The 144,179-nt window shown below is 39.3% G+C and overlaps 2 protein-coding genes across 3 annotated transcripts; one reads left to right on the plus strand and one right to left on the minus strand.

Annotated features, from left to right (window-relative positions):
- The first annotated feature begins 23,989 nt into the window (after positions 1–23,989).
- On the plus strand, positions 23,990–44,673 carry LOC130541611 (uncharacterized). 2 transcript variants are annotated; one of them, XR_008955694.2, is made up of 4 exons: positions 23,990–26,031; positions 38,064–38,173; positions 40,401–40,751; positions 41,751–44,673. XR_008955694.2 is itself a non-coding variant. In XM_057302580.2 (3 exons), the coding sequence occupies exons 1-3, from the start codon at positions 25,727–25,729 to the stop codon at positions 40,469–40,471; spliced, it is 486 nt and encodes a 161-aa protein (XP_057158563.1). In that variant the 5' UTR covers positions 23,990–25,726; the 3' UTR covers positions 40,472–44,673. The 2 variants fall into 2 exon arrangements, 1 of the variants encoding a protein (XP_057158563.1); XM_057302580.2 differs by having other exon boundaries at positions 40,401–44,673.
- Positions 44,674–61,934: 17,261 nt separating this feature from the next.
- Positions 61,935–92,873, minus strand: HDAC2 (histone deacetylase 2). The gene is made up of 14 exons (XM_008975768.4): positions 92,257–92,873; positions 81,312–81,424; positions 79,869–79,986; positions 77,828–77,902; positions 77,222–77,360; positions 74,486–74,627; positions 70,368–70,460; positions 70,179–70,287; positions 67,229–67,369; positions 66,583–66,691; positions 65,500–65,630; positions 64,571–64,726; positions 62,926–62,983; positions 61,935–62,306 (listed from the first exon to the last, which is right to left on the minus strand). Exons 1-14 carry the CDS (start codon positions 92,585–92,587, stop codon positions 62,276–62,278), a joined length of 1,746 nt encoding a protein of 581 aa, XP_008974016.3. The 5' UTR covers positions 92,588–92,873; the 3' UTR covers positions 61,935–62,275.
- Between the last annotated feature and the right edge of the window lie 51,306 nt (positions 92,874–144,179).

Consider the following 144,179-nt stretch of genomic DNA (forward strand, 5'->3'; position numbering starts at 1 on the left):
TTCTAGTGATCATATTTTATAAACCCAAATTAAAGCAGATGGCTTAGCAATAGCCCCTACATTTTGGTAATTTGTTGATGTATTTATATGAAAAGACAAAATAATATGTAACATATAACAATATATTGGTTCTATGTCAGAAAACTCAGGAACCACAGTTTCTGTAGCCATTATAGCAGTAACTTTTAGAATGACAAATAACAATGAGGCAAAAAATTAAATACTTCCAAACATGCTTAAAATACAACAATTTTGAGTTAGACTGTAAACTTCTTGAGAGAAGAGACCATTTATGAACTCCGTGTGTTTCAATACTCCTTTTGCACAATTATTCCCTTCATCACTACCAATATTTAGGACAGTATGGGCCAATAGTAAGAGATAAATAATACTTCTTGTTTAAATTCTTGGTTGGTGATTTTATCTATCTCTTTTGGGGAGGTGCATTCCAGCTAGAATAACTTTATTTTTTTATCCCCCAGAAGGATGGGTGTATTCTTTCTTGTTCTACTGCTAGTTTAAAGAACAGGCGACTTCCCTGCTCAGATTCCAAATTCCTTAGGAAAACAAGAAGCGACAATAAAACCACACCAGTAACTTCCACTCACATGTCAGTTTTAAAACAACTTGGGAAAGGTCAGTCTATTTGACTTCCTTCTATTGTTGAATTTACCCAGTTCCTGATTATATTACAGTCTGGTGGTGATTTTTAAAGGATATTCCTTTATCTGTTTCGGTTTTCTAAGCGACATAAATTAACCAGGAGCTTTCTTTTCACACTGAATACTGTTTATCTTGGGAAAAGATTAGCTGTGATTTAAAATTTTTTTAAAAAACCTGTTCTCTTTAGCTCTCGCCTTTGCAAGCACACCGATAGCACTGGAGTGGGAACCCGTTGAAGAGATAGGTAGAAGGGAGCCAAGGAAAGCTCACCAGTGACACGAAGAGGTCACTGGTGTGTACTGTATCTCAATTTCACTGCCAAGGACACTCCTTAGTGGATTAAGCACTAAATTTAGACTTACTGAAATTATAGTCTTAGCCTTCAAACTAGGATTTCAGTTTGTTTTGATTTCTATTATCTCAAAGTTATTAGGTTTGTCCCAATTATCTGAAAATACACATTTATACTATGCAGTGGCTGAGTATAATGTGTAGAAAATTGTTCCTTAGGAAGTCTTTTTAGTCTATCTTATGAACAATTCAGAATAATATATTATTTTTATATTTATCATTTTATTGATTGTTATTTTACTTTTCAGTTACCAATGCTAGTCTAGATTTTCTATGGTTTTCTATATAATCTCTATATAATCTCCATATTTTTAGTACATTACATTTTTTTACCTTTATTATTATTTTTTTTATCTCCCACTTGGCTTGGCTGCTTTAGTACATTTTTAAATGCTGCACAGACAATATCTGATAGTTAAAGTAGAATTCAATGTTTTCTTTTTTTTTTAACTTTTAACTTCTGGGGTACAAGTGCAGTTTTGTTACATAGGTAAACTTGTATCCTGGGGGTTTTGTTGTTGAGATTATTTCATCACCCAGGTATTAAGCATAGTACCCGTTAGCTATTTTTCCTGATCCTTTTCCTCCTCCCTCTCTCCACCCTTTCAAAGGCCCATGTGTCTTGTTGCCCTCTGTGTGTCCATGTGTTCTCATCATTTAGCTCCCACTTATAAGTGAGAATATGTGGTATTTGGTTTACTGTTCCTGCATTAGTTTGCTGTGAATAATGGCCTTTGGCTCCATCCCTGTCTCTGCAAAAGGATACGAACTCCTTCTTTTTTATGGCCATATAGTATTCCTTGGTGTATATATACCATATTTTCAACATGAAAAAGGGGTTGAATATCAAAATCATCATTTGAAAAAAGAAATCCACAAAACTGGGTGGGAGTGGTCTGGATTGTGCTGGATAAGGAGATGTGTTTAGAGCATAACTTACTTTCTTTCTTTGTTTCTTTATCTCTCTTTCTCTTTCTTTCTATTTTTTTTTTTTTAGACAGAGTCTCTGCTTGCTCTGTCACCCAGTTTGGAGTGCAGTGGCACGATCGTGGATAACTGCAGCCTCGACCTCCCAGGCTGAAGCAGTCCTACCACCTCAGCCTGCCAAGTAACTGGGATTACAGGTGCACACCCCCATTCCTGGCTTTCTTTTTTTTTCTGGTATAGATGAGGTGTTGCTATGTTCCCCAGGTGGTCTCAAACTCCTAGGCACAAGTGATCTTCCCGCCTTAGCCTCCCAAATTGTTGGGATTACAGATGTCAGCTGCTACGCCAGGCCTAGAGCATAAATTCTCAGATTAGTTGAATGTGTTTCATGGGTAAACCTGCTTTTAGACTTCAATAATACTACTTACCAGAAGAATGTTCCAGAGGCAATTTAGTATATGTTGGTCATCAGTGTTTAGGAATTGGGTAACCAAACCAGCAAGCTTAATGTAACGGACAAGGAGTGCAGAGCAATGGTTATGAGCACACATTCTGCTTTGGGGAATTTGCGCAACGTGACCTTGGGCAATTTACCTAGCCTCTCTCTGCCTCAAGTTCCTCACCTGTAAAAGGAGGATAACAGAACTACCTCTTAAGATTGCTGTGAGGATTCATGAGGTAATAATATATGTATCACACGATATTGTGAACATTAATCCTGGCACATAGTAAACACTCAGACATCAACGTGAATACTCTGCCCAGTTTTTAAGTGGGTGTAGACTCCAGATGAACCATAAAACTGGTGGAAGTTTTAAAATAATGCCCATTTCTAGAGGTGGAAAAAAATAGGAAGATCAAAGAGCCCTGGCCTCTATGAAGGGATTGTGAAAGAGGAGAGAGATAATTAAGCATTTGGTTTGTACCAAGGAGGAAACACGTTTAATTTATAGCAGGAAAGGCTTAGTTTCAAGTTGGTAGACTTCCTGGCACATTGCGCTGTAAGATACTATTGAGCTGAAAATTGCAAAGAAAGGAGAACTTACTCAATGTCAGTCAAGATGGCATTAGTAAACTTGGAAGCTTCCCTGCATCTTTTTTGGATATGAAGTATAATGATTTGACATAAATATACTACTGCCTAAAACAAAAGAGCTGGATTCTACCACTATTAGAGTCACTTAACAGGGAGAATCACTTCACCCTGGGTCTCCTGTTAGCAATTCAGTAACTAAGTTCCCTTGGTTGAGTTCCAAGACCAGTAATTCTTATAAGGAGGTTCACTCTAGAGCAAATAGTGTTTATGGTGATGTTTAAGCCTTACCCATATTCAATTTGAGTTACAATGGAAAGTAAAAGTATTTGACATCTAATAATCCATTTACATTTGTTAGTGATCTCAATTTAAATCACCGTGCCTATGGCCTGACAGATGAGTTACTAGATTTTGATTTTCCTGAGGTTTATAATGTTTTAAAACTCATTAACATTTTAAATATTTACTATCTCATTTTATTACATAAAGCAGCACACAAACAAACTGAAAATTATTTCTAAACCAAATTTAATCCAGAACAGTTATTAAAACAATATATGTTAAAAAATGACATTTTAAAAAGCAAATGTGAAGAAGATACAGAGAAATACTGGAGTATCCATTGTCAGAATGATTTAATTTCAGTTCAAAGGGATTTGAAGATCAGTTAATTTGTCCATCCTTCGTCATGTTATACACAGGCTGCCTCTTTGCATGTTCCTTGAAGTTGTGCAGGACAGAGCCTGTGTGGCCTCGCCCAGTGCCCTGGTGATAGATGGGAAAATGGACTTAAATGCACTTGCCCCAGGCTTCTTAAAAGGTTTGATTTCTTGTTGACTTCTTGGGTGCTTTCCAAACTCCACAGTGTTGAAATAAAAGTTGACCTGCTAAATCTAAATTCACATTCTATACCAGGACATGTTGTCTGGTTAAAATGAGAACCTTGGAGGATATTATATTAAGTGAAATAATCCAGGCATAGAGAGACAAATACTGCATGTTCTCACTCATTTATGGAAGGCAAAAAAGTTGACCTCATAGAAGTAGAGAGTAGAATAGTGGCTCCTAGAGGCTGGGAAAGGTGTGTGTGTTGGGGGTGGGGTGGTAGGGAGCTAGCCAGAGGTTGATTAGCAAATACTAAGTTACTGCTAGATAGGAGGAATAAATCTTAGTGTTCTATGGCACTATAGAATGACTACAATTAACAAAAATTTACTTTCAATTTTTGTGAATAATTTATATTCAAAACCTACAAGAGTGGATTTTGAATGCTCCCAACACAAAGAAATAAAGTTTTGAGGTGATGAATTTGCTATTTACCCTGATTCGATCCCTACACAGTGTGTAGGTGTGTCAAAATATCACATGGTACCCCATAAGTATGTACAATTATTATGTCAATTAAAAATAAAAGGAAATAATCACTAGTGAGGACAAAACTGATTTAAATCTTAAAAACTTTATGCTCTCCAAATATCTAAATGCTTTCAAAACAGAATTTCAAAATGCATCCAGAGGAAGGACATAGAATAGAGTAGAAAAAATAGTGCATAGCTGTTTGGATAGCAATAGCAGTAAACCTGTTTTTTTAAAAAATGAACAGTTCCCTTGAGGTAGAAAGTAGGTAGGAGCACGTGGAAGAAGCTCAGGCCTGGAGCCATTTGGTGGCATCAACCTCTGGTGATTTGAGAGCTGCTCTGCCACCTGCGGTGCTCTCAGCAGTTCCTGTCTCATTGTCTTAATTTTATGGGATCCTGGTTTAGGTAACCTCACAGAAGCAACGATTCTTTGAGGAATCTATAAAATGTAACTTAGAGAAGTCATTGAGTGATAGCTGAAGGAGGCACTGGGGAAAATTGAGAATGTGAGCAACAGCAAGCAGAGGTAGCACTAAGATATTTACTTTTGCATTTGCGGAAATGCATCTAACTTATATGTTATGTAACTTGTATCCTTTGGACTTCAAAATGCATTGAAATATATGCAAATAGAAACTTTTAACCTCTTTTTCTTTTCTGTCCTGGTGAATTATTTGTACCATGGTCATTGTGATACAATTTCTGACATTTATCCACCATGAAGGGCAAGAAATATCATATACTTCTTTGGCATTCCTTACATGTACAGCATTATGATGGGGGTAGGACAGAGTTTTATTACATTTGTCTCATATTATTAAGGTAAAGGAAAGGGAGAGATGAATCCCTAGTTTTCTAGGTTCCTGTTTATTCTCCCAAATATACCATGTATGTGTTTTTTCATTTGTCAAAGCTTATCAATTGAGTGTGAAACTCTATTTTCATTCATAGTCCACAAAGACTTACTCTAAATTGCAACCTATTGCAGTGGAAAACAAACAAAGAAAAACAAAAACAGGCTGGCTGGCATTGAAAGTGCTGGCAGGCTGAAGCAGTAATCTGTTGGTAATTTTATAAGATCTCTTTGCTGATTACTATTTGGGCAGTGTCCACATCACTGATGAGTTCACACACTCACAGCTGTTCTAGGAGCAAGACAACATCTCCAAAAACAGACAAGGATTATTCTGACCATTTAAAAAGCTGGTTCCTGCTAATGGTATTGTTGATGATCTTCTACGAGAATTTCAATTAAATGAAAATCAAATGCCAGCTCTCAGAGGCCATATGGTGTCATGAAGGAAAAGCCGCACACCCATAGTCAAGGAGCCCTGGTTCCTGCCCTGGCATTGCCAACAACTAACTGAGAAAGACAGTGATCAGCTCATGCATGCACAGACCTAGGCAAAGATCTTTAGAATCAGAGAGAAAGGACCTGCTGCTGTGGTAACCCAAAGAAACTGAGGAAAAGCTTATATTAGACTGAGAAGAAGAACAGACACATCCGAGAGGACAGAAAGGAAGGATTGGGCTCGAAGAGAAAACTGCAGAGAACACCTCCAAGTGCGGAAACAATAACTCATTAGTGCCTATAGAATGCCAAGCACTTTTTAAAAATAACTCATTAATATTTTTATTGGAACATGTAATGAATCGATCACCATCCTTTCAAATTTCATGCATTGACATCACTCAGCAGTTGCCGCATTGCAATGCCAAAGGACCAAGCACTTTCATCTAGTATTTCTAATGGATAAAACAAACTTCCACCAGAATGTGTAATTGCAGTTGTTGAGGAAACTGAGATTCAGAGAGGTTGAATTCTTGGAGACACACAGCTGCTGCATGGCACCCCTCCTCTTACTGGAGATTTGGGCAAAGCTTTCAGATGATTCAAGCTCTCCTGAGTGAAGGGAGCCTATTGACTATGAAGATTCTCATTCTGTGTAGTCTGAAATGTTCTCACTTGACGGTAAAATGCTTCCTATTCTTTACATAGCTTGCACTGAGAAGAGAGCTGCCAAAAAGAAGGAAGGAAGAGAGGAAGAAGAGGAGGAATCTGAGAGAAGAAAGTAAAGAAGAAAGGAAAAGGTAGAAAGAAAATAAATTAAAAGGTAAGAAATAAAGGGAAGAACTAGTGGGGCCAAGAGAATAAAAGGAATCTGAATGAAGATTCTATTTTCTGAAGAGTAATAAAATACCTTTCACTATGTCCTGACCCCAGGTACAGGGGCCTGTTTTCTCCAGATGTAATAACTGCTTCAAAGGAAGCTTCAGACCAGGAGCAAGTAACTTTGCCAAGTCAAGGAACTGCAAAATGGACACTCCACACTACAGAAAGCATTTATTTTGAAGAATTAGATCTATTTTCTTCATTTGCCTGGTAAATTCAGGCTAGTTTTCACCATAATATTATTATAACTTTTATACAAGATCTGCCATAAAATTTTATGTAAACTAAGTGTTTAATAATAGGGAGCCACAGAACAATTCTAGGATGTTAAATTCTTTTCAGAGAGGAAAGCTGAGCGTGGCCATTGTCCATGTGTGTTTAATGATCTTCTGTGCTTGCTATTATAATTATATCACAGCCATTAGTTTACTCACAAAGACTTGCAAATACGATATATGAATATAGAATATATTACTATTATAATAATTTTTTCTTGAGACAAAGTACCGCTTTGTCACCCAGGCTGGAGTGCAGTTGCACGATCTCAGCTCACAGCATTCTCTGCCTCCCAGGTTCAACAGATTCTCCTGCCTCAGCTTCCCAAGTAGCTGGGATTATAGAAATGCGCCACCACACCTGGCTAATTTTTTTGCATTTTTCATAGAGACAAGGTTTCACCATGTTGTCCAGGCTGGTCTCGAACTCCTGGCTTCAAGTGATCTGCCCGCCTCAGCCTCCCAGAATGCTGGGATTACAGGTGGAAGCCACTGTGCCCAGCAACAATTATAATAATTTTAACAACTAACTTGAATTAAACCCATTATTTCTTAGCATAGCCTTCTCCAATCAAATTAAAACTGCACCCCTAACACTGTCCCCTATACCTATTACTTTTTTAATAGACTAATTGCCACTCTAAAATTTTACCTTACATATTGTTGTTGGTCTCCTTTCAGAAAATATAAACTGTCTGGGGCCAGAGTTGCTCTGTTTTGTTCCCTGCTGTATCTCCAGGACCGGGCTCAGGGCCTGCATGAAATAGGTGCTAGTAACTAGTCATCGAATGAATTCATGAACAAATGGTGAGTGAATACGTGAGCAAATGAATGTCATGTTCCAAGAACTACAGTTTTACTTACCTATGTTTTTTAGCTTGATTGTCACATCATTCTAAGGTAGGAAGTCATCTTTAGAATGACTGAGTTACTTGCCCAAAGTCTCACAGGTATTAAATATCAGGGCATGATCCAGGCCTTCTGATTCCAAAGCCCTTCAACAGCTATGCTATGAAATAATAGTTCTTGTGTGTGTGTGTGTGTGTGTGTGTGTGTGTCTGTGTGTGTGTGCACATGCGTGCATTTAGATTGCCTGCAGTTAGATCGCCCTAAACTTTCTGATTAAATAAAAAAACACTCAGTTATATGCAACCAAAAGATGATGACAAGACAAAATGGAACAGTTAAAAGATAAAAATAAATGTTTAGCTTTCTTTAGTTATGCTAAAAAGAGAATTGCTTGTGGGAGTGGGAGAAAAAAACAAAACAGTGAAATTCTCCTTTTTCACATTTTTTCATACCATGGTGCACACATAATTCAATTTACCATTTTCCCTTAAATAAACTAAATATGTAAAAATACTCTTTTTCCAATGTACAACATAGCATATCTTGTCATCATATAGTATCAGTATTAGTTCATCATGCTCTTCAGGGTAAGAAAAGTCTTGATTTTTTTTTTTTTTTTTTTTTTTTTGGGACTGTGTCTCGCTCTGTCACCCAGGCTGGAGTGCAGTGGTGCAATCTCTGCTCACTGCAACATCCGCCTCCTGGGTTCAAGTGATTCTCCTGCCTCAGCATCCCAAGTAGCTGGGACTACAGGCATGTGCCACCACGCCCAGCTAATTTTTTGTATTTTTAGTAGAGACAGGGTTTCACCATGTTAGCCAGGATGGTCTCAATCTCCTGACCTCATGATCGATCCACCCACTTCATCCTCCCGAAGAGCTAGGATTATAGGCGTGAGCCACTGCTCCCGGCCTTGATTTTCATTTCTTACCTAGACCATCTGTTTCCAACTCTCTACTCTTGACTCCATTCAAAGTAGGGATGCACCATAAATATGTCCACTTTGCGGTCTGAGAAGGTGTCAGGTGTTCCTGAGCAATACACTGGTGGTCTCAGAATAGAAAAGTTGAACTAGTGAGGTGTAAAACATAGTATGTTTGAGTATGGTGGTGATGTCAATAGGATAGTTATTTAAATTTTACTTTTCTTTTTCCAGTCTCTTAAGTTAAATTTAAACAGTTAATGTATGAATTCTGCCTGAAATTAGGGGAAACATTATGGCCTCATTCAGAGCCAGGAGAACTGGATTCACATTCCAATTCTGCCACTTGTTTGCTCTGTGACTTTGGACAAATGGGAATTTATTTCCTCAGCTGGGAAGTGAAATAATCATGCCTGCCCTGGCTGCTTCTGTGAGTGGAAGATCATAATTGGAGTGCATGAAAGACTTTGTAAACTGTTAAGTGCTCTAAAAATGTTAGCATTTTACTCAATAAATTTTTATCACACATTCGATGGAATAAGGAAAGAGAATTGAAATAATACAGTTTTTCTTCATTGCCTTAGATTATAATTCAGATATAATACAGTTCATTACATTTCATATTTGTGGCTATTTCAGTAAATTTATTTGTCAAACTCTATATTAAATAAAATAAATTTATTATATTTTATCTATGGGAAAGTCATTTGATTTGCATAAAAATTTTCTAAGATGTATTTTTATTCATTTCTCTTCTTATACTTTTGTTGCGTGGATAATATATTCAAATGATTCAAATACTTAAAATTTAAAAAATATGCAACAGAAAGTATACTTCCCGTCTTTGCCCCACAATAGCCTAGGTCCTATGCCCTCTCCAGTAGATAATCTGTATTTGAGTGTCTTAAATATAATTTTGGACTGGTTTTATGTGCACATGTAAGATTAAGATTTGTTTTGCAGTAGCATGGGTTTCTTTAGGCTTAGGGTATTGGGAGGGGAGGCGGGAGCTAACTCTTCTAGGCAACAACGAGTCCACACACTGGTTCAGTGGTAGAGCCAGATTTGAACTAAATCCGTTTGTTTCCAAAGCTGGTATCTGGTCCATTGTGTCAGACTGAAGAGGTATGGAGTTAGAGGTCAAAGAAAAATTAAGTGAGGGGAGGAGGTGAGTGATAAGGGGAGCAGGAAGAAGGCAGGCATTGCATATTTGGCTCTACCCAGAGAAAGGGTCCCAGTCCAGGAACCTCAAGAGGTGAGCCACAAATGATGTGTGCTCAACTGCAGACAGTTGCCCAGCCTCACCTCAAACTGGGGAACTATATGCCTTGCAATCTAGGAGCTCAGAGGCTTTTCCTAGTAAGTCACTATGAGTCATGATTAAGATCAAAGGTAGCAGGGTAGACTGAGCCCATAGGGCCACATTCATTCATCTGAGAGGCAGGAGAGCAGGTACAGCTTCAGTTTTTCTTCCAAGTGAAACCCAGAAGTGCATCTGACTTTTTTCTCCTGGAGAAAGATCAGTAAGTAACCCTCAAAGGTGAATCTTCCTCTTCTAAGATTGCATTTTTAAAGAGGCTACCAAGGGATGAATACCCTGACAAGTGCAGAAATGGCCTTCAGACACCCATTGCCATCACTTTGCAATGGGCATTTGAAACACTTGGCCTAGAGAGTAACCTCTTAGGTCAGCCTTCAACTAATTAGCTTATTTTCAGGGACTTTGAAATTCTGAGATGATGTAAGATATTCCATCAGGAAATTTTTGGAACTTGGAGAGATTTGTTTACACATGGTTGGCCTGACATTTTTTCTTGAACACTGTATTCTTAAACGCAACACACACACACACACGCACACCTATCCGTTACCACACAGTGACAGAGTTATGGGATTTGTTGGTGTCTTACGTTTGTTTCTTCTCAACTGCCTTCAGCTACTCAAAAATAACCTAAGAATTCTAGTTTGAATTTCAAAGATGTTTCTAAACTTGTGTTTTTGCTGCATTATGTTATCCTAAAAATACTTCCAACTTTTCTTGATTTTTTTCCCTGTGTAATTGTTTTCATGTGTTTCTATTTTCTTACATCTGAAAAGTAACACTTTGAAAACCACATGTGGTTGCTGTGTTCCAGAAGGGCCACTCAGTAGGAAGCACCCTGGAGTCATGGAGTCATGGGACTTTGTGATTTCTCCTCTCCTTTATTTCACTGATTTTAAGCTGAACTTTGTAGTGTGTCCTCATCAAAAAAACTGGATAAGGAGAAAGATGCTGGGGATGTTCAACATGTTTGTATGTGTCAAAGCTATATTAGGATCTAAACAATTAGTTGTATGAGTCAGGCATATGCAAAAGATGAAAAAAGTAGCATTATACAGTGAGAATTTCATAGCTTTCGATATCTCAGCAAAACATAAAGCTTGAACAGCATCTCAAATGCAATTCTTCCATGTCACTAAATTGTTGATCAAATATTCAATTCAGCCTGGTGCGGTGGCTCATGCCTGTAATCCCAGGACTTTGGGAGGCAGAGGCAGGTGGATTGCTTGAGCCCAGGAGTTTGAGACCAGCCTGGACAACATGGCAAAACCCCATCTCTACTAAAAACACAAAAATTAGCCGTAGCATGAGAATTGCTTGAAACCAAGAAGCAGAGGTTGCAGTGAGCCGAGATCGTACCACTGCACTCCCACTCCAGCTGGGCGGCAAAGTAAAACTCGGTCAAAAAAAAAAATTTAATTCATGAGCAAAGTGATGTAGATTCAATAATAGTCATTGCAGTACCATTTTTGTAGCACAAGATCAGAAAAACTTAACCATCTTGAGGTAATTGTTTACGAACTATGGCATATCAATAAAATTAGGTTGTTTAGATAGCTTAAAAGAAAAAACAGGCTGGGTACCATGGCTCATGCCTATAATCCCAGCACTTTGGGAGGCTGAGGTGGGAGGATCCCTCGAGGCCAGGAGTTTTGAGACTAGCCTGAGCAACGTATCAGGACCCTGTCTCCACAAAAAAAATTGTTTTAGTTAGTGGGTATGGTGACACATGCCTGTAGTCCTGGCTACTCGGGAGGCTGAGTCAAGAGGATCACTTGAACCTAGGAGATGAGCTTGATCACACCATTGCACTCCAGCCTGGGTGACAGAGTGAGACCCTGTCGCTAAAAGTAAATAAATAAAAATAAAATAGAATAAACACAACAATGTCCAAGGTATACTGTTAGAGAAAATCCAAGGTGCAGAAAAGTGGGGTGTGTGTGTCTTTGTGTACACACATATATATACAGGCATACCTTGTTTCACTGCACTTTTCAGATACTGTGTTTTTTACTAATTCAAGGTTTGTGGTAACCCTGCATTGAGTAAGTCTATCAGAGCCATTTTTCCAACAGCATGTTCTCATTTTATTTCTCTGTGTCACATTTTGATTATTCTCTCAATCTTTTAAACATTTTTCATTATTATTATATATGTTACTGCGATCTGTGATCAGTGATCTTTGCTGTTATAGTGTAATTGTTTTGGGGTGCCAAAAACCACACCCATAGAAGACAGCTAACTTAATCGATATATGTTTTGTGTTCTGACTGCTCCACTGATCATTTGTTGCCCATTTTTCTCCCTCTCCTCAAGACTTCCCATTCCCTGAGATGCAACACTGTTGAAAGTAGGCTAGTTAATAACCCTATAGTGGCCCCTAAGTATTCAAGTGAAAGGAAGAGTTCTATGTGTCTCATTTTAAATCAAAAGCTAGAAATGATTAAGCTTATTGAGGAAGACATGTCCAAAGCTAAGATAGGCCAAAGCTAGGCCTCTTCTGCCAAATAGCAAAGCCGTGAATTCAAAGGGCAAGTTCTTGAAGGAAATTACAAGTGTTACTCAAATGAACACAAGAATGAAAAGAAAGGCTGGGCACAGTGGCTCACACCAGTAATCCCAGCATTTTGGGAGGCCGAGGCAGGAGAACACTTGAGGTCAGGAGTTCGAGACCAGCCTAGACAACATGGTGAAACTCCATATTTTTAGTAGAGACAGTGAAACCCTGTCTCTACTGAAAATATAAAAATTAGCCAGGCATGGTGGTGCACACCTGTAGTCCAAGCTACTCGGGAGGCTGTGGCAGGAGAATCACTTGAACCTGGGAGGCAGAGGTTGCAGTGAGCCAACATTGTGCCACTGCACTCCGGCCTGAGTCACAGAGCAAGACTCTGTCAAAAAAAGAAAAAAAAGAAAGAAAGAAAGCAAAACAGCCTTATTGCTGATATAGAGAAAGATTTAGTGGTCTGGATAGAAGTTCAAACTAGACACAACACTCCCATAAGCCAAAGCCTAATCCAGAGGAAGAATCCAACTCTCTTTAATACTATAAAGGTTAAAAAAGGTGAGGAAGCTGCAGAAGAAAAATTTGAAGCTAGCAGAGGTTGATTTGTGACGTGTAAGGAAAGAGGCCATTTCCATAACATAAAAGTAGAAGGTGAAACAGCAAGTGCTGATAAAGAAGCTTCAGCAAGTTATCCAAGGGTCACTGATGAAGGTGACTACACTAAACAATACATTTCCTTCTTTTTTACTCAATCAGCTTTCTCAGGTTGAACACAACAGATTTTCAATGAAGACAAAACAACCTTATACTGTATTGTAAGAAGATGCCATCTAGGACTTAATAACTAGAGAGAGGAAGTCAATGCCTGGCTTCAAAGATTCAAAGGACAGGCTGACTTTCCTGGTGGGGCTAAATGCAGCTGGTGACTTTAAGTTGAAGCCAGTGTTCATTTATCATTCCAAAAATTCTAGGGTCTTTAAAAAGTATGCTAAATCTACTCTGCTTGTGCTCTGTATGTGAACAACAAAGCCTAGATGACAGCACATCAGTTTACAGCATTGTCTACTGAATGTTTTAAGTCCATTTTTGAGATCTACTGCTCAGAAGAAAAAAAAAATTCCTTTCAAAAGATTGCTGTTCATTGACAATGCACCTAGTCACCCAAGAGCTTTGATGGAGATATACAAGGGGATGAATGTTGTTTTCATTCCTGCTAACACAACATTCATTCTGAAACCCATAGATTGAGGAGTAATTTTGACTTTCAAATTTTATTATTTAAAAATTCATTTCATAAGTCTATAGCTGTCATAGATAGTGATTCTTCTGATGAACAAATTAAACTGAAAACCTTCTGGAAATGATTCACCATTCTAGATGCCATTAGATTCAGATTAAAATATTGACATTAGCAGAAGTTTGAAAGAAGTTGATTTCAGTCCTCGTGGATGATGTTGAGGGGTTCAAGACTTCAGTGGAGGAAGTAACTACAGATTGAGTTGGAAATAGCTGGAAAATTAAAATTAGAAGTGAAGATGAAGATGTGAAGATGTAACTGAATTGCTGCAATCTTATGATCAAACTTAAATGGAGGAGAAGTTGTTTCTTATGGATGAGCAAATAACATTATTTATTGAGGTGGAATCTACTCCTGGTGAAGATGCTATGAACATTGTTGAAATGATAACCAAGGATTTAGAATACTACATAAATTTAGTTATTAAGCAGCAGCAAGGTTTGAGAGGACTGACTCCAATTCTGAAAAAAATCTATTGTGGGCAAATGCTATCAAACAGCATTGCATGCTACAGAGAAATCTTTTGTGGAAGGAAGAGTCAATTGATGAGGCAAACCTCATTTTCTTGTTTTAAGAAATTGCCACAGCCACTCCAACTTTCAGCCACTGCCACGCTGATCAGCAGCCAGCAACATCAAGACAAGACTCTCCACTAGAAAAAGGTTACAACTTGCCAAAGGCTCAGATAATTATTAGCATTTTTTAGCAATAAAGTAAACTTGAGGGGAAAGCAGTCATAACTGGGTGAACTACTGGAGGTGTTCAAATAGGAAAGAGGTGGTTCAGAGTTTTGAGAACATTGTTCTGACTGCAGAGTGCAGTATGAATTGGTGGAGGAGCATGAGATCCTAGTTAGGAGGCTGTAGCAATGGCCAACAGGGAGGGAGGAGGGCCTGAACCGAGGATTTCACCCTAAGAAGGAAACGTAGTGGAACGAATGTGGAGGAGGCAGCACCAGTGGAACCTGGTGATTATCAGGAGTCAAGGTCCTGGGTGGAGGAAAAATCAAGGGTCACAAGGGGATTTTGAGCCTGGGTTACTGGGACTATTGTGACACCATTAATAAAAGTGTGTCATATTCTTTATCACCTCCAGGCCTTTACACATCCTTTTCTGTCTTGTAAGTTTGCTCTCCCAGCCCCCAATATTTTCCTCCCACTCCCTCTGGCTATTTACCCTTTACTGTCAAGTGGACATCACTTCCTCTGGGAAGAGTTCCCCAATTCCTATGTATAGTTTTGGTGCCTTCCTTTGTGTTTTCACTGTAATACATATTTATCATAACATATCTTACAGGCTTCATAATATAATTAACTGTTTTTCCAAATCTTAGCTTGGATTTCCCCAAAGTAGAGCCTGAAAGAAAGACTTACATGTGGGCGATGTCAAACAAAAATTGTGGGAAGCCACTGTTTTCTACTGAGCTCCTCCATGAGGCCCCAGTTGTACAGAACAAACCAAATGCCACACAGTTGAACGGAAACTTTAAGGAAGCAGACAGATCCCCAAACAGATCAGATTTTCCTGAAAACAGGAGATTCCAGTCTTGCTGAGTCAGTGTAATTGGGAAGTTCCCTATGCTTTAACCTTCACCAAAAAAAGTAGCCTGAAGTAACCTGATGTTAACCAATCAGCTTTTTTTCCCCTCATTATTCTGTTTCCTTGTTTCTGCCTAACCGAGTATTTTGTCATTGCCCAGTGGGAACTCTCATCCTATTTTTTAGAATGGAAGCTGACTGGATTCATGAATCACAAATGAAAGCCCATATGATTTATAAGTAAATTTGTTGTAATTTTGTCATTTGACAGTAGTTTATTTGGTAATGTGATTGCAGGGAGTAGGAATGAGGAATGAGAAAATGCAAAAGGGAATAAGCAGGAAGCCAGGACAAAGATGCTTTATCAGGTAGCCACCATTGTGGAGGCTCAATTCTACAGGAATCTTCTGAGAAGACTTACTAAATAAGAAGACAAGGGAAGAATTTATCCATCACCTTCCATCCTCCGTGGGTCAACAACTGTCCCACAGGGCATTCTGTCATTCACACTTTGCCCTAGCACTGTGCTGGCCATTTCCCCACAGTCATCCCAGGTAGTGGCACTGGGTTTTCCTGCTCTTACCTGCAGTCCAAGCCTTTGTGGAAATGGATGTTATAAACAGTGCTAGAACAAGAGGCAAGGCCAAGAATATTGAGAATTGTGTCTAAGAGTTATCTGAACTCAGAATTGAGGAAGAACATGATGGAATAGAGGAAAGGATAGTCTTGATGAGAAAAGAATATGTGCGCACAGCATGAGTGTCTTGGCAGATAATATAAAGCTGGGAAAAGCTGACCTGGGGAGGAAGGGCTTGGGATCCCTCCATACTTCTGTCATCCCCGGCAGCTTTAATCATACCTGCCATCTATCATCTAGGACCATCTGCCTCCACTTTCATTTCAGGGTTTTATACATTTTTTCATTTTGGCAGTCTGTGAGTCATGCCTATGTTCTATGAAGAGAATTCAGGGATGATGATATGATTTGGCAATTATAGAAATAGAGATAATGTTAGAAGCCTTAGGAAAGGGTGAAATTGTCAAGGAAGACAATGCAAAATGAAAACAGAGTTTAACATAAAACTTTTGGTCAGAGGAAGGCAAGAAGCCACTGAATATAACAGATGGAATTAACCCAGCTGTTAGGAAAAAAACCTACAGCACAGAGGCAGAGACCTCATTGGAAAGGCCAGAGTGGGTGACAGGAAGTCAGTACAAACTATTCTTTCAAGATGTTTGGTGATAGGAAGGACAGGGCAGATGCTTGAGGGGGCAGTGTAGTTATAGGAATGCTATCTTGGTGTTTAAGAAGATATTTTTTATCATATTTAGAGTTCTAAGAGGAAGGATGAGTGGACAGGGGAGAAATGAAGGTGCCAGAAAGAAGATTAATAAGTAAAGCCAGATCTTGGAGAAGTTGTGGGGCACCAAGGGAACAGGTCTAACCTTAAAAAGGATGATGTAATAAGACTGAAATACACTTCATCTTTTAAATAGAAAGAAGGGAAGAATAAAAGAATGAGGACATTCAGAAATTTGGAGGTGTGGAGACGAACTGAAGGGTCATTTAACTTTATCAGGGAAGTTGAAGGCCGAGTCTTTCCCTGTAGGGGTGTGTGCATCTGTGCTCATGCATGTGCACTGGGGGGAAGGACAAGGCAAAGTGACAGGTAACAGTGAACAAGCAGATGTTTGGAGCTGGAGGCAAAGTGTGTTGTCTTGAACTCAGCCCTGGTTTTAAATTCTGGCTGCAGCTCCTACTAGCTTTGTTCTTGGCGAGCCACTTAAACTGCAAGCCTCCCTCTCCTCTTCTGTAAAAGTGACAATGTAATCCCTATTTCCCATGATCACAGAGCTCATCCTGGTAAGTGTCCTCCTGGCCTCCCTCTGGGCCTCAATTTCACTAATAATGAACCCCTCTGTAATTTGGGGGCTTCTAACCATGGCAAGAGAGCCTATAATCCAGGTAGAGAACTCTTCAGGGTAGAGACACCAGCCAAACTCTCTTCAAGTAGAAAAGGGAATCTAGAGACAATGACATTCAGAGAAATGACTGCTTTGGCTTCCAGAGCCAAGGCTCCCAATCTCTGTTTGAACTATTGAGCTGCCCTGGAAGCTCAGGGAGCAGGAAAAGAGGATGTGTTGTACTATCTGGTGTTAAAATAATCCAAAGGTCCATGCAGAAAAACAGGTGAGCAAAGCAAGCTGGCTGGCTGCCTTCAAGGACCCCAGCCCTCCTGCATCATGCTGGGCACTGTCTCTACCTCCTTCCATCCCTGTTTTTTCCATGTACCCCCCACCTTGGCTCTGTTAGGTCTCACACTTGTAGGCTGATGCACTATGATTTAAGGGTGATCCTCCCTGGAGGATTCCAACTCAGAACTGTGACTGCTCCACACACCTTCCCCTCCTTTCCTCTCCTCTTTTACAACTGCCTTTTCCCCAAGTGTTTATACTGTAGTCTGCCAAGAAGAAGCTCTCAGCAAAGATAGTGGCCTGGTTTGGCCCTGCCTGTCACATGAAGACACAACAACTACTCCAGATACAAATGTCAGATGGGGAGCATGGCCTAAATGACCTGCAGTGGGTCACAGTGGGAAGCAGTGTGCTGCTTGCTTCCTTCTAAGATGCAGTGTGCTGCTTGCTTCCTTCTAGGATGCAGAACAGGCCTCACCAGGTACCACTTTGCATTTCTAAAAGATGAGGGAATAGTAACTTAAATTCTTGGAACAAAAAAACTGTGCCAGAGAGGAGAGAGAGTGAGAGAGAGAGAGAGAGAGGGAGGGAGAGAAAGAGAGAGAGGGAGGGAGAGAGAGAGAGAGAGGGAGGGAGAGAGATTAATTCATATCAGAAGGGCTCCAGGGAGATATAGAGAATGCAGAAGAAATCACTGATACATGTAGATGTTCTATTCTTCCAGCCACTGTTCTCCACCGTCACTCAGAAGCCTCATTTTCTTTCTTTCTTTTTTTTTTTTTGCAGTTGCAAGATTTAATAGGGTGAAGACAGAGCTCCCATACAAAGGGAGGGGACCCAAAGAGGGTAGCCATTGCCAGCTTGAATGCCTGGGTTTATATCCCCATCATTGTCCCTCCCACTGTGATCTCAGGCAATAGATTATTGGCTATTTCTTTACCTCCTGTTTTTGTCTAATTAGCATTTTAGTGAGCTCTCTTTACTACCTGACTGGTCAGATGTGAGCTAAGTTGCAAGCCCCATGTTTAAAGGTGGAAGCAGTCACCTTCCCAGCTAGGCTTAGGGATTCCTAGTCAGCCTAGGAAATCCAGCTCGTCCTGTCTCTCAGTCCCCCATCTCAACAGGAAAACCCAAGTGCTGTTGGGGAGGTTGGCCGACGACTGCTCTAACTTCTTCCTGCTGAATTGGGGCGTAGTAGGGGTTTTGCAGTTGAGATTTCCTCGAGAGGGGTGCCTTCGATGTCATTAACATTGGAGCATGGGCTAGCAGGCCGGTCCAGTGGTCTGTGGTAGATCTTAGTCATGGACTGCATCTGGGGCTCCATTTGAAGAATGTAGTTTTACAGCTTTAATTCCACCTACAAGTGTGTGCCACCACATCTGGCTAATTTTTCTTTCTTTTTTTTTTTTTTTTTTTTTTTGTACAGATGAGGTTTTGCATGTGCCCAGGCTGGTCTTGAACTTCTGGGCTCAAGCAATCTGCCCACCTTGGCCTCCCAAATAAAGTGTTGGGATTACTGGCATCAGCCACCACAACCAGCCTGTCAGTTCAACCTTGATATAGGGAGCCCACTGCAGTTCAAATTTTCCATCCAGTGAAGGCTGACGCATTCTGAAGCTTGCCTAAGAGGATTTGCTTGAAGGAGGTCGATGGTCCATGATAAAATACAGATTTCTAGAAAGTAATGAATACAAAAAACAATAGAAACTTTTGCTAATTTTGCAGGAGATATTGAATCATTTGAGTGAATTTGCATGTAAGTAGTCAATAATGTCATATAGACAGTTTTTAAGAAGAGACAAATTTTAAGAAATAATTTATCATTTGTTTTGCGAATGCTGCCAACAGACTTCTAGATCTTGAAAGATCTTGGAGTGAGTCTAGTCAGCTACCTCATATTACTCATGAGAAAACTCAGATATGGAGTAACTGATTTGGCCAAGGAGACTAAGCTAATTAGAAGCTAAGCCATGGATGAAAACAGAGGTCCTTTGACTTTTCCTTATAAAATTAGTGTCCTGATTGTAAGTTTGGTCCTATTTATGAATATCTTTTATTTAAATTATAAATGTATATTCTACTTTGTTAAATTAAATGTGTATATTACTTAATACAAAATAAAATGTAACTAAAATGTGAATGGTTTCTGAAATAAGACATTCTCATTTAATAGTAATAAAGTCCTGCAATACTTCATGGAGAAACTTATACCTTATGACTATTAAAGACAGAATATAATTTGTATTTTCAACTTTCAGAATCTTAAGAATTGTATCCTCCACCTGAAAATTTGTCTTAGAATGGCAGTGTTATGGCTTGGACTGTACCCCCCAGAATTCTCTCTCTAGCATGTTTCTGGATAGGGTGGACCACAAGGATATTCTCTCTTCAGAGTTGGAGGATGGATGGGGGCAGTGGCCATTTTGTGGACTATCCACACCTTATCCCAATTGTTTTGCCAAATGCTAATCTAGGTGCTGCTGAGCAGAGACTGTATAGACATAATTAAAGTCCCAAGTCAGTTGATTTTGAGCTAATAAAAAAGGGTCATCATACTGGTTGGGCCTGATTTAGTCAAGCCAAAGCCCTTTTAAGGAGCAACTAGACTCTTCCTAAAGTTCAGAGACTCCAAGCTTCAGCTCAAGCTCATGGTATTCCAGCTAGCTTATGACCTTCCCTTCCCAGCTGCCTGCTCTATGGACTCTGGGCTTGCTTAGCCAGCCCTCATGCATGTTTAAGTCAAATCCATTCCTATAAACATGTGTATCTTATTGATTCTGCCTCTCTGGCTGAACCCTGACTGATACAGGCAGTTTTTGTAATTTATGTCTTAACCAGAATACTCTTTATCTTTTTCTCATTTAAGGTTCTGCTCACTCAAAAGCTTTCCTGCCTTCATCTTGGCAATTTCTGCAGCAAATTAACCCCTAGCTGTTTCAAAACCCTCAGTATTCTAGCTGTACAATAGATGCCATGGCATTAAGTCTAAATGTCATGGGAATTTAGCCCATGTTGTTTAACTGTCCTCATCTTGGCATCTTCATAACTAACATTTTCTAGTAAATGGGACTTCTGGTCCTTCTTTAAATAACTCCTTTCTAGGTGACGGTCTCACTTGTAGGGTCTCCTCGCCTTGAGTCTGTCATCCTTACTGCTGCCAGTTGGATTTTTCTAACATGTACATTTGACCATGCCATTCATTCTCTGGATTAAAAAAGCATCAATTGTCTTCATCTTAGCAATTTCTGCAGCAATTCCTCCATTCGTTGTTGAGTAAAATCTAAACCTCCTGGTATGGTATATTCCCTCTGTTCTACCTGGCCTGCTTTCCCAGTTTCTTCTACTTTTGTGGATGTGCCTCAGTGCCCGCATGGTGCACTCCTTGCAGGTCTCCTACTGTGCCTCCCCAAGGCCACTGGAAGAACCCAAACTGCCATCGGTAAGGCAAAGACCAAAATAAATATCCTTCTGAAAACTCTTTTACACCATCCCAATAAAACTTAAAAATAATCTTCAGGCGTCTGCAAAATGTTTTATGCACCAGAACTCTCTGCTAATTTTTACCTTTCAAAAAGCTGTTGCATGCCATGTTCTACTCACAGCAATCACTCTTTCTACTGCAGCAATCCCTCTTTCTTCTCATTTGCTTCATTGTTAGAAGTGGCATTATGTTCTTCACATTTTCCTAACTTTTTATCTTGGGTTTCCCCTCAACCAAAAACTTTCTTCTGCCTCAAACCTAGCCCTGGAGCTGCCCTCTCACAATACTTCTTTTTCCTACATACACTTTGAGCCCTTGACTTAACTACTGACCTGACTCAAGGCCCTTTGGACTTCATTGTAGATTCCTCAGCCTTCTCTAGATGCCTTTCTTCCAGATTCCCTTATCGAGACTAAGAAGGAACTTTCTCATATCCTTTTTTTCTTTTCTTTTCTCTGTTTGTTTGTTTGTTTGTTTGTTTGGAGTCAGGGTCTCGCTCTGTCACCCAGGCTGGAGTACAGTGGCATGATCACAGCTCACTGCAGCCTTGACTTCCCAGGTTCAAGCCATCCTCCCACTTCAGCCTCCCCAGTAGCTGGGACTACAGGGTGTGTACCACCACACCCTGCTCATTTTTAATCTTTTGTAGAGATGCAGTCTCCCTAAGTTGCCCAGGCTGGTCCCAAACTCTTGGCCTCAAGAATCCTCCTGCCTTGGCTACCCAAAATTTGGGGGTTACAGTCATGGGTCAGTGCACCTAGCCCTCATATATTTTTTAATGACATAATTCACCACTCTGAAATATATATCCCCACTCAGAAACTTACCAACGGCTGCCACTCAATCATTCAGCAAATCCAAGTTACCAGTTTTCCACTACTTTAAATTAAAGTTTCTAATTATGCTTAGTTAAATAAAGCTAGTTACCAATGGCTATTTCCACAGCATCCCTTTGCCCACCTACATAAGTTGGATTTCTCTGTTTCAGCCAGTAAATTCCTCTTATCCCTCCACATCGCTTGACATTATTCTGGTGATTCCAAACCTTTTACTCCCCTCCAAACGTTTCCCTGGCCTCTCCTTTCCACCAGCCTACCCTTTTCCTTCTTCAACCAATTCTCATAAATCATCTATCCTATAAAGCTTTCCTAGGGTACAGCCGTTTCAGCAATCTCCTGAGTCCTTGTATAAATATGAACCATGTGCAGGCATCAGAAATTGGCCCTGCACAATTTTAGAAAATTATGTATAACTATGCAAATTTAGTGGGGAAAATGAGGTAGAATTTCAGTTCCCAAACACCTTTCATAGAATCAAACATGCAAGCCAGAATGACATTCCAGAACCTTGTTTTTAAGACTCACGTGGCAGTATAACATAAAGCCCACCACTAGATATAGGTCAAATTGGGTATTTATATCAAATAACAAAACTGTCCATTTTTATGCACTTTGCATCTCCCAACCTAAGATAAGGAATCTAAATCCTTTAGTCAATGTTCAACCCCTTTCTGCTTTGGGTCTGAGGTGAGGCCAGCTGTTGAAAGGTTCACTTGCATTGGGGGATCAAAGCAGTGTAACCTGGACAGAGGAAGATAAGAGAGAAATGATGGGTTTTAGATTTACCAGTACATCAGACCGGGTAGTAAGAGGAAAATCTACCAAATTGCTTCCCCCGGCTCCTGGGTCTCCAGGCTTTAAACTCTGTGGATCACTTCTCTCTTGCAAATAAGAACATTATGGAAACCATAAAGGTTAGGGTTAGGTTTTTCCAGAATGTTTATCCCAAGGAATATCTCCATTCTCTTGCATTGTAGGCCTTTGTTGTTATCCAAAGTTGGCTAGAAGTTATGGAGTCATTGTTACCTCCCCGCACAGCTGTTCTTTATTTTTTTATTACCACCATAGATTCAATCAAAAGAAAACAAGGAAGCTTATTATTTCAAATGTACTTTTTAAACCTGAAAAACCAGGAAATAAGCCTACAGTCATAAAAATACATAAATTCAATCATGGCACCTCAGTCAGGAAAAACATCAGGCCTCCTGAGCCAAGCAAGCTTAGCCTCAATCATTGCTCAGGCACACCCCCACAGAAGGACCTGATACAGAAAATTTAAAGCCAAACTGAAATGAGTCACTTACTTAGCTCTTGGAGAGCAGGAGCAAAGAGGAATTATTGGTGGACTGTGGAGAGTTTAAATTACAAGAGAAAACCCTCTTGCAGATACGAATCCCAGTGAGATGGCTGCAGAGGATCTTAGTTTTCAAACAAATTTTCTACTTGAAATAAAAGAGCAGAAAAACATTTTGGTTTCTAATAAAATTGATTGATTTTAATAATAAAACTCTGAGTTTAGATTTTTCTACAGTAATATGAGCTTCTCAGGGTGACAGACTTCAATTTCCTTAATGCTAACATAAAATTTCCTGGGTCATAGCACCAGGAAGGCAACAACGTGGAGGTGAATGTAATAGTGAGACCTCCCTGTAGATTGCAGTCTCCATCAGTCTTCCCTGGACCTCAGTCTCACTTGTGCCCTTCTCGGCCTTCCTGTCCACTGGCCAGGCCCCAGCATCATGCACCCATTCTCCTCAAGGCCTTCAGGCTCCTGTTGCCACAGCTACACCAGTGTCAATCCCTGAATCCTGCTCTGCTGCCTTACTGCTGGTATTGCTGTGGTCACACTATTACTCTGGACTTAACATTGCAATTTGTCACTGACACACGGATATCATGTCCCAGGGAACTTCTTTTTTTATAAACTCATTATAAACCCATAAATTTACATTTAATTGATGTGCTTTAACTTATTGCAGTTATTATTTCTGATATTCAAATGGGAATCCCTGAAAATTGGCTCTTGACTCTTTGTGACACAACCATGGTAGTCTTCAACAGTATACTTGTTTTCAGGTAGGACCACGTGTTAAAGGTGCATCTTGCACATCTTTCACTAAGACCTGCAGCTCGGTATTTCTCTAAGGAGCCCCGACTCATAGGGGAGCATTATCTGTGTGTTAGGGATGATCATTGCTAACAGGTTGGTCTTTGTTTCTAGGCCTTTTCAGGGAACAAAGCTAGGAGATTAGGGGTAGGTTAATGAATGGATCTGTAGATAGATAGATAGATAGATAGATAGATAGATAGATAGATAATGTAGATAAAACATCATATTTATAATTGAATGTTTCCAATTCAAAGTCTGATTCAGGACTATAGGGCTTTTATTTGACCCCACTTAAATTTACATCTCTTTTCAACCTAAATTTCTGGTTCCTAACAACACCTACATATTACTCACTTGTTTTATACTGGGAAACATATACAATAGTCTCAGAATAATAATAGGAAAACTTTCCATGACGATGTAATTACTGGAAACATTTGAAGTTTGTGTCTGTGTGTGTGTGTGTGTGTTTTTGCAGTTCCTTTTGTTCTAAGGGTATATCCCACTTGAGGTCTACAGTCAATTCCCAGGTTTTAATGTCACTTGAAATACTTTCTCCCAAGAGGATGTGCCACCAACTCAATATCTAGTTAGGTTTGACTTTTTTCATTTTGTTTTGAGTTTTAACGATTATATCTTAATATTTATCAACTATATATTTTGGAAATCTTTTCATACTTGCATGTAGAGATATTCTTCTTCTTTTTTTTACAGCTGTGTACTACTGCATTGTGTGAATGTACCATAGTTGAGGGTCCCCTATTGATGGACATTTGAGTTTTTTCTAATACACAAATTGTGCTGTGATAGGTGGCCTTGTGAATACATCTTTCCATTTCTGTCAGTACATCTTTGGGATAAATTAGAAACTGTAATGCTAAATCAAAAGTAGCCAGTAGAATGTCTTTTTGCTTGAATAATCATAATATTTATCCTGTGCTCTAAGGGTGAAATGATGCCACCTCTTCCCCAAGTGCAGGGAATGAAGAGATGAGCCTTTGGCCCCTGATATGTCAACAATTATCTCTCCTAGAAGACCAACTGAGCTCTCTTACCAGTAGACTTTCTGGAAGAACATCCAAACATGTCCTGATAGAAACAAAGCCAGGTGCACATGTACCCTAAAACTTAAAGTATAATAAAAAAAAAAAAAAGAAAAAGAAACAAAGCCAGATCTTGTCTCAGAAAAAAAAAAAAAAAAAATAGGGGCAAAAATATTCTACACAGATCACAAAAGTTTTCTTAGGAAACCATGCTCCCCCTGGGCAGCTCCCCAGGAAGGTAACCCTTGGCGTTGATCTTGCGATTGGAAGGGTGTTCATTTTTTAATTATGCTGACAGATATTCAGTGAGAACTGTACTTCCCGAGGGCTAGTGAGCAGGGGGAGGTTTTCCCTGTTGTGCTCAGGCAGGACGTTCCAGGGATCTGGGGAGGCCCTGACATAACTGCACGTTCACACGGCTGCCCCTCCCTCCTCCTCCCTCTGTCTTCTCCAAAACAAATGACCTCGCTGGGATCCTGTTTGCGTTTTACTGACTTCCTGGACCAAAGCAGTGTGCCTGTGAGTGCAACAGCTGATCCCTTTCGGAGTGGAGTTTCCTAGCTGGTGCCTGTCCTCTCTTGAGCATTTGTTTCCTGAGTGAGCACTCACTGGGGCTGTGGCTCCACGAACTGGATTTCAGGAAACCAGCCAAGGCATTCTCTCTCTCTCTCCATTCCTAGAAAGGCAGAAAGCCTGGGAATGGGTTCGGCAGGAAGATCTCTGTACCTCAATCTCCATTGCTTTCAGCACCACTGGCTTTCTCCCCAGCTCAAGTGCAAAACCTGCCATCATTGCTACCTGGGGTGCCTCAGATTCACCCAAGTCCCCCAGGCCAGAGGACATGCTCTCAAGCCTTGTTTCAGAAAGAGGGACCCAAAGGCTGTTAGGGAAGAGAACCAGGATCCTCAAACCCAGGGTTTTCTCACCCACTGCCCCTGCTCTGGCTGTGGCCTGCCAGACCTCTCCTCTGATTTTCGCTTTCCTTCCTGCCAGTGCCTTTGTTTATCCGAGGCGCCAAGATCCCACTGTGAAGTCTGAAAGGAAGACCGGTGGTTCTCGCTTTTCCTCTAGATGCTGTGTCTCCCAATGTCATCTTCTTTCCTCTCAAAGACAATTGGATGTTGTTACAGATTTTCTTGGAATGAGGTGAGTGGACGTTGTTTTTCCCTAGGAATGTTCTCCTGTGCTTCAGAGACATATTTAGAAGGGCATAAGAACAAGAGGAATTAGTGTGGGTCCCTGCCACTGGCACCCCTCCAAGCTTGGCTTTACCCCTTCATGTCAACACCATTTCCTCCCAGGCTTTTCACAGCTTTACAGCCCATCTCAAGTCTTTAACTGCTAAGTGAGCTTTAAAGAAAAGAAAAATCTTCAAAGGCTCCACCAAAGGAAAGAATGGGGCACCTCACATTCGGCCTAAGACAGGAGTGAAAAGACAGGAGATTTGACATTCGCATGGCTGTTCTCTATCCCACCCACTTACAACTTTATACTTATCCTCCCGAAGTCTCAATCCAGCTTCAATTTTATCTGAAAAGGGTCATTTGGGATACAAAAAGCTGCTCCTCCAATGCCACCAAACAACTGCTGGTGCCCTCTATTAACCATCTGAGAAAACCTAAACATCTCTCCAGCACAAGTAGACCAGGAATTCCCAGCCCCCATCCCATATAAAATCCAAATGATGACAGTAATTGAATGACACAGTGTATTCAATAACCCCACCATACCTTCCTTCTCACTACCAGGGGTGATCACATTGACATCTCACCTCATCCGTGGGCTGCCCACAGCCTGGCTATGTCCAGGACTTCTGGTCTCTCTCTCTCTCTCTAAAAGATAGGGTCTCGTTATGTTGCCCAGGATAGACGTGAATTCCTGGGCTCAAGCGACCCTCTCCTCTCAGCCTCCCAAGGAGTTGTGACTACAGTCTCACACCACCATGCCCAGCTAAGCTCACTCCACATGTCAATGTCTTATCTCCCGGCCCTTCCCTTCTTCCGTTTGTCCTCCCCTCCCCTGTTCTCACTATTCACCTTTCCTTCAGTTGCCCACCTACTTCCATGTTCGGAGGCCAGTGCTCTTTGGATCTGACATGTTGTGTGTGGGTCCCAGTGGTTCATAGAAGGCCAGAGGGTCAGACACTTCTGCTCAGTAAGGGGAAGGATGAGAGGATCCATCTTGATCCTTCCCATCAAGGGCTATGGCAACAATTTGTACAAAGAAACCCAAAATAAAGCAACTCCCAAGAGGAGGGAAAAAAGAAGGTAGCTCCAATTTGCTTCAATGTGGGAGAATGGGATGAACAAAGACCTACTAGTGGGAAGCTGAGAAACTCTGTGAGGGCTCCTGACTTGGAGCAGGATGGGTGGATTGCGGGGAGAGTGACCTTGCCCCTGGCCTAGTAGGGCACTATGAGCTGAGGAAAATGGCCATGAGGCTTTGTCTGGCCTAGGTTTCTCAGAATTATAATGGTTTTCATTCCTTACAAGGGAAGTCTAAAATTGGGAAAAGAGAAGCAAAGAGATGCTGTCTAAATCCTAAATGTTAGCAAGAGTTTTCTGGTCTGGAAACTGTGACTCAGATGTGGTAGAGATGAGATGGATATGTGGCCGTGGTTGCATCCACCGGGAGGTGCAGCCACAGGACCAGGGACAGAAGGCCTCACATGGAGGGCCCAAGGACAGCAGGCCTCACGGAGGACCCAGGGACAGCAGGTCTCACGTGGAGGACCCAAGGACAGCAGGCCTCATGTGGAGGGGCCACGGACAGCAGGCCTCATGTGGAGGGCCCCAGCCCCTGTCTAGAAGGAGGCAGGTGGGGAATGACACCTGCATCATAAGAAGCTTCTGTCTTGTTAAAAGCAAAGACAGAAAGAAGGACAGGAAGACAATCACGTAGTCATTATATATAAGGTTTTTTCAGTCTTCACCTGTTCCAGTTATACTTTGCAGCCTGAAAAGTCATTCCAAAACATAGTAGCTTACACTTTGGGAGGCCGAGGTGAGAGGCTCACTGGAGCCCAGGAGTTTGAGACCAGCTTGGGCCAAATAGCGAGAACCCCTCTCTACAAAAAAATTAAAAAACTAAAAAAATTAGCCAACTGTGGTGGTGCATGCATGTAGTCCTAGCAACCTGGGAGACTGAGGCCTGAGGATTAATTGAGTCAAGGAGTTTGAGGCTGCAGTGAGCTATGATTGCACCACTGCACTCAAACCTGGGTAACAGAGGGAGAGGAGACCCTGTCTTTTAAAAACAAAATACAACAACAAAACCGCCCCAAAACATAGCAGCTTAAAACAGCTACAGTCATGCTATCTCTCACAGCCTCTGTGGGTCAGGGTTTTGGGAAAGGGTTGGCTGTGCATCTCTCTCTTCATGTAGTCTCAAAACCTCTCCATGTGGTCTTTACATGGACTAATTTGGGCTTCTCACAACATGGCAGCCTCAGAAAAATCAGATTGCTCACACAGTAGCTGAAGGTTTCGAGAACAAATATTCCAGAAAGCATGGTAGAAACTGCATCCCCTGTTTTGACCTTATCTTAGAAGCTGCATAGCATGAATTCTGTTATACTCTACTGGATAAAACGTTCAGAAAAGCCTGCCCAGTTTCAAGGGGAGGAAACATAGCCCCACCTCTTGGTGAGAATAGTGTAAAAAGGTCTGCAGACATGTTAAATAGTAGTGACTGACCACCTTTTTTTCTCTTGAAACTAAGTTTGTATCACCCTGATCTTCTCCCATTCTTCTGATTGGTGCGTCTTCAGCTTATCCCTTCCGTTCCTCAGAGCAGAATGTTTTTCCCATTGAAAATGTTAGCATGCGAGGTAGCCATGCTTCAGAGATGGCCTCCTGAGGAACCACCCTTTCTAGCACCCATGCTCCTGTGCAGTCTCCTCCCACACTGGGTCTGGGCTGCACTTGGAGGAAGTGATGCTGTGGGATTTCCAAGGTTAAGGCATAGGAAACCTTGCCGCTTCTACCCAGGCCTTTTGAAAGGCCCTTATTCTAGGGAATAGGGCTCTTTCCCTCCTTATTCTAGGGAAAGTCAGCCACCATATAAGACATCTAACCAGAGACCACCATGCACTGAGGAAGCCCAAGCTAGCCACATGGAGGGAACATGTGGAGAAAGCAAGATATTTGGCCAAACCGTAGAGATTTTGGCCATCCCAGCCCAGGGGTCCAGACATGTAAGTGAAGAAGCCGTGTTGGATGTTGAGCTTGGTTGAGCATTCAGAGGACCCCCGTCCAACCACCATCTGACTGCAATCACACTTGAAACTCAAAGTGAGAACCACCTGAGTCTAGTCAACCCTTAGAAGCTTCAGAGATAATAATAAGCTTTCATCTGAAGCTCCTAAATTTTGCGGTGGCTTGTTATGCAGCCAGAACATCCAGTTCTATCAATTCAGCATCAGAATTTCTCCCAAATCTGGATCTCTTAAATTGGCCTTCAACATCATTTCCTTGCTGAAGCAAAGCTTCCTCTCTGGTTTCCGAGCAAGTAGGCATGCTTTAAGGAAGTTGGCCATAGAGGTGATATAAGACATGCTCATAAGCAACTATAAAATAAAGCAGTAAGGAGGTATGCCACAAGGTCTGTACAGAAAATAGCTACCATGAGAACTCAGAAAAGAGAGGGACAGAATTATTCCAGCCTGAAGCCAGTGGGCCTGAAAAGGAGGTAGCATTGAATTGGACCTTGAGGCCGGGCGCGGTGGCTCACGCCTGTAATCCCAGCACTTTGGGAGGCCAAGACGGGTGGATCACGAGGTCAGGAGATCAAGACCATCCTGGCTAACGCGGTGAAACCCTGTCTCTACTAAAAATACAAAAAAAAAAAAAAAAAAAAAAGAAAGAAAGAAAAATAATTAGCTGGGCGTAGTGGTGGGCACCTGTAGTCCCAGCTACTCGGGAGGCTGAGGGAGGAGAATGGCGTGAACCTGGGAGGCAGTTTGCAGTGAGCCGACATCGCACCACTGTACTCCAGCCTGGGCGACAGAGCGAGACTCTGTCTCAAAAAATAAAATAAAATAAAATAAAATAAATGAATTGGACCTTCAACGCCAAGTAGAAGTTTGTGGGCTTGTTTTGTAGAAGTAGGGAGCTACTAAGAAGTTTTGAGCAGAAAAGAATGTGATCAAAAATATGTTTCATGAAAACATTGTTCTGAAAATAATGGACGTAAAAGGCAATTGCATTTGGGAGACACTAGACGGGGTGGTCAGTAAGGATGGGGAGACCAGTGAAGAAACTATCATGACAGGTCAGGGGAGAAGCAATGAGCCCGTGAATAAGGCTGGCCATGGGACTGAGGTTAAAGGGAGGAGGCGTAAGAGACATTCCAGAGGTAGATAAGAGTGTGAAATACACATAAAGACAAAATTATAACCCAAATTCTCCTATTCCCTGAATAAGTGAAAACAAATAATTCCACAGATTTTACTTTTGGGAGAAATGTGGCTTTTCAAAGAAAATACCTTTTCAAAGAAATACTTTAGGGGGAGAAGAGTAAATTAAATCCCTAACTTTAAATAAGTATGATCAGAGATTTTTTTTTGAACATTTATAGCCAGTTCTGAAATAGTCACATTGACTTACAATTTTTGTTATTTACCCATCCCTGTGGTATGTTAGCGTGTAAGAAGCCTCCAAAAACAATTGAGGGCAAATCATGACTGATCTTTAAAACCTGCAGTGGTCCTTGAAACACGATGGATGCTCCAACAGTTTTTAAAGTATGAGCTCCCTCTAGTGGCCAAAAATCATCTTTACTGCTTTATCAAATCTGCCACGCATTTATTTTAATGAGTAGTTTATCTTCCGCTACAACTGAACTTACACTTTCAATTTTTTTCTTGCTTGTTACCAAATAGGCTCCATAATATTCACGATGAATCTCAACATCTAGGATCTAGTATTATTGTTATAATTAGTAATTATCAGTTTTCAATAATGTTTATTGAGTTTCTGACTGTACCAAAATGCAATTATCACCTGATTAATGTATCAGCTAATTTACTATAAATGTTCAAAGGAAGTAATATTATTATTCATCACTATAAAAAGTACTTATTGGTCCATGATCCTTGGCTCATGCCAATAATCCCAACACTTTGGAAGACCAACGCGGGAACATCACTTAAGGCCAGGAGTTCAAGATCAGCCTGGGCAACATACTGAGACCCCCATCTCTACAAAAAAAAAGAAAAAGAAAAAAAATAGCTGAGCATGTTAGTGCACCTGTAGCCCTGACTACTTGGAAGGCTGAGGAGAGAGGATCACTTGAGCCAAGTATTTTGAGGTTACAGTCAGCTATGATCATGCCACTGCACTCCAGCCTGGGCAACAGAGTGAGACTCTGTCTCTAAATAAATAAACACTTTAAAAAGTCCTCGTTGATAAATGCATATTCTCTCGAAATTAGTTCAAGTTGAAACAACTCCAAAGATGCACATTTCCCATCCAGATCCCATCATTTCTTAAAGAAAGGGGTCACCCTCATCAGACATTTTTCCTATTGTCTTGGGCGTTTCTGCAGCCAGCTTGAATTTCTCCTCAGAAAATGGGTTTTTCTTTTCTATCACATTGTCAGGCTGCAAATTTTCCAAACTTTTATGCTCTGCTTCCCTTGTAAAACTGAATGCCTTCAATAGCACCCAAGTCACCTCTTGAATGCTCTGCTGTTTAGAAATTTCTTCTGCCAGATGCCCTTTGAACCATCTCTCTCAAGTTCAAAGTTTCACAAATCTCTAGGGCAGCAGCAAAATGCTGCCAGTCTCTTTGCTAAAACATAACAAGAGTCACCTTTGCTCCAGTTCCCAACAAGTTCCTGATCTCCATCTGAAACCATCTCAGCCTAGACCCTATTGTCCATATCGCCATCACGCTTTTGGTCAAAGCCATTCAACAAGTCTCCAGGAAGTTCCAAACTTTCCCACATTTTCCTGTCTTCTTCTGAGCCCTCCAAACTGTTCCAACCTCTGCCTGTTACCCACTTCCAAAGTCGCTTTCACATGTTCGGGTATTTTTTCAGCAACGCCCCACTCTACTGGTACCAATTTACTGTATTAATCTGTTTTCACACTGCTGATAAAGACATGCCTGAGACTTGGAAGAAAAACAGGTTTAATTGGACTTACAGTTCCACATGGCTGGGAAGGCCTCAGAATCAAGGCAGGAGGCTAAAGACACTTCTTACATGGCAGCAGCCAGAGAAAATGAAGATGCAAAAGTGGAAACCCTTGATAAAACCATCAAATCTCGTGAGACTTATTCACTACCATAAGAACAGCATGCGGGAAACCTCCCCCATGATTCAAATTATCTCCCACTAGGTCCCTCCCACAACACGTGGAAATTATAGGCGTACAATTCAAGATGAGATTTGGTTGGGGACACAGCCAAACCATATCACTAATTTAGGACAGATACACTGTTGCTATTGTAAGAATCAAACAAGAGCTATAACTTGCACAGCTTCTGTCACATGGTAGATGTTCAATAAATACTTACTGTACTTGATTTGAATCTTGTTTCATAAGCCCTTATTCACATTTTTTTAAAGTTGTAGAAAATAATTTGGCCACCTTTCTTTCCATCTTTCTAGTTGGCATTTCATGGGTGGTTCCACTGAATAGCAATCAACTTTGATATGGTTTGAATATGTGTCCCCTCCAAATCTCATGTTGAAATGTAATCCCGTGTTAGAGGTGGGTCTGGTGAAAGATGATTTTGGGTCATGAGGGCATATTTCTTATGAAGGATTTAGCATAATCCCTTTGGTGCTGTCCTCATGATAGTGAGTGAGTTTTCATGAGATATGGTCATTTAAAAGTGTATGGCACGGGCTGGGTGCGGTGGCTCACGCCTGTAATCCCAGCACTTTGGGAGGCCGAGGAGGGCGAATCACGAGGTCAGGAGATGGAGACCACCCTGGCTAACACGGTGAAACCCCGTTTCTACTAAAAATACAAAAAATTAGCCGTTCGTGGTGGCGGGCGCCTGTAGTCCCAGCTCTTCGGGAGGCTGAGGCAAGAGAATGGTGTGAACCCGGGAGGCAGAGCTTGCAGTGAGCTGAGATCGCGCCACTGCACTCCAGCCTGGGCGACAGAGCAAGACTCCATCTCAAAAAAAAAAAAAAGTGTATGGCACCTAGCCCCTCACTCTCTCTCTAGCCCATGCTCCTGCCATGTAAGACGCCGGCTCCCCTTCACCTTCCACCATGATTGGAAGCTTCCTGAGGCCTCCCCAGAGGCAGGTGCTGGTGCTATGCTTCCTGTACAGCCTGCAGAACCATGAGCCAATTAAAATTCTTTTCTTATAAATTACCCAGTCTCAGGTATTTCTTTATAGCAATGCAAGAATGGTCTAATATAACTTCATATCCTATGACATTGATCATTAGTTTTCCATCTTGCTGAGTAGAATTGTTCTTACTTGGGGTTTCTAAAGTGAATCTCAGCTTAAATGAACACATGCTAGACTTTAATTATAGCTTCACTTATTTGAATTTTGAAGACAAGCATTTAATTATATATGTTGATCAATATTGATAAACATACTGGATAATGTAAGGGTAAGAGGAGAGAATCAAATTCTCTAATAGGAGTTTAGTTTAACCTATCCTAAAGGTTACAAAAAAAATCTTAGAACATCAAAATTCTATCCAAAAAAACATTTGTGAGCAACCTTCTATTTCCCAGGCACTCCCAGAAGCACAAGGGACAAAGAAATAAGTAATATACAGTTCTTACTCTAAATGAGAAATTTTTTTCATTCAAACAGTGACAGTTATTTTTGATAAGATAAACTCACACAATGAAACCACAATCTTCTCTAGTCTCATAAAATTAATTAGCTAAAAAAATACAAAAGCCTTTCTATAACAATTCTTTCAAATTTAATTACCAGATTAAGAATATTCCTTTGGATATTCTAGTTCCATGGTTGCTAACATTATTAATAAAAGTTAACATAATTTAATTTATATAATATTCTGACTCATTGGTTCTAATTTAAGACATCTGAAAACTCATTAATAAGAAAACCAATTTGTAACTGTTTTTATACAAACTGCCTCAATCATTTCAATACATTGTTATCCCGTATGAGGGAGATAAATAAGAATCTATTTTTACTGAATAGAAACGTATTTAAAATAATATCGCTGTCACTCTCTCCTTATAAATCATAAAAGAAAAGGTAAGATGTGACCTTTTCATTGTTTAGCCAATAAGATAGGTATTTAATGGTGTGGTTTGTAATTTGTAATTTGGCTACTAAAAGATTTTTGTATCTTTTATGTATTTATTAACCATTTGATTTCTTCTTTTGTACCGTACATATTTAGGTCTTCCGGCCATTTTGCTTATTGATTTATACTACTATTTATATATTTTGAAGACCAGGGCTTTTTTGGATATATGTGCTATAAATACTTTCTCTGTTCTGTTTGTTTTTGTTTTTGTTTTTGTTTTTAGTTTTTAAAGAAACAGACATTTTAAATTTACCATCTAAAAAAGTATGTAGCCTTTTGCTTTTGAAAGCTAGTTTTACTGGGTGTAGAATTTTAGCTTGATAGTCTTTTTCTTTCAATATTTTAAAGATGCTGCCTCACTGTCTCTTGGTTCCCATTGCTTCTAATGAGGTATCTGGTGTCATTTTTATATAATATTTCTTTCTCTGTACATGATGTATATTCTTTCTAGCTGCTCTTAAGATTTTTATCTTTCTCACTGGTTTCAAGCAATTTGATCTTTATGTTTCTTGTAACATTTTCTTCAGGTTTCTTGTGCTAGAGATTCTTTGAGCTTCCTGAATCTGTAGGCCCACAGTTTTCATCAAATTTTAAATTTTTTCTGTTGTTATTATATTTTGTTCATTATTTTTTCTACACTCACTCTCCTCCTTCAGGAGCTATTATTACAGGTTTATTAGGTGTATTAGTCCATTTTCACACTGCTGTAAAGAACTGCCTGAGACTGGATAATTTGTAAAGAAAAGGTTCTTTTCACTGTTCTGCATGGATGCGGAGGCCTCAGGAAACTTACAATTATGGCAGAAGGCGAAGGGGAAGCAAAGACCTTTTTCACAACAGGAAAAAGAGAGCTTGTGAGTGCTCAGGAATAACTACCATTTATAAAACCATCAGATCTCATGAGAATTCACTCAGTATCACAAGAACAGCATGGGGAAAACCACCCCCATGATCCAATCACCTCCCACTAGGTCTCTCCCTTGACACATGGGGATTACAATTCAAGATTAGATTTGGTTGGGGACACAAAGCCAAACCACAGTGTTAGGCTACTTAATGCTATCCCACAGTTCAATAATGCTCTCTTTATTTTTTTTCAGTCTTTCTCTCTTTGTCACATTTTGAATAGTTTTGATTGCTGTGTCTTCAAGTTCACTAATCTTTTCTTCTGCAGTATTTAATCTGATTTTAGTCCTATCCATTATTATTTTATCTTAGACATTGTATTTTTCATCTGTTGAAGTTTGTTTGGATCTTTTTTATGTCTTTAGTGTCATCATATAACATGTTCAATCTTTCCTCTACTTTTTTTTCACTTATCGAATTGAAAAATCCATTTTCTATCTTCTTAAACATGTGGAATATAGTTACGATAACTATTTTAATGTGCCTATTTACACATCTAATTTACCACTTGTATAATTTATGAATCCGTCCCTACTGACTGGATTTTTTTTCTCCTTATTTTGGATGCAAAATAAGAAGAAAATTGTCTATTTTTTCATTGTTTTATTTGCCAGACATTGTGAATTTTATCTTGTTAGAGGCTAGATTTTTCTATATCTATAAAAAATCTTAAGCTTTTTTCCAAAAGCCAGTTAATTTATAGAAACAGCTTGACCTTCTCTAGACCTCCTTTTAAGTTTTATTGTATGAGATCAAAGCAGCCATTAGTCTAGAGCTGATTTTTTCCAACTATAGGCAATGCCCTTCTGAGAACTCTACCTGTTGCTACATTAATTATGTGGTTTTGTAATCTGACTGATAAAAACACAAACTACTTCCAGCCCTACTTGAGATCCAAGTACTGTTCCCTCTGATAATACTTTTGGATGATTCTTTCTCCAACCTCAGCCATTAGGTTACATGTATATGCTGATCAGTATATAGTCGAAGACTTAGCTACAGATATCTGAAACTCTCTGTCTGTATAGCTCTGTCCTCTCCAGTACTCTGTTCTATGAAGTCAAGCCATTTTGATCTTCTCAGACTCCCAGCTCCATCTCCTCAGCTCAGAAAGACCACTGGGTTCCATCTGGATTCCTCCTTCCATGTACTGTGGCCTGCAAACTCTCTCCAGAAAGTAAGCTGGAGCAATCATAGGTGTATTCATTTGCTGGGGTGGCCATAACACGATACCCACAGATTGGGTACTAAAACCACAGCTTTAACAACAGAAATGTATTTTCTCACAGTTCTGAAGGCTAGATGCCCAAGATTAAGATGTAAGGTTTTGTTTCCGCTAAGGTGTCCTTTCTCGGCTTGCAGATGGCCACCTTCTTACTGTGTCCTCACATGATCATTTATCTGTATGTGGGTGTGCACCCCTGGAATCTCCTTATTTGTCCAAATTTCTCTTCTTATAAGGACATTAGTCAGGCTGGACTAGGGCCCACCTAGTGGCCTCATTTTAACTTAATCATCTTTTTAAAGGGCCTATCTCCAAATACCATCACATTCTGAGGTACTGGGGGTTAAGGCTTCAACATACTAATTATAGAGGAATACAATTCAGTCCACAACAGTAGTGCTGCCCTCATTCTGTTTTTGCTATCTCCCATGGATAACTCTTCGGCACAGCCCAATGTCTGATAACTATTGTTTCATATGTTTGCCTAGTTTTTAGTTGGTCTGGGGGAGAGGGTAAATCTGGCACTATATTATACCATCTTGGTTGGAAGCAGAAGACTGAAACAATTAATTTTGAACTACTAAAATTTGTTAACCCTTTTCTTGCTTACCCTAAGATATGAAGATATTCTTTTTTGCTTTTTTTCAAAGATTTATAGTTTTGCCTTTCTTGCTTAAGTTTTCCATTCATGTGGAATTGATTTTTGAGCATAGAGTAAGATTGAGGTCCAATTACATTTTTTTCCCATAAGGATATATAATTGTTTCAGCAACATTTGATGAAAAGTCCATCTACTTTTCCCTTTGCTATGAAGTATATTCTTATAATAAGTCAAGTGTTTATAAATGTGACAGTTTATTTTTGAGTCTCCTTTTCTGTTCTCTTATTCCTGACCAGTTGTGTATGGTCTTAATTACAGAAAGTAAAAAGTTTGATAATACCAATTATTGATGAGTTGCAAATGAAAAGAAATATACAATGTTACTGAGAATAGAATTCAGTACAACTACTGTATTAGTGTACTAGGGCTGCTATAACAAATTATCATAAACCAAGTGGCTTAAAACAATAGAAAGTTATTGTCTTACAGTTCTGGAGGCTAAAAGCCTACCATCAAAGTATTGGTAAGACCATACTCCCTCCAAGGTCTCTAAGGACAAATTCTTCCTTGTTTCTTCTAGCTTTTGTGGTTGGTGGCAATGTAGCTAGCTGCATCATTTCAATCTCTGCCTCTGTCTCTACATGGCCATATTCCCCTCTGGGTGTGTCTTCTCTGTTCCAAATCATTTTCTCCTTATGAGGACACTAGTCAATGGATTTAGGACACTCCCTAATCCAATATGACTTCTTCATAACTTGATTATATCTGTTATATCATACAGTCATATCATCAACACCACAATCAAGATGTAGGACATTTTCATCATCTCAAAAACTTTCCTGATGCCCCTTTGCAATCAACTCCATCTAAATTCTGGCCAAAGACAACCACTGATTTTCTTTTTATTGCTATAGTTTTGTCCTTTCTGGAATTTTATATAGGCAAAATCAATTACAGTAGGTAGTCTTTTTATGTGGTTTCTTTCAATTAGCATAACATTTCTCAGGATCATCCAAGTTGTCTATATCAGCTGTGTATTCATTTTATAAAAATTTATTACAATATATTGAATTTCCAGTCAATGGACATTTGCATTGCTTCTCTTTTGCTTCTGTGAACAGTGTTGCTATGAACATTTGCATACAAGTCTTTGTATAAACTTATGTTTTCATTTTTCTTCAGTAAATACCTAGCAGTGGGATTGCTGGATCATATGAAAATGCCAGACTGTATTTCATCAGCAACATCGGAGAGTTCCAGTTGCTCTACACCCTCACTAGCACTTAATATTGGTCAGTCTTTTTAATTTTAGCCATACTTAGGGGTGTGTAGTGGTGTATCGTTTGGTCTTAATTTGCATTTCTCTACTAATTGTGTTGAGCTTCTTTTCACAGTGTCTATTAACTATTACTATATCTTCTTTGGTGAAATACCTGTTTAAGTGTTTTGCCTTCTTTTTAATTGTGTTGTTTGTCTTAGTAAGTTATAAGGATTTATTATATATCTGGTTATATATAAGGTTATATGTCTGGTTATATATATAAGGATTTATTATTTATATATTTATATTTATTATATATATTTATTTTATATATTAATATATAATATATTTATTTATATTGATCTATATTAATATTTATATTGATCTATATTAATATTTATATTGATATATATTAATATTTATATTGATATATATTAATATTTATATTGATATATTAATATTTATATTGGTATATATTAATATTTATATCGATATAGTAATGTTTATATTGATATGTTTATATTAATATTTATATTGATATATTTATATTAATACGAATATATTTATATATTATATATTTATTATTTATATATTTATATATTCATATATTTATAAATATATAATATTATATATTCATATATTTATAAATATATAATATTATATATAAATATATAAATATTTATAAATATATAATATTATATATAAATATATAAATATTTATATATTTATATTATATATCTCGTTTTATATATATAAGGATTTATTATATATCTGGTTACAAGTCCTTTGTCAGATGTTTTGCAAACATTTTCTACAACTCTATGGCTTACCTTTCTGTTTCTTAACTGTGCTTTTCTAAGAATTTTTTAAAATTTTGAAATGACATCCATCTTCCTTGTTATTTTTGCAAGCTCCTTAAGGTTGGAAATTGTGACTGACATGTTTGAAGTATGTAGCTTATAATAGGCACCTGGTAACAATAATTAGTAACATTCTGAGACCAATTATGTGGTAGTCACTGTGATTAGTGCTTCAAATTTTTGTTTGCATTCTATCCTCACATACCTGTAAGTAGATATTCTTATCCTCATTTTGCTGTTGAGTAAATGAAGCCACAGTCTTCGTAGCTTGACTGCTTATTGCTTATTGCTTATTGATTTATACTAGTATTTATATATTTTGAAGACCAGGGCTTTTTTGGATATATGTGCTATAAATACTTTGTAAGGCACAACTGGTAAGGGATAGGGCCAGACTCCAAACCTGGGTCTACTTGACTTTAAAGTCCATGCTCTTAGCCACATGATGATGCCACTTTTGTTGACTAACAAGTGAATGAATGAATGAATTCTACCTTATTTGTTCTTAAAGATTATGTGCTTATGTGCTTATGTATTTGTATTTACTTTTCTACACATTAAAACTCTCTGCAACAATACAAGGAACTGAAAAACATGGTTAGCCATGGTGGTAAGGAAGAGTTGGGAAAGCAAAATAGGAAAGAAAGTTTATATATTTCTTTTTTTTAAATTTTTAGACAATGTGAATGTATTATGTACTACATTCAAAGTATTCAGTAAAAACAATGAAGTCCTATATTAAAATAATGGCTTGTATTATAAATCAATAGAAAAACAATTTGCATATTTAATTGAGGAAGCAATTGTTAACAGTTCTTAGGCTGGGCACAGAGGCTCACGCCTATAATCCCAACACTTTGAGAAGCCGAGATGGCTAGATCTTTTGAGCTCAGGAGTTCAAGACTAGCCTGGGCAAGATGGTGAAATCCATCTCGACAAAAAATACAAACATTAGCCGGGTGTGGTGGCACATGCCTGTAGTCCCAGCTACTTGGGAGGCTGAGGTGGGAGGATCACTTGAGCGCAGGAGGTTGAGGCTGCAGTGAGCCAAGATTGCGCCACTGCACTCCAGCCTGGGCAACAGAATGTGACCCTGCCTCAAAAAAAAAGCAAAATAAAAACAACTCTCAGAATAAGAGAAAGGTTGATTTCTGTAGAGAATTTCCTTTAGGGAATTTTAAGATTCCAAGGCCCAACACGTGGCTTTAGACACGTGCACAGATCCAGGCCAGGAGCAGTGGCTGTGGCTTTAGAATTCACATCTTCATTCAGTGAATTGTGTAGTAGCTCTGGTGTCTGGCAGCCAAGCCCATCTTACTGTGCACTCTTGGCCCTTAGCAGGTGAGGCATTGGTTACTGTTGAAAACATGGGATTATTGACATAGTTTCTACTTGTAGTTGATCGCTGCCTGGATTCACAGAAGGACAAATTACAACGCATTTTGAAAGACTCGTCTACAGTCAACTAAAATACCAGTTATCACAGACTTCACTGGCCTTAATGAGGAGGCTGAGAGGGATTTAATTACTGGGACATGCAATGCTTACACCAAACTCTGTTCGATTCACGACTTGGAAAAGCAAATGTGGATACAGATGAGTGTGGACGTGGCTTCAGTAGGAAATGTCGAGTTTGTTCATCACTCTGAAGTTTCTTCAGCTGCAACAGAAACTGCACCCTCCCTCCCGACTTGTTGGTTATCTTGCTGTGCTCCCAAGAAGGTATTTTCTGCTGACCTGATAGATCAGGTAAGAGAATAGCAATGTGTCTTTTGTCATCTGCCTCCAGTTCCCTGGCTGCCTGCATTGCTGCATTTGTTATCTGTGGATTGAAGGTGACGCCACTCTCAAGGAGGGTGAAGGCAGAGGTGTATGCACAGCTAGTACCAGTAACACCCCTAGAGTGAGCCAAGAGAAGATGAGGTAAGGAGGAGAGGGAGACTTAGTCATGGGCCTAGGAAAAAGCGTGGGGGGTTACCTATGTAGAAGGTATGGATGGTGAAGCTGGATCTCTTTTTACCTGTGGTGAGCACACCATACCGGACAACCCAGGGCCTACATTATAGAGGGTGCACTCTGCACATGCAATGCATTTTGTCAACAGAAAGCTCTGTGTAAAAGTCTTAAAGCAACTCTTTAGAAATCCTGTTTCATTATTAATTTAGAAGGATTCAAATATGGAAATGCGGCAACAGCTGTAATGGGTATTAAAAGCCCCCACTGGCAGTGCTGGGTCTTAGCTGCCTCCAATGGTGATCCTCTTCAAATAAGGAATCTTGAGCCAAAAATCCACCCTTCCTGTTAAATAACTGTCCATAGTCATTATTTTATTATAAAAGTCATGATAGCTTGACAGTATGGCAAAGGACAGTGAAAGATAAATGCACATAAGTAGTATAATGCAGTAACTAAGAGCCTGGTAAAAATCTCAACTCTGTCACTTAATAACCTAAATCACTTAATAGCTTTGTGCCTCAGTCTAAAATACTGATAATAATAACAGTAATAATGTTTGCCTTCGTGATGTTGTTGTGGAGAAGAAACAAGTTAATATAGATAAAGTACTTAACATAGTATCAGGCCAACATAGTATCATAGCAAGAGGAAGCATTCAATAATTAGTTGTGGTTGGGTTATCATTATTGTTGCTGCTATTGTTGTTATTATGACACTAACATCTACAACTTTCTGTATTTCATCTGTCAACAAATATTTCAATATCAAATCTGATCCTGCTCCTTGACTCAGAGCTTTGTCATTTTGATTGAAAAGATGTTTACCTGTTGGTCCCCAGCCTCACTCTTCTGAACCTCAGATCCACTGAGTGTGTATCCAGAGGTAAGTATGTGGTAAGTATGCTTGTCATTTACATTATCTGTCGGCATGAGTATTGGTTTCCTAGAAACCTAATATTAAAAACACTTAGCATTGCTAAAAGCATTAAATGAAATAAAGACTCAATATAGCTGCACTAATCTGTGCTTTCTAAATTTACTGATGGAAGTGAAGAAAGTAGGTTGGCATGGAGTTTATACAATTTATGGATCACACTGATCTGGATTCAGACAGTGTGTGCTCAGATAAAAATATTGTTTCCTCCCATGAGGTTTCCAATTTTGCAGAGAAGAATACCTCTGTTTAGTTCATTACTTAACACAATGGGTAGCTGGGTGGCCTTGCATTCTGGAAGTGAAATGACACAAGGATGTCTCCACTGCATTCTCCAGAGGTAAAGATTCTCTGGCACAAAATCACAACCAAGGTGGGGTTCCAAAACTATAGAACAAATGGCAGCAGCCATGCAGCCAGCCTTGGTTCGGGTGGGCTGTAGAAGTAGAGGTTGTCCTCGTATGATCAGCACTGACTTCCTGTTGTGGCCACACTGACAGAGATGAGATGGCAGAAAGCAGGAAAGAGACCAGAGCTGCAATTGACAGATGGCTGGCCAAAGTTGAAGGGACAGAGACTACACCAAAGACTTCTCAGAAAATACTTGCCTAGGAGGCTCTCACTTGGAAAGATATTCAGGGTTGTTAAACATATCCTGTTATTAGGAAAACGAGAGTTTTATCTTTCTCTTACTCAGAAAGAAAAAACAAAAAGAAAATTAGTGCTCTTAAGAAAAGTTATTTTAATGTTATCCATTATAAAATTAGAAAACCTTGAAAAGCAAATGTTTCTTCTGACCATTTACACTGAGCTTCTTTCATCATCTCATATGCAACCTTGTGGATTGAAGGTGGAGAGTCCTTAGGATTACCCAGGAACATCCCTGTCTGCTCCCCCTGCTAGGCAGGAGGAGATTTGAAACCACATGTGTCTACTTCATTTCTGTCACAGGTAGGACAGTGTCATATACTTTGTAGGTAACTCAAAGATATTATAGGTAACTCATAGATATTGATTGAATTAATGTTTAATAAAATGAGAACACCAGCTCTGCTGTTATCATCATCCTCATTTCGATTCGCTGAACTTTGCACCAAGGCCAAATACATTATACTTTAGGCTTTGTTAAAGCCATCTATGTAAAGCTGGCTGAAGTCGAACTGTACAGTAAACAAGAGATGGTAATAGTCTCTGCATGCGTTATTTCTTTCAACTCCAAACCTCAAAGCATTTTAGGAAGAAATACTATTTCATCTTTTAAAAAAAATAGAAAAAAGAAACTTCTGAAAAATTAAGGCAATCTAAATAATAGTCATTAAAAAGTAAATTATGGTAAAATGGCATACTATGCAGTCATTAAAGAGACGATGTTGCTCTATACTTATTTACATAGAACATTATCCTTGGGAAAAAAACTTATTTAAAAAATAGAAACAGTTTAAAATATGTTTAATATAATGCCTTTCGTTAAAAAAGTATGTATGGGTATATGTGTAAAAATGTGTATGGGTGTGTGTGTGTTTGTAAATAGGAAATAATTGGAAGATATTCAACACAGGTTTCCATGGATGAGATGGGAGGCAGATGATAAGTGATATTTGTTTCTATATTGTATGTATTACTACATTTTCTGTTTTTATAGTAATGAAAAAGTATTAGTTTACATTCTGAAATAAATGTAACTAGCTTAAAATAATATGTAGCAGCAATCTTAAAAAATTTTTATTTACTAAAAATCTCATCATCCAATAATTATTTAAATACCTTTTCATACTATCTGTATAAGTTAGCTAATGTTTTATAACAAAGCCTTGAAGTAGTAATTTATTATTATGGCCCATGAATCTGTGGGACACCTGAGGACTAAGTATTGACTGACTTAGGTTGAGCTTCACTGACATTATAGACTGAATTATGGCCTTCAAAATTCATATGTTGAAATCCAAATCCCCAGTACCTCAGAATGTGATTGTATTCAAAGATGGGGTCTTTAAAGAGGTAATTAAGGTAAAGTGAGGTCATAAGGGTGGGTTCTAATCCAATAAGATTGGTATCCTTATAAAAAGAGGAGATTTGGACGCAAACCTGAGCATAGAGAAAACACCATGTGAACATAAAGACAGCCATCTACAAGGCACAGAGAGAGGCCTCAGAAGAAATCAGACCTGCTGACACCTTGATCTTAGATCTCCAGCCTGCGGAACTGTTAGGAAATAAATGTCTGTTGTTTTAATTTACATAGTCTCTGATACTTTGTTATGGCAGCCCTAGCAAACTCACAAGCTGCTATCAACTGGGCTCACATTATAGGTTGACTAGGAGACCTGCTCTAGGCTAGATTTGTGTAGGGTACTTTAGCTGGGGAAACTCATCTCCAAATGTCTAAATTTCTTCTTCAAGCACCTGTGAACTTCAAGCTCTGGCATATCCTTCTCATGGATGGCAAGAACACAAGACAGAAAGTGGAAACCTGCAAAATTTCTTGAGACCTAATCTTGGAGCTAGCACACTGTCACTTCTGTCTCATTCTGTTGGTTTAAGCAATTCACATGACTAAGCCTAAGATAGAGAATTATGCTGTGCCTACTATGGGAAAGCAATGCAAAGTGGCATGGTAAAGAGTGTAGATGCCGGGGAGGGAGAGTAGGGCAGAGCAATCAAGGCCAATGATATAATCTACCGTGATACCTTAGTGTTCACATATCTGTTTATATTGCAGCATTCTTAGTCCACATACTGTAACTATATATTTCCAATTTCACTCAATATTTAATCTTATATCACATTTTTAACATAATTCATTTTTTTATTTTATCGAATGCATAATATATATATTAATTGAGACTTCAGAGGTACATGGTCAATTGCACGGTAGGATAGTGAGGAACTAGAATAAGGAAAATCACATTGAAAATTTGTTCCAAAAAATTAGTCAGTAAAATTAGCACATAAATAAACCAATATAAAAGTTTAATTCAAATGGAAAATTTCATAACAGCACAGTATAGTGTTTTGCACATAGCAAGCACTCAATCATGTTTGTTGACTAGACTCTATGTGAATTTGTTTTGAATGTGGGAACTGTTGCTAAAACAACACACTCAAAATGTGGAAAACCTCATTTTTTGAAATAAAGAACAACAGCAACAATAAAAAATACATACAAAATACTGATGACAGTATAAACTGTAAAATGTCACAATTTAGTATCCATCCTCAGCTTTCTGCTTAGAAACATGTGGAAGCATTTTACAGGCCTGTTAAAACTTTTTGATCTACTTGGATGAAAGATTAGCTAAAATTTAGCCATTCTGTACAACTTTAAAACTATGATTTTATTTTTGCACTTTTAAGTTACTGAAAAATGAATAATCAAAGAATTTTGTTTTCTGAAGACAGATAGCCTCATTTTTCTAAGAGGATCAAAGGATGAGAAAGCTTTGTTGAAGGTTTCCTTCTAAGAGAAAGTAAATCTTGGCTCCAAATTCATTTTCCAAATCAGGAAGTAGAAATTTTTTTCAGGAAAGGATTGAACTAGGGAAGCAGAAAAAAAAAATTTTCCACTGGTTAATTATTTTGATAATTTGGTTCTAAAAACATTACCAGTATATATATTGCTAAAAAATATTTTAGTGTCTTATATGGTAAGTAATTCCATCATTTAAAAAGCATGTGGAAATTGCAAAGCTAAATAGCAGACATATATTTATTATATTTGGTTCATGCACATACTCTAGGGATAGCTAAATGTGTGTATAGTACTCTTTTGTATCCTCTATGAAACCTCTCCAAAGCTATTATGAATTATATTGTTTAAATATGTCCTCACTCAGCTTCATGAGAGTTATTCCCAACTCAGTTTCAAACTGAACACATGTCGCATCTGTTTTCTGTTTGTGAATATTGAATGTTTGGCACTTTCATTGGGATATTTTTCTTTGGAATGAAATAATTTCAAATATTCACTTAAACAAAACATCAGTTTCCTTTTCCAGTTTCCATTGTGGATTGTTGGTAGGTTTCCCAGACCAGCTCTCTTGTGCTGTGCAGAGGGACCCTCCTCCTCTTGGTGCATAGGAAGGAACAGAGGGGAAAGGAAGCAACATCTGGACCATGGGCTTGTCCCTTCTCCACATCTTGTTCCTCTCTAGATTTCACCTGACTTGAGGTATCATTCAAGTACTCTTGAAGATTTTAACTGTTTTGTCCTCTTCTGATTATTTATAACTTCCTTTTTTTCTTTTTGAAAATGTTACTGGGAGCAGAATAATTGAAGTTCTGTGAAGCCACTGGAAACTCACCGCTCCCTCTCCTGCCAGTTTCAATAAAAAGCTTTTTTTTTTTTTGAGGACCTATATCTTTGGGATATACATGTTTAAGCAAAATTAACCTGGCAGGGGAGATACATTGAGAAGGGTTGATTGAAGCAGTAAGAGATTGGAAGGGGGAAAGACAAACTCAGAGGCTCTGGCCACCATGCATGGAGGAAATGAGGAAGATTACTGCTGTAAAATTCAGTGAAAAAAACCCATGTGCTGCTAGGAAAAGCATGGACTTCAAAATCAGAAAAATTGGAGTTGAATCCCAGCCCAACAACTCATAAACTCTGTGACTTCAAGCAAGGTACCCAACTTCCTTAAACCTCATTTTCTCAACTTATAAAATGGATGTGAAATCAGCATACATAATTGTTATAAAGACTAAATTATAAAGGTTTTTAAATGCTTAGTGTTTTAATCAGTTTAAATTGCTACAACAGAACACCATAGACTGTGTTAAACAACAAACATTATTTTTCACACTTCTAAAGGCAAGGGAGTCTAAGATAAAGACATCAAGAGATTTGGTGTTAGATGAGGGCCCACTACTTGGTTTATAGATGGCCATCTTCTCACTGTATCTTCACCTAACAGAAAAAGAGCAAGAGAGCAATCTGCAGTCCCTTTCATACAGGCACTAATCTCATTCATGAGGGCTCCACCCTCATTACATAATTATCTCCCAAAGGCTTCTCCTAATACTATCACATTGGAGGTTAGAATTTCAACTTATGAATTTTATGGGAGGAAACAAAAACGTTCAGTTTATAACACCTAGTATATAATAGATATTCAATGTTAATATATGATTTTAAATGGACATATTTGAGAGATATTATAAAGGAAGAAACAAATGAATAATGGACTGAATATAGGAAACCAGGGAGAAAGATACTCAAAGATGGGGAGGTAACTAGGTTATTGACACACATATTGTAGTTGGGAAAGAGAGTCAATTTGGAGTAAAACCTAATGAATTTAACATTGAACACATTGAGCTTGAAGCAATGGCAGGATATCTGAGTAAATGTGTGCAGAATGTAGTTGGAAATACAGTACTGGAACACATGTGAGCGGTTACAGGGGGCTATGTATTGGGGTTAGAGATACGAATTTTAAAATCATGGACTGAGAAATAATATTTGAATCTATGAGAACAGACAAACTTGCTAGAGGCAAATAGCAGAACCTTGGAGAACATCCATAATTTAGAGAAAAGCAAAAGAAGTTAGAAGATCAATTTTTAAAAACTTAGGAGGAGATCTAGGTAAGCCTTCATCCATGGAAACCAAAGGGAAATTCTCAATGAATGGATAATTGATACTATTACATTGTCAATACATTGGAAAGACCATGGATGCCCATCAAGGGGGATTTGCTCAGCAAATTATAGCACATCCACATAAAGGAAAACTATGCAACCTTTAGAGAATGGTAGATCTATATTTATAGACATGGAAAATATTTTAAAACAAATGGATTAAAAAACCATAGGTTAAAGAACACCACGTGTAGAATGTAATCCTATAAAAATGAATACATAAATACATAAGGAGTAGGTAGAGAAAGTCCTTAAAATTGTTTTCTGAGTTCTACTAACAATTGCCTATGATGGCATCCAAGGCGAGTTTTACTTTTTCTTTGTACATTTCTACATTGCTTTTTTTTTTTTTTTTACAATAATCATGTATCACTTCAAAAACAAAGAATTTTTAGAAAAGAACGAATACTACTGAAGTTGGTATTGTGACTTTATATTCTTATATTATCTGTTGGTCCACACTGAATCCCTTCTGCCACTTGCAGGCCATTTACTCAGCCTCAGGGTGTTTTTCTGGAGGTTGTCTCACTGATTGGACCTACCTAGCTCTTTAGTTAGCATTAGTTGAAGTCACTGGTGTTGTCCTTTGAGGTGCTTTGTGGAGAAAAAGCGTTGTATGGTCAATAGGTTAGAGAACTGTGAATGTGATACCTCACTTTAAGAGATCACCAATCACACTTGCGCATTCAAGTATCTGTGAAGGTGCTCCTGAAAATGAACTTGTCAACATTTAATCTAATACTTCTCCAAATTCTTTGAGCATGGAGGGAGCTATTTTCTTGTTTTATCAACTGCTAACATACCATGGAACTAGTATCTGCAAAGCAGATTATGAGAGACATGAGCTTAAATGGTGATCTAGTGCTTTGTTATGGATTTTTCAGCTTTTCTTGAGTGAAATTCAGTTTGACCAGCTAATACGTGCAGTTCCTAGACTCCCTTGGAATCTCTCCAAGAGACAGGTCAGTAACCTAATATTTTCCTTTGTTCTGTGGTAGGTCTCCATCAGGCTTATTTAATGACAGGTCGTACACTGTCAGCAAGTACTTTATAGTTATAGTTTTGGATCTCTTCAAGATTCTAGTTGGAAAAAAAGGACAAAAATACAGAGAATCCCAAAGTTTGCTTCTTTGTGTAAATTTTTCATCTCCAGCTTTCCTCTTATCTGGAAGTTAGAAAATGTTAACAATATTCCAGTGGTAGAAAGTTAATCACATTTTGCAGCCAATGAGTTGTTTTAAGAAAATATCAAAGTAATGTATGTTTTCATTGAAGATAAATTGAGAAATAAATAGAAGAAATTTAAAAACATATTAATCACATCATACAGAAAAAAATCAGTTAATATTTTGATTTTTAAACCTCTAGACTCTATTTATGTTGATACACATATATAGAGTCTGAATCACCACTTAAGCTCAAATCTTCCATAATCTGCTCTGCAGATACTAGGTCCCAATTTTATTAGCAGTTGCTAATACAAGAAAGAGTTCTATTCTCAAAGAATTTGGGGAAGTATTATTAATAGATTAAATATTGTCAAGTTTATTTTCAGTGTATGCATTTGTTTTTTTGTTATCATCTGAACAACAATGTAGTCACATTATACGTTTGTTATATAATCTGCTTTCCCTCACTAATTAATATATATATAAATAATATATTTCCTTGTCAAGAATATAGATTTACATTATAACTTTTACGGAATAAGTATTTAATTGAATTAATAAACTATACTTTCTTAAAGATATTTTTAATGCTTTAAAAATTGATAATACACATATTTTCATGGTACATGTTTTAATTTAATACATTTATATAATTTGTCAAGATCAAATCAGTGTGTTTAGGATACTCATCACTTTAAATATTTGTCTTTTCTTTATGCTAGAAACATTCAAATTATTCTCTTCTAGTTATTTTGAAATATACAATAGGTTATTGTAAACCATAGTCATAGATCAGTTTGACACTGATCTATCAAACACTAGGTCTTATTTATTCTATGCAACTATATATTTGTGCCCATCAATGAACCTCTCTTTATTCCCTCTTCCCTTCAATTTTTTCCAGCCTCTGGTAACCACCAATCTACTCTCTATCTTCATGAGATACACTTTTTTACTTCCCCCATATGATTGAGAACATGCAATGTTTGTCTTTCTATGCTTGACTTATTTCACTTAACATAATAACCTTCAGTTCCATCCATGTTGCTGCAAATGACAGGATTTCATTCTTTTTTATGGCTGAATAGTATACCACTGTGTATATATACCACATTCTCTTTATCTAGTCATCTGTTGATGGGCACTTAGGTTGATCATACTTTGGTTATTGTGAATAATGCTGCAATAAACATGGGAGTGCAGATATCCCTTTGATAAATTGATTTCCTTTCTTTTGGATATATACCCAGTAATGGAATTGCTGGATCACATGGTAATTCTATTTTTAGTTTTTTGAGGAACTTCCATACTGTTCACCATAGTGGCTATACTAATTTACATTCCTACCAACAGTGCACAAGGGTTCCCCTTTCTTCACATCCTCTCAGCATGTATTATTGTCTTTTTGATACAAACCGTTTTGACTGAGGTGAGATAATATCTTAGTGTGGATTTGATTTGCATTTCTCTGATGATTAGTGATGCTGAGCATTTTTAATATACATGTTGGCCATTTGTATGTCTTCTTTTGAGAAATATCTGTTCAGATCTTTTGCCCATGTTTCAATCCAATTTTTTTTGTTGCAATTGAGTTGTTTGAGCTCCTTATACATTCTGCTTATTATTCATTTGTCAGATGGATAGTTAGCAAGTATTTTTGCCCATTCTGTGGATAGTCTCCTCATACTATTGAAGACTTTTCCTGTACTCTGCAGAAGCTTTTTAGCTTGCTGTAATCTCATTTGTCTGTTTTTTCTTTTGTTGCTTGTGCTTTTGAGGTCTTACATAAAAATGCTTTACCCACACCAATGTTTTGGGGTGTTATCCCAGTGTTTTCTTTTAGTAGTTTCATAATTTCAGATCTTAGATTGACTGATTGATTTTTTTATTTTTTTGAGATGGAGTTTCACTCTTGTTGCCCAGGCTAGAGTGCAACGGCATGATCTCAACTCACTGCAAACTCTGCCTCTTGGGTTCAAATGATTCTCCTGCCTCAGCCTCCCTAGTAGCTGGGATACTTGACTGGCCTAGCCTCCCAGCCTACATCATTCTCCTGTGCGGGATGCTTCCTGCTTCAAACATCGGACTCCAAGTTCTTCAGTTTTGAGACTCAGACTGGCTCTTCTTGCTCCTCAAGTTTGCAGACAGCCTGTTGTGGGACCTTGTGATCATGTAAGTTAGGTTTTGGGAAGTTTTCTGTTATTATTTCTTTGAATAAGATTTACACCTCTTGTTCTTGCTCAATTCCCTCTTGAACACTAATACATCTTAGATTTGGTCTTTTGAGATAATTTTCTATATCTTGTAGGTGATCTTTTTTCCTTTTTATGTTATTTTTTCTCTGACTGTGTATTTTCAAATAGCCTGTCGTTAAGCTTATTGATTCTCTCTTCTGCTTGATCCATTCTGCTCTTGAGAGTCTCTAATAAATTTTTCAGTTCAGCAAATATATTTTTCAGTTCCAAAATTTCTGATTTTTTAAAATCATTTTAATCTCTTTGTTAAATTTCTCTCATAAATTTCTCAAATGCTTGTCTGTGTTATCTTGGAGATCACTGAGTTTCCTTAAAACCACTACTTTAAATTGTTGGTTAGAAAGCTCACATGTCACCATCTCCTTAGGGTCAGTCACTGGTTCCTCGCTTTTTCTGTATGGAAAGGTCATAGTTCCCTGTTTGCTGTTGTTTGTTGTGGATGTACATCTATGTCTTTGCATTGAAGGGTTGATTATTTATTTCAGTCTTCATTGTCTGGCTTGTTTTGTTTTTTATTGGATATGTTTACTTAGAGATTCTTTCTAATTTACCTGTTGATTTTCTTTCTTTCTTCCTTTCCTTTCCTTTCTTTCCTTTCCTATTTCATTTCTGTATTAGTCCATTCTCATGCTGCTATGAAGAAATACCTAAGACTGGGTAATTTATAAAGAAAATAGAACTCACAGGTCTGCATGGCTGGGGAGTCCTCAGAAAACTTACACTCATGGGAGAAGGAACCTCTTCACAGGGTAGCAGGAAAGAAAATGAGTGCCAGCAGGGGAAATGTCAGACACTTATAAAAACTTATAGACCTCTTGAGACTCACTCATTATCATAAGAACAGCATGGAGGAAACCACCCCCCATGATCAAATTACTTCCACCTGGTCCCACCCTTGACACATGGGGATTATTACAATTCAAGATGAGATTTGGGTGGGGACACAGAGCCAAACCATGTCTTTCTTCTTCTCTCTCTCTCTTTCTTTCTTTCTTTCTTTTCTTTCTTTCTTTCTTTCTTTCTTTCTTTCTTTCTTTCTTTCTTTCTTTCTTTCTCTTTCTCTCTCTCTCTCTCTCTCTTTTCTAGGTTGCTACCTCCTTTTTGGCACTAGATAGGACCTTAAGCCCAGGTTTGCCTTGGTTTTAGTAAACAATCAGAGTGCCACCTGTCCCAAATGGAGGCAGTCCCAAAGGGGATATCCTGATAGTGTGGAAAGGCTGGCTTAGAATTTGTACCTAAGGCACCTGTGGAATGAACCTCCTACAGTGTGGTGCTGAGACACCCTGATTTAGCATCTCCTTCGGCTGAGTAACACAGCAGAGTTTTCAGGGCTGGTGATGGTAGTCCTGCCTCTCCTCTTTGTTTCTGGCTGTCCTCGGGGATATTTTTCTTTTCAAGCACTCCTAATGTTTTCTATGGGTTGAGGCAGGGACAGGTCTCCTGCCAAGAAAATCACTATGGGGTTGGGGGAAGCTGGTTGTCCACCTCAATCTCACTTTTTCAAGAGTAGAAATTCTGAGTTTGGAGAAAATTTTCCCTGTGCTTGGTGACAAGCAAAAGGAGGGGAGGGGCATTGTAGATATGGACGTCTAATTCTATCACCATCTGCTCAGAATTTTTCACCTCTCTATGGCCTCAAGAACTGGCTTATCCTCACATATGAGTAGTGGGATGTTGCTGGTGATAATCAAAGCACTGTGTATTTGTCCTTGTTTTTCTGTGGGCCAGGGGGAGTAAAGCCAGCTTGCTTCTACCCTACCATTTTGGTTAAAGAAATTTTTGAAGGTAAATATCTAGGCTATTATTGTAAACAACACTAAAATAAATACCTTGGCCTCTGCCTCTGCCTCTGCCCCTGCCCCTGCCCCTGCCCCTGCCTCTGCCTCTTTGCACGGTGTCCCTCTGATGCCGAGCCGAGGCTGGACTGTACTGCCGCCATCTCGGCTCACTGCAACCTCCCTGCCTGATTCTCCTGCCTCAGCCTGCCGAGTGGGATTGCAGGCGCGCGCCGCCACGCCTGACTGGTTTTCGTATTTTTTGGTGGAGACGGGGTTTCGCCGTGTTGGCCGAGCTGGTCTCCAGCTCCTGACCGCAAGTGATCTGCCAGCCTCAGCCTCCTGAAGTGCCGGGATTGCAGACGGAGTCTCGCTCACTCAGTGCTCAATGTTGCCCAGGCTGGAGTGCAGTGGCGTGATCTTGGCTCACTACAACCTCCACCTCCCAGCCGCCTGCCTTGGCATCCCAAAGTGCCGAGATTGCAGCCTCTGCCCGGCTGCCACCCCGTCTAGGAAGTGAAGGGCGTCTCTGCCTGGCTGCCCATCGTCTGGGATGTGGGGAGAGCCTCTGCCCCGCTGCCCCGTCTGAGATGTGAAGAGCACCTCTGCCCGGCCGCAATCCCGTCTGGGAACTGAGGAGTGTCTCTGCCCCGCCGCCACCCCATCTGGGAGGTGAGGAGCATCTCTAACTGGCCGCCCCGTCTGGGAAGTGAGGAGCGTCTCCGCCCGGCAGCCTCCCCGTCCAGGAGGTGGGGGGCACCTCTGCCCAGCCGCCACCCCGTCTGGGAGGTGTACCCCACAGCTCATTGAGAACGGGCCACGATAACGATGGCGGTTTTGTCAAATAGAAAAGGGGGAAATGTGGGGAAAAGAAAGAGAGATCAGATTGTTACTGTGTCTGTGTAGAAAGAAGTAGACATAGGAGACTCCATTTTGTTCTGTACTAAGAAAAATTCTTCTGCCTTGGGATGCTGTTAGTCTATAACCTTACCCCCAACCCCGTGCTCTCTGAAACATGTGCTGTGTCCACTAAGGGTTAAATGGATTAAGGGCGGTGCAAGATGTGCTTTGTTAAACAGATGCTTGAAGGCAGCATACTTGTTAAGAGTCATCACCACTCCCTAATCTCAAGTACCCAGGGACACAAACACGGTGGAAGGCAGCAGGGCCCTCTGCCTAGGAAAACCAGAGACCTTTGTTCACATATTTATCTGCTGACCTTCCCTCCACTATTGTCCTATGACCCTGCCAAATCCCCGTCTCCGAGAAACACCCAAGAATAATCAAAAAATACTAAAAAAATTTAAAAATAAAATTAAATAAATAAATAAATAAATATCTTGAAACTAACTTTGTGTGTGTGTCAACAATTTTTAAAGTTAGGCTTAGGCTTAAATATGCTTATAACATTTACAGTTCCATACATCCTCCATATTTACAAACACCCTTTCTTTTCTCTGAGGAAGCACGGAGAAGAGAGAAGCAATAGTCTATCTTCACACATGTGATCAGCAAGAAAAGAGATGGGTCTTTTTCCTTTATTTGAGCTTTGTCTTTCCCATGTATATTTACATTATCTCAAAGCCAGTATCCTTGGGGGAAATTATATGTAATTGCTAAAATGTTGACAAAACTTTGCAGTTTGCTTTCAAAATGATGCTCATGTTCTCATTCACTAAGTGATTAAAGTTAACATCATCAGTAATGAGAGAAATTGAAATCATGCATTACCTGACTGGGTGCACTGAGAACACAGCATCATTCCCGTGATATTCTTGCCCAAAACATGCAACTTATATCTAACCATGAAGAAACATCAGACGTGCCCACTGAGATATTCTACAAGGCCAGAGGGTTAAGTGACTTTCCAAATTTCACAGGACTTGTTGATGGCAGAACTGGAATAGGATTCAGTTATTCTGACTCCTGGACCTGAGATTCGATCCTATCCCATCCCATCTTATCCCATCTCCTTCTGTCCTCTTCAATCCTCTTCTATCCCCTTCCATTCCCCTTCCCACTTCTATTTCCATTCCAGTCCATTCTATTCCCATGCCATTTCACTCAAATTCCATTCCATTCCACAAATAATAATTGAGGCTTTATGTGTTAGGCACTGTTCTAGACACTGGAGATTAATCCCCAGTGGAGTGTAAGACAAACAAAACCCTTGCCCTTATGAAACTCTTAATCCAGTGAAAGTAAGCAGAATGGTGGCTGCTCCTTGTGTGACATTCTTTGTGTGTGCGTGTATGTATATTCTATAATATACATACACACACATATATACACATGTATATATATATGTGTGTGTGTGTATATACATATATATAGAAGGAGTTCTCTTTCTTTTATCCCTTATTCCAATCCTGTTATTATTAAGGATTATATTTAACTTTACATGTTCAAATTAGTATAGTTCCTGTCTCCTGACTGAATGCTGATGCAGGGAAACTCTGGCCTCTGACTTTGATTTTTTTTTAATAGTAATGTTTGGTACAATCAACTGACTTAAAACTTTAAAAAAATGAATTTCTATGGGTAAATGTTTAAATATGAGAAAAAAGTTGACTTTAGAATGTCTAATAAGCCTATCCTATTCAACGACCAAGAAATAGATTTCATACCTATTACACATAAAGATATAAAGGCATATTTTGGACTTTAAAGAGCTTGCAGGACAGGAAAGGCAAAAACATTTTATCCTTAATGCCAACTATCTGAGTTAATGACTATCTGGGTTGATACACATCTCAAGGCCAGAAAGGAATGATAAATTTGTGACATCAGACAGGTAAAAGACGGAGTGCTGGAAAAGCATGTCAGCTGTTACCTAGTCAGTTTCATAGATTTAGTAAACTGAAGCACAGAAATTTAAATGACTTGCCCAAAGCAAAGTTGTGTAATGTAAAGGCTGGTGCTAGACCCATATATGTGATTTCCAGTGCATTGTTCTTTACTTGCTGCTCTAGATGATGATGGTGTTTTGAGGTCAGGTCGGAAGTACAAACAATTTAAGATGAGGCTTGTTTACCTTACCTATAGGGGTCCAGATGTGTTTTTCTGGGAAATCAGATTTATTGCCCACCATAGTCACAAACAGACTGGAAATAAGATAGATTTACAGAATTTTCTGCCTAACTCTAGAAATAGGATGGCAGAAGAGTCATTACATTAAGAAAGCCCAATGCTGCCATTTACTTTAAGACATATAAATTTGGATTTCAAACAAAACAGATTACAAAAGGGTGTTTGGCATCAAAAGGGAATAGCACAGGAACTATACCTAAGTCCATTACATATAAACACTGAACTATACAAGTAAATGTGTTTGACAATAACAATGCTTATTTGATTGTTGGGGAAGGTGACAGCTAGTAATACGTTGGACTTGAATTATATTTTTTCCTGGAAAATGGTATCTAGAGTAAATTTTTCGCACCTACTTGCCCAAACTTTCTTATCAGATGCTGAGTTGAAAAGAACATACCTAGATTCTACGGAAATTAGAAATCTAGCCTTTTTAAGAATATAACTTTGGAAATACTGGTGAACGGTAGATCTCCCATCCTCATGCTTGGAGGGCTATTATCTACCACAGGGCCACATAACAGTGCCCTCTTGAGCACCTTAATTTCACCTAGTCTAGCCAAAGGCAACACAAGTTCAAACTTTCCGGCTAGACTTCAGAATAAGAAAATTTTTGAAGTGCATTTCTCACTTAAGGACATAGCATATTAAAAAAATAAGAGCAAAAGGGGAAATTCTTGTCTTTTTAAATCAAACATTATTTGTTGCCAGAAGTGTAATGACTTTTTGTTGGTATTTGTTAAGTACAGCCAGTTTTGATAATGTGCTCTCTTTTACTTTAGGAATTGCCTGTCCGTACTTTCCTTTAAAAGTTTTACCTGTACATCATCCTAGTAAGTATATGGCAAGTGCAGGGAAGTGACCCTGGATGTTTATTTCTGAAGAAACAAAAAAGATGACTAGTAGAGGATACAAGAGAAGCTGGAAGCTACTGATTTATCAATAGAATAAAAAATCCACAACGCAAAAACAGATTAGAGTCTTCTTTGTTCAACTCACTCCTAAACACAAACCACTGGCTGCAAAATGGGTCTGGCCAAAAAAATTTCCTATTCAGAATCCTGCTACTCATTTTACCTTAGAAATAATTATACATTTCTTTAACATTTAGAGTAAAAACAATCTTAATAAAAAGAGCAAATAACAGAATCTAATCAAGGTGTCTTCTGTCCTTAACCGTTTATTCTACTAAAAAAGAATTTTTCATTAATAATCCTAATCATAACTCTGCAGTGTTCAAAGACCAAAGGGGTTAGGTACTTAATTCAGTAAACAAAAGTCGTGGAACAAGCACCCAATGCCCCTGAATATTAACTTCACTATAACTATAATTCCTAGAAATAAATTTCAATTCTTTCCCATTCTGTATACTAACTGATTCTTACCACCAGTCAAAACAGAAAATTATTCTGGCTCTAATATTCAGTTCCATTTTGGCTGACTAGCAAAGTCACAATTAGTGACTACCAGATACACTCTACTGTGTTTTGCAGATGTAAAACTTAGAAATTAGTGTTATAATTCTTATAGGAAAACCTAAATCAGTAAACTTAATTGTAGTTTAATTCAAATAGTTTTTAATCCAATATTGCATTCAAAAAGAATCTGTTAATACATGTTGCTCTGCTTGTTACATGGCCACCAAGTGACTATAAGAGAAAACACACAGAAAAAAAAATTTTTAATGCAGTATCTGCCATCTTGTGGTACAGTGAGGAAATGCAGCAATTGAGAAGCTTCTAAATGCTGTAATCCTAAACATTTCTCCACATTGCTCATGTAAATAGCCAATAATAACAATATGATAGTTCTATTTTTTCTGTAATCTACTTAATGCCATTTTTCTTGAGATTATCCTTGAGTAAATTACAGAGGCATCAAGATCCCCCCAAAGTTGTCAAATATTATTCGTATCCTTGCTAAAATCAGGTCTCCAAAAGATTGCTTCTCTATCCACTATGACCTAGTAGTCTTCACACTAGTAGGCATCAAACTGCAATAAAAGGCTCAGATACAACCCATCTGGCATCTAAAGGAACACTAAAAAATTTAACACTTCCCCTGGCACCACTCTCACCCATCTAGCTACCTTTACCTCATAACAATAGCAAGCCAGGCGCGGTGGCTCATGCCTGTAATCCCAGCACTTTGGGAGGCCCAGGCGGGTGGATCATTTGAGGTAAGGAGTTCAAGACCAGCCTGGACAATATGGTGAGAACCCGTCTCTACTAAATATACAAAAATTAGCCAGGTGTGGTGGTGCACACCTGTACTCCCAGCTGCTTGGGAGGCTGAGGCATGAGAATCACCTGAACCTAGGAAGCAGAGGTTGCAGTGAGCCAAGATCATGCCACTGCACTCCAACCTGGGCAACAGAGTGAGACTCTTTCAAAAAAAAAGAAAAAAAAATAGCAGCTAACCCTTACTGAGCATTAACTATGTTATTAACTCAATCCTCAAAACAAACCTATTAAGTAGGGACTATTATTTTCCTCATTTTAAATGATGAAGCAACTGAGGCACAGAGGTTAGTAATTTTCCTAAGATTATGGTGGAGAGACCCTAAGCTATTGAAATGATTACTACTTGTTTTCAAAAGCCCCTATCATTTATATCACAATATGAATAACAAATATTATGAATCGCAGTTATCAAAAAGACTTCAGCAGTATTACTACATCAAAACCATAAAAAACAGATGTAGGTGACTAACTTCAATGTAAGAACTTCAAATAATTGCCCATTGACAGAATGCTAGCAGCTCTGGTAGAAGGGAAAAGCTTAGATATGATGTAACTAGCTTAGAGTACCAATGCTGACTTAGAACAGCATTCACCCATGCCATAGAGAACTGAGACAATGTGGCACCTTCATTAAACGAATTAAAGAGCTTTACTTGAGTTAATATCTTAGTTTACCAAACCTGACGTGAGTTTCCTCAAACACTTGACAATAGTTGCTTTCTAAGTCTGTAACATGATAGGTTTAGGCCGGGTACGGTGGATCATGCCTGAGTCAGGAGAATCGCTTGAGCCTAGGAGTTTGTGATCAGCCTGGGCAACACAGGGAGACACCATCTCTCCAAAATAAAAATGTAAAAATCAGCTAGGTGTGATGGTGCACACTTGTAGTCCCAGCTACTTGGGAGGCTGAGGTGGGAGAATACCCTAAGCCTAGAAGTTCTAAGATGTAGTGAGATATGATCAGGCTACCACACTCCATCCTGGGTGACCGAGATCCTTTCTCTAAAAAAAAGAAATAAACAGCCAGGCGCGGCAGCTCACACCTGTAATCCCAGCACTTTGGAAGGCCAAGGTGGGTGGATCATGAGGTCAGGAGTTCGAGGCCAGCCTGGCCAACATAGTGAAACCCCGTCTCTACCAAAAATACAAACAATTAGCTGGGCGTGGTGACGGGCGCCTGTAATCCCAGCTACTCAGGAGGCTGAGGCAGAAGAATGGCTTCAACCTGGGAGGCGGAGGTTGCAGTGAGCCGAGATTGCACCATTGCACACCAGCCTGGGCAACAGCGAGACTCCGTCTCAAAAAAAGAAAAAATAAATAAACATAATAGGTTTAAAAAACTAGGTTAAAAAATAAGTCTCTCTATAGCTTTTTATTTACTGAGGTTAAAGATCTTTTCATATTTACAAACTATTTATATGTATTTGTTTCCCAGTTCACATCCTTATACATTTTGTTCCTCTACTATCTTTAGATATGAGCCTTTTGACCTGGATGAGTTACAAATCTGTCTCCCACTCTGTCTTTTGTCATTTTTCTTGACTTGTCTTCTAAGTTTTTGTTGGTCCACTGAACTAATTTTTTTTTTATCAAATATATCATTTCTTTTATAGTTGAGTTTGGTGTCACACTTACGCCTTCTTCAATCCATTTGCTTTAAGAGTTTAGGTTTTTGGTAGTTTTATCTTTTCCTATTTAAATCTTCTAGTGGAGGGCAGAAAACTGGGTTTTCCATTTGGTTACCAGTTGTTGTCCCAATTCCACTTACAAAATAATGTCTTTCCTTGCCAATTTCAAATATCATTTTTATCCTATATGAATTTTTTAAAGTATTAGGGTATTCTGACATCCTACTATGTTACATTGACCTTACTAGACACAAGAACCATAGCTTCTTTACATATTATTTCTAAAAATTTTGTTATTACAAATGGGGGTCTTTGTTCTTCCAACAGACTTGGTCACTAAGTGTTACTGATTTCTGTATATTAATGCTGTACCAAATCACCTTGCTGAAATTGCTTTAGATAGTTCTCTTGAGGTTTTAGTTGTATATAACCAACTACTTAGAAAAACAAAACCTCTTAAATACACCCAAGGAGATCCAGTATAGTATTGAAGTGTACAATTTCAGTATGTTCACACAATGGAACATAATACATAGCAGTCGAAATGAACTATACTTAACATGTGTCAACAGGGGTAGATCAGAATATTAAATGAAAAAAAGCAAAGGGCCTTTGTCTCCTGGCACCCGGGTACTGAGCTCAGTTTCCGTCTTCACTGTTCCATCTCCTCCATCCACTACTCCAGGATCTCCTAGGTGACTCTACCACAGCCCCTGTTGTCCTGTGAGCTGCAGGCACTGGGAAATCCACAGGGAGGATGCCAGAACATCTGGAGCCTGCGAAATGGTATTTTCTTATTTAAAACAGGATCATCATGGTGGACGGGAGGCATGGTGGGAGGGGGGCGAGGGATAAAAGATTACAAATAGGGTGCAGTGTACACTGCTTGGGTGATGGGTCCACCAAAATCCCACAAATCACCACTAAAGAACTTAATCATGTAACCAAACACCACCTGTTCCCCAGTAAGCTATGGAAAAAGAAAAAGAAAAAAAGCAAAGTTACAGAATTGTCCAAATACATACCATCTATGTTTCACAAACACTAAATACATTTCATTATCCCCCTAACGAAGGGACTAAGTTCCTTAGTTCCTAATGTCATAAAGGTTTACAGATTGATAACAAATATGTAGCAAAAGTACAAAAACATGGGTAAAATATTCACAAAAACATGGATAAAATAATCACAATGGTGATTACTTCTTAAGGCTGGGAGGGAGGGAGGATTACAAACGACAAAGTACACAAAGAGAGCTTCAATTTCGGTGTATTTTAAGAAAAAAACACCGAAGCAAATATAGCAAAAGTAAAATATTTGTTAAGTCGGGGTGGGTGCACAGCTGTTCATTACAAAAGTCTAGGTGCTATTGTGAATGTCTGAAATATTTAAGAGGCTTGTAGAGAAATATTTTTTAATATTTTACTGCACTGAAGAGAAATACTTTTGACTGAATTATCTTCTGGCATTCTGTAATCTTTAATCTCAAAAGAATCAATGTGGGCCTGACAAAAAGGGAGATTTCACTGATTTTGGCGAGTTCCTAAAATGTTTTGTCTTCTTTGCACATCTTAGCAGCAGGAGTTACCCCCATTTGTCTGCTTCCTGCTACTAGAATGTAAGCTCTGAGTGTAAGCTCTGAGTGAAAGCATTTTTCCATTATATTCAGTTACACTCCTACAGTCTTAAAATGGGCAGACACACAATAAGTAGCTGCTGAATGATAAATCAGTTGTGTTTATTTCCTTGAGTTAGAAACCTGGATGTCACGTAAATAATGGAACCTGGATGCCATGTAAATGCAGTAAAAGAAACAGGTTTTGTCTGAATAGCAGGTTCCATTTTAAACCAGCAATATACTATAGGCAAGTCTGGTCAATACAAGTTCTGGTCAGTTTCTTCTTTCAATTCAGAATTTCCATTTCAATTTTGAGAATCTTTGGGTCAACTCAAAGAACTCCTACATCTCAATTGCAGAGTCTGTATTATTTCATAAGTTGTAATGGGATGTTAATCTTCACTGATACTAACTGGCTAAGCTATAGAGGGCAAGGTGGTAGAATTTCTATTGCAAAGGTAAGTAATAATTACTATAAATACTCTTCCCAAAGAAACAGCAAATAGTTATCTTTCAAGCTGTAATCATTATCTTTCACCTAGAGTGTATTGTAAGTCTACGGAAATGATGTCATTAGCCACTGAAACAAGACTTCATATTGTAGTAATAAACAGACAAAAGATAATCCAAGTACAATTTTTTAATAAAGATAATTACAAAAGATGGAAAAATCAGCTCAGAAAGGCCAATTACTTCTTTAATAGATCAGTTTTTTTGACATAATAACTCACATCAATTTTAAATACTATCACATAAAGCATGGTGGAGAAAAGAAATTTTGCTTCATAATTAGAAAAACTCACAATAAAACTTGCCAAGAAAAACAAAAACGAAAAAGCCATTTGAAAATAAATACAGTCCATGCCAAAGTAGTATAAAATGAAGCCAGAAGTCTTCAAAAAGAAAACATTTTCCTTTCAATATTTTCTTTTTAATGATTTTCTGAAATTGGAGAGACTGTCAAATTCAGGGGTTGCTGAGCTGTTCTGATTTGGTTCTGTTAAAAGAGGCAATGTGAAATATTAAAAATGGCACAATCTTGGTTTAAATGCACTGACCTATTATATTGATCAGGTCCTGTAGGCTCATGCTAAGAAACACATTAATTGATAATGTCTTAAGTGTTTCTGGAGTAATTAATGCCTTAATTTTTCTAGTGATTTAATAAACTATTCCAAGTTATCCTGTAAAGGCTGGCACAAAATTATGTGTGCCCAAACATTTACATGCTTTCTGACACTAAAATCCTCAACTGTTTTTACTTAAAATTGTTTCTTAAATTTACCTATCTCACAACACTAAAAAAATCATGTACACAGAAATAAGAACACCATGAAAACCATTAAGTGCATATATAAAAGATAACAGCAAAAAAGGGTCTCAGATAAATTACGTACAAGAATACAAACTGACTGATATAGTTATACTGATAAACCAATAGGTAAGATGGCATATGTTGTCTTATGTACCAATACAAACTAAAATTCAGAGCACCTCATAATGATGTTCTAAGGTTCAGTCTAGTATTTCTGAAGTGTGTACACAAACACACACCAATAAACATGTTTAGTATTTTTATAGTATGTAAAAAGTACTTGATAAGGAACATCATTTACCCTTTGGTATCTGTTTTTTCACCACTGTTGTCCTTGGATTTATCTTCTTCCTTAACGTCTAAAAATAAAGATTGGGAAAAGATTAAAACCTATTTTGAAATATAAAATGTATATATATTATTTCAAAATATACTTTATTTTTAAAATATAAAAAGTTATGCAATCTTATTATTAATGAATTCGGTCTAAATAAGCTTTGTGTTGGGTGTTTCCTAAACGATGGCAGTACAAGCTACGAATAGTCACTGGATTGGGGTGCAGAGGGAGAAAAGGTGGCCCTAACTCTAGGTTTTGACCTATAGATTTAAAAAAAGCTTTCTGTGGTAGTATTTCATTTTTCAGTAGGCTGAAGAATTTTAACAACTGCAAGGCCCTATCGAAAGAGCCTCATCACCAAATAGAGGGTTTATTTTTTAAGCACAGAAAAGATAAAGGTTTTAAAAATGAGAACACCAAAAACAGACAGACAAGAAGACATAGTGAAAATGAAAGAAAAGAAAAAAAGTTAGGAAAATCCTACAGCTAAAGTTAAGTCGTCCTTAATTCAGTCATGGCTTGAATTTTTGGATGTCAATCAGTTACAAATATAGACTGAAGCCATCATTGTAATACATTGGGAAGTTAAAATTATAAATTTCTGTATGTAGCCTATTGAGGAGTGAATCCACAAGTAAAAGAACAGAACTAAATGTGTCAGATGTTATAGATTACCAACTCTCTAGTTGAAAAAAAAAAAAAAAAAAGCCGGCTTATTCACATAACTTCAATTTGATAGACATAGGAAAAATTGGATCATTACCTCTAAATCAGTTTTTCACATACTACAGGATCAAAATTAACAGGTTAACTAAAACGTGTGCTCATCACCATTACTTGCATTAGGAAATGCATCAAGTGCTGAGAATACAAATATTTAAGATACTGTGTTCCCTAGCCATGAGCAGCTCAATCTAGTAGGGAGACAAAATCCTGTGAGGTGCTATAATATGATGTGTTAAATAAAATGGCAGAGGCATGTGTAAGTGTTCTGGGAAGTCAGATGAAAGGTAACAGATTCCGGTAGCAAATTCAATTGCCTAAAGCTAACACAGCGTTTTAAAGTAAGGCAATGTATCAAGGTATTTTTTCCTCCCTAACCCAGGTCCCAAATCCCCTCCTAGCTTTCCCCAGAGTTTTTAATGTTTTCTTCAATTTCTGAACAAAATCCATTATTTGACCTTTTTCAAAATGGCAAAACTGGTCTAAGGATATGTAACTCTTCTTTGTGTTTTCTCCCATTAAATAAGCTTTAGGTAGCTAAAAATTACCTTAGAAGTTCAGTTCTGACCATGCACTACCAATAGATTCATAATTACTTTGTCCTCTTTCTTAACCAATCTATATCACAATGCAATGTTCACTATTTTAAACCTATGTTATCAAGAAAATAAGGTTTCCTGTACTACTAAAGCAAATAGGAACAATAACATTTATATAAAAGCTTTAAGAGCTAAGTACCACTTATATGTAAGAAAAAAGTCACCTACCTAGCATACTTCCTCCTCTGATACCTGTGCAACTGACTTCTCGATAGCATAAACATTACAATGCAGCCCAATTATTAAAATTTACAATTAAAACACAATTACCAAGAAACAAATCTGACCTGTTTTTTTGTCCTCTGTTTCTTTCTTATCTTCTTCAATTCTAGCTTTCTTTGCTCCTTTCTTATGATCAGCCACATTTCTTCGACCTCCTTCTCCTTCATCCTCAGAATCTGAGAATTCTTCATCACAAGCTATCCGCTTGTCTGATGCTCGAACTGCACAGAATATTTTAATAAATTTTGACAAAAACAGTCACAGGTTTTATAATCATTACAGCATACTCATACAAATGCACTAAGCAGTTAGTTACCACATTTAAACGTAAAGGGTAACATGCCTAATGATTTTAAAATTTGAATGGAATGAATGGTTTATTTAATATTGAAAACTTTGCTTTCATGTATGAAGAAATGGCTCAAAAACACATAATAAAAATTGGGGGAATCTCTTTTTCTTTAAAAATGCTGAAACTCTAAAGGAAAAAAGTGTGTTTTTCTAATAGGGGATGGGAATAATGTCATTACTTAAAAAGTAGCATTTTATTTCAGAGCTGAGAGGTGAAGTAGACCAAAAAAAAAGTACCAATACCAAATATGTTAGACAGTCTATACCATTACACATACCGTTATGCTCCAATCTAACCATCACATTAAGTGTAATGAGAAGTTGTAAAATCAAACAGATGTTTAGTTATTTAGTTCACCCTACTTTAGATAAATGAGATGTCTTATTAATTTCCAAATATACTAAAGTGGCTAATTTTTGAAAACTTTCAATCATATATGTATATCCAGCCATACAAACTGAAACTGCTGACACCCAAATCAGGTTTTGAGACATCAGGAAGCTAAATCTCTGAAAGTGGCAAAAATGACAATATTAACAGTGTGCTCGTGAACATGACTTTATAGTGAAGTTCTTAGGCCACTAAAACCTTCCATTTCAATTATCATTTTGACAAATTGGAAAAATAAAGGCATTATCTTACTAGAAATTCTCTTGTCTGGATCTTCTCCATCTTCATCTCCACTGTCTTCATGAACAGCATCTTCTGGAATAGCTTGCATCTGGACACCAGGTGCATGAGGTAACATGCGCAAATTTTCAAATAAACGCTGTCTAAATTACACATGCAAAGTTTATTAGACAAAATTAAATTTCTTTGCAGTTCTTACATGCAAGAGAAAATATTTAGCAAAAAATTTCATCTTTGGTCTAACTAAACCTATACATTAAAAGGTCTCTCTTTGTTGCCCAGACTAGAGTGCAGTGGCAAGATCATAGCTCACCGCAGCCTCGAACTCCTGGCAATCCTCCTGCCTCAGCCTCTGCGCGTTAGGACTACAAGTGTATGCCACCATGCCCGGCTAATTTTTAAATTTTTTGCAGACAAGGTCTCACTATATGGCCCAGGCTGGTCACAAACTCCTGGTCTAAAGCTATCCTCCCACCTCGGACTTCCAAAGCATTAGGATTACAGGCATAAGCCACCTTGACTGGCCAAGGAGGCATTATTTTAGCCTGCCATTTCAATGATGAGAAAACATAAGCACAAAGGCAAGTGAACTTATCAAACATCATACAGCTTGTTTGTGGTACAGAGGTGACTCAAACCCATGCTATGTACTATAATGTCTCTACTTTGCTTGTGGAGACAAAGCCTTAACAAAATGTTTCAGACAATGAAAATAACTTATAGTGCACCTTGCAATTTTAAAATACATTTCAACTAATAAAAAAATATTATTTCCATTAACTGAAGAAATTAAATGGCTGAATACGGTGGCTCATGCCTGTAAGCTCAGCACTTCTGAGAGGCAGAGGTGACAGGATCACTTGAAGCCAGGAGTTCGAGACCAGCTTGGGCAACCAAGCAATATCCCATCCTGACAAAAAAATTAAAAATTAAAAAAAAAAAAAAAGAATAATCAGTAACTTAATGTTTCAAATCCTTTAGAAAAAAACAAAATATCTAATAAAGTTAAAAAGACCCATCATACTTGGCCCTTTAAAGCATCCTAAATCTTTGTCAAGATAAAATGTTTATCAAAACAATTCAATGATTTCTTACTTTATCTTTTCCATATATTCTGGAGTGTTCTGGTTTGTCATGTTTGAAGGACTAATATGCAGTTTGAAGTCTGGTCCAAAATACTCAAAGTAATCATTATATGGCAACTCTAATGAAAACAGTAAAATAAAGTTACATATTACAAGCTCAGTTTTCACAAAAAACCATGCACAGAATCCAGATTTAGGTGGTGAAATATTTCCTAAGAAAATGTTTAAAAGTGAACACAGAGTGAATGTTCTCCTATTTATAAAGAATGGCACTTACTCTCATCATTCATCCATCTATTTCTATATACAGACAGTGTCTAACTTTCAATGGCTTGACTTACAGTTTTCTGGCTTTTTTGTCCCAACTTCAATGTCTTGTATTCAATACATTACATGAAATATTCAACGTTTTATTTTTATAAAACAGGCTCAGTATTAGATTATTTTGTCCAACTGAAGCCTAACCTAACTGTTCTGAGCACGTTTAAAGTAGGCTGGGCTAAGTCATGTTTGGTAGGTTAAGTGTATTATATCCATTTTCTACTTATCATACTTTCAACTTATGATGGGTTTATCAGGACCTCATTGCAACATAAGTGGAGGAGCATCTGTATTGACAGTTCATACAATAAAGATATTGTAATGAGAACACTTACCATTGGGAATCTCACAATCAAGGGCAACTGCAGTCTCATATGTCCAACATCGAGCAACATTACGGATTGTGTAGCCACCTCCTCCAAGCATCAGTAATGGTAAGTTAAAAGTTTTTACAACTTCTACACATTTAGCATGACCTAAGACAAGAAGATTTGGGTAACAACAAAATCTGCATACTGCAACAGTTTGAAAAATAAATTTTAAAAAGATAATAAGTGCAAATGTTACTCAACCAAAACGGGTTTTCTAAATATTTTAAAAACAAATAAAAATGTAAAAAATTTCAAGTCTGAAACTCCTTTCCAAACACGTTATACAATAATACATATTAAAAAATTAAGATATAACTAGCTATTTTAGCAAGTGTCCCTGATGGAAAAGTCAAGTACACAACTATATTAAGATTATAATATGAATATACATATTATAATGTTCATGTAGGGTTACATAGTGAAATTCATCAGGTTACAATAAAACTATGTATAATCTAAATTAATTTTTATTGACATTTCTTTCCCTATGGACATGTGTAAAATAATTATGGAAAGCTAAACAACATAGTTTAACCCTGAGTTAACTTTAGGTAGTGGTACTGAGTAGTTTTCATAACTTAAGAGTTAAAAACATCTATTAATATTTTCAAAAACTTCAACTTCTACGTGTAGAAATTTAATATTAATAGTAAACCTAACATAAAAGTAAATATTTTATGTGGATAAATGTCATAATTCAATAATCATTTATAAGTTTCCAGTAAGTTCCCTTCTCGGAATATTACCAGTTAGGCACATAACTCAATCTTTAAAGAAGAAAAGAAAATTCTTCAATTATAAAAGACATTTGTGCATACTGAAGAGTATTTGGGAAAAAATTAAAAAGGGACAATGAAAAAACCACCTAAAAATGACATTATTCAAAATCGTTTTTCTATATTTCCTTCCATTTCAGAGTTAATTTTACAAAGTTGATCTGTTCTCTTCATGTAACTGTATACTGTGGGAATTTTCATTAAGCATTCTTCAATAGTTGCAACATGTGATTTACATAATTCTAGCACTCAATTTTTATTATTGCTACTAGAAAAGTTTCTTTTAACAGATAAAAACCATTTGGATATTTTTAAAGACAAAACAAACATACTAAAAGTTAACTTACAGGCTTCCAAGTAAAGATAGCTGGCTAAACAAAGATGTTTACTTTTCCTTCATCCCAAAACTTGACAAAAATGACTCGAAAGGGATTTTTTTAAATGCCAAAATTTGTAAAAATGAAGAATGGGAGACAATACAAGAGGAAGAACATAGCTGATGGCAGCAAGGAGATGGAAAAGAGATAACTAACTTCAGCAGATCTGAAAAAGCTGAATCAAAGCTGGCAGTAGAGAAACTCAGAATGAAGTTTAAGACTTGGAATTACAAATATCCTTACACGCTTTATGCAACTGAAACTCTATTAGCTGAAATACAAGGTAAATTTTTTTCTAAGAGTGAACTGCTGCAGTTTATGATTATAAAAAATATTAAGTACAAAAACATTAAGGACTTTCAAGTAAAACAGGAAAACTGATAGTTAATATACACTTTTAAGAGTACATTAGGTAGATCATTTTAGAAAGTTTATAAACATTTTGAGGCAAAAGATGGTTATTAACACATTAAGTTACAATATGAAACTGCGGTTCAACCACTGTTGACCTACAAAGGGACAATTAATTTAATATCATTCCACTTAACATAGAATAACAGATTATACCATAATTCTAATATAGCTGGTATAGTAGCAATCATAACATTAAATAAAGAAGCTTTTAATATCTGTATTTAGTTATCCAATTCCATTAAGACCAGCAATTGTTCTGGAGAAAGTTCTATTTGAGAATTCTCCACATCTTAGAGAATACAAAGCACACTGTCAACTTGCTACCTAAAAGTTCACGTGGAAAAAAACCTCTAAAATCATACACAAACACTCATGATAAAAATCATTTCTAATCTACATATACGTTATAATATCTTATTAAATAAAATTTCAGATTTATTCTTATACCCTAGAAGTTCATTCCAGAATGGTGATATTTTGCTTTGGCCTAGCCTTCAATCATATGCTGATTTCAACACATGATCAAAATTTAGTATGTACTGCAGCACTCCTAATCCCCCCCACACTTTTTATCAGGAAGCTACTTCAGAAGGCGCTCCACCAAAACATGAGAAAAAAATTAAGGACAGAGAACAGAGCCACCAGGGAGAACCAATACAACAGAAAAAAAGCAGAGAACAGCTATGTGTCCTGCCAGGTCTACCAAAGATAGTCATCCAAACATGAACAGACGAGAAGGCTGTTTTTCAAGAAGGTGAAAGTGACAGAATATTCAATGAATCTGAACACATGAGATACTGAGACACCAGTAGTTCAGCAATAAGTGGAGAGAAAACTAAGCAAATGAGAAACTTAGGAACAATTATGCAGCAAAGAACAACTGGATAAGCTGAAAAGTGTTTAAAGATGCTGCTGTAAACACTAAGTATCACAATCAAATTCTGATTTGTAAAAATAGAGGTATGGGAAGGGTACAAGTATGTTGTGGGCAAAATGGTGAGGAGAGCTAAACCCTCTTCTTCCTTAATGAGAAATAAATAATCCAATTAAGTAACAAAGTATGCATGTTTTATTTACACTGAGTCAACAACCATTCAAAAATAGCTGCCTTGGGTTCAAACTACAATAAACCTTAAAAAACTAGTCTTGTATAAATGTATATATAAATCTGCCATAATGAAACAAGAATAACTCTAGTCATACCTACAACAGACAAAACCCCATGAAAAATGCAGAGTACAGTGTTAAAACAGCAGGCAAGAAACTACAATGAGAACTTTTACGGGGAGTTCTTGGGTGGAAGAAAAACCATTTTTTTCTGGAAATACCACCCTTTGAATTGCTTACCTTTGACTGTTAGATTGAAACAACCCAGTCTATCACCAGATAATGAGTCTGCACCACACTGTAATACCACAGCACTAGGTTGATACATCTCCATCACCTTTGAGATAATCTACACACAAGATAACAAATGTTAGCATCTCCAATAACATTCTGAAATTCCATTCCAATTGTGAAAACAATAATACTTACAGGCTTAAATATCTGCCCATATGACTCATCATCTATACCATCTCTCATTGGAAAATTGACAGCATAGTATTTGCCTTTTCCAGCACCAATATCCTAAAATACATAATTAAACTGATCTTAGAGAATATTCTATAATAAAAAGTTTGGCATTTGTTTACTACATTTTGAAAAGACTGAAAGACTAAGTATTAAGGATCTAATTTTGAATTCATCTTAGAAGTTGAGACCGGAACAATCAAACTGAGAAAGGAAATAATAAACAACAAATAAGTATATGCTCCAATATTTATAGACTGCTTGTAAAGCATACAAGAACCATTTTCAATTAATCTGTAGTGATTATTTTTGAGAGAAAAGAAATTTAACACAAGAAGTTAAAGGCAATGAAATTACATTACATTAAACCAGAAAATCCATCATAAATAGAATATTTAAGATGACAAGGCAACTTTATGAGTAAACCTGTGGAAAATAAATTAAGCCAAAAAGCCCTGCAGGACAATCATCTGCAGAATCCTTCTTGTGGTTCACAATCTGTTGGTGTGAGTTTACTTATGATGAAAGAACGACCCACACTTTCTCGAAGATTTAACAGCTACCGACTAAAGCACCAGATTTGTTCTTTTTTTTTTTTTTTGAGACAGAGTTTTGCTCTTGTTGCCCAGGCTGGAGGCGCAATGGCGTGATCTCAGCTCACTGTAACCTCCGCCTCCCAGGTTCAAGCAATTCTCCTGCCTCAGCCTACCGAGTGGCTGGGATTACAGGCATGCGCCACCATGCCAGGCTAATTTTGTATCTTTAGTAGAGACAGGGTTTCCTCCATGTTCAACAGGCTGGTCTCAAACTCCCAACCTAGGTGATCCACCCACCTCGGCCCCCCAAGGTGCTGGGATTACAGGCGTGAGACATCGTGCCCAGCCTCAGATTTGTTCTTAATTGGACTTGGACTTCAAACAAATTTTGTTCCTACTTGTTGAATGAGTACCACTCCAGGCATTAATCTCTATCAAAAGACGCAAAGGTTCCAGCTACATATACTCTTAAATGATATATACATATATTATATATACTTATTTGTATATGTTATGCATTTGTAGGTGTGCATATGCATTTCTGTGTGTGTATACGTATTCCTAGAAGATACTGTATAGTACAGACATTACTACAAAATAGTATTTTAACTGCAATACCAAAGGATTGGGGTGTGCCTCTTTGTTGTTTTTTTTTTGTTTTTTGAGATCAAGTCCTGCTCTGTCGCCCAGGATGGAGTGCAGTGGCATGATCTCGGCTCACTGCACTCCAGTGAGCCAAGACAGCCTCCTAGGTTCAAACAATTCTCCTGTCTCGGCCTCCTGAGTTGCTGGGACTACAGGTGCACGCCACCACACCCAGCTAATTTTTTTTGCATTTTAAGTAGAGACGGGGTTTCACCATATTGGTCAGGCTGGTCTCGAACTCTCGACCTCAGGTAATCCACTCGCCTCAGCCTCCCAAAGTGCTGGGATTACAGGCATGAGCCACTGTGCCTGACTGGGGGCGGGGGGGGGGGGTGCCTAATTCTTATGTACGTTGAATGATAATGTCTGAAGATCCATGAATTTTTAGGATTACTAGCACTTGTGCAAGTTCTTCCTGAACCTCTCATGGAATGATCTTAGCTTCAGTCCAATTTTACAAAAGCAAAATTTACCCTCAATATTAGAGTTATGAGACCCAACATCCAACGAGGAGAAAGCAAGCAAAATTACACACCTCCTCTCCCAATTTTTCTTGAAGTCTAAATTTTTATTAAGATTAACTAAATACAAACCATACAAATATGGAAAAGCCAAAGTACTGTGAAAACTTTACAGTCCTACTGCACAGTTAAAACACAGATGGAATATATTTTGACCCTAAGATTTCAGAATACAGAAAAGTTGGTCAGCACTTCTCATCCTAACTGCTACTAACTAGCTGGCAACTCAGAGCTGCTACCCTTGTTAGACATAGCTTTCTCTCTTCCAGGTTTCATTCTGCAACTGCTACTATGCCACCTTTCTTTCTTCCACTAGACTACTTGAATTAAGGCAAACAGTTTCAACAATGAGCTAAGCTCAGAGTAGCCTTCTTTTCAGCATGAGAATGAATTAGCAGGCAGAAAAAGGAGTGTTTATTAAATTAACAACCAAAGATACACGTGAATTACACAGAAAGTCCAAAAACAGCCGTACATATAATGTAATGACTGATTTTAATTCTCTTACGAAGTTATGGGGACATGCTTAAAACATTCAAATGTTATCCTGAAAACATCAGCAACTGTAAAATCTTTTTTTTTTTTTTTTTGGCTGAGTCTTGCTCTGTCGCCCAGGCTGGAGTGCAGTGGAGCGATCTCGGCTCACGGCAAGCTCCGCCTCCCGGGTTCACGCCATTCTCCTGCCTCAGCCTCCCCAGTAGCTGGGACTACAAACGCCCACCACCACGCCCGGCTAATTTTTTGTATTTTTAGTGGAGACGGGGTGTCACTGTGTTAGCCAGGATGGTCTCGATCTCCTGACCTCGTGATCCTCCCACCTCGGCCTCCCAAAGTGCTGGGATTACAGGCATGAGACACCGTGCCCGGCCCAGCGATTGTAAAATCTTAAGTGAGAAAAAGAGATGTTGAAAGCCATTCTCAAATCCTTCTAAAACAGCATTCTCTAATATTTTCAAAAACTTCAAACTAAGAATTTTGAATAATAACTGAGATGAGACCATAGTGACATCCACCTGTCAGAAATTAAATGAAGCTTCCATTTTCCACTTCTGAGATAAACTAGGATCACACTGCAAAGATACTGTCTTATTCTTTAAGCTTAAAACAGAGAAGACTTTTGCTTGACTTCCACTAGGATGTAATGGTTGTTGACAAATGTATTCTATCAGTTTACAGCAGTGGTTCTCAAACTTTAAGGTGAAGAATCACCCAGAGTTTCTGGGCCCTAAGAATGTGTATTTCTAACAAGTTCCCAGGTGATGCTGATCTGCTTTCCTCAGTTTAGGCACCACTGTTTGAGAACCACTGGTCTGTAAGATAAGACCAGGTGGGGAAAGGGAGAAATTGAAGGAGTTTACAGGCAAGGAATTGAAATTACAAATCTGCAATTTTAAAAGCTAAATAATTTAAACTCAAACCAAACATTTGCCCTCCCACCCATTTGTAAGTATGGAAAAGTTTCAGTAAGGTAACTCTTTTACTCAAAGAGTTTACTGAGAAAGTATCACACTGTGATCTAATAAAGAAAAGCCATACAGCTTAAGAATACTTTATGGCAACTCTTTAAACTTTGGTTGCTAAACTGTAATGATATACCACAGATGTGAAAAATAATCTTAATAAAATAGTTTAAAACTTTGTTCAATGCCATATAAGATAAATCTCCCATATAATCCAGGCTGAACTAAAAACAGCTGTTTAAATTATTGAATAAATTTCGACATTTGTATAGTTAGGTTCAAAAAAAGTGTAGTGAGGTAAAAAACCTTCAATGAACTTATAGAAATAGGATTTGACCAGTGGTTTTCAGAGTCATAAAAGACAAGAGCATCAAATGGAAAAAGATAACAAATAAAACAGAAATACACTTAATGTTAACAGGCTGGCAAGGTTACACTATGGTATCCTTTCTCTACCTAAATACATTACCAATTTTAGAAGCTTAAAGAAAAAAAAAGATTAAAATTAGATCTACTAAAAATCAAGACCAATCACAAAAGAGAGGAGCAGAAGAACCTAAAAAGACCTAGTCTATTTTATTCCACCATTCTTTACAATCAATAGCAACGTAGGCTACCATCAGGTAGTTTTGAAGATTCAAACTGAACATCAAGAGAAGGGCTTCATGCTTTGTGGATATTCAAAAACATTTATTCAACCAAAGAAAACAGCTGAGAAAAAAACTGTCCTTAAGTTTTCACTAAATTTTTGCTTATAGTCAGCAACAGTGAATTCTAGCAAATGTTACTGCATACGTAGTAATTCAATTCTGCATACAAGTTTCAAATTATTAACTCAGGAAAAATACTACTTCAAGTATAGGATTACTGATCTCCTAGGTTCATCTCACAATATTTTTTCAGACAGAATTTAGTCTTACCCTCAAGTCTCCTGTGCCAGGAAAGTATTCCCCATATTTATGGAATGATACCGTCATTACACGATCTGTTGTATAAAAAGCTTCTTCAACACCATCACCATGATGAATATCTATATCAATATATAAGACTCTCTGATGATACCTGAAAACAAATCCATAAGTTTTGGTTTTTCCTTTAAAGGTTCTAAGATGGGAAGAAGCATCACAAATTCAGGAAACCCATTTTTGAGCTCTTGCATTCCAGAATGTTTAATCACCTTTTACATTCAGCCTAAAAGGTTATTCAAATATGTGAAGTTTGAGCCTCAGGCCTTTAAATACCCACTTGTGGCCCAATGTAGGTTAAAAAATATATATTTACTCTTTGTGAAATCTGTTCTATTCTACATGCTTCAAAAACATAGCACATATTTCTAATATATTAAAAACTGAAGATTATACCATACTCAAGATTGTTAATTAAAACACCTCTGTAGTAAATCTTCAGTAGTATATAATAGGGATTGGCTAACTATGGCCCATGGCCCAAATTTGGCCAATTGCCTCTTTTTTCAGCTTTGAACTAAGAAGTTTTTATTATTTTTTAAATGGTTTAAAAACAAAACCAAAACAAGAGTATTTTCTGACGTGTGATAATTATAAAAAATTCAAATTTCAGTGTCCATAAAAAAAGTTTTACTGAAAGACAGCCATGCTCAATTGTTTATTACCTATGGCTTCATTTGAACTGCAGAATCGATTAGCTGTGACAGAGGCTACATGTGGTACTCTCATGACTTCAAACTGGTGCTTGGAGCACCACAGATTAGTGACACAGTTGTAACTCAAACGCAGTTTAGGAGTCACATGAATCACCATGTCATGACATTTTGTTACCAGTGTATACTCATGTCAAAATAAGGGGAAAATGGACTTCTCATGTCATCCTTTTGAAGTATAGTGAAGTGAGATATTATTAGATGGCAAAGCATTGTATTTATTATGTAATGGTGCCATAGCTGTGCTAAATAAAACAATACAATGTAAATTGATATTTCCAGACTAAGCACTCATAAGAATATTCTCATAAGACTATAAACAGCATATCATAGTACAGCAAAATTTCTTCACAAAATTAAAAAAACAGAAATGAAGCTGTGATCAAGATAAAGTTTCTGAGCGGCTCACGTGTTAGATAAGCAAGGAAAGCTGTGCACCAAGTCAATTAATTAAATCATGTTTGATTACACCACCCAAAAAAATGTGTCCAGACAAATTAAAGTTGTTTAAAACTATTAGCTGAGTGGGCAAGAACTTGCTCAAAGAATTGAAGACACTGGAACCAACATCAACAGTCAATTAAAAAACAAGGCAAATGATTGCAAATGATTTTCCTTTGCTCCTGATGAGCAGGCAAGATGTTACACTGATACTGCTCAATCACTGTTTATTTGAGGAGTCAGTAACAATTTTAAGTTGACTGAAAAGTCAGCCTCTATGGATAGCATGCATGGAATAACTCCAAGCAAAAAACACTAGCTCAGTATAATATAAAGTAGAATCTGCTAAGATGTGTCATAACTGATGGCAAAAAATAACTAACATTGCGAACGTCCAAATTCATAAGTACCTCTACAGATCTCTCTCTCAAACTGCAGCCACAGATAAGGAAAAATAACTCCTTCAACAACTCAGAGATAATTTTATATCCATCAGTAGAGAACAAAGCCTCATTCAGATATGGAAGTTAGGCAGTTAGACTAACTCAATAGGTAAAAAAATTTCCTTTAACACTGGCTTCAAATTTTTGTCTTCAGCTTAAAACATCCAAAATACTAGAATATAAACTTCCAAGGTCATTGTCATTTTTTACTAGTTGAAACTAACTAAAATGAAAATTGCCAAACTACTTTTAAAAAAGGGTATTTAATGGGAGTTTTGACATTTATATACACTTCTAATTCTTTTTTTTTTTTGAGATGGAGTCTCACTCTGTAGCCCAGGCTGGACTGCAGTGGTGCCATCTCGGCTCACTGCAACCTCCACCTCCCAGGTTCAAGCAATTCTCCCGCCTCAGCCTCCTGAGTAGCTGGGATTACAGGCGCACACCACCACGCCCGGCTAATTTTTCTATTTTTAGTAGGACGGGGTTTCACCATGTTGGTCAGGCTGGTCTCGAACCCCTGACCTCATGATCCACCCACCTCGTCCTCCCAAAGTGCTGGGATTACAGGCATGAGCCACGGCACTGGCCTTTTATACACTTCTAATTCTTTTTTTAAGGCAGGGTCTCACACTGTTGCCCAGGCTAGAGTGTAGTGGCAGGAATATGGCTTCCTGCAGACTCAACTTCCTGGGCTCAGGTACTCCCACCTCAGCCTCCTGGGTAGTTGGGACTACAGATGCATGCCACCACATCTGGCTAATTTTTTTTCTGTAGAGATGGGGTTTTGCCATGTTGCCTAGCCTGGTCTCAAACTCCTGGGCTCAAGAGATCCGCCCACCTCAGCCTCCCAAAGTGGAGGGATTACAGGCCTGGGCCATAGTGCCTGGCCACACTTCTAAGTCTTAATAATTGAAGAATTGGGCAAATTTCCTGCATTTCTTCATTGTTTTGTAATGAATTCATAGAAAATTCACCATTAACTATTTCAACCTATGGTTTACCTAATATTTTTTAAAGCCATAGCCTTTATTTATTGTGTTTTAATGAAAATACTTTACCACTGAAAAGAGTATCAATATAAATTAACATACTTTAGTAATTCAAGGATGGCAAGCACAATATCATTAACGTAACAGAATCCTGATGCTTCTGATTTCTTAGCATGATGTAATCCTCCAGCCCAATTAACAGCCATATCAGTCTGTTGTCGGTTTAACTTCACAGCTCCAGCTAAGAAGTAGAAACAAGATAGACCTTTTAAACATTTATCATAAAAAAGTAGTACAATGAGACAAAAACACTACAAGTGTATGCCATGCATAAGCAAGAGCTTAAAATCATGAAAGTTAACAGAAATCATCTATAACACAAATAGGAGTTACTCCTTAGAAAAATATTCTCCTAGAGCTGCGACCTGAGATTAAATAATGGTTTATGTGGAAAGTGGTAGTAACAATGATACCTAGAAGACAAAGGGAATGAATGAAGTCTCCAAGTGAAAATAAGTTTAAAAAGCGTTTAAGTCATAATCATAAAACATAGAGGTTTGAAAGTAAATTGTACTTTACTATAAACATACTGATTTCCTTTTGTTATCAAAATTCACAATCATTAAAACTTCTGTTTTACACAAATAACCCAAAAGATAACACACCAAGTTCAGATCAACTTTTAAATCTGATTGCATTAGCACTTACCAACTGAACCGCCAGTTGAGAGCTGACAAAACTCAAAGAGTCCATCAAACACTGGACAATCTTCTCCAACATTAACTGTGGAAGATGGATTTCATTAATTTCAACACATTCTGCAAATTAATGAAAGCCTTTTCTTACAAAAACTATTTCCCACAAATACTTTTTTGCTTGATGCAATCATCAAACATACACTTCACAGTATAATATAAAGTTTCCAACTTTAAAATATATTTATTGTTTTATCCAAGGTAATTAAAGTGTTATCTGTGAAAGATCATCAAATCTTATCAGGATTATCTGTGGAATATTTCTGTCTATTAACAAGAACTCAATAGTTGTCTAAGTACAACAATTCTTATTTAATTAAAACACAGGCTTAAATTTTCTAGGCCTTTCCCCTTAATATTACAATAAGTTAACATTCTAAAAGTAACTTCAATTGCTTTATAATTTACTTTCTTTAAAACTCCTTAAATACCTATAATATCTGTAACTTTGAAATACATGTCAGTAAGTTACTAAACCAAAAAGATGTAACAGCTGGTTGCCTATTCCCATGGCTAATCTTGATCTTGAAAGTTGCTAAGAATTAACTAGGTTCATGGGAGCCAAAACATAGAAGGATACTAAAGACAACAAGGAAAACATTTACAGATAAACGACACAACATCACACATTTAGTTCCTTAGCACTGAGAGAATGAAAGGATATGGCAGATGTTGTAACCCTTTCTTAGTCTTTCCCTACGCCCTTGAATTGTAACCTCTTCAAGAATAAGGGTCCTTGTTTTGTATATTAATATCTTTGTACACCCTTAAGTCACAAGCACTATAAGAAATGAATTTTAGTTTCTTACTGCACAGAGAGATCATAATCTTTTTTTTTTTGGAGACAGAGTCTCACTCTGTCGCCCAGGCTGGAGTGCAATGGCGTGAGCTTGGCTCACTGCAACCTCCACCTCTGGGGCTCAAGCAAGCAATTCTCCTGTCTCAGCCTACAGAGTAGCGCGATTACAGGCGCGCACCACCACACCCAGCTAATTTTCTGTACTTTTTTAATAGAGACAGGGTTTCGCCATGTTGGCCAGGCTGGTTTCGAACTCCTGACCTCAGGTAATCCACTCACCTCCGCCTCCCAAAGTGCTGGGATTACAGGCGTGAGCCACCACACCTGGCCAGGATCATAAGCTTAATAGAACTCATTATTATGTGGGTTTTAAATCAATCCTGTTATGTTGTTTGCCCAAGGGCTACTCATGCCTCTTTTGCATCTAAGTTGGAATCTTCATTGAAAAAAAAAAAAAAAAATTAAATACTACATGTTCTAGTTACATTGTAGCATTATAACAAATCAAACAAGATATGGCAGAAATGTGTATGAGGTTGTAAATATGAGATGTCTAGCACCTACACTAATTTAGTATAATCATCACTGAAGTCAGTCAATACAAACACTAATGAGAATGAACTTTGGTATCAAGCTTTAAAAGATACTGTTCCAATAATTTTAGGTTGACTTTTGCATTCTACCTTCAAGCCAATTTGTTACTAATCTCAAAAAATAAAATACTTTTAACCTGTACAAGAGAACATTACATAGAATCAAAAGCTTCACTAATATCTTAACAAAGAAAAAGAGATGTGTATTATAGTCCAGGTTAACTGAAGTACACAAAGGCAAGACAAGAGATATGTACATGCCAAGCTAAGGCTAATCAAAGTGTAATCTTGTTTTTGTTTTTTGAAGCAAGGGAGTAAGGGAGTGAGGTCTCCCTACCAATATGTATTAACCCAAAGTTATGAGGGGAGCAAACTAGGAGTAGAAGAATACCCAAACAGCAGTTTTGCGAACCAATAAGCTTCAGATAGGTTTACTTTTTTCTTAAGTAGCTTTAGTAGTGTTAAAATGACTTTTCAAATCAGTAAATAACTGTAACATATTAGACCAACAGGAAAAATATTCAGATTTAGATCATTCTAAGCTCCTAAAAATACTAATTTACATTTATCAATGCAAAACTACTTTTTACTTAGAAACGTACATCTCTGCATCTGCTTACTATACTCAGACATGTTATCTGGTCTTATTGACCGTAGAAATTTGATATACTCATCACTGTGATATTTTGTCATTTCTTCGGCAGTGGCTTTATGGGGCCTCTGTGAAGAGAAATAAATGTCAGAACTGTGGAATTACAACCGGTTATATCAGTATTATCAAACAAATATACAAATTCCCCTATCGGTCCCCTCAAAAGAACCAAGTCTACCAGAACAAAATATATAAACTCCAAAACTAACCCAAACTTATATGTGTTTTAGAAAACAGTAATCAATCTCAAAACTAATTCAAACTCCTTTAAAAGCATTACACAGGCATATCAACTATGATTTAATCACTCCTTATTTTAGTGGAAACAGTTCGAGTAAAAAGTCAAATCCATATGTTCATAAACTCTACTTTCTCTCCTTTTCCATGATAAAACATCCAGTGATTTCATCAATGAAATCACTCACTACAAGAGTTTTCAATTCTAAATCTTTGTTCACGACCTCTCGTCCTTTTTTCTATCCTAATCTTCCTTGTTCCGAAGAGCTCAATTTCACGTATGACACAATTCTTCCACAAGACTTCCAGACTGAGTCTTATTCTAACTTCCCCTCTTCTCTAAATGTCTACATGTAACTGAAAATAATTCACATATTCACATATATTGCCTAGCATTAATTGTTTTAAATATTTCTTTTCTCCCCAAATAGCTAATTGTCGTGTCTGTATTTGTTTATACATACCCTCATCTTTATCTACGAAAACATTAAGGCAGCTGTTGCACTTGTGTTATCTGTACTATGCTTGGCCACACCAACACAGTATTCCATATGTATTATATGCCCTGCAAATATTTGTGGGATTAATTTTATGTGTTATTATTTTGTAACAGTCCCAGGTCAACTCTTTTCAGCAGCACAGGCAGATTAACAATTATTGTAAAAAAAAAAAAAAAAAAAAACTTAATATGCTACACTGAGTTGTTGCTATACTGAGTTGTTCTCCAGAAACATGAAAGTCTAGGGTAGGGGTAACTTTTTTAAATCGTTAAAGGAAGATGGGAAAAAAAAGCTATAGTGCCCATTCTTATACATCTTTTAAGAATAAAACAAAGAGAGGAGTTTTTCAGCAGCATAGGCAGGTTACCAATGATTGTAATAAAAATAGTTAATATGCTATACTGAGTTGTTCTCTAGAACCATGAAAGCCTAGGGTAGGGGGAACTTTTTTAAATGGTTAAAGGAAAAGGAAAAAGAGGGTATAGCTCTCATTCTTATTCATCTCCTAAGAATAAAACGAAAAAAGAAGTTTGTTTTCTTCCAGATCTTTTCATCTGCTAAATGCCCTCAAAAGAGGAATAATAGACAAAGTTTCACAGTAGCTAAAAAAAAATAAAAAAGATCAGTGCTGAATATGTATTAAAAGGAATACTCACATATATTTCCATTTTTCTGTATAAGCCATAATTTAACAGCAAGTTATGGGTCATGCGGATTCTATGAGGCTTCATGGGATGACCCTGTCCATAATAATAATTTCCAATATCACCTAAAATAGAAAAGACACAAACTAAACAATACAGACAAGAGACCCTCCATGAACTATTTGAATTTATGTATGTCTATCATTAGAAGGCATTTACTACTTAACAAAATTTATTTAAAACCTTAGCAACTTAGATTTATTTTGCAACTTTCAAACTGTATCAGATGACTAAGACGCTACGCACACTTTTACCAGCTGAAGACTCCATTATTACACATTATATTTATTTGTAGATTAAGGAAAGCAAGCTTTTCTGATTTTTAGCTACCCCCAATTTTTAAAATTTCTGTTCCTTGAAATGATGCCTGCTTTCTGTATTCTCTGGCAAATTCACATGCTTTTAAGTTCTCTGAGTTTTATTGGTATGATTTAAAATTTTTTCAGCAAATACTGCTTTTTGGATGATTTGCTGGCATTTCAGAAATCTCATAATTGGCGTTTTGCATGTTAAAACATACCGTGTCCGTATTAAAGCCCATCAGGGAAGTTTTGGTAACTGAAATTTAGGTCCTAAATGAGGTTTTGCTCCGCTAAGACACAGCATTACATTTTTCAAGGTAATAAAAATACTGTCTCATTCTTCATGACTAAAAAGTTGTAATTCCTAGCCTGTCTTTTTAAACGGCATCTTATATCACAATGTCTTTAAACTTATGCATAAGATTTAAAAAAGAGAAAATAACAAAATCACAGATTTTCATCAACTAAATTTCAATAAAATTAATACTTTTAGGTAAAGCTCCAGTGTTTCCTATAATAGTAAATAACAAGAAGCCTCTCAAATATATAAAGTCAACCCTCTGTATCTGTGGATTCAATCAACTGCAGACTGAAAATATTTTTAAAAAATAGATGGTGGTGACTGCTGGAAACACGTATAGACTTTTTTTCCTTGTAATCTTCCCCTAAATCATAGAGTGTAACAACTATTTACACTGCATTTGCATTGTATTAGGTATTATGAGTAATCTAGAGATGACTTAAAGTGTAAGGGGGGATATACATAGGTTATATGCAAATACTATACCAGTTTATTTAAGGAACTTAAACACCGATGAATTTTGCTATCTGTGGAAGTCTTGGAACTAATTCCTCACAGGGTCAGGACAGTCAAGCTATTTTAATGGTTTGAAGTCTATCATTTCAACATAGTTTTATATATTACAATAAAAGCTAGAATAAAGAATGCGATTTATCCACTAAATCTTTCAAAGTCCTCCCTAAATACACCTTTTGTTTGTTTAATGGAAACAACCCCAAAAACTTTTTTGTCCTCTCTCCTACATATTTGATAACAGTATGGGATAAACAATCAGCTTTTACAAAATCCATGCTTCTAATAACATAAATACTTGATTTTGTTGGTATCACACCTCTAATTTTAGTTAACTTCATTTTCAGCACAGCTCTCTTCTGAAAACAATTCATATACAAAGTCTTTCAAAGGGAAAGCCACCTTTTTAATGCAGGTGCCAACAAGGCTAAGAAACAATATAGAGTTTAGCAAAGCAGGGCCACGGCCCTTTGCAACATTCCTCTGCAATTATAATTAAGAGGCTATGATTGCAGAAAATAAACTACCTATTAAGAAAGAATCTACCATAAAGCTCTACCCTTACATGGTGACAATACAAGGGATATATAGTTCCTTGAAAGCAGCCTGGTCTCATCATTTCTTAGATATGGAAAACCCACTAGTGTTATTACAAAGCATCATGTAATTACATTAATACAAGGGAAGGCATTTCTTAGTTATCACTACTAAAGAAATCATTAAAGTAAAAATAATGAAAGTCTAGTCTTCACTAGAAATGCAGATTCTATGAGGTTTCGTGGGATGACCCTGCCCATAATAATTTCCAATATCACCTAAAACAGAAAAGACACAAACTAAACAATAACTTCCATCTATCTGCCTCTGTGTAACAATTACCCAAATGAAAAGTCTCTAACATCTACCACATCATAACATCAAATACTCTAGTTATTTGATGCACACTGAAAATCCAGTGAAAAGCCCCAGGCCCCAATAATTGGAGACTACAGTAGCAATTTCTGAGCAAGTGTGTTTGAAAAAAAAAAGCAGTAATTAACACTTGTTGAGTGCTTACTAGAAGGCACTATTAAGTACTTCACATATCTTTTAATCTTGTCAATAACCTTATGATGTGGGTATTATTACATTATTCCTATTGTATAATAGTAAAGAAGGATGAGAAACAGACAAGTCAGGTATTATTGCCTAAGTCACATAGCTAGCAAGTGGAGGAGCTAGATTCAAACTCTGGCAGGGCAGCTCACAGCTAATGTTCTTAAGTAATAACAACAGGGAATGTCAAGGACACTTACAGATTCACTAGAAATGGCAGGGTGAAGGCTGAAAAAAGGACATAATATGAAATATAAATATTTTAAATAAAGGCTTAGGGTCTTGGTTAATTTAAAGAAAATGAACACAAGAAACTGTACCTAATATATCAGAGTAATTTACTTTTTACTAATAGGGTCCTCAAATCGTATACGAACACGCATAGCTTTCAAGAAGTTTCTCTGTTGAAATTTAGGGACCCCAGTCCCACAAAGAATACACAAAGAACCTAAATGATACATGTATACAGGGCAGCCAAGCTACAGATAATTTTTTGGTTTACCAAGAATTCTTCTAGCTGGACGTGGTGGCTCACACCCATAATCCCAGCACTTTGGGAGGCCGAGGCGGGCAGATCACGAGGTCAAGAGATCGAGACCTTCCTGACAAACACTGTGAAACCCCGTCTCTACTAAAAACACAAAAAATTAGCCAGGTGTGGTGGCATGCGCCTGTAGTCCCAGCTGCTCAGGAGGCTGAGGCAGGAGAATCACTTGAACCCAGGAGGCGGAGGTTGCAGTGAGCCGAGATCATGCCATTGCACTCCAGCCTGGGTGACAGAGCGAGACTCTGTATCCAAAAAAAAAAAAAAAAGAATTCTTCTAAAATATAAAGGCGTTATAAAATAACCATCTCCAACTTTTTCCCACTAATTCTGTATCTCACAATTCTCTAGATGGCTACTTTGTAGGCATCCACTTTGTTTTCTTTTTGAGATGGAGTTTCGCTCTTGTCACCCAGGCTGGAGTGCGGTGATGCGATCTTGGCTCACTGCAACCTCCACCTCTGGGGTTCAAGCAATTCTCCTGCCTCAGCCTCCCAAGTAGCTGGGATTACAAGCGCCCACCACCATACCCGGCTAATTTTTGTATTTTTAGTAGTGACGGGGTATCTCCATATTTGCCAGGCTTGTCTCGAACTCTTGACCTCAGGTGATCCGCCCACCTCGGCCTCCGAAAGTGCTGGGATTACAGATGTGAGCCACTGTGCCCAGCCCACTTTTTCATAAAGTATAAAAAGGCTAAGACGTTTTAAGACCCTACAATTTTTATTCATCATTTAAATGGTCAGTAATGTGTTAATAATTTGGGCATTTTAAATGTTACTGATTTTCATCAAAATACAGATTATCCCTAATCCGAAAATTTGATATCCAAAATGTTCCAAAATCTGAACTGTTTTGAGCACCAACTTAATAGTCAAGGAAATGCTAACTGGAGCATGTCAAATTTTTGATTTTCGAATTAGGGATGCTAACTGGTAAATAATTACAAATATTGCAAAACCTCCCCAAATCTGAAATACTTCTGGTCCCAAGAATTCAGATAAAGGATATTCAACCTGTACATAAAAATACTTTACCAATGAAATAAACATTCAGAAAAATCAGCTCAAGGTGGTTCCTTGAACACAACAAACTTTAATTGTCAATGCAAATAAATTACTGTAAAGAATTATTTATCTGCAAAATTTTACAAATTGCTCACTCTTCAAGAAACTAACAGAATGGAAGTGTCTACTAAGGTCCACAATCTCTTATCCATATTCCTTCAAATTAGATATGTTTCAAATTTTACACTTTTTCAGATTTTGTAGAGATAATATGGTACACCTGCCATATATTATGTAATAGCCTAGAGTTTGGGTGGCATGATATAATCAAACATTAATATTTCTACAGCAAAAAAGTGTGAATATTCACGGTATTCACAGAGGAATAAAGATCATAAATAGCCTCACATTGATTCAGGTTAAGATTTTGATTCCAAATGAGTTACCAAAATTTTTTTCAATTTTCAGGTCATTTTGGATTTCAGAACTGTGAAATGTACCTTTAGCCACAAAGATAAGTTGACTGTAAAAAGAGACTCAGGAAAAAAAAAACCAAGAGAAAAGAAAAAAGTTTATTATTTTCATCTTCCAGACTACTTAGCCCACTATCCATTTTTTATACATATTAACACATCTTTAATACATATTTCAAGGAGGTTATTCCTCCTTGAGACATTCGGAGCCTTGGCTTCCATAATACCATTTTCTTGGATTTTACTCGTACCCCAAGGCCACTCCTCCACCAACCTTTAAACATCAAGGGTTTTCAGTTCAGCCATTCATTTAATAAATCAAGAGCCTACCATGTGCCAAGCAGGTACTGTTCTAAGGGTTTGGGTTCATCAGTGAACAATAGTTCTGCCCTAAATTCTCTTCTCTCGGGAGTTAAGTCCTGGGACCAGTCGTCTGTCTATGCTGTATCTTTTTCAGTCTCAATACTTCACCTGATATAAGCTGAGAAATCCCAAATTTCTATGTCTAGACTCTCCTCTCTGGATTATAAACTCACAGAGGTTAACTCTCTTCTCAGTCTTTTCACTTGAATTCAATAAGGATCTCAAATATAAGATGTTCAAAACAGAGCTCTTTATTTGTATTCCCAATCTTAGTGAGTAGTACCACATACCACCTAACTGCTCAATCCAGAAACTTAGGAGTTATCCTTCATTCTCTAACACCATTCCTCAGCTCCAACTCCATTTCTAATCCATCAAAAAGTTCTATTGGTTTGAGGCCCAAATCTCTCTTAAATATGTCTATTTCTATCTAAAATGCAACCATTACATTTTATATGGACCAATATGCGTTCAATTCTTGCTTCCAGCCTATATTCCACAACTCCTTACCAGTTATTTTGAGAGAATGCATTCTATTTGAAAAACTTTCAATGGCTTTCCACCTCTGGGTAAAGTCAAACTTCTTACTACACAGTTTTGTGCAGTCCCACTTTTTACTGCCTAACATGGGACTCCACATTTTCCTTGTCTTCCTTCCCATTAAGTGCACCAAGTTCTATTAATAACTATCTGGCTTTGCTATTTGTAATATCTTATGTAGTAAACTCTTTTTAAGGCTGGCCCATTCTCTTCCTTCAGGTCTTCCCTTTTCTGATTACACTATCAAAGGTCCCCTCTCTTTTACTTTTTTTGTTTTTTTTTGAGACAGAGTCTTGCTCTTGCCACCCACCCAGGCTGGAGTGCAATGGCATGATCTCGGCTCACTGCAACCTCTCCGCCTCCCGGGTTCAAGCGATTCTCCTGCCTCAGCCTCCCAAGTAGCTGGGATTACAGGCACCCGTCACCATGCCCGGCTAACTTTTTTTTGTATTTTTAGTAGAGAGAGGGTTTCACCATGTTGGCCAGGCTGGTCTCAAACTCCTGACCTTGTGATCTGCCCGCCTCGGCTTCCCAAAGTGCTGGGATTATAGGCGTGAGCCACTGCACCCGGCCCCCTCTCTTACTTTATACCTGCAGTCTTTTATTTCCTTCTTAGGACTTGAGCAATCTTTTGTCTATTTGGCACATAGTAGGAACTTTAAGCCTATTTGATATGTCTGAACCCAAAGCTGGCTTAATGAACAAGTAACTATAAGCAGACTGCTACTGAAATACAGAGGAATAAGGCTTAATAACCAGTACAAAAAAATCCTTAGACTTGATTTGAATTCTTCCAAGTTTGAATTTATTAACATTCCCTAAGAGATGCCTTCTCCAATCCCAAGTGTTTTCCTTTAAGGACTTGTCAACAGAAGCATTTAAAGTTTTTGTTAAGTTTTGTTTGTTTGGTAGCAGAGGAAACACTTTGAAAAGGAAAAAAGAAAAATAAAGATTCCGGATGTTGAACTCTCCTTGAACATTAAAACTAGAGTCAGTGTGGAAAAGGAAAAGTGGTAGACTGCACCAAACAGAAATGTGAATCTGTTTTCATCTAAACAATACCAAAAATGCCAAAATGCCACCCATCCTACCTAAATGTAGTTCAGAGTAGTTTCAAGAATTAGAGGGAACGTTATATGAAAGCGTTCTATCTATAAGAATAAGGAATTGGCCAGGCACAGTGGCTCACGCCTGTAATCCCAGCACTTAGGGAGGCTGAGGTGGGTGGATCACCCCAGGTCAGGAGTTCGAGACCAGCCTGGCCAACATGGTAAAACCCCCATCTCTACTAAAAAATACAAAAATTAGCCAGGGGTGGTGGCACGTGCCTGTAATCTCAACTACTTGGGAGGCTGAGGCAAGAGAATCACTTGAACCCGGGAGGGTAGTGGAGGTTGCAGTGAGCTGGGATCACGCCACTGCACTCCAGCCTGGGCAATAAGAGCAAAATTCCATCTCAAAAAAAAAAAAAAGTATAAGGAATTAATAATTTATTCATCATTAATTTTAAAAAAAAAGCTACGTTTTTAAATGTAGTTGGCGAAGATACAAACAAGCAAAACAGACAGACTGTCCTAATGAAGCTTATGTTATAGTGAGGAGAGAGACAAAAGTTATATGGTACAACCAAAAGGAAGAAAAATAAGGCAATAACAGGGACTTAGGTAATAGGAGAAAGCATCTCTGATGAGGTAAAATTTGAAAGAAAAGAGAGGCAAAAGATTTCTGGGGAAAGAGAAGTATAGGAAAATTTCAGTCTTATTTAGTCACGTTTTATTGTGCAATTAGTATTACTGGTATTTATGAACTGCTGCTATAATTAATTTAGCACTTATTTGCCTCCAAAGAAATTATTACCTATTTCACGGATAATAAAGATTTATACCACAGCTAAGAACCCATGTAGTTGTATTAAAGGTTATTCAGCAAAAGACTTTGGTACTACTCATAAATACAAGTCTAAGAAAATCTGACAATCGTTGGCTGCCAAGTAGAATTTCTATAATTTGCTAAAGAAGGAGTACGTTGGGAGGTATCTTGGTAACTTTTTTTTTGAGACAGAGTTTCGCTCTTGTTGCCCATGGCACTATCTTGGCTCACTGCAACCTCCACCTCCTGGGTTCAAGCCATTCTCCTGCCTCAGCCTCCCGAGTAACTGGGACTACTGGTGCCTGCCACCACGCCTGGCTAATTTTTGTATTTTTAGTAGAGACGGGGTTTCGCCATGTTGGCCAGGCTCTTCTCAAACTCCTGACCTCAGATGATTTGCCTGCCTCAGTCTCCCAAAGTGCTGAGATTATAGGCATGAGCCACCACACCTGGCCTAATCTTGATAACTTTTGTATTTATATAGTTTTATCTGTATACAGTCTTTGAGTGTTTTTTTCTGGACCACTTGTCTCCAAAACTGATTATGCATCCCTCTCAGAGGAGGAAAAAATAGAGCACAGAGAAATTTGTGTATAGTTACATAAATTAGGTATATAAACCCTATTATACTGTATACACCATAAAAACAAGTACTAAATATGTTTGGCCTCAAGATTAATTCAAAACAAAGCATAAACATGTCTAGATACAGTATTAAAAATGTGAGTGGTATAACTAGAGCCTAACACAGCTTAGCTGCTAATTATATTTAAGTAGAGAAAAATCACATCGTTTTAAGGCCCAGAAGGGATCTTAGTGACTATCTAATTAGCTGTATCATTTTACAGATTGTTGATGATCTTCTAGTGTATAAAGAAGGAACATGATTCAGAAGTATGTTTTTGGGAATTTGGAGGCATGGATCAATAGCTACAGTCAGAGAAGTAATAACTTCTCTTACTTTTCTTCAAAGGTTTAAGGATACCTAATCCATCAATGTCTGAAGGTTCCCTTGGGACCAACGTTTCAGTGACCTAAACGGTTACCTGAAGATTACATAACGTGCAGAGAACAATATGTATATATTTAAAAGTTCTTTCATTAAGATGCAAACAGCCTCAGTGGCAGACATTCTGTGTGGCCAAGAGGCTCCGTGTGCCTAACAGCCCCAGGAAGCCTAAAGGTAGGATTCCTATGGTTATAGAATTTGCTACTTCCGTCCTTTTCTTTTTCACTCACTTTCTTCCTTCTACTTCCTTTACCAAGAAGTTAAAACCATCTAACCTAGGCTAGCAGATAATTCAGACCCTATTACTACAGATATAACCCATTCCCAATCCAATCCATGTTATATACCTTAAAGTCACGATTCTTTGATACAGAAGCTCCTTTCCTTGCATTCTCTTCTCACAATAAAAAAAGAATTAGTATTGCTACTTTTGTAAGCTGACAAAACAATGTTCTCTGGTAATAAAAATATAAGTTTTTGGATGAGGTCAGCACACTATCACATATTATTAGCATAATATAAAAATTAATAATCTCTGCAAAATATTTTAATTCCCTCCCACAAAAATTAAAAGAGTATGTGAAACATAAGCAACTAGGAACTCCACTTTAAAAAACGAGTCACAGACAAAAGACAAAATAACCCACCAGAGATTTCCAAACTATCAGCTATTCACTTGTTGCTGGCCATCAGGTAAGCAGGTGAATGGGCTACAATAAAGTATTACATTAAGTCACAATCACAAAACAAATATTTCCACCCTACTTATCAAGCTTGCATCCTTTCCCGGGTACCCGTGCCTGCTCCCGTGCCTGCTCCCATTCCCACAACGAAGGTTATCATAAATGGGCCCAGGACAAGAGCGCTGTTCAGAAACTGCTACTCAAGTGTACCCTCCTGGTTCTAGGGTTCCATTGTGGTGACAACAAATTACAAGCAGCTTACTTCCTCAGAGCCCATCACTACCAACACCAACTGACAGCTTCGAGAAGGACCTCAGCACCACTTTACCTAACCAAAACTTTTCCTCTTTACTCCAAGCCCTGACAAGGATAAATCTCTAAACTTTAGAAACAATGTAATTTTACAAATTAACTTATACGCAGGGTTACTTCCTTTCCAATTTGATCAGGGAATGCAGGGCAAGAATAAGCCAAAATATGCAATGTAAATCATGTTGAAATTAAAATGTATTTCCATCTCCACCCCTCCACGATGGCATAATTTCAAATCAATTTATATAATGCATATCTAGTCCTCTGAAAAATCATTTTTAAAAGTAGGGCTGTTATTATTCTGTCCTAGCTATCGCAGATCAATTTAGATTTGTTCTGTAAGATTTCAGATTTTCCCCAAATGACACAGGTGGTTATTTTATATGTATCAGTCATTAAAAGATTAATCCTTTTTAACTAAAAAGAGACAGTACGGCCATTTACAAGTTAAAGGTAGATTTATTCTGAGCTGGTGCTCTGGGGTCTTACTTCTCTAAAATGTTGTGATTTACAATACACCACATGTAGGAAACAGCTTCCAAAATTTGTATTGCTTCATACAAATCAGACAGGACTTTCAGGAGAAGGAGCTTAGGATAGATTCTCTGTTAAATTTTGGAATCCGTTCTCTCAAGAGTAACCTACTATAAACTATTTACCAAGCCTTTGTGAAATCTGTAAAACAGGTTACTACTCCACTGAGCAAGGAAACACAGGAAACAGGATTCGAAGATTTAATGTTACTGCTCATACTCCAAATTATAGAATGCTTAAGATAATTAAATTATCTGACTTTTATAATTCACTACACGGTGACCTCAAATTTACCTCATTAGAATATTTAGTACTTCTGCACTTCTCCCACTTCTCAAAGTTTTCCCATACCAGGATTCCCCACCACCTAGGAACAGCCTTTGCAAGATACCAATGCTCTCTAAATCCCCAAAGCAGGGTCTATTTCCTGATCGAACAAAGAGCAACAAAGAAGTGGGTGGTAACCACCTCTCGGAGGCAAGCCAGGACCCATGGAGTCTGATCTACAACACAAGCAGTAGCAGTTCCACATCTCCCTACCAGCTCTTATTTCCTACGAAGTCTTTCTGCCTGAAACTGGAAAACCCGAACTATTATTAAGGAAGTGAAGCCCTTCCATTTGAATCCTGAGAAAGACGCGCTCAAAGAACCCAGCGAACAAAGAAGAGGGTTGGAGCCCACGCAAAACATGGGTGTGATAAAGCCACACGCGACCTGAGCCCCCACCCTCAGTAACTACTCTCCAGCGCCCACCGGGAGGAGGGGTCCGGGGAAAGGGTAAGCCGAGGAAGGGGAAGACGCTCCGGCCAGACCGAACGCAGGGTAGGGGAGGCGAGCAGGCGAGGAGGAGGGAAGGGGACGGGAGGGGCGGAGCTCTCGCGGCCGCGGGGCTTTGTGTAGAGTCAAGGCCGGGATAGAAATTTTGCCTCGCGGGGGACGGGTCGAGGGGGTAGGAAGCCGACGCGGGGCACTCCAAACCTGCGTTGCCACAAATGGTGGGCGGGAGAAGGGAGAGAATGGGCCGCCCCCTTCGCCGCCACCACCAAGGCGGGGTAGGCCGGCGCCGTCCCCAGCGGCGGCCACCTTCGAGGCTGCGGACTGCACGGCCGAAGGGGGAGAGGCAGGAGACAAGACGGGTGGGCCCCCTGATTCCCGCCCGCAGGAACCGCGGGGGCTGCGCCAGGAAGAGGGTCTCGTTCTAACCGTGCCGGGCCGGGAACGGGTTAAGATGCGGCCAAATGTCGGTCCCTCCTCCTTCCCACCCCTCAGCCCCGGCGCCCACTCGCGACGGCAGCCGCGGAACCCAGCGCCCGGCCCCGCGCGCCCACCCCGACACCGGCCCGGCCGCTCACCGTCGTAGTAGTAGCAGACTTTTTTTTTGCCGCCTCCTTGACTGTACGCCATGGGCTCCCCGGCCACCGCCGCCTCCGGGCTCCTCCTCCTGCTGCTGCTGCTGCTGCTGCCGCCGCGGCTCGGCCGGGAGAGAAAAGGGCTGAGGGAAACGTGGGGGCGATAGTCCCGCGGGGAAGGGCAGGCCGGTGGGAGGAGAGGAGGGGGCGCCGGGAAGATTCGGTACCACCCGGCAGAGGTGCCGAAAGCTCGGAATCGGAGGTGGCAGCGGCACCAACTCGCGAGCAGGGGGCCACCAAACCACCTCCGGAGGCCGCAGGGAGGTGGGCGCATCCACTGCGGCCTCCACGGGGGAGGAAGGGGCACGGCTGGAGAAGGAGGCCGTTTCGGGCTCGAGGTTAGAGGCCCTGTTAGGGTGAACAACCTGCGCAAGGCGGCGCCATACACAGTGTTAAAATGAGGAAGAAGACAAGCTTTCGCTGCGCAAGTAGATCCAGGGAGCGTGCAGCCGGGTGGACATTCTCCCCCTCAGGTCTGCGCGCAGTGGTTGCGCCTGTCCCCGAGCCTGCGCAGTCGGCGCCTCGTAGCCTTGGCGGTCTGGACCCCTCCTCGGCGTCCCACGCTGCTCCCCTCCCCCACTGTCGCGAAGCTCCCGCCCAAGCCGACCACGTGCCGCGAGCCCGGCGGGGAGAGCCCACTCCCGCGCCCCTTCCGGGCCCACTACCCCGCCGGGCTGTGGCCCATCGCCCCAGTGCCTGGTAGCCTAGTTTTCTCGTTTGTCGTTTGTTCACTTATTTTTTATTATTATTATTATTTTGACTCGTAATGGGTATGAGGTGTAAGGGGCCCTATTACGGATGTTAAGGGGAGAGGGCACCGCTCGGGTTTTAATAAGCATCTGTGGAGCTCATTTATAAGGTACAGTTCTAAGCACTTGCATTGATAATCTATTTATAATATTTAATCTCATTTAAGACTCTCAACAACTCTAGGAGGTAAGTGGCAATTGTACTCCTTCTTTATAGGTGGAGGCAGATTAAGGAACTTGTTCTTACTGCTAACTGATAAGTCTGGAGGTTTGAACTCATTCTGCAAACTCCACGCACCCTAGCTGTTCCACTCTGCAGCAATGCTGCTGGCTAGACACTGGAAGATTGGAGCAGAAAGACTTTCGAAACTCTTGGAGGTTATGAATACAAGTGTTCCTCTGTTAAATAAATCCACATTTATCCAGCACCTACCTTAAGCCAGCCACCTTGCAGGTGAGGGCTGGAGGCTAACAGCCTGTTTTATAGCACCCATCCCAGTTATATAAAATTGCTATCCCTACCCCCCAAATACACCCCTATTAAAAAAAAAAAAAGGCTGTATTGATGCTGGAATTTAAGAGCCACTACCAAAAATACCCCTTTTAATTTGCTATTTGACTTCAAAATCCCGAAAGTGTTCATGCTTAAAGCAGCAATTTTCCCCAACCTCACCCCCAAGAGATTTAGAAAAAGTTAAGTCCAGGGTGGCCCCTGCCCTCCCTCCGCACCCTCCTCTGTATTTTTAACAAGACCCCAGGTGACTGATGCAGTTGCTAGAGAAATTACGGTGAGTGAAACACTGGCCTAGAGGTAAAGTTAATTGACCTTCTAAGTTGTGCTCTATCAAGTACAAAATCAACTTGGAAGATTCTGAGAACAGAATAAGTGAATTTAGTAGAAGTGAATGTTCTTCCCCAGGGCCAACACAATGAAGTTTGAAATGACACTTTGTTTCTTTTGGGAAGACTTCCCTGACCCCTCTCCCGCCAAGACTGTTCTCCATGCCATGTACGTTGTATGCTGTAGCTCAACACTTAACCATGTTGCAGTTGCCCACAACTCGTCTGAATGTCCCACTATGAATGGAGTGTCATAAATGAAGGGACCAGGTTTATCTTGCATGTAATAGTTTCTCTAGTGCCTGTGACTTAGGGCAAGTCACTTAAACGTTTTTTGAATTGCCTTATCTGTAAAATGGGGCAGTATTACTTGGAGAGTAATATTCAGAATCTCAAATAAGAAAATTAATATGGAATACTTTTAAAAAATGAAGAATTATATGAATAAGGGATTATTAGGATTACTATAATAACAGTGACAATTACTAAATTACTGTTTGCACCCACAGCACCTAACATTGAACTTGTGAGAAGAGCCTGGACATATCTTTTGACTAGCTGAGAAACGTATTTATTATTTAATAATTTTAAACGAATAGAAGCAAGTTACATTACCTTTAGAAACTGGTGTGGGAGGAGTTTTATCCCATGATAGGAGTTGGCCAAGAGAATTCTGTCTATAATCTCTACTATGTTAGCAGAGCTAAAAGTGGCATCAGTTATTGAAACCCATTGACAAGCTCCAGATTTCACTGACCACATTCTAACTCTTCTGTATCAAACCCTTTTAAATATGGAGTTTTAGACAGTGCAGTAAAAGGAAACCAGCTGAAAGCATGGATAATTCATAGGATGCGTGCATAGTTAAGGACTGTCTTTTTCCTTAAATTGTTCTTCTTTAGTTTCTGCTCCATCTATAGGTACTTATTTTTCAATCTCGAAGATATTTAGTGCTTTGAAATTGTTCAGTAAAATGATCTCTTAAACAGAAATGATTATTTAAGAATAGGACTGTTAAGAAACTGATGGCCTCAGCTTGTGCTAAAAATTAAACCCTGCTGACAACTGCAGCAGATAGTTTAATTTCTATAAGAGAATTATTCATATAAGCTTATTTCTACTGTAAGGAAATTTAGGTTTCTTAGTGCTAATTTTGTGTAGTAATTCCATACGGTGATACAGAAGGTAGAGAAGTACAGTGGCACACTACAGTGTTGTCGTAAACTCACACAGCCTCAAGCTGAATTCTGATCTTGTAAGCATGGTGCCTATCTTTACACAGTACTACAAGCTATAACTTATAAACCTGAATAGCAACATCTAATAATGAGAGATTATAGTACTTTTGAACTGTGCATTTGTGTAACAAAATTTCAAATTACCCATTTACATTAAAAATATATTTTTGAACTATAGCTTATCTACTCAATTACTGTTACACTAAACCTTTCAAATCATTCCTGTTACATTATTAACTGATTAATGCTTTGCTGATGACCTCCGAAACACAGTATCACTTTGATCTAATCCACCTACTTGCTCAAATTTTCTAATTTTTATACTCACACTGCATCTGAGAAAATTAACTTGTTAGTGTCTCCTGATCACCTTACATGTATATCTTAATTCTTCCTCTTTCCTATCTTAGTGTTTTGGGTTTGTTTTTTTTTTTAAGACAGAGTTTCGACCTTGTTGCCCAGGCTGGAGTGCAATGGTGCGATCTCGGCTCACTGCAACCTCCCCCTCCCGGGTTCAAGCGATTCTCCTGCCTCCGCGGGAGGCCTCCAGAGTAGCTAGGCCTCCGGAGTAGTAGGCTGAGGCCTCCGGAGTAGCTAGGATTACAGGCGCCCACCACCACGCCAGGCTAATTTTTGTATTTTTAGTAGAGATGGGGTTTCACCATGTTGACCAGACTAGTCTCTAACTCCTGACCTGGTGATCGCCTGCCTTGGCCTCCCAAAGTGCTGGAATTACAGGCGTGAGCCACTGCACCCGGCCTCCTATCCTAGTGTTTTTAACCTTCCTTAAAATCTAGTCACCATTCTTCTCCACCTACCACCAGAGCTGTACAGATGGAGGTGGCGTATGCATGTTGTGACCATGGGGTGGAAAGCCACATGACAAGAATAGTGGAGCAGACGGATAGGGACCCGGGTCCCTGATGACCTTGTATGTAGCCGTTCCAGACCTGGACTGTGCACTTCTGGACTCTGGTGACATGCAGGGAAAAAAAAAATGAAACAAACAAAAAAACACGTTTAGGTAAACCACTGTAGTTGTGATTTTGTTATATGTAGCTGAATATAATCCTAACTCATGCAAAATCTGAATTAGAAGTTAGTGGTTTCTCATAATTTCTCCCAACTACAGGCTTCCCTTGGGAGACAATTTTCTGGGTTTCTGAATATCTTGAGAACAGAGGTGCTGGCTTTGTCTGAAACTATCTTTTCAGTGATGTTTGTGTAGTGAACAGCGTTCCGAGATAGAGAAAATGACTCCCTCTGGAGCAAAGAACAAGCATGATTACTACCCATTATAAAAGAATCAGGTTCTCTAAGTACTATACTGTACTTTACTGTACTATACTATACTACACTACACTACACTACACTATGCTGCAGTCCATTGCCAGTACAAGTATTATGTGGCATCTTCATGTTGGCATATGGGAATTGGGGTTCAGAACAGCAGCACAAAAATTAATACTGTTGCTCTGGTCACTGCTATTGCCATGAGTAATAAATTATCCCTTAACACAGGAGTCTTGAGTCTAATACTAGCATGATGAAACTGTGGCTGGCTAGCTTGTTAGCTTGCAAATAGGGTAAAATTTCAGATTGTTTACGGAACCCAGAATAGACTACATAGCCCTCAGATGACTGTGGGGAGCCCTCTGAAATAGGGCCACCCTTAGTTACTTGGTGGAACTTTCCAGAGGGAAAGCAGACTCATTTGTGTGCACTTTGTGGTTGGTTGTCCCAATGATGGGAGTCAGATAATTAGAAAAGGTGATAAGAAATTTGTCCCTGAGGCTGGGCGCAGTGGCTCACGCCTGTAATCCCAGCACTTTGGGAGGCCAAGGCGGATGGATCATGAGGTCAGGAGATCGAGACCATCCTGGTCAACATGTTGAAACCTCGTCTCTCCTAAAATACAAAAAATCAGCCAGGCGTGGTGACGCAGGCCTGTAGTTGCGGCTACTCAGGAGGCTGAGGCAGGGGAATTGCTTGAACCTGGGAGGTGGAGGTTGCAGTGAGCCATGATCACAGCACTGCACTCCAGCCTGGCGACAGAGCGAGACTCCATCTCAAAAAAAAAAAAAAAGAAAAGAAAAGAAAAAAGAAAAGAAATTTGTCCCTGAGTTCAGCTGAAGTGATTAATGATACCACCTGGGCCTTAGAAGGTAGTCAGCTCCAACTCAACTCACTGACCAGAATTGTTATAGATGATAGAATTGCAACAGATGTCAGATTCTAAATCGTCCCTAAAACATCCAGCTATACCTGAATTAATGCCGCAAACCAAGTAGAAAGGTCAAATGAGAGCCTTAAGGAGAAAGCCACTGACTTTCCAAGGTAGACCCTGTTGGTTTGTGGTATTCAGAACTCTGGGTGTCATGATTAAGGTCAATACTTTGTCCTGCTGCTTGAGTATTGTTGATAGTCCCTTAATTAAGTGCTATACAAGACAAATGGAATTAAGCCTCTATACATCAGATTAATCACAGTGGTCAATGGAGTCACATATTCATGTGAAATTTTGAGTTCTGCCAAGAACGTGTAAGGGTGGATGGTTAGAAGAGGAAGATCTGTCTTGGTCCTGAGTGTCCCTGCATAATTTTGCTAAGTATGCCAGATTGCAAGTCTTATCTGTCTCCTGAGACTGAGCATTTTTGCAGCTAGACACAGACAATTAAGTGGGTCAGGGTAACTGTACAATGACTCTCGTGTAACTGCTCACCATCAGGGTAAGGGAGATTGGCTTGTTTGCTGCTTGTTCAAGAAGTTTGGACCCTTGGATCTGGGTTTCTCTTTTGCAGTGCAACCCACTAAGTGTGCAGGTGGCATTTGGGTCCATTACATATTCCCTGTGGGAGTTGGGGGCAAGAGGAACTGACAAATATGCTGATGCTCATGCTGCTTTCTGTGCTATAAGCAATAAAGTACTTTGTCTCCTAACTAGGATTTTTGTGACTTGTGCAAGCATCCATGAAACCAGCAGATTAATTTATTAGCTTGCAAGAAGGGTAAAAGTTTAAATGCTTTACAGTTCATGACAAAATGTAGTCATCCCTCCCTCAGTAAACATGAAGGCTTGGTTCTAGAACCTGCTGCATATATCAAAATCCATGCATACTCAAGTCCCACTGTTGATCCTGCGGAACCCGAGTGTAAAAAAAGCTGGCCCTCCATATACATGGGTTTTACATCTGGGGAATGCTGCATTTGGTTGAAATGGAATCCCACATGGTTCAAACCTGTTTTGTTCAAGGGTCAACTGTAATGCCAAAGCATTGTAAGCAATGAGAATTTTTTTATACTATAAACCCACAGATTCTAGGAGTCATCCTAATTTGGATGAATAAAATATTCAAATTAGGATGACTCCTAGATTCTTTCTGATCATAGGTGGAAAACAGAAAACTCCTAGGAAATTTTACATATGTTTTGGATAGTTTAATTGGAAAACTCCATCAGATTGATAGTGGTCCTGTTTCTCTGGAGAACCCTGACTAATGCAACCATAGTAAAAGGATCAGTACTATGTCACTTAAGAATAAGCTGAGGGCTGCATAACTGCAATCTGGTACACTGCAGCTCTCCCATCTTAAAAAGTTTCTTTCAACTATTACACTATAGAAACTAAAGAAGGAAATAACTGAACAGGTCACTTAATTTTTGTATTTTGCTGAGTTTTCCTTTACAATATATTTCCAAGTACTTCAAAAGTACTTATAGCAGGCAATAAAGATTTTTGCTCTTCCCAATAGAAAATTATTCAGTATATTTATAATAAACCAGAATTTAGCTTAACTCATTTTACTCTATTAAACAAAAATTTTCCATTTAATTGTTTCCTTTATTACTACTCACTGCTTTCCATTACAATATACTTGCAAATGCACATTGGCTAGGTGGAGGGTTGAAGCAAGGTTAATTGGATAATTTTACTTTTATTTCTTCATTTTATTATCTTAAAATTTTAGGATAATAGGTATTCCCTAAAATTGTAGATTCCGCATAAGTTAATTTGTAAATTAAAATTTGGTATATTAAAATTATATTTTAAATCATTTAGAGACTACCCTTGATGGAATTTTATGACTTTAGAAGTATTTTCCCTAAGTTCTTTTTCGGTGCCCAGCAAAATTCTGATGAGTTTTTCTTTCTTTCCTCCCTCCTTACATGCCTTTTCTTTTTTTTTTTTTTCCAAGAACTATCTATACTTTCAAGACTGTTTTGTTAACAACATAGATGAGATCCTAGGATGGTTTCTGTAGTAAGAATTTTGTGAATTTTATGAATTTTAATCGCTAAAAATTTTACTGGGAAAAAAAATGTTGAGCCCTACATGTAATAAAATTACTCTGTTTTTCAAATGTTTAATGACAACTTTACACTTTTCTGATTAATGTTCATAGTCAACATGTTATACAAAAGAACTGTGCTATTAATAATGATTGTAACATAAATGATGTAGGGAAGTCTCTCTTGGCAGACTGATCACTTCCCTTTTATACTGTTTCTACCTTATCATTTCTGAAACAGGAGTTTTCATGCTTCATTGTATATAAAAATCCCCTGGGAATTGATTGAAAATGCCAGTTCCTTGGCCTACCTTCTATTATTTCTGAATTGGAAGTTCTGGACTGAGACGCGGGGAGTCTGCATTTTAACAAGCTTCTCGAAGTGATTCTGATATAGATGAGCCAAGATCCACTTACTGACTAATGCATGGTATCTAAACTTGACTAATGCTTGGTATCCAAACATTTTCTGCACGTCAGTGTAGCACACTTAGATTTTTAGCTAAAGTTTTCTTATAAATTGAATCATTTAGCTCATGTTAACTGGGTAAGTTAGTGGGGCCTGACTTCTGCCTTTTGCCACTAGGCACCATGATAGTTTGGAATGGATTAGTATTTGTTTATTTTTATTTTTTATTTATTTATTTATTATTTTTTGAGATGGAGTTTTGCTCTGTCACCCAGGTTGGAGTGCAGTGGCATGGTCTCAGCTCACTGCAACATCTGCCTCCTGGGTTCAAACAATTCTCTTGCCTCAGCCTCTGGAGTAGCTGGGACTACAGGCATGCACTACCACGCCCAGCTAATTTTTGTATTTTTAGTAGAGACAGGGTTTTACCATGTTGCCCAGGCTGGTCCCAAGCTCCTGACCTCAGGTGATCTGCCCGCCTCGGCCTCCCAGAGTGCTGGGATTACAGGCGTGAGCCAACGCACTTGGCCAGGAATGGATTAGTATTTGTAACTAGGGTTGAATGCATAAAACTTTGAGTTGTATAGAATTTGATTTTTGTTTTATATGTCATTTAATAGAAAATAAGAAAATACAGACAAAAAGGAAAAAAATTTATCATGCATCTCTCTTCCCAGCCCTTAATATCATTTTGTCGCACATGCTTCCTTACTTTTGAAATACACATAAGTTGGCCGGGCGCAGTGTCTCATGCCCGTAATCCCAGCACTTTGAGAGGCTGAGGCGGGCGGATCACATGAGGTCAGGAGTTCGAGACCAGCCTCATCAACATAGTGAAACCCCATCTGTACTAAAAATAAAAAAATTAGCTGGGCATGGTGGCACCTGCCTGTAATCCCAGTTACTTGGGAGACTGAGGCAGGAGAATCACTTGAACCCGGAAAACGGAGGTTGCAGTGAGCCGAGATCACACCATTGCACTCCAGCCTGGGTAACAAGAGTGAAACTCCGTCTCAAAACAAACAAACAAACAAAAAAGAAATACACGTAAGTCTATGTAAGCAGGTGAGGATATATGTTGTAAAACAAAAATTGGGATTTACTGTTTAAATGCTGTCTTATAAACACATAATGTATTAAATTTGCCTTTCCCCTCTCAATAATACATTTCTGTATAAATACATGCAAAAACATTTCATGAATAAATTAAGATTTAACTAAACCCTATTAGATTAAAAAAATTTTTGGCTCTTACAAATAGTGCTTTCTTTAAATCTGTTAAAATACGTCTTCATGCATTGGTCCAATATTTAGCTTAAAAAGCTTTTGATACATAGTTATCTATATGTCCATTAGAATTATAAAAGTGTACATTAATGAAGCATAGGGGACAGTGGTAATTATAGTTTTTGTCTGTTTACTACCTTTTTTTTTTTTTTTTTTCATCTTCTGGTTCTTTGGGTGAACTATAACTCCTAACATCCTGCTCTGCCATCCATCCTGGGCCAGGATCCTGGTAGGGTTGTAAAGCACATAGCCTCCATCCTCCCATTCCAGGATGTGCTTGTGATCCAGATTGGGCCAGAATATTTTCCCCAGACATTGCTGATAGAGCAAACTGGAGAAACTTATTTTATTTGCTTTTGGCTGTCTTCCCTGACCTTAAGGAGAAGCCCGTTTGTACAAAGAGGAACTGAGAAAAATACAGAGGGAAGTAAAGAGATATAGATGATAGCAGAGGGAGAGCTAGCTAGTTAGCTAGCTAGAAAGAAAACACTGGAGCCCCTGGATTGAGCCATGCCTGAAAGCTAGCACTGCCTCTAAACTCCCCAGTTATATGGGTCAATAAATTCCCATTTTTTGCTTGAACTAGTTTATATGAATCTCTCTTATTTATAACCCAAACAGCTTTTATTAATACATAATGCAAATTCAAAATAAAATACAAAAATTCACCCTTCTTATCAGTAAATAATTTTAATAGTTATACAAACTAATTGCCTATTATGTGGTCCACAATTTTAAACATGTAAGCTCTTAAGTGTACATGATTTATCACTCGCTTCTAACTATGTAAATATCTAACTTTGTAGGAATACTGCACTTTAGCAAAACATGATTTTTTTCAGAGACTGAATATTTAGATAAATAAAAAGTTTCTATGGCTTCACATTTCAAAATTTCATCCTATAATATTATTTTAAATTCTCAAGGTGCAGTGAAAATATGGTTGCAGTTATAAAAGTTCAGTTTACTCAGCTTTTCAAGAACACATTAATGTGCAAAGACACTATTACATAACTTTGCTTTGCAGTTGCACTTTTCCCATTTGAGAGAACTGTTCAGTCATACTTTTGTCATTATCTCTTAGTACTTGTATAGTTTTTGACACAATTGTTGTACCGTAGCATATAAAGCTACAGAAATATGATTGGCATTACTTTATAAACTAAAGACACAAACACTGTTACATCTCTTATTTTTCCCATTTCTAGTCTGAAGTTTCACATGCCATATTAACTGAAAGCATTGTGTCTCTTCCTAAACATCTTTACTCTCAAATTGTCAAAGAACTCTAGGAGATGATGGAATTAAAAGCAGGTCAGTCCTGGTGAACAGATGGCACTGAGGTCCGCAATAGCTCTTCATTGCCACAAGGTGTCACAGAAGGAAGAGCTTGCACTGACTGGCCACCCTCTGCTGTCCTTGCTGGTCCAAACCCCTGTCTAAATAGCAATGACATCCCTCTGTAGTTCATTCCCATTCCCTGAGGATCATCTGTTATCTTCTAAAACACAGCCAGCCTATGAGCGTTGCTGGATCCAGGGAAACAAGTATTGCCCACGTCCAAACCAGCCCTATTCCATGAACGCTTAAGTCCTTACCTTCTTTTAGAGGGTTAGGGAGAGCTTTCAATTTTTATATAATTTTAAACTTTCAGAATAATTGCAAAAATAGTATGAGAAACTTCTGTATACCATTTCCCCAGATTTGCCAATTGTTCACACACACTTTTTTTTTTTTTTTTTCTAAACCACTTAAAAGTAGGTTGGAAACATTTCAGTGTGTATTTCCTAAGAACTAAGACATTCCCTTACATAATCAGATAAAGTCATCAAAATTAGGAAATCTATATAAAACTTATCTAATTCAGGGTTTGTATTAAAATTCCTGCAAACTATCCCAATAGTTTTTTACAGCTAATTTTTCTGCTAATTTTAGATCCAATCCAGAATCATATATTACACTTAGCTGTGATGTCTGCAGAAATACCATAGGAGTGATGTTGTGTCCTTAGTGACCATGACAGGAGATGCATTAATCTATTTTCCTTATTTATTGGTCTTGTTAACTTTGATAACTAGGTCAAGGTGGTGTCTACCAGGTTTCTCCACCGTGTAGTTTTCATTTTCCCCTTTGTAAATAAGTTATTTGTGGGAATACACTTTAAGACTCCCCATGTGGTTCCTTACTGTTTCTCACAGAATGGTTAGATGGGTTCTAAGAATGGATGTACCAATAGAGTTGAAGAAGATGGCATTTTTATGATCTTGCCTCAGAAGTCGCATAACTTCACGGCCCTTCTTGGATGAAGCAGTCATAAAGGTGCACCCAATTTTAAGATGGGGGGACATAGAGCCCACTACTCCAATGTCAAGGTGACATTTCAGAAAAGCATCGTGGATTGAAAGAATTATTGCAGCCAACTTTGAAATACTCTGTTAGCCACACTGGGCAGTACCATGCCTACTGAATCATAGCCACTTACTCTCAGCAGTACCACCCTCCCACTCTGTGTCCAGTCTGTTTAATTTTAGGCCTCTGTGAACCCTCTTAAGATTGGCATTCTCAAGAGAGCCCTGGGATTAACATCCAGTGAATTTGTTGGGGCCCAGTTGTCTCATGTGCCTATTGCTGCCACTGTGCAGTGCAGCAGATGATGGGGGTGGCACCCGCCTGTGAGTCATGTTAGCAAAGAGGAGAACAAAGGCAAGTAAAAAAGACCCTAATATTGCCCTTTATCCCAGAGCCACTTAAAAACAACAGTTGACTTTTTTTTTTTTTTTTTTGAGATGGAGTCTTGCACTGTTGCCCCAGCTGGAGTGCAGTGTTGCGATCTCGGCTCATTGCAAGCTACGCCTCCTGGGTTAAAGCGATTCTCCAGCCTCAGCCTCCCAAGTAACTGGGATTACAGGCGTCCGCCACCATGCTCAGCTAATTTTTTGTATTTTTAGTAGAGATGAGGTTTCATCATGTTGGCCAGACTGGTCTCGAACTCCTGACCTCGTGATTCGCCCACCTTGGCCTCCCAAAGTGCTGAGATTACAGGCGTGAGCCACTGCACCCAACCCAGCAATTGACCTTCTAACCTCCTTTATTTTCAGTTATCTTTGGATGCCACTTGTACACACTGGTCCTAGGATCTATGCTCAACTCCCAGTAGACTTTTCCCACCCTCTGCCCCAAGGCCATCTAAATTCCACACTGTGTATATGCTTCCTGAGACAGTGGAAACTTTTGGAACTCTGTGTTCCAAACATAGAATAGAACTCTATGTTCTACTCCATGAATGGGCTGAGGCTTTACAAATTTTCTACTTGTAAAGTGTATTTAGCAGCTGTGGGGATAAGAGGTTGGTGACCTCTTAGGTAGTAATCTGCCTCATCATATTGATCTAGTATGAGGTAGCCAAAAATATATGTTTCTATGAAAGAATATTGTATGTATATGTACACTACAAATTGGCAAAAGATTTGAAAAGACACTTCACCAAAGAAGATTTGCAGATGTCAGGTTCTTTAAAAAGTACTCAACCTCAGTCACTAGGGAAATGCACATCAAAACCACAATGAGATGCCACTATACACCTGTTAAAATGGCCAGAGTTAGAAAGACTGATCACCTCAAGTGTAAACAAAGATGTGGGGCAATTTGAGCTCTTACACACCATTGTTGAGAATGTAAAATGGCACAACCACTATGGAAAACAATTTGACAGTTTCTTTTAAAAGTTAAACATTTGGCAGGGCGCAGTGGCTCAAGCCTGTAATCCCAGCACTTTGGGAGGCCGGGGTGGGCGTATCACTTGAGGTCAGGAGTTGGCCAGCCTGGCCAACATGGTGAAATCCCATCTTTACTAAAAATACAAAAAAATTAGCTGGGCGTCGTGGTGGGCACCTGTAATCCCAGTGACTCGGGAGGCTGAGGCAGGAGAATCGATTGAACCTGGAAGATGGAGGTTGTAGTGAGACAAGATGGCGCCACTGCACTTGAGCCTGGATGACAAGAGCGAGACTCTGTCTCAAAAAAAAAAAAAAAAAATTCGTCAACCAGGCACAGTGGGATGTACCTATAGTCTCAGCTTTTTGGGAGCCTTAGATGGGAGGATCGCTTGAGCCCAGGAGTTTGAGGCCAGCCAGGGCAATCTAGCAAGACCCTGTCTCTAATTTTTTTAAAGTTAAACATACATCTATCTTGTGATCCAGCCATTTCACACCTAAGTATTTATTTAAGAGAAATAAGAGGATACAAACATATAAAGATTTGTACATGAATGTACATAGGGGCTTAATTTATAATAGCAAAATACTTGAAAAATCCAACAACCTGTCCATTAACAGGTGAATGGCTAAACAAATTGTGATATAGCCATGCAATGTGATACCATTCTGCATTAAAAAATGAACTATTGATATATGAAGCAACATAGATGATTTTCTATTGTGCTTAGTAAAAGAAGCTAGACAAAAAAAATACATACTGTATAATTTCATTTATATTAAATTCTAGAAAATGCAAACTATAGTGATAGCACATCAGTGGTTGCTTGGAGATGGGAGGAGCAGTGGGAGGAGCAGAAAGGGAAGGATTACAAAGAGGCAAGGGGAAATTTTTGGAATTTATGGATATATTCATTATCGTGACTGTGTGGATGATTTCATAAGTGTATATGCAGGTCAAAACATCAAATTGTTTATTTTAAATATGTGCAATACAGCATGTTGTACATAAATTATACATCAATTAAACAAGTATATATCCATTACACATGCTTATGATATGAATATTTCAATTCACAGGCTGGAGGATGAAGTAAAGTCATATTTCTTTTTTTTTTTTTTTGAGACAGAGTCTCGCTCTGTCGCCCAGGCTGGAGGGCAGTGGCACGATCTCAGCTTACTGCAACCTCTGCCTCCCAGGTTCAAGTGATTCTCCTGCTTCAGCCTCCCGAGTAGCTGGGATTACAGGCGCTTGCCACCACACCCAGCTAATTTTTGTATTTTTAGTAGAGATGGGGTTTCACCATGTTGGCCAGGCTGGTCTTGAACTCCTGACCTCATGATCCACCTGCCTTGGCCTCCCAAAGTGCTGGGATTACAGGTGTGAGCCACCGTGCCCAGCCAAGTCATATTTCTTTTTAAGAGACTCCCATTCCATCTATTCTTTGATCTCTTCAGGATCTCCACTGTGATACGTTTAAGAATTCTGAGGTGCTTTGTCTAAAAGGGCCATAGTTACATTATGAGGAAATCTGATGGTCTGCTGAAGCAGCCCATTTGCTGCTGCTGTTGCTATTCCCATCAAGGAGTCTTCAAGGTGCCAGATAAGGAGAGGCCCTGGCATCAGCCACATGCTCTGCCCAGAACAAGTGCTGTCTTCTCAATTTACATCCAAGAATATACATAGTCTACTTCTTTTAACTGCACACAGATTATTTGCTCCATATAGATAACCAAGGACATTATGGCCTAGAAAAGCAGTGCTGTAAATGATAGTATAATTCTCAAAATCTAGATCTTCAATAATAAATAATTTCATAACAGGGCCACCACCTAAGTTTTCTTCTATTGAAAATCTTTTCTTCTGATTTTTTTTTAGGGAAGGATCTAAATCTCCATTTAATCAATGTTTATTTTTCTCCATAGTCCTTAAAATCCTAGGCTTTAGCATCTGTCATAGATTTAAGTGACCTCAGACTAATCTCTGAGAACAATGGAAGGTTACTTGCTTTATTTTTATAAATAATTTCGTAACATTTTTTTCCAAATGAAGGGCATCAAGTCCAAATGCTGTCTTCCTCTCTAGGGAGTGAAACTGCCATTAACTGCAAAAGGGCATTCCCTGGTTGAAACAAATATGTATGCTAACTTTTCCTCAAAGAAGCATCACATGCCCTGGAGACAAGTACTTGGAACTGGCCTTGGGATAGGTAGAGGATTGGCCTCCGTGTATCTTCAAGTGATGAAAATGCAGAGGTTCTCATGAAGGGGCCCCCAGAACCTGTGCCATCTCAGTCATCCTTCCCCAGGGGAAGGTGCTCTGTGGATGCTAAATTCAAACAGCTGAGATAGGAGTGGAGGCTCTTAATGCATAAGGGAAGTCCAGGGGTCAGAGCAGCCAAGGCCCTTCAGCTCCTTAATATTTCTAATATTAGACACACAAACAAAAAGCAGTCTGGGAGTTTGTAAGAATAGGCTAGCCAATCCAGTGACCCCTACTCATAGCTAGATGTGCTTCTTCTAGATGAATTCCAGTGGCAGAGAAGAAGGAGGGAGTTCCTGTACAGTGATTGCAAGGCCGAAGATGTGTGTTTGCTACCGTTTGTCATCCAAAGCTGCCTAAAAATGTAGAGGCAGCTGTGTGGTTGGGATCTTCAGAACTGCTTTGTTAATGTCCCAACCACTGTTTAGGGCTGTGTAAACTAGGTCCACTCCTCTCCTTTGGCATACACTCACCTGCTGAGACACAAGCAGGAGCTGGAATCCATTGTCCATCCTCTGTCAGTTAGGAGGGGCTTTGAAATGCTGGCCACGTAGGGGGTTTTTGTGAGTTTCCAGGCCGTCTGCTCCATGGGTGCCAATACATTTGGAGGATGATGCCAGGTAGCAGCCTGAAGAAGAGCTGGGAGACCAATGGCCAACATACAAAAAAGCTCCCATGGTGCTTGCCCTGGCCTTTTCCTAGTTGTGGCAGTTGTAGAGATTTGACACATTCAAGATGACCATACCATGAAAGCCAGCACAATTAATTATGGGCCATTTTGAGGGTACTGGGGCTCACATGTTGATATGGTTAGGCTTTGTGTCCCCACCCAAACCTCATCTTGAATTATAATCCCCATAATCCCCACCTGTCAAGGGAGAGACCAGGTGGAGGTAATTGAATCATGGGGGTGGTTCCCCCATGCCATTCTCGTGATACAGTGAATTCTCATGAGATCTGATGGTTTTATAAGGGGCTGTTCTCCATTTTGCACAGCACTTCTCCTTCCTGCTGCCTTGTGAAGAAGGTGCCTTGCTTCCCCTTTGTCTTCTACCATGATTGTAAGTTTCCTGAGGCCTCCCCAGTCATGCTGAACTGTGGGGTTAACTAAACCTCTTTCATTTATACATTACCCAGTCTTGAGCAGTTCTTTATAGCAGTATGAAAATGGTCTAATACACATGTCCACAGTTACTGGTTTTATGAACTTAAATCTTTTTATAGTAAATATAAAATTCCTGTGCCAGAGTTCCCTATGAACTATCAGAAAAAGCAGTTAACAGGTAGGTGTCATTGTGGCTTCCAGCAGCTTACATGTTGAAATTACCCAGATTTAGGGAAGTGCTTTTTGATTCCACCAAAAAGCTGAAGAATCTAAATGAGGTATAGATGGGGCAAAAAACCTCTAGTTAGCAGTAACCTTTGCCAAGGAAGGGTTAATGGGGGTCTGAGAAGAAACTAAAACCCCAAATTTAAACACTTGTGATTATCTGTGCTCTGTGGTCCATAACACCAATTATCAAAGTTGCGTGTAATGCTTTATATTTCATAGTACAGTATAATTTTGTGAATTGTAGTGTTGAAAAATCTATAAAGTAGAACAAGCCATTGAATCAGCTAAGATGCTTTGGGCTAAATGTAACTGAAATCATAATTCAAAATGGCTTAAGCAATGAAGATATTTATTATCTCCTTAACAGGGAATCTAGAATAGAGTAGGCTTCAGGGTTGGCTGATGCAGCAGCTCTGCAGTTTTGTCAGAGCCAGGTTCCTTAGATGACATTTTCTACCATCCACAGAGTTAGTGTCATCCTAAGGTTGGCATCAATTAGGACAATGGTCGTCCTTCTTCTCATCTAGTAAGACAGAGGAAGATACGATGGGGTCTAAGTTCTTCTTGTCAGTTTCCTTGGCCAGGCTTGATCATAGGCCCACGCTGAACTGGTAATTGTGGCAGTGGGAAAGACAGGCACTTCTTGGTTTAGAGTCCAGAGGTTTCCATCTTACGCTGAGAATGGGTTACACATGTAGAGATATTGATCCCTTCAGGCCTTAGGGCTGCCATTTTTTCTTGCCCCAAAGCCACTGTCGCATCTCGCCAGTCATCTCCAAGCAGAATGGCCTCTTCCTTTTATCCTACAGGCTATACAAGCACTGTTTTTTTTTTTTAATTCGTCACATCACAAAAAAATCTAGAAGCATTGGCTTAGGAGATGGATACAGTCCCTTTCCAGAAGCATGGAGATGTGTAGAACAGAAGTATATCTCTTACTAATATCAGGGTAAGAAGGAAGAAGGGGTCACGGATGATGCATACAAAACTTCCATGCCCACAGGATATAAATAAAATCCAAATCTGATAATCATTTATTAGACCTATAAAAATCAAGTCAAAATTTCCTCAAAAGATGGAAAAATCCTTAAAATGGTGAAGAAGATTGCCAAGCCAAGAAAGGGCACTGAATGAATGTAAAGTCTTTCAAAGTGTGATTGTTTTAGGTAAAGCAATCTGATGAATTCTTCTGTTTTCATATTACATACAATATGTTTATGTTTCAGTATCTCTCATGTGCTTTCGTGATTTTGATATCTTTAATAGAGTATTTAGATATTTTATTGTTTAAGAGTAGATGATACTTAGAAAGCATTCATCCATGTCAGGCAAGAACTGTACTAATTCATTTAATCTTCACTATAGGCCCATGATGATATACAATTTTTAAATCCATTTTGCAGATGAGAAAATTGAGAAATAGAGAGGTTAAGTAATTTGCCCAATAAAACACAGCTAGTAAGCACCAGAACCTGTGACTGAACCCAGAAAATTTAGTTTCCAAATTGTTTTTATTATAAGTTGATTCAGGATGCTCTGGAAGACACAGTGGTCTAATCCAGTGGGTACTAAATGTTTGTCTATGAGCTGCAATAGAAAAATAAAATGTTTATTATAACAATGCACACACACTAAAAAATCTTAAAACAATACTTACTGTGGAGGCAAGCATTCTGCTATTTCTGTTCCATTCCATTCTCTTCTTTCTTCTATTCTTTTTTTTTTTTTTTTTTTTTGAGACAGAGTCTTGCTCTGTTGCCCAGGCTGGCATGCAGTGTCCTGATCTCAGCTCACTGCAAGCTCCGCCTCCTGGGTTCACACCATTCTCCTGCCTCAGCCTCCCAAGCAGCTGGGACTACAGGCGCCCGTCACCATGCCCGGCTAATTTTTTGTATTTTTAGTAGAGATGGGGTTTCACTGTGTTAGCCAGGATGGTCTCTATCTCCTGACCTCATGATCCACCTGCCTTGGCCTCCCAAAGTGCTGGGATTACAGGCGTGAGTCACCACGTCCGGCCTGTTCTATTCTTTAAAAAATCAGCTGTGACCCACAAAATTAATTCTAGGACTAGTAATAGGTCACGATAAACAATTTTTAAAGCCCTGGTAATATAATAGGATTGAATACAGCAATTATGGGGATGACTTAGATGCTCAATGGTTGTTTTAGTCTGTTTGCGCTGCTGTAACAAAATGCCATAAACTGAATAGCTTATAAAGAACAGAAATTTTTTCTCACAGTTTTGAAGGCTAGGCAGTCCAAAATGAAGGCACCAGCAGATTCAGTGTCTGGTGAGGACCTGTTCCTGGTTCATAGACAGCCCTCTTCTCTCTGTGTCCTCACATGGTCAAAACGGAGAGGAGGCTCTCTGGAATACCCTTTATAAGAGCACTGATCCCATTAATGGGGGCTTCACTCTCATAACCTAATCACCTCCCAATGGCCCCACCTCCTGATACCATCACCTTAGGGGTTAAGATTTCAACATATGAATTAGGAGGGTTAGGGGAGAAACTTCAAACCATAGCAGTGGTCATTTTTGAGCCAGAGGTCTAGTTCAGGAAAAACACGGAGGTGGCAGGCTGAAGATTGAAGGCATAACTGGGTTCCAAAGCAAACTGATATCAAGGTTCCGAGAGAACTTTGAAGGGTTTTGAGTTGTGAGTAATTAACTGGATATAAGAGCTGGGAGTCAGTAGCAAATAGTGGAAAACCAATCAAAGGTATGTGGATGAGACCACTGGGGAAGAATGTGTGAAGTGGGAAGACAAGAGGCCCAGAACAGAACTGCAAGGAATAGCAGTGTTTATAAGAGGAGGTGAAGAAGTGCCTGCTGGAGAGGAAACTGTGGAACTGGAGTAGGAGGAGGCCACAGGGAAGCATGGTGTCAACAGAAGCCAAGAGGGTTTGGAGATGTAGCTGGTGTCAGCTGCAGCAAAGTGATCACATATCAGAGGTGCTGAAAATTGTTTGTTGGATCAGTATTTATGATTCAATAGCATATTAATTTATTCTCATGCTGCTAATAAATACATACCCAAGACTGGGTAATTTATAAAGAAAAAGATTTTTAATGGACTCAGTTCCACATGGCTGGAAAGGACTCACAATCATGGCGGAAGGCGAAGGAGGAGCAAAGGCATGTCTTAACATGGTGGCAGGCAAGACAGTATGTGCAGGGGAACTGCCCTTTATAAAACCATCAGATCTCATGAGACTTTTTCCCTATTACAAGAACAGTACAAACGGACAAAAATTCCATGCTCACAGATAGGAAGAATCACTATTGTGAAAATGACTATACTGCCCAAAGTAATTTATAGATTCAATGCTATTCCCATCAAGCTACCATTGACTTTCTTCACAGAATTAGAAAAAACTACTTTAAATTTCATATGAAACCAAAAAAGAGCCATATAGCCAAGACAATCCTAAGTAAAAAGAATAAAGCTGGAGACATCATACTACCTGACTTCAAACTATACTGCAAGGCTACAGTAACCAAAACAGCATGGTACTGGTACCCAAAGAGATATATAGACCAATGGAACAGAACAGAGGCCTCAGAAATAATACCACACACCTACAACCGTCTGATCTTTGACAAACCTGACAAAAACAAGAAATGGGGAAAGGATTCCCTATTTAATAAATGGTGCTGGGAAAACTGGCTAGCCATATGCAGAAAACAAACTGGACCCCTTCCTTAAACCGTATACAAAAATTAACTCAAGATGGATTAAAGACTTAAACATAAAACCTAAAATCATAAAAACCCTAGAAGAAAACCTAGGCAATGCCATTCAGGACATAGGCATGGGCAAATACTTCATGACTAAAACACGAAAAGCAATGGTGACAAAAGCCAAAATTGACAAATGGGATCTAATTAAACTAAAAAGCTTCTGCACAGCAAAAGAAACTATCATCAGAGTGAACAGGCAACCTACAGAATGGGAGGAAACTTTTGCAATCTATCCAACAAAGATCTAATATCCAGAATCTACAAGGAACTTAAACAAATTTACAAGAAAAAAAATAACCCCATAAAAAAGTGGGCAAAGGATGTGAACAGACACTTCCCAAGAGAAGACATTTATATGATCAACAAACATATGAAAAAAAGGTCATCATCACTGGTCATTAGAGAAATGCAAATCAAAACCACAATGAGATACCATCTCATGCCAGTGAGATGACTTTGAGGGTCTTAATTGACCACAAAACTCAATATGAGATGAAAATATGAAGTAGGTACCAGAAAATTGAATGCCATTTTAGACTGCATTAATAAAAAATTTTGTCTGGAGAAGGTTTTGGAGTATTGCACCTAAAAACCATCTATAAACAATTATAAAACAATGAAGGCCATGTGCTCAAACTAGTCAAAAACTAAAATAGAAAAATAGGATAGAGAAGGAGATCGCCTTTGAAATGGGCCTTGAAATATTCATAGAATTTTGATAGGTAGAGATGACAGTCAGACATTCCAAACTGACTTAATGTGTTTTTGTTTTTGTTTTAATTTTAGAGACAGGGTCTCACTCTGTCACCCACACTGGAGAGCAGTGGTACCATTATGGCTTATTGCAGCCTCAAACTCCTGGGCTCAACAGATCCTCCTGCTTTAGCCTCCCGAGTAGCTAGGGCTACAGGCACAAGCCATCATGCCCTGAGGGTCAGCTGCAGCCCTGTTTTAGAAATAGTTTGGAATCAGGGGCTAGCACAGCAGCCAGAATTCTGGCTTTCTCTCTTACCTCACTGTTCTCTTCATGCCTGCTTCATTCATCTCTTTTTGCAGATTGGCATCCTCTGCTTCTGCAGAAAACATGGCTACCAACAGCTTCTGAATCCACCTGCAGAGGAGACTGACTGCTCTGTTATTCCCCCAGCATCTGTGAAGAGGCTCTGACTGGCTAAAATGTTGGTATAGTGATCACCCCAGGGTTAGGCAACCATGGCTGGTGAAAAGGAAAAACGTTATGAACCTGGCTGTGCCGAGCTACCTGAGGAAGCTTGTAGGAGAAGGGTCAGTTTGCAGAGAAAGCGGGGCCTGGGCAGACGACGCAAGAGGTGCCCATTACATCCCTCTAGAGGTGAGCTGTCTAAAATGGTAGGCACTGGCCACCTGTACTTATTTAATTGTAAATGTAAATTTCTTAAAATTTCCTTAGACACATTAGCCTCATCTCAAGTGCTCAATAGCCACATGTGGCCAGTGGCTACTGTATTGAGCAGTAAAGATATACAACATTTCCCTCATTGCAGACATAGTGGACACCTCTCCTCTAGAGTTATCTGTGGTTCTACCAGCAAAAGCCCAGGTGTTCCAGCTAGGGAAACAGCAAATTTCTCTGGGACATGAACAACTAGAAAACATCTCACCTTGTCCTCCAATAACTTGGAAAGAATTTTTTTTGGTTGGAGACCCCAGAACTGGTTCTTGCTTTTGTTTGTTTGTTTGTTTGTTTTGTTTTGTTTTTGAGACAGTGTCTTGCTCTGTCACCCAGGCTGGAGTGCAGTGGCGTGATCTAGGCTCACTGCAACCTCCGCCTCCTGGATTCAAGGGATTCTCGTACCTCAGCCTCCTGAGTAGCTAGGACTACAGGTACACACCGCCACGCCCAGCTAATTTTTGTGTTTTTAGTAGGGATGGGGTTTTGCCATGTTGGCCAGGCTGGTCTCGAACTCCTGCCCTCAGGTGATCCATCCACCTCAGGCTCCCAAAGTGCTGGGATTACAGGTGTGAGTCACCATGCTTGGCCTGGTTCTTGATTATATCCGATTTGAACACTGAGCAAAGCCTCCTAATCTCATCATGCCTGAATTCTTAGACTACCTTACCCCCAAATTTCAAAGATAATTAATTCAATCATCCATCTCATCTTTGTTATGCCAGGAAACCAGACAAATGCAATTCCTTTTAGTTAACTGTCTTGTCCAGTTCCCGTAATGTTCCGTTTCTTCAGCTGGTTTCCTTCTTAGTCCTGTCCATTATGCCTTATCAAAACTTTACATGGCAGAGATGGCTAGCTGTCCCTTAAAATTCAGCATCCCCTTTCACAGTGTAGAGATGTCAGTTGAATTTGGCTGCCCAGCCAGGAACCGCATCTTCCAGCCCTTCCTGCATCCAGATTATGCCATGTGACTAGTTTTCATCAATGAAATGAGAAAGAGATTTATGTCACCTCCCAGATGGGGTTTTTTAAAAGCATGATTGTTTTCTCTACTCTCTTCCCCTATCTGAATAGGAAGGAGTCTGTAGCTTTAGGGGAAGACAGAGCCACAAGATGGAAGGAGCTTGGATGTCTGAACTACTCCATGGAGAAAAGCTGCAGCCAACGAAGAACACCTGCAATGGACTCTTAACCTGGGGTGACGACAACCACTGAAATGTGAGGGCATATTCGTTAGCATTTGTCTAGCATTACCCTAACTGATATCTAATTAATTTCCTTACATCCTCAAACTTCTTGCCTTAAATTTAATCTCCTGCCTGTCCCCCAGGAGTTCAGTTCCCCTCAAGCTTCTGGAAGAGAGGCTGCTCATTCTTCCACAACAGCCTAGACACCATGGAGGCTGAGAGATGGTACTGGCATTTTCTTTTTTTTTTTTTTTTTTTGAGATGGTGTCTTGCTCTGTCGCCCATGCTGGAGTGCAGTGGCACGATCTTGGCTCACTGCAACTTCAGCCTCCCAGGCTCAAGCGATTCTCTTGCCTCAGCCTCCCAAGTAGCTGGGATTACAGATGTGTGCCACACCTGGCTAATTTTTGTATTTGTAGTAGAGATGGGGTTTCACCATGTTGGCCAGGCTGGTCTCGAACTGCTGACGTCAGCCGATCCATCCATCTTGGCCTCCCAAACTACTGAGTGTGAGCCACCGCGCCTGGCTGTTATTGGCATTTTCTTAACTCCTAGTTGCATTGTTCAGACCACTTCACATGTGAAATTAATGCCATCCAACTTTTTTTCCTAGTTGGTGTTCCACACACAGATTGGCATTGACATTGTTATATAGCCTGCCTGTGCTCAGGGAGAGAATTTGAGGATGAAAGGGAATATTGGCATCAGTGTCTATGGCAACCTAAAGAAATGTATATGAATTTGCGTATACATCAAGCTCTCTAATTACCATGAGGAAAAACATGAATTCTTTCCCAGTCTGGTCCCTCTTATTAGTCTCACTTTTCTTTCCCCCATACACCAACTGCATCATCTGTCCCATTTCCATGGGGTGTGTGGGCAGCTGAGGGAGATCCAGCATAAGACATCAGTGCTGAAAACCCTAGCCTGGAAACACCAAAGGCCAAATGAGACTCCATCACAGAATTTCTAACACATATATCCAAGGTGCAATGACTCAGTTTGTCAAACCTTTAGATTATGTGATAATTTACTGATGATTCACTTTAGAGATTTGAAAATAAAAGTACTTTTATATTTTTGTTTTTCTGAAAATGGTCCCAAAGTTCAATGATTTTCTTGCATATCTCAAATATTACAATGTAATTGGTGATTTAAGGCCAGCACATTTTTGCAGGCTATCTGAAAAGAACTTACTTTTCCATAAAGCCCTCTAAGTTTCTTTGCCCTTATTAGATTTATAGCTGATTCTTTCAAAGCTGACTGTGACCTTGACCTGCAGACAAAAATAGCAAAATATAAATTTTGTGGAAGGCAGTAGCACTGTCTTTCTTGGATAAAGTCTGCATCTCCTACCAAGAAAAATTCTAAGAGGTATTGCCAAGCTAATGCACATGGTTAAAGTAACTGCCCCATCGCCCCTTTTCTTTCTTTCTTTTAATTTTTTTGTTCTAGGTTTACTGCACTTGCCTCTAGCAGTTATGGAATTCTATGCCACTCAAATCCTCTATCTGTTGCAAAAATGTGCATCCCAAGATGGTGCTCTTGAGCTGTGGTGCAGTATCTTCAGACAGACACTGTGGGTCCCACAATGAAGCAATGGAGAAAAAAGACACCACTAAAGAACCACCAGGGTGCAGCATTCCTGAGTGGCAGAAGCCATGCAGGAAATGGCAGTATGTACAGCTGGCACTTTGAAGAACAATGAATTCCTTCAAGGCTCTGTGCAGACATTTCAAACAGTGGATACCAGACAGGCTTGGCATAGCTTAGACTCAATTATAGCTAGAATTATTTTATTTCTGGGTAGGTAACTGAGAGAAGCAGGAATTGTGCATGTATCTCCATATGGTTTTATTTTTAAAGAATGAAACAGCAACAAATATAAACAACTGCTGTAACAGCAAAGAGCGTAATTTCTTCTAAAATGAGGATTATATTTAGAACACTCCAAATGGGGACACACTGTCTGACAAGAAGTCAGAATATCGGAAAATGGAAGTGTCTTACTTAATTAAATAACCCTGAAGTAATTTAATATCATGAGTAGGTGAGACTTTTAAAAAGGGTTAAACAAAGGCATATCCCTAGGTAGAAATATGTAGCCCTATCACCTGCAAAATTGTCATAGATCTTTGTGTTTTATTTTCACAGATGCTGCATCTTAGTCCAGGGATTTTTAAAGTGTGGTTCCTGGAAGAGCTGGATCAGAGTCATCTGTGTTGATGGTTTAACATAAAGATTTTCGGGCCCCAAGACTCAAATAGGACAAGGAATTTGAATTTTTAAGCAGCTCACCTGACTTGTCTGTCCTCTAATGTCTGAAGACATCTGACCTCTGCTCTTTCAGTAAAAGCAACAATGGTTTTATGAGCATTGTCGTCACATCTCTCCACTCAAGGGATCCTTCTCATTTCTCCCAGCTGAGGTCACCCACAGCTGCTGCTTCTAACTGCTGGCTTCCAGTCTGCTGTCTGCCAGCTGGCTCTACCCTCTCCTATAACACAGCAGAGAGTAGCTGTGGTCTCCTGCGTGCTCACCCTCTGCTCCCTTGGTCCTGCTCCATGCTTTGGTCCTGCACTTAAATTTTACAAGCATACTCTCTTTCTCTTAAGGTAAGCAACCATTTTAAATCTCAGCAGTAAACAAAACAAAAAATCACCAGGAAACTATATGAAATCAGGTTTTTTTGTTTGTTTGTTTTTGGTTTTTGGTTTTGGTTTTGTTTTTTTGGTGGTATTTTGTTTTTTGTTTTTTTGAGATGGAGTCTTGCTGTGTCACCCAGGATGGAGTGCAGTGGAGCCATCTTGGCTCACTGCAGTTTCCGCCTCCCAGGTTCAAGCAATTCTCCTCTCTCAGCCTCCTAAGTAGCTGGGATTACAGGCACCCACCACCATGTCTGGCTAATTTTTGTATGTTTAGTAGAGATGGGGTTTCACCATGTTGGCCAAGCTGGCCTCAAACTCCTGACCTCAAGTGATCTGCCTGCCTCAGCCTCCCAAAGTGCTGGGATTATAGGCATGAGCCACCACGCCTGGCATCAAAGCAGGTTTTAACCAGCCTTTTTGTCCACTGATAACATAAAGGAGGTCAGCAGCAGCTAAGTCCTGTGCCAGAAGAGCTTTCTTGTCCTTTCACACTGCAAGAGAAATAATCACTTAGCTAAGAGGCCAATTTTACCTTTTTTAAAAAAAAATTTAAAAATGAGGGCGGGTGCAGTGGCTCACTCCTGTAATCCCAGCACTTTGGGAGGCCAAGGCGGGCAGATCACTTGAGGTCAGGAGTTCGAGACTAGCCTGGCCAACATGGTGAAACCCCGTCTCTACTAAAAATACAAAAAAAATAGCCAGGTGTGGTGGCGGGCGCCTGTAATCCCAGCTACTTGGGAGACTGAGGCAGGAGATTCCCTTGAACCCAGGAGATGGAGGCTGCAGTGAGCCAAGAGCACACCACTGTACTCCAGCCTGGGCAACAGAGCTGGACTCCGTCTCAAAAAAAAAAAAATTTTTTTTTAATGAGAGCTATATCTTATCAACAAAATTAACTATGTTCGTTTTTGGAGTTTTATTTTTGTAGCATTTACAGAAATCTGTTAAGAGCTTCTTAATTATAAAAATGAGTTAATAACATATTTCTCAAATTGACTTATCAATTCATTGTCATTGTGGACGAAATTACTTTATAATCAATTACCATAAAGAAACCTGATTTGATTTCAGCTCACCCTCAATATTCAAGGCACTTGGATTGTTGGTCTCCACCCATTTATTATGTGGTCTACTAAAAATAGACCACATCCTAGGAGTTAGGATTCCAAGAACAGTTTCCACTTATTACTCACTTCTTGATATTTATGGAACTACTCATTTCGCAAATATTTCAGCTCTACTCTCCAATCTTTAGAAGAAAAAAGAAAATAACAATAACAACAATAGAATTTCATTCTCTCCAGAGAGTTAGCAAGGAAATGAGAGCGGAAAGAAAGCAAATGGGAATGTTAGAATTGGGGAAAATGTAAAGCAAAGCCAAATGTGAATAGGAATAGCAGTTGACAAGAGGGGAAAAGAGGGTGCAGAGGACAAATATACCAATAGAAAACATGTAAACTCAATAGCATGCAACCTTTTAAAAAATAAATGATTTAAGTTCATTTTGATAGTGGATAGGACAAGAATATTGGCACATTATGAAAAGAAACATGACAAGGTCTTGAATAAATTTTAATGAAAATATATAAATGGATTACCCTCTATTACAACACCAGAGGCCACAAAACTACAGGAAGCAAATTCTTCACTATAAGATATTCTTCACAGCCTCTTTTAATCATGTATACATCCTCATTCTACATTAACTTTCATACACAAAAACAAATTAGAATGAAATTCATTTTTGTACTTACAACCTGACATCCTTAGAAATGTGAATCTTATGCCAACTTAGAGCAAAAATCAAAATTGGAAGACTATAGTATAAGAAAAGACCATGGCCTGTAATCCCAGCACTTTGGGAGGTAAGGCAGGCAAATCATGAGGTCAGGAGTTTGTGACCAGCCTGGGCAACATGGTGAAACCCCGTCTTAGTAAAATACAAAAAAAAATAAGCCAAGTGTGGCGGTGTGCGCCTACAGTCCCAGCTACTCGGGAGGCTGAGGCAGGAGAATTGCTTGAACCCAGGAGGCGGAGGTTGCAGTGAGCCAAGATCGTGCCACTGCAGTCCAGCCTGGGCAACAGAGTGAGACTCCATCTCAAAAAAGAAAAGAAAAGAGAAGACCATGAGGGGGAAGATCAAATAGAGTTGTAGAGACTTCTGGTGTGGATATGCAGACATGATTTAATCCATAGTCTATGGTAATCACCATCTGTAAGTGGAGACCCCAGCCTACTTGACTTGGTGGTAGAAATTCTTTTCACTGGCAGCAGCTTTCATTTCTTTTTCCTGGAAATTTTATCTTTCTTTTCTGTTATAGAGTAAAATGGAAGCCTGCTAGCAGAACACATCTATCCACGACTCTGACATAGTAGCCTGCATTTCCCAGCTTATACCACCTTCCTTTATGGGAGTTATTTTTCATTGCATTCTGAAGACAAAAGACCTTTGGTGATAATCAGTAAAGATCCTAACTTGGTGGCAGACAGTTTTCTACGGAACATGCAGTTCTGACTCCAATAAGCCACAAGGCAGTTCAAACAAAACACTTGGCTGCCCTTTGGGAGGGACCTGGTGGGCACATCTTTCTCTTTTCCTTCACATCTCATTGCCTGTTGTCACTCATGGAATATGTGCATGGCAGGATCAAGACACCACCGTCTGGTGTTCCTGCCAGCAGGGAAAATGTTGGATTTTGAGCCTAGATTCCCAATTTATGTTATTTTATACCCCTCTACCATTATCTTTGTTTTATTGCCTGGGGGGAAAGCAGTGTTCACTAAGGAGGAGGTGGTTATTGCAACTATTTGAATGTAATCTGGGGCCATTAGGAATTCATCCATCTGTCAAGCCTGTGGAAGGAAGGAATATGAATGGAGTACTAGTTCTGATGGTGAAGTGTGCCTTAGAACAGATGTCTGAATTGACAAGTCTTCTCAGTGGTGTAACATATACCAGAGTAGCACTGGTACCAAGTGAGAATGGGGCTTTGTCTTTGTAGCCTTTTTTCCCTTGTGGTTTGTTGCAGTGGTTTCAATGGCATGGTTTTTTATTTATTTATTTATTTATTTTAAAGAGAATTTAGCAATTTGTGCAATTTTTCTAGAATTGAATACTTTGTACTTTGATAATAGCTCATTTACGGAGGGAAAGTTCTATTGTGAGTTTTTGCTTTGTTTTTTTGTTTGTTTTTTTTTGCTTTGTTTTTTGTTTTTTTGTTTTTTTGTTTTTTTTTTAAAGAAAGCACAGCCCCATCAGTTTATTATTGTGCTCTATTTTGGGCTACTCCCACTTTAGACATTCTTTGTGAGTTGTCACGCTCTCTCTCTCTTCCTCTCTCTCAGGTGTGAGGGAGGTTTTGCAATATGTTCCTGTAAGAGTTCTCAAAAGTGAGAAATGAGATTTTCAATCTTCTCCTTCAAACAGTAACTGCCTGAAAAGCCAAGAAGTAGAGTGACGGGGTAGTGTTGAAGGTGGCAGATTGATGAAGATAAGGAGAAATGAATTTGGAAAAGGAGGGAGGAGCAAACCAATGAAGAGTTGTAAAAACCAGAAAAGCAATTCTGGATTAGATTTAGAAGTGGCAGAATGACAAGGTGAAGTTTTCTATAGGGAGAAAGTTGCTAGGTTGCCTCATTTGAGACAGCCTGGAATTTTTGAAAAGCGGAAATTAAAAAAAAAACTAGAGCAGTGTGATCATTCACAAGAGGCAGGAGTTGATGGTAGGGGTACCTGCAGAGGCAAGCCTTGGGCAACTTCTCTGGGGGCAGTTACTTAATTCTTTGCTGTGGTTTGGTCAAAACAGTGTATTAGTTCATTTTCCTGCTGCTGATAAAGACATCCCTGAGACTGGGTAATTTATAAAGACAAAGAGATTTAATGGACTCACCGTTCCACTTGGCTGGGGAGGCCTCACAATCATGGCCGAAGGTGAAAGGCACATCTTACATGGTGGCAGACAAGAGAGAACTTGTGCAGGAAAACTCCCCTTTATAAAACCGTTAGATCTTGTGAGACTTATTCACTATCATGAAAACAGTACAGGAAAGACCTGCTCCCATGATTCAGTTACCTCCCACCGGGTCCCTCCCATGACACCTGGGAATTATGGGAGCTTCAATTCAAGATGAAATCAGAGTGGGGACACAGCCAAAGCATATCAAACATCTTGTTTGTTTATAGAGAATTAACTGCATATCAAATATGTGAGTCAGACTTAAAGTCATAGAGAACTGACCACAGCAACCTCTGCATGAGGCTCAGATTTGGAGAGATCTCTTGTTCCTGGCCTCCTCATATCATATATAGTTACTTTATCATTACTTTTAGCTCTGTGGCTTGCACTAAGTATCTTGGTCTCTGTTGCTTCCTGAAAATTGACAAGAAATGAATAATCCAAGTGATCTAACCCCTTCAACTCTGTCTGTCTCACAATGCATCCTTCTCCTCACCTTAACATAGGTATTGGCAAGGTTAAAGGAAAAACAGTTGGAAATCTACATTAAGACATGATAGACAACAATGTCTGGGTTCACTAGCTTTCTGGGCTTCCACAGAGTCTTTCCCTTTGTGTCCTGCATGAAACGGTGGACACGTCTGCTCTCCCATCCCCAGCCCCGTTCTCTGGAAAATCTGCCTTTGAATTTTACAGTGCCCAGTGCAAAAGAGCTAGACAATCCTCATCTTCCCACCTAACTCCAAGGTTTCTAGTGAGAATCAAATGAAATAACATGTACAGAAGTGCTTTGTAAGGCAATATAAACACAATCCATATATAAGTATGAATATAATGTTTTTCTTAAAATTCTCACTTCACATCTCCTTTTCTTATTTTTGTCTCTCTTTCTCATATGTGTGCATACAACTGCCTGAGCATATGAGTGCATGCATGTGAGTCTGGGAAACATTTTCAAAGTTTCACCTGAGAAATGTCTTTCTATGCCATCCTAAAATTTTTATAGAGTTCAAATTTCAATTATTAGGTTAGTGCAAAAGTAATGGCAAAAGCACCATTTTTTGCCGTGGCAGTTTTTGCCATTACTTTATTGTGCATTTACAAGAGATAGTCAACTCTCCCATATACACAAAAGTTAAGAACAACACATATAGAACAGAACAGGGAATGGAGAAAGCGCTTTTATAATAAGTATCTTTTTTTCACCAGCCATAGCATTCTTAGGACAAATTGAATTCAGTAATCCCCATAATGTCTAAAGATGAACTTATTTTTTAAGACAAAGATGAACCCAGTGTCAAGATGGTGCAAGAATATTATTGCTATTCCTTTTATTATCATATATAGTACCTTTCCATTGAAAAGCCAAAGGCATTTTACAAAATCTGACAGTGATCCTCATAATGTCCCTCTGGGCTGAGTAGGTTTCATTACAAACAATAAATAATAACTGCCCTTTATTTTGAAATGTCTCTGAGAGAAGCTATTAAAAATGGATTGGACAGTCATGATTCATGGATTCTAAAGGGAGCTTATTTTATGGGAGGGAAGATGGTGAGTTCCTAGGTGTTTCTATCTGTTGGAGTTGTTTTGTCTCAAGAAGCTAATTGCATCAGAACTCCAGTGTACCTGAAAAGTGTCTCTCATAATTACTAACATTTACTTACAAATTAAAAGAAATATAGGCTATAATCATATTATATAAAGTAAATATGAAACAATTATAAATTTACTGACTCACTGAAGATCTCCAAACCAGATAATGAAGCTATCTACTGCATGTCTTCTGACTGAGTTCCCCTGATTTAGTTGTTTAACTAGAGATGTCAATCACACTGCCTGGCTGACGTGCAGATGCTCCAAAGGAAAGTGGCCCCTTCTCCATTCCCTACTGAAGGAAGAGCCCTGGGTAGTCACATTTAGTACCATGTGTCCCCATCTCTCCGGACACAACTGGTTGGAAAAGAATGGGCATCTGACCCAGGGCAGTCAATGTATGAGCTAGTCGGTGACCCATGCATGAAAGATGATCTAAGCCAATCAGACTATCTGTCTTAGACAATCTAAGTGGGATATTCCAGAATGGAGTTATCAGTGGGAAAAGAAAGTGAAAGGGAGCGAGATGGAGATAGGCTGGACCAAGTTATGAGTGAGGTAAACTGTGCATGAGCTATAGTTATAAATGAGCATATACTTCAAGATGGAGAAAAGACTCACAGATTAGAGGGTGAATAAGACAGTTCCTAGGAAGAGAAACCAGAGAGGCATGTGTGGAAGAGTAAGTGCCCTGTCTATTGTGGAGCACTGCAGCAAAGACATACTGCTGAGCTCTCCAGAGAAGTCTTGGAGTAAGACCCAGCTTTCAGTTTATTCTCCTGGATGTGTGAGTGTTGACCCTACTCTGGCTTTTGTATCTGTGACATTTCTTTTGTCCTCTTGTATGTTCCCAATATCCTGACTTAATTGAGTTAGTTTGGGTCTTCGTTCCTGGAAACCAAAAAGCTCCTTAGGACAGTGACCCTCCAGCATGACAAGGAGTATCGGTTATACTTGTTGCTTAGTGTCCACTTCACCAGTATATGAATGCAAGCCATAACTTAATAACAAATAAAGCAACAACAGCAAAAACATGTCTTCCCAGAACATCTTCCACCAACCTTTGAGATCATTCTCTACTCTGTAGACGTTTTACTCGTTAGCACACTAATTATATCTTTCAGCTGCCAAGCAGGATTAGATGTTATTCTAATAAAAAAGTCATGCAAATAGGGGCATTCATGGAATCTCAATGCATTCTCTTTCTAGCCAGTTTATATTATTGTCTCCATTAGTATCACAATACATATGCAAAACACCTGACAATTTATGCTACACTTTATGCTACAATTTGTTCTATTCTCTTCCCCAAACTCTACTTCTAGAAATTAGCTGTTTTCCTTTAGCCATCTAATATTCAAGAGCCATGCAATCATCTCTCCTTACTATTTTCTGGCTTTGATTAATGATCTTTTAAAAATTGCTAAATACAGTTGTCACTATTGACAAATAAAACCAGAAGGTCTCATATTAAAATGTTCTATATTTTCGGCCGGGCACGGTGGCTCACGCCTGTAATCTCGGCATTTTGGGAGGCTGAGGCGGGTGGATCATCAGGTCAGGAGTTTGAGACCACCCTGGCTGACATGGTGAAACCCCATCTCTACTAAAAATACAAAAATTAGCCGGGCACAGTGGCAGGCGCCTGTAATCCCAGCTACTCGGGAGGCTGAGGCAGGAGAATCGCTTGAACCCAGGAGGTGGAAGTTGCAGTGAGCCGAGATCATGCCACTGCACTCTAACCTGGGCAACAGAGCAAGACTCAGTCTCAAAAATAAATAAATAAATAAATAAATAAATAAAATGTTCTACATTTTCATTAATATTTACTCTCTTTGATATTATTCATTAAACAATTAAATTACTATTAGCAGATAGTAATTGCAGGATATAAATGCAAATGTCTGTGATATCATATAAGTATATTTTGCTGACAGAATTTAAGTGCTCATTGTTGATTTGTCCTTTTCTAGTAGAAATAAAAGATAACAGGAGTGCATATTACATTCACTTATATTAATTAGTGCATTTATTCAAGAAATCCCCGTGGTGTCTTAAGTTAATGATATGAAAAGATCATGACTTTTTAGCATATGGTCAGTGTGAAAGATGTCTGCCTAGGCACAGAACAGACTGAGGTTGAATGTTTAATGTCTGTGGGTGTTTACTGCTTGTCTCTGTAGACAGGATAGCACTCCTGAGTCCCAAGGAGCTGAAATTCTTTACATTTCCTTGAAGAAGGAAATAGTTTGAACATCAATGATTTCTCACATTTTTCTCTACCAATAACCCGTTAAAGAGTATTTTCAGGCTGGGAATGGTGGCTCACGCCTGTAATCTCAGCACTTTGGGAGGCCGAGGCAGGTGGATCACCTGAGGTCAGAAGTTTGAGACCAACCTGACCAACATGGAGAAACTCCATCTCTACTAAAAATACAAAATTAGCTGGGCATGGTGGCACATGCCTGTAATCCCAGCTACTCGGGAGGCTGAGACAGGAGAATCTCTTGAACCCAGGAGGCGGAGGTTACAGTGAGCCAAGATTGCACCATTGCACTCCAGCCTCAGCAATAAGAGTGAAACTCCGTCTCAAAAAACAAAACAAAAAAATTTTTCTCCCATGGAATTCTTGTTTTAAAAGAGTATTTCATATTTGAAATATACCTTTCAAATATATTTATTTAGTTATTGATTTATTGAAAACATTCCATTGATTCAATATATATTTAAAACTAATATAAGCTTCTGATTAGGATGAGAGAATAATCCTTAGCATACTGACTTTATAGAATTTCAGTCAAAATCAATGAAATTTAACATTTTAGTTAGTTTGTATAGATCTTTTCTCCTAGGGTTTTTGAGATATTGAAAATAGCTCAGAAATTCCATCAATACCTTCTGATATTTCTAAGGAGCACTAGTGTAGGAACTACTGTCGTCACCATCTTTGTGGTTTTTCAGGTTTCCCAAGGTAATCTTGTTATCAAATGCTCATTTTCACTGCTAGCTCTGATTTGGGGTTTTGATAACATGGTTATATCTGTGGCCAACAGATCTTCCTATCCTTCATTGCTAACAGAACCTGGATTTGGTCAATTCTTACATATTCCATGTCAAGGGAAACTGACTCCTCACCAACCCCTAGGAAGGACTTATAATTCACTTGTGCCTTTTCCTGCTTTGCCTTTCATTGATTTCGTGTGTACAATATGTTACTTAGTTCTATCAATGAGAAATGAAGGGATGTCTGCTGATTTAAACCAATCATAGTACATAGGTGACAAAAATCTGACCAATGAGAAGCCCGACAGGGAGTTTTATGAAATACTTTCTTTATTCTTAAAAAAAATGGAAAGAAGCAAAGATGTTTCACTTTTCCTTTGTATTGCCTGTGGAGACTTTGTAAGGATGTGATACCTGGAGCTAATGCAGCCATTTTGTGACCATGGGGAAACTGCTGGCACATTGATGACTGGCAGGTTAGAAAGATGGAAAGAACCCTGGCTCTGATGATTTGTTAAGCAACTTTATTAACTAACCTGGAACTTCTTTACTCCTGGAATGCTTTTTACATAATGCAGCTTAAGTCACTTTTTGATGCATTTATCTAGATATTCCTGAAGCTCGCACCTTAAAGTAATTCAACTGATATCATATAAACAATCATAATTTTTAAAATATTAGCGGTTAACAAATATACTCATGGAGTCTCAGAGTTGGGAGGGACCTTAAAGGTCATCGAGTCTAATCCCCTGCTTATGTTATTCAAATTAAAAATTTGATGCACAATCTATAATCACTGTTGTGCATTAGATGTTGTGATAGTAGGCTTACACTGACCTTCTGAAATTATTGTCACAATGACTAAATAAATGGTATATTATTAATAAGAGGCAAGCTGTTATGGGCTGAATTGTGTCTCCCTCAAATTCATGTTGAAATTCTAACGCTTAATGTGATAGGGCCTTTAAGGAGGCAGGAGATATTTGGACATTTGAGGAATTTGGAGATACAGTTTTTAAGAGGTAACTGAAGTTTTTTTTTGAGATGGAGTCTCACTCTGTCACCCAGGCTGGAGTGCAGTAGCGCAATCTCAGCTAACTGCAACCTCTGCCTCCCTGGTTCAAGCAATTCTCTGCCTCAGCCTCCCAAGTAGCTGGGATTATAGGGGTCTGCCACCACACCCGGCTAATTTTTTTGTATTTTCAGTAGAGACGGGGTTTTACCATCTTGGCCAGGCTGGTCTTGAACTCCTGACCTAGTGATCCACCTGCCTCAGCCTCCCAAAGGGCTGGGATTACAGGCGTGAGCCACCATGTTCAGCCTTTGACCCAATTTATTAGCTGGATATGTCTTCTGATATGTAAAATTGCCAGGGCAAAGAAGACAAGATTGCAAGTAACATCCCTTAAGACTATCCAGCTTTCTTTGACCTTATTCCATGCTTATTAAGCAGTTTCCTTTTGATTAATTAGGCTACCTAACTACTTTGATAACTGGTAGAAAGTGCCCTGGATAGCCACCTGACATAATTAATACATTAGAGAGGTGTATCTCATGTTATAAATTAATAACTTCATGTTCTGACCTCACACAACAGTCTCGTGAGTGTAATTAGAGTAAATAATTTGTTCATCATTCACTCAGCACTTTCTTTGTGCTGGGAACTACCAGAGGTGCTGAAAATATCAAAGTGAAGAGGATGGATTCCTGCTCTGGGGGCTTCTGTCTCTCTTAGGAGCTCACAGTCCCACAGGCAGCTATTACAGGTACCATTTAGGGAGCAAGTCTCAGGCACTGGGATAAGGGCTTTCTGTGTTTCACGGTTGTGCTTCTTGTTCCTTTTTGACCTCATTTCTTAGAATTATTTCCCTTATTCATTCTACTCTGGCCATGCTGGTCCATAAGCCGGGGTTTTTTGTTTTTTTTTTTTTTTGAGACAGAGTCTTGCTTTGTTGCCCAGGCTAGAGTGCAGTGGCCCAATCTCAGCTCACTGCAACCTCCACCTCCTGGGTTCAAGCGATTCTCCTGCCTCAGCCTCCTGAGTAGCTTGGGTTGCAGGCACCCGCCACCATGCCCAGCTAATTTTTGCATTTTTAGTAGGGATGGGGTTTCACCATATTGGTCAGGCTGGTCCTGAACTCCAGAGCTCATGATCCGCCTGCTTTGGCCTCCCAAAGTGCTGGGATTACAGGCGTGAGCCACGTGAGCCACCACGCCCAGCCTATAAACTCTTTTAAGTTTTATCTTGCCAGTCTGCTCAGGACTTTCATGGAACCAGATGGCGTGGCAGATGCTTCAGCTGGAGAAAGCAAAATTTTGGCTTCTTTTGTCTACCTCTATTTTTTTTTCCAAAATGAATTCCTTCTCAGTCTTATATATTTGAAGAAAGGATCATGGAGCCATTATCCCTGCTGTTCACACACACTGACCTTCAGCTTGATTTTCTAGGCCCTTCAGTTTGAATTCATGGATGGTCCCATGATATCCATGCATCTCTTGTTGGGAAGTGGAGACTTCTTCCCTGTGTGTATGGATGGGCAGTGATATGTGCTGTCTTTCTGAATAACACAATGAATAACATCTAAAACTCCTCCCACTATGATTTGAATAAATGTCAATTTATTAACATTTTTCTTTCCCTACTTCACATCTTTTGCCTGAAAATATAAGCAGACATTCTTCTCCAGTGTCTGCTCTTTCATCCTGCTAAGGGTGAGGATTCAGGATATCTTTTGGATGCCTGCTCCTTTTAAGGCAGGCCATTTATAGTTTTGCTGCATGGACATAATTTTAACCTTTTCAAAAGAAGCAGGGCATGTTTCAGAGGAGAGGTGAAGTACATTAAAGACAATAGCCTCTCACAGTCTGATCTGAACTATGGTTTGGGTCAGACAGTATTTTAATTAGTTTGGATTTTCAGTCCATTAAAGGAAAGCTCTGATTACATTTTACAACAGGTCACTAGGCAAAAATCTGCTTCATCTGCACAACAATTGTGGTTCCTTTTCATTTGACTGTGTCACTAGAAGACACTTACTCTGTGCTGGGGAGCAGAAGCAGCCCATGGGGTGTCTCATTCTCCCAACCACATCAAAGCACTTTCTACACCACAGAGCCCTGAGGGAGGATACTTAGGTACACAGGCTGATATTTATTCATTTCATAGTATCCAACATCAGCGCCACGTCCTGAAAACAATGGCGTGGTTGCTGCATTAAAAATGCATCAGTTACTGACTCCAGAACCCAATGTGAGGTTCCAGGATATCCCTGCCCCATGTAAGGGAAGCCCCTATCTTTCAACTGTAACAGTGAGCTGAGGAATAAGGAGGGAAACTGTAGTTCAGGAACAGGCAGAGCCTATTAGAAGGAAAGCATGCTTGCTGTGCCTGTGCTTAATAGTTGGTCTTAGAATGACCAAAAAATGTGGGCAAGGGGGAAGTAAAAAACTTGAATTTTTAAAGCCATAAAGTCTGGGGTTTTAGAGTGGCACTCTGAAATGTTGCAGTATGCGTCAGTGTCACTAAAAAATCATTATATTAAAAAAATCACTTCCAGCCATGGAAAAGCATCATCCAAAGATACAGTAGACTTTCCTTGCCTTTTAGTCCTTTGTAAAAGGCATTTATTTAATAAAAGACGGGTACAAGTAGGCATTTTTTAAAAATTCATCATTGTCTTTATTTTATAGTAGGAAAACTAAGTCATTTCATGAAAAATTGTTACCAGTGGAGGGTGTTCAGGTTCTTGGCATCTTGAACAAAGAATTGGACAAAATGCACAAACAAAGCAAGGAAGGAATGAAGGAATTTATTGAAAATGAAAGTACATTCCACAGTGTGGGAGCAGTTCGAGCATAGGGGCTCAAGGGCACCATTACAGAATTTACGGGGGTTTAAGTACCCTCTAGAGGATTCCACTGGTTACTTGGGGTATGCCCTATGTAATTGAAGAGGATGAAGTGAAGTTACAAAGTCATTTACTCGATGTATACCCTATGGAGAGGATATTCCCTGTCATAGCTGGAGCGTAAATTGGCATTTCTTTACAATAGTTCTTATTTTACTTTAATCAAGACTAAGAGCTTTATGAAAATGTTAGCCAAATATCTCCAATTCTCCATCAGGTTTTAAATAATATTTTATTATTTAAACTTTTTCCAGATCTTTCCTCCCTACTTAATGATTCCTTACTACATTGTTTCACAAATAACCTTTTCAAATCTGTAATTTGAACTAACTTTTAGGTAACTTCTGAATTAGAATTATTCTTTTTTTCACTAACAGCATAACCCTTTCTGGCACATTTTGTATACAGAATTATGGGTTAACTAGAATTTTTATCCTTAGAAACCTAAAACTTTAGTGAAACCCTAAAAAGCAAGAAATCTTGAACTATCAGATATGGGAATTTTTAGATAAGAACAATTCCACAATTTTAGAAACATATTTCCCTATATAACAACCCTTTCTTAATTGAAAATGACCCAGATATTAAATGAGCATCAAAAATAACTTTAAGATTTTAATTTACACAAAAAGTTTACCTAAAACATTTATTCCATTCACTGTACTCAGTTCTTTCACTTTTAACCTGGGAGACAGGAGACATCAATCAACATATGTAAAATGAACATTGGTTTGCTCCAGAAAGGCGGGAAAACTCAAAGCAGGGAGGGGGTTTGGGGGCTTCCAGGTCACAGGTAGGTGAGAAACAAATGGTTGCATTCTTTTGAGTTTCTGATTAGCCTTCCAAAGGAAACAATTAGATATGCATATAAGCATTCATCTCGGTGAGACTGAATAGAATGGGAGATAGGTTTGCCCTAAGGAGTTCTTAGCTTGAATTTTCCCTTCAGCTTGGTGATTTTGAGGGCCCAAGATAGTTTCCTTTCATAAATTACTCTGATTTATTTAAAAAAAAAAAAAAGCATGCAAAACAAGGTCATTTTGTTTCGGCTAGGTTTATAGTTTTATAACTTTCTATGCCAAACACTAACATCTCAAACTCTCTAGCAAAGACAAATATAAAATCCAGACAAAAATGTATGCTGAAAATTCTGAAGGCACTTCTATCCTTATTTTACCAATAATTTTAAAGCCAGCTTGTTTAGTGACTTAAGTCACATGAACTTGAAAATTGTTTAGACTATTTACTTAATTTATGAGCGCTCTTTTACTTATAAGCCAGTTTGGTAGACACAAGATATAACAGTAAGTATCCATAGAAATAAACACATCTAGACACGTATACACAGGCATAAATGATGCAGTAGCTTACAACCCTAGCCATGAAATAGCAATAAGAGCTCACCAGTTTTACTTTGGTTGCCCCAGTAGATAATCCAATGAAGGCTGTCAACCAAAATTTCAGGTAAAGCAGTTTTGACGGCAGTTTGATTTTTAAAGGCCAAACCTCCCCAGACTCCAAAGAACACTGGGGCTAAACAGCACCAAATGAGAGCATCATATGTTAGTTAACCAGGCCCCCTGCTTAGCGCAAAAGCCTGCATACATGCAATGGCCATCCCACTCTCCCATTAGATAGTAAACTCCAGATTCTAAACAATTTTGGGGCCAAGCAAAATTGCAACTCAGAGAAAATTCTAAGGAGGGCTTATGACTAGATCTCAGAACCTTTGCCGAGAGCGTCCCCTTTGGGGAGGTTGAGGTCCACAGGATCCCCCAGAGTGTCCTTCTGTGGGGTGCAATCTTAGAATGTCAGACGTTGCTGACCTTAGGTGGGCACCAGTGCCACTTTTCATGCTTTCCCTCCAGAGCCTACTATGAGCTTTCCTTTGGTACCTGAGTGTAATCCCTGACTTTTAGCATCCTTATAATTTGACAAGGCCACGCTTTCCCATGCTTCCCTTTCCACAAACTTTAATGATAGGAACTGGAGGCTGAGTGGGTTTCTTTTGCCCTTAGCCAGTTGAATAGGGGAAGGGCAGAATATAGCATAAGAAAAGAAGGTTTAAGTCACCTGAAACTTGTGCAGGTTTGCTCTGAGCGGTCTACACACAGAGATCAGGGACCACACCCAGAAAAGATTTAAAAGAAAAAAAAAAAAGAATCATTTCCCCTTCTGGGCAGAGCAGTTATTCCCATGCATTCCTAGGCCTTCAGGCAATACTAGGGAGTGACCCCAGCCAGTTGCCCTCAATTTCCAAGCAGGTACTAGGAAACAGCCACTGAAAGACTGAAAAAGAAAGAAAGGGGGAAAAAATGAAAAAGACCCTGGTCCCTTAAGCAAACTGGGCGGGGGCAGTTAGGCACCTTCACATGGAAACCCCTTAGTTTCACTGGCCACGGCCAGAAACCTGCAGTTGCTTCCTTGTTTTGGTGCTGCCCACCAAAGTGTCCTGAGTTGGAAAGAAAAGACAGAGAGAGAGAGATTCCCCTGTAAAGAGCAGAAAGGAAAGGGGAAAGAAGAAAAATAAATCCCAAACTTTGGACCTGCCTTCTCCTGGAATTTCTCCTGACTGGCTCATCAAAATACGTTACCAGTGGAGGGTGTCCAGGTTCTTGGCATCTTGAACAAAGAATTGGATGAAATGCACAAAGCAAGGAGGGAATGAAGAGATTTATTGAAAATGAAGGTACACTCCACAGTGTGGGAGCGGGCCTGAGCATAGGGTGCCATTACAGAATTGATGGGGATTTAAATACCCTCTAAAAGATTCCACTGGTTACTTGGGGGCACACCCTATGTAAATGAAGAGGATGAAGTAAAGTTACAAAGTCATTTACTCAATGTATGCCCTATTGTTGGGAAAAGGGTTTGTGGGGTGCCTGCATAAGCTGGCCATAAAAATATGGGACAATAAGTTGTGGAAAGCCACAAGAGGCCTCTGAGGAGGAAAGCCCCGTAAATGCCATCATATTCCCATGCTCAGAGCGAGACCTGCTCTCTTATCCATAAACACTGTGTTCAAGGAGAAAGACACTCCTTTGAAGCACAGGAATGTGGCCAGACATGCAGGCTCCTAGTTAAGCCTGCTCTGCTAGCTACTCTCTGATAAGTTAAAGATATGCTGTTTGAGTACAAAGGAGATTCATTTAAACCACCACTGCTATAGATTACGCGTACGTCCATGTGAAGACACCACCAAACAGGCTTTGTGTGAGAAACAAGGCTGTTTATTTCACCTGGGTGCAGCCAGGCTGAGTCCGAAAAGAGAGTCAGCAAAGGGTGGTGGGATTATCATTAGTTCTTATAGGTTTTGGGATAGGCAATGGAGTTAGGAGCAATGTTTTGTGGGCAGGGGGTGGATCTCACAAAGTACATTCTCAAGGGTGGGGAGAATTACAAAGAACCTTCTTAACGGCGGGGGAGATTACAAAGAACCTTCTTAAGGGTGGGGGAGATTACGAAGTACACTGATCAGTTAGGGTGGGGCAGAAACAAATCACAATGGTGGAATGTCATCAGTTAAGGCTATTTTCACTTCTTTTGTGGATCTTCAGTTGCTTCAGGCCATCTGGATGTATACGTGCAGGTATACATATACATATACATATACATATACAGGGGATATGATGGCTTAGCTTGGGCTCAGAGGCCTGACATTCCTGTCTTCTTACATTATTAAGAAAAACAAAACAAAATAGTGGTGAAGTGTTGGAGTGGCGAAAAACTTTGGGGATGGTATGGAGAGATAATGGGTGACGTTTCTCAAAGCTGCTTTGAGTGGGATTAGGGGCAGCGTGGGAACCTACAGTGGGAGAGATTCAACTGAAGAAACATTTTGGGGTAAGGGGTGATATTGTGGGGTTGTTAGAAGGAGCATTTGTCATATAGAATGATTGGTGATGGCCTGGATACGGTTTTGTATGAATTGAGAAACTAAATGGAAGACACAAGGTCCGAATAAGAGAAGGAGAAAAACAGGTATTAAAGGGCTAAGAATTGGGAGGACCCAGGACATCCAATTAGAGAGTGCCCAAGGGGGTTCAGCATAAATACTTGCTTGGTTGGTGAGTTTTTGGGCTCTATCCTTGACAGAGTCCTCCTTTTTAAGTTGGAGGCTGAGCTTGGTGAGGTGTGTTTTTAAAAGACCATTAGTCCGTTCTACCTTTCCTGAAGATTGAGGACGGTAAGGGGTATGAAGATTCCACTGAATACCAAGAGCCTGAGAAACTGCTTGGGTGATTTGACTAATAAAGGCTGGTCCGTTATCAGACTGTATAGAGGTGTGAAGGCCAAACTGAGGAATTATTTCTGACAGAAGGGAATAAATGACCGTGGTGGCCTTCTCAGACCGTGTGTGAAAGGCCTCTACCCATCCAGCGAAAGTATCTACTCAGACCAAGAGGTATTTTAGTTTCCTGACTCGAGGCATGTGAGTAAAGTCAATTTGCCAGTCCTGGGCAGGGGCAAATCCCTGAGCTTGATGTGTAGGGAAGGGAGGGGGCCTGAACAATCCCTGAGGAGTAGTAGAATAGCAGATGGAACACTGAGAAGTGATCTCCTTGAGGATAGATTTCCACGATGGAAAGGAAATGAGAGGTTCTAAGAGGCAGGCTAGCAGCTTGAAACCTACGTGGAAGAGATTATGAAATGACGATAGAATAGAATGGGACTGTGAAGCTGGAAGGAGATATTTTCCTTGGTCCAAGAACCATTTGCCTTGTGTGGGAAGAGATTGATAGGTGGAAGTTTCAGTGGGAGAGTAGGTGGGAGTGACTGATGAGAAGGAGAAAAACTGGCTGTGAGGAACAGAAATTGGAATTCTAGCTGCTTCTTAAGCTACCTTATCAGCATAAGCGTTGCCCTGAGCGATGGGATCTGATGCCTTTTGGTGGCCTTTGCAGTGTATGACTCCAGCTTCCTTTGGAAGTAAAGCGGCCTTGAGAAGAGTTTTTATTAAAGAGGCATTAATGATGGAAGACCCTTGCATAGTAAGGAAACCTCTTTCAGCCCATGTAACAGCATGGTGGTGCAGGATATGGAAGGCATATTTAGAGTCAGTATAAATATTGACGTGTAATCCCTTTGCAAGAGGGAGGGCCCATGTGAAGGCCATGAGTTCAGCTTGCTGAGAGGTAGTGGAGAGGGGCAGTGTGGTGGCCTCGATGTTAGATGTGGAAGATACTATAGCATAGCCTGCCTTTGCTGGTTAGTGGCGATTAGGCCTGGTGGAACTGCCATCAATAAACCAAGTGTGATCAGGGTGAGGAACAGGAAAGAAGGAAATATGGGGAAATGGAGTGAATGTTAGGTGGATCAGAGAGATACAGTCATGGAGGTCAGGTGTGGTGTCTGGAATAATGTGGGAGGTTGGATTGAAGTCCGGACCAGGAACAATGGTAATTGTGGGAGACTCAACAAAGAGTGAGTATTGCTGAAGGAGCTGGGGAGTAGAAAGTATATGTGTCAGGGGTGAGGAGGAAAATAGATTTTGGAAGTTATGAGAACTGTAGAGAGTGAGTTGAGCATAGTTTGTGATTTTGAGGGCCTCTAAAAGTATTACAGCAGTGGCAGTCACTGCACACAGACATGAGGGCTAGGCTAAAACAGTAAGGTCAAGTTGTTTGGACAGAAAGGCTACAGGGTGTGGTCCTGGCTCTTGTGTAAGAACTCTGACTGCACAGCCCTGCAGTTTGGCTGTGTGTAATGAAAAGGGAGTGATGAGTTAGGGAGAGTTAGTGTGGGAGCTTCTTTTAGGGCTGTTTTTTAAGGAATGGAAAGGGGAGTGGGGAAAGGATTTAGGATTTATGGGGTCAGCTAGGTTTCCTTTTGTGAGTTTATATAATGGTTTTGTCAGGATGGTAAAACTAGGTATCCAAAGGCAGAAGTACCTAACCATGCCTAGGAAGGAAAGGAGTTGTTGTTTTGTAGAAGGGGTTGGGGTTTGGGAGATTAGCTGGACACAATCAGCAGGGAGAGCACGTGTGTTTTCATGAAGAATTATGCCAAGATAGGTAATGAATGAGGAAGAAATTTGGGCTTGACTGAAGTAATGGGCACTGTCTGTGAAGCCTTGTGGCAGTACAGCCCAGGTTATTTGCTGAGCCTAATGGGTGTCAGGGTCAGTCCAAGTGAAAGCGAAGAGAGGGTGTGATGAAGGGTGCAAAGGAATAGTAAAGAAAGCATGTTTGAAATCCAGAACAGAATAATGGGTTATGGAGGGGTTGTGGAGGGAGCTATTGAGGATAGGAGAGTATATGGTTTTGGCACCACAGGTTGGATAGGCAAGACAATTTGGTTGATAAGGCACAGATCCTGAACTAACCTGTAAGGCTTGTCTGGTTTTTGGACAGGTAAAATGGGGGAATTGTAAGGAGAGTTTATAGTCTTTAAAAGGCCATGCTGTAACAGGCGAGTGATAACGGGCTTTAATCCTTTTAAAGCATGGCGGGGTAATGGTGATTAGGTTTTAATGGGATGGTAAGGGGTGCATGATTGGTCTCCAAGGAGGGAGTAGAGGTGTCCTATACTTGTGGATTAAGGTGGGGAGATACAAGGGGAGGACGTGAAGGAGGCTTTGAACTGGGGGAAAAGGCAGCAATGAGGTGTGGCTGTAGCCCAGGAATAGTCAGGGAAGCAGATAATTTAGTTAAAATGTCTCAACCTAATAAGGGAGCTGGGCAGGTGGGGATAACTGAAAAGGAGTGTATAAAAGGATATTGTCTTAATTGGCACCAGAGTTGGGGAGTTTTAAGAGGTTTAGCAGCCTGGCTGTCAATACCCACAATGGTTATGGACACAAGGGAAACAGGCCCTTGAAAAGAAGGTAATGTGGAGTGGGTAGCCTCCATATTAATTAAGAAGGGGACAGACTTACCCTCTACTGTAAGAGTTATCCAAAGCGTCTGTGATGGTCCAGGAGGCTTCTGAGGTGATCGGGCAGTGTCAGTCTTCAGCCACTAAGCCGAGAAGATCTGAGAAGGAGTCAGTCAGAGAGCCTTGGGCCAGAGTTCCAGGGGCTCTGAGAGGGGCTGCCGGGCGAGTTGGACAGTCCAATTTCCAGTGGGGTCCCACACAGATGGGATGTGGCTTAGGAGGAATCCCGGGCTGCAGGCATTCCTTGGCCCACTGGCCAGATTTCCAGCACTTGAAGCAAGAACCTGGGGGAGGCGGTCCTGGAGGAATGTCTGGCCACTGCGGTTCAGACATTTTGAAGTTCTTGTGTGCCAGAGATGTGGCTGGGGTTTCTCTCACAGTGGAGGCAAGTAATTGCAACTCAGAAATACGTTGCTACTTGGCTGCCTCTACTCTATTATTGTACACCTTGAAGGTGAGGTTAATTAGGTTCTGTTGTGGGGTTTGAGGGCTGGAATCTAATTCTTGGAGCTTTTTCTAATGTTGGGAGCGGATTGGGTAATAAAATGCATATTGAGAATAAGGCAGCCTTCTGGCCCCTCTGGGTCTAGGGTGGTAAAGCGTCTAAGGGTTGCTGCTAAGCGGGCCATGAACTGGGCTGGGTTTTCATCTTTACCTTGGGTAGTTTCTTTAAGTTTGTCATAATTAACAGCTTTGTAAGCTGCCTTTTTAAGCCCTTCAACTAGGCAGGAAACCATGTAATCTCGCCTAGCTATATCTAGGGAATCTGCCTGATAGTTCCACTGAGGATCTTCTCGGGGGACTGCTCTAATGCCTTCCTGGAGGTCTGGCTCATGAAGCTGGTGGTTATCAGCGTGAGATTGGGCTAGATAAAAAACACTTTCCCGTTCATCTGGGGAGAGGGTAGAAGTTAGGATAACATTAAAGTCACTCCAGGTTAAATTGTAGGACAGAGTGAGATATCGGAATTCCTGTATATATTTAGTGGGGTCTGAAGAGAAAGAGCCTAAATGCTGGCTGATTTGTGAAAGGTCTGATAGAGACAAAGGCACATGTACCCTGACTATGCCTTCAGCTCCAGCCACCTCTCTAAGAGGAAATTGTTGGGCAGATGGGGGAGAGCTAGTTGCAGAATGAAACTGTAAACCAGACCAAGTGTGGGGCGGGGAGGTAATAGAAGGGTTATAGGGTGGGGGAGCAGAGGCTGAAGAAGAGTTGGAGCCTGATTCAGCCTGGCGGGGAGTGACCTGAGGAGGAGCAGCCTGGGGAGGAGGTGAGAGGTCAGATGGTCAGTAGAAAAGGAAGATTCACAAGACTTAGCGACGCTTGGGGTTGGGACTGAAGGGACAGGCGGGAGGGAAAGAAGGAGGATTTGGGATGAGTCGCATTGGGAACAGAGACTAGGGAGGGAACGAAGTGTGAAAAATGCCAGGACGTAAGCCACCTCAGACCATTTGCCCATTTTTCGACAGAAATGATCTAGGTATCGTAGGATGGAGAAATCAAAAGTGCCGTTTTCTGGCCATTTAGAACCATTATCGAGTTTGTATTGGGGTCAAGCGGTGTTGCAGAAGAAAATAAGATGCTCAAATTTTAGTTCAGGCGAGAGTTGAAGATGTTTTAAGTTCTTGAGAACACAGGCTAAGGGAGAAGTAGGAATGGAGGGTGGAAGGCTGCCCACAGTGAAGGAGGCAAGTTTAAAAGAAGGGTAGAGACATGAAGAAGGGGGGTGGGGAGCAGCCCTGGGCTGCAATATGGGTGAGCAGCCAAAGCAGGCATCCCCGCAATTGACTTGCCACCAAGGGAATGTGGGTGAATGACCAAGGCAGGTGTCCCTGCGGTGATCAGACACCAATGGAATGTGGGTGAATAATCAGGCAGGCATCCCCCCAGTGATTAAATGCCAAGGGAAGACTGTCTTCCTGAGTCCGTGACCGGCGCCAGAATTTTGGGTCCACAGATAAAATGTGTCTCCTTTGTCTCTACTAGAGAGGAAAAAACTGGAATTGGAAGGACAGGGAGATTGAAGGGTAGTGAGAGAGGCTGGAGAAGAGAGTGAAAAGACCACTTACCTGATTTGAAATTGGTGAGATGTTCCTTGGGCTGGTTGGTGTGAGGACCGGAAGTCATAGGTGGATCTCTTTACAGAGTGAGGGTGAGGACTGGGGACTGGTCTCCCTAAGGAGTCCCTCTGTCCTGGGTCTTTGGCACCAAATGTCATGCGCGTCCGTGTGAAGAGACCACCAAACAGGCTTTGTGTGAGCAACAAGGCTGTTTATTTCACCTGGGTGCAGGCGGGCTGAGTCCAAAAAGAGAGTCAGCAAAGGGTGGTGGGATTATCGTTAGTTCTTACAGGTTTTGGGATAGGCGGTGGAGTTAGGAGCAATGTTTTGCAGGCAGTGGGTGGATCTCACAAAGTACATTCTCAAGGGTGGGGAGAATTACAAAGAACCTTCTTAAGGGTGGGGGAGGTTACAAAGTACATTGATCAGTTAGGGTGGGGCAGAAACAAATCACAATGGTGGAATGTCATCAGTTAAGGCTATTTTCACTTCTTTTGTGGATCTTCAGTTGCTTCAGGCCCTCTGGATGTATGTGTGCAGATCATAGAGGATATGATGGCTTAGCCTGGGCTCAGAGGCCTGACACCTCCCTTTCACTGTTTCGCCCTGAACATCTGCTTCTTAGATCTAAGTGACTGTACTCAATAAATAGTGTGGAGACCAGAACTCTGGGCCTTTGCAGCCTCTGATTTGCTCTGGCACCCTGGCTCCCACTTTTATGAACTCTTAACCTGTCTCTTCTCATTCCTTTGTCGCCACCAGACTTCGGGTACCCTACGGGTGGTGTTGAGGCTGGTCCCCAACACCCTATGGAGAGGATATTTCCTGTCATAGGTGAAGTGTGAATCAGCCTTATGTTCCCTTGCCTCCAGACCCTATTTTCCTGCCTCAAAATGAAATCATTTGTCCAATGCATAATATAGTCAAAGATCTTGACACAATGGGTGTCTTAACTATCATTTCTCACCCAATTTTTTTTTTTTTGAGATGGAATTTTGCTCTTGTTGCCCAGGCTGGAGTGCAGTGGCACGATCTTGGCTCACTGCAACCTCTGCCTCCCAGGTTCAAGCCTCGTCCTCCCAAAGGTGTGAGCCACTGCACTCGGCTTCTCACCTTTAATCAATAAATATTATTTGTCTTTAAAGACAATGAAAAATTACTCACTAAATATAGTAAAAATAAACATCATTAATCAAACACCACACCTCTGTAACCTCTTTACATTCATTAACACTCTGGCGTAAAAACAATGATGGTTTTGGTTATGGCTTCACGTTACTTTAAAATATCAACTAAAATAGATTTCTAATTTGGGAAACATAATAACTAATGTCATTTCATTTTAAAAGGAATTGTATCTTAATCATCAAGCTAAAGACATAGCAAGAAAACAATGACATGGTCACTTTTAGTTTGTCTCAGTCTCCTGTTCACCATCTAATCAGACACCCTTGAAGTAATTCCAGCAAAGTGTCTAAGAAATTCATGGATCATCCTCCAAAGCACATCAGGAAAAGTGCCAATATAGTGGATGGGTTCAAGTGATTCTCCTGCCTCAGCCTCACAAGTAGGTGGAGTAGGGACTACAGGCGCACTCCACCATGCCCAGCTAATTTTTGTATTTTTAGTAGAGATGGGGTTTCACCGTGTTGGCCAGGATAATCTCGATCTCTTGACCTCATGATCTGCCGCCTCAGCCTCCCAAATAACTGGGATTACAGGCATGAGCCACCGTGCCCGGCCTTATTTAAACTTTTGAGATAATAAAACAATACAGGAGTGGGAACCCTTGTGAAATTTTTTTCTTATTTTGGTTAACAAGATCATTAATACTTTATAAACTTTATACATGTGGCACACCGAAGGTTTAAAGAATAAAATAAGCAAGATAGCTCCCTAAAACACTTGAAATAAGAAATAGTGCATTATAATAACTTTTATTGGCACAAAGTTCCTTACGTTTCAAGCAAGTTGAAATTCAACCCTCATTATTCACAAGGACTCCAAGTAAGCCAGTTTATAAACAAGCACGGGCACCCTACAGATGGCTCTTTCTTACTAAGGAGTTCTTGGGATAAATGTGTTTACACTTTGAACACTCACGTAGATATCATAAAGATTGTGATTGGATATCACTATTCGGTGAAACTGCTTGCCTTCCTTCATGATTTCGTCAGCCTTTTGTTTGTTTGTTTGTTTGTTTGAGACGGAGTCTTGCTCTGTCGCCCAGGCTAGAGTGCCATGGCGCCATCTCGGCTCACTGAAAGCTCCACCTCCCAGGTTTGAGCAATTCTCCTGTCTCAGCCTCCCGAGTAGCTGGGACTACAGGCTCCTGCCACCACGCCCGGCTAATTTTTGTATTTTTAGTAGAGACAGGGTTTCACCACGTTGGCCAGGCTGGTCTCGAACTTCTGACCTCAGGTGATTAACCTGCTTCGGCCTCCCAAAGTGCAGGGATTACAGGCGTGAGCCAGCACGCCCGACCCAGTCTTTCTTTTCAGTAGAAAAAAGATTTTCTAAAAAGTCTGAATCTTCCAAGTGTAGCTCATCAACTGCAAAAAGCTGGAGCTTCCCATCAGCAGTTAACAAGGTGATGGGCAGCCATCTTTTCTATCTTTCTAATGTACCATCCAAACACAATTTGTGCAAGTCAGGGAGAGAGGCCAAGTTTTCAAGCCTTCTTATTTCGTAGAACTGTGGGGGTTCCAACCACATTTCTTTTGATAAGAAACTCTCAGCTGCAACTGACGGAGATGAGCACTGGCAGCCCACCACCTTGGCCAAGTCAGGGTAAACCGACAGCAGCTCCAGGAGGCAACGCAGTAAAGAGGCCGTGTGGGAGTGATGAGTGGCAGCGTGCATGAAAGGTGTGAGCCAGGCACTCCCCTCCTGCAGCGCCCAGATGTCGGGCATGCAGTCAAGGTGCAGGCACAGCCGCAGGAAGGGGCGCGGGTCCCGGTGCAGGCAGGCTGGGGGTGCCAGGCAGCGAGACCCCTAGGCAGCTTGAGGGCGAGGTCAGGCCCTGGTGTAGGCCAGTTGGGGAGGCCCTGGGCCAAAGCAGCAGCATGACCACCTCCTCCAAGCGGCATTTGCTTTTAAGATGTCAATCTATCAGTACTTTAAGATTTCAAAGTGAAAATATTCATAGCTTTCTGGTCAAAATAAAAATTCCAAATGTTCCCTGGGCCAAAATAATGTACAAATGCAAATTAAAAGCACAATGAGATATCATCTCACATTTGTTAGAATGGCTATTATAAAAAAGACAAAAGATAAGTGTTCATTGAAAACGTGGAAAAAAGCGAACCCTTGCACACTGTTGGTAGGAATGTAAATTAGTGCAGTCATTACAGAAAACAATATGGATGTTCCTTAAGAAAATTAAAATAGAACTACCATATGGTCCTCAATTCCACTACTAGATATGTATCCAAAGGAGACGAAACTCATGTGTTGAAGAGATATCCACACCCCCATGTTTGTTGCAGCATTACTCACAGTAGCAAGCTATGAAATTGACCTGAGTGGCCATCAACAGATGAATGGATAAAGAAAATGTACGTATACACAATGGAATACTATTCGGCCATGAAAAAAACAAAGAAATTCTGTTATATGTTACAACATGTATTAACCTGGAGGATGTTATGTTAGGTAAAATAAGGCATGGAAAGACAATACTGTATAATCTCACTCGTGTGTGGAATCTAAGCAAGTTGAACTCATAGAAGAAAAGAGTAGAATGGTATTTATCTGAGGCTGGAGCTATTGGAGGTGGCAAGGAGGTGATGTTGGACAAAACCGAAATTTCAGTTACACAGGAGGAATACGTTCAAGGGATCTATTGTACAACATCATGACTATAGTTAATGATACGTTACATTTTTGAAAAATGCTAAGACAGTGGATATTATATGTTCTCACCACAAAAATGATAACTGTAAGGTAACGTGTATGTCAATTAAATAGATTTAGTTATTCCACAATGTATATATACTTTAAAACTCATGCTGTACGTGATAAATACGTACCATTTTGTCAATTAAAAAAATGTATAAAAGGCATATATTTCCCTGACTAAATCTTAAGTTTCTTACTCAGCTCTGAGCTCCTTGAGGGTAGGAATGTGTCCTAGTTATGCTGACATCCCTGATACCTCGCAGGTACTGACTGCAGAAGAAGGGAAGAGGAAGGAAGAAAAGGAAGGAAAGGAAACTTCTGTCAGTTATGAAGAATTAATGTAATAGAAAGGAAACACTTCAAACAAGAGTGAGAGATGATGGCAGAGAGTGATCCTTTAAATGCTGGAGCCACTTTTCTCTTTTTTCCTTCAATATGTTCCTTTTTTTTTTTTTTTTTTCTTTTCTTTTGAGACAGAGTCTCACTCTGTCACTCAGGCTGGAGTGCAGTGGCACAATCTCAGCTCACTGCAACCTCTGCTTCCCAGGCTCAAGTGATTCTCCTGCCTCAGCCTCCTGAGTAGCTGGAATTACAGGCGCCCACCACCATGCCCGGCTAATTTTTGTATTTTTAATAGAAACAGGGTTTCACCATGTTGGCCAGGCTGGTCTTGAACTCCTGACCTCAGGTGATCCACCCACCTTGGCCTCCAAAGTGCTGGGATTACAGGTGTGAGCCACCATGCCCGGCCCCTGTCTTCTTAGGGATATTTTTTTTCTGGCCTCCAACACATGTTAGGGCCTCCCATCTGAATTTCATAACTTTGTGGAATCATTTTACTGTAGTAAAGAGAGCAACATGGAATGCCAAGGAGTCTCGCCTGGGGGTGTCCCTTATTCCTATGCCTCTTGTGACCTGGGGGAAAGTCAGGCATCTTTTTGTGGTTTAATGTCCCAGAGAATTATCCTCATGAGGCACAGGGACACTGGATAAATATATGTAAAGAAATTAAAGCTTTTTAGATTAAAAAAAAAAAAGCCAAGCCAGGACGAAGTCTTATTATGGATGATACACTTGATGCACATTACTGAAAATGGGGTCATTTGTGGGCAATGCAAATGATTTTTGTCCTAATAACAATTTCATGATGCTAATTTAAAAAATATTCTTAGAGCCTCAATTAAAAATAAATGCATTTATTTGACTTTTATGTTTTAAAAGAAGCCTAATTTTAAGAATATAGTTGATGATTAATTACACTGCCCTTTTTCATAGACCTGATAATAAAACACTGTACTTTCCCCCATACTTATGAAAGTAATTACAGCACTCGATTTTAGAATAATTTTTCCTAGACCTTCTTTCAAAAGCAAATGTACTTTCATTGCTAGTTATACCTTACACTTACAGTGTAATCATAAGTATACAACA

The sequence above is a fragment of the Pan paniscus genome, chromosome 5, assembly GCF_029289425.2.
Source record: "Pan paniscus chromosome 5, NHGRI_mPanPan1-v2.0_pri, whole genome shotgun sequence".
NCBI lineage: Eukaryota > Metazoa > Chordata > Mammalia > Primates > Hominidae > Pan > Pan paniscus.

What these genes read in the sequence shown, in the direction of transcription:
- LOC130541611 (XM_057302580.2), top strand. Translation starts at nt 25,727, where the DNA reads ATGCTCTCAAGCCTTGTTTCAGAAAGAGGGACCCAAAGGCTGTTAGGG. An exon ending in ACAGATTTTCTTGGAATGAG is followed by an intron (nt 26,032 to 38,063) that starts GTGAGTGGACGT and finishes ATTTTTCTTCAG; the next exon opens with TAAATACCTAGCAGTGGGAT. An exon ending in CTCACTAGCACTTAATATTG is followed by an intron (nt 38,174 to 40,400) that starts GTCAGTCTTTTT and finishes TTCTACTTGTAG; the next exon opens with TTGATCGCTGCCTGGATTCA.
- HDAC2 (XM_008975768.4), bottom strand. Translation starts at nt 92,587, where the DNA reads ATGCGCCCACCTCCCTGCGGCCTCCGGAGGTGGTTTGGTGGCCCCCTG. An exon ending in CTGGCACAGGAGACTTGAGG is followed by an intron (nt 70,461 to 74,485) that starts GTAAGACTAAAT and finishes TATGTATTTTAG; the next exon opens with GATATTGGTGCTGGAAAAGG. An exon ending in TTTCAATCTAACAGTCAAAG is followed by an intron (nt 67,370 to 70,178) that starts GTAAGCAATTCA and finishes TTCTTGTCTTAG; the next exon opens with GTCATGCTAAATGTGTAGAA.